Source organism: Eschrichtius robustus, chromosome 3, assembly GCF_028021215.1.
Source record: "Eschrichtius robustus isolate mEscRob2 chromosome 3, mEscRob2.pri, whole genome shotgun sequence".
Classification (NCBI taxonomy): Eukaryota; Metazoa; Chordata; class Mammalia; order Artiodactyla; family Eschrichtiidae; genus Eschrichtius; species Eschrichtius robustus.
Window position 1 is genome coordinate 45635101 of NC_090826.1, and position 134964 is coordinate 45770064.

Sequence of the window (134964 nt, forward strand, 5' to 3'; positions counted from 1 at the left end):
GGCTGCATTGGGTCTTTGTTGCTGCTTGTGGGCTTTCTCTAGTTGTAACGAGCGGGGGCTACCCTTCGTTGCAGTGCACAGGCTTCTCATTGTAGTGGCTTCTCTTGTAGCGGAGCAAGGACTCTAGGGCACGCGGGCTTCAGTAGTTGTGGCACACGGGCTCAGTAGTTGTGGCTCACGGGCTATAGAGCGCAGGCTCAGTAGTTGCGGCGCACGGGCTTAGTTGCTCCACAGCATGTGGGATCTTCTCGGACCAAGTCTTGAACCCGTGTCCCCTGCGCTGGCAGGCGGATTCTTAACTACTGCGCCACCAGGGAAGCCCTGGCCTTTCTTGACTGTGATTCTTTAGTGTTCCTTTATGAAAAGACTCTTTAGGGATGTGAAATTTCCCTTCCTCTGGACTCCTGCTCCAGTCCAGGTACAGCCACACCTGGCTGTGCTGGCAGCATTGTATCTCTCCAGGGCTCAGGCTGTCACCAAGAACCCTTGAGTGAAGGGCAACAGGGGGTCCTGGAAAGATGGAGGAGAGGCCCTGGTGCCTCAATCCCTGAACTTCCTGGTGTCACAGCCAGGTTATATTGAGGAGAAAAAGGACTTGGGCTGCATTGTACAACCTCCACCTCCACCCTGCTGGGCTCCCTTCCCTGCTTGGGCCATGGCACACCTGGGTAAACTTCTAGCAAGAGAGGGAACTTTGGAGCTGATCGTCCAAATGGTCCCACCACTAGCTGTGTGACCTCTGATATGTCACTTAACCTCTCTGAGCTTCAGCTCTCCCATCTACCTCTATAAACTTCTTTTCCACTCATTCCTGAAGAAAGGTGGTGCCCCAGTAGATGGACCTCTTCGCCCTCCCCACTCAGTACCCAACACTGCATCAGGCCCCCTTGGCCCACCTGCTCCAAACTCTCCCTTCTTCCCCGCTCCCTTTCCCTGGGAAAAAAGTTTCAAAAACTTAATACAGAAAACTTGGAAGAATAATGTATCCACCATCCAGAGATAACAAACGTTAAAATTTTTGTCATTTTTGCTTCAGACTTCTTTTTCCATCAAGCATAGCAAAAATTGAAGGTCTCTTTTTTTCCCCAGTTGTATTATTCCTTCCCTCCCTCCCCAGAGTCAACCAGTTTCCTGAATATGCCTTGCATGCTTCCAATGGCTGGGTTTTACACACTCTCTAGACACACACATACACATACATCTAGAATCACAGTGCAGGGGCCCCTCAACTTTACCAGATATGGCCAAACTGCTCTTCCAGGTGGCTGTACCAGTTTGCACTTCCATTAGCAGCGTGTGAGAGTTTCTGTCTCCCCAGTCTTGAGTGTCAGACTTTCTGACATCCATCTGCTGTCTGGTAGGTGTGAAATGGTATCTCGGTGTGGTTTTTTTTTTGGCTGTGTTGGGTCTTCGTTGCTGTGCGCGGGCTTTCTCTAGTTGCAGCGAGCGGGGGCTACTCTTCACTGCGGTGCACGGGCTTCTCATTGTCGTGGCTTTTCTTGTTGCGGAGCACGGGCTCTAGGCGCGCAGGCTTCAGTAGTTGTGGCACGTGGGCTCGGTAGTTGTGACTTGTGGGCTCTAGAGCTTAGGCTCAGTAGTTGTGGCGCACGGGCTCAGATGCTCCGTGGCATGTGGGATCCTCCTGGGCCAGGGCTTGAACCCATGTCCCCTGCATTGGCAGGCAGACTCCCAACCACGGTGCCACCAGGGAAGCCCTCAGTGTGGTTTAATTTGCATTTCTCTAGTAATTCTTATGGCCGCCACCAATTGCTAACATTTATTGAACACCTATTTTGCCACATGCTGTACTACATGTGTTACATATATTAACTCATTTAGTCCTCCCAACCACAGATGATGGGAACTATTATTATCTCCATTTTACAGATGAGGAAATTGAGGCACAGAAACACTAAGTTACTTGCCCAAGGTTCACAGCTGAAAGGAGGCATAGCTGGGATGCAGACTTGGGTGGCTGAAAAGTTCACACTCTACTCCTACCTATCCCCTCACTTCTCAGAAGTGTGGTCTTCGGACCAGCAGCATCCTCATCATCTGTGAGAGATGGGGTCTCACCCCAGAACTACCAAGCCAGAACCTGCATTTTAACAATGTTTTTCCATGTTATGGAAAAAACCGAACGAACTTTTTGGCCAACCCAGTATATTGGTCATATGGATTTCTTCCCTGGTGAATGGCTTTTTCCTATCTGTTGCCCATTTTTCTATGGGTGGTTTATCTTTTTCTTATTGATTTATGGATTTCTTTATGTTGGATTTGAACCATTTGTTGCATGGATCATACATCTCTCTCCCAGTCTGCAGCTTGTCACTTGCTTAGAGTGATTTCTGCTGGCTCCCTCCACCTTTCTAAATCCATCTTTCTTGCCCAGAACCAGGCAATAATCTCACTTCATGAAGCCTTCTTCGACTCTCCCCCTTACCCTGGATTTACCTTTCCCTATACTCCTTATGGTCTAGGGCCCCATCTTACCCTGGCTGTGGCTAGCGGAGACCCTCTGCACATGAGATCAGTAAACCTCACCTTCAGTCAGGCAAACCTGGGTTTTTATCCCGATTCTGCTAAATTAATACCTACCTAATTTAAGATGGCAAGTCACAGCCTCTCTGTTTCCTCATCTGAAGAATGGGGATAAGAATATTTACCTCAAATAGTTGTGGTTAGAACGAAGCGAGTGCACATATGTGAAAGGGTTCTGCACCCTGGGAGGGTGCAATATTGTTTCTGGATGACTTGGTTTGTTTATAATTACAAAGAGATCTGCTTGAGGGCTGGGACCGCTTCATAGTCCAGTGCCCAGCTCTGGGTTGGACAATGCTAAGTGGGCACCACAACTAGATTGACCCAGGGACCTGAGAGATCAGCTTACAGACCTGCCTAGAGGTGAGGCCAAGTCCCTGCCTCAACATTTACCACTCCTCCCCTGTGCCTTCCATAACTCTGAGAGCCCTGGCTGGCCACCTCTTCTCTGAGACTGTTTCCTTAATTCTAAAATGGAGATGTTAAACCCCATTCTGCTTTCCTAGAGGGATGCTGTAAGGACCCATTTAAAATGACAGAGTGCTATAAAGGGCTTTGCAAAAGTCATGGGGAATCAATAGACAAACTTCATCATGAAATATCTAAGTAGACACTTTTACAAGATAGCATTATAATATTGCTTAGTGCAGATGATTCAGATTTTATTGATGCTTACAGACTTAAGTGTTATGAAATAATCAGATGTGGGGCTCCAATAATGACTGCATGATGGTATATCCTGAGGTAACATTATCAAGAGCTTTTGTTGAAACCTCTCATTTCTAATCAGTTGCTGATTTCTTTCCATCCAAGCCTTCAATTATTGCTGCAATGTTGCAAAATAATTCAGGTATGAAAAGCATACAAGAAACAGTAAAATGAACCCAAATAATTTAGAATTGAAGAGGCAAACAAAAATATTTTACTCTTAAAACGACAAAGTAAAATTAGACAACCTCTAAACCAGGGGTTCAGTGAACTTGGATGAGAAAAGAATTAAATATTTTCACTAACTTCTAACTGAAATATAGCATTTCCTTCAATTATGAACATAGGCAACAAATGACAGGGCTGTTAGCAGTACTGTGACTTTATCACTAACAGAAATCAGACATGTAGATATCACAGATGTTGCAGAGATTTCAAAACAACAGTTTGAAATTACTTTGAAATTCCAATAGATTTAGAACCACCAGCAGGCCTTATTTTATGTGTTAATAAAGAAGTACATATATACATAATTGTAAAATTTTGAAAATACCTTAATAACTGTATTTTAATATAGTTTCCTTTGCAATCCTTCATACTTAGTTTTATGCATGTGAAAACATTATTCTGAGGAACAGTCCATAGGCTTCACCAGATTATCAAAAAGGTTCATGGCATGAAAAAGGGTTAAGAACACCTGCTCTAAACAGATAAGTCATCACATCACATCACAGGAAGAGAATACTTAATAGTGAAATACGTAAAGCTGGCTTCAACAATTACACATTTCAGAAAAGGTATATAAACTGTACTTCAGAACTTACAGTATTGCAAGGAGTCAGAAAATCCACACTAATTTTACAATCTAGCTTTCCACAGAAGGCTGCATTTCCCACTATCTCAATCTTTTATCTCTGTCACTGTACATACCTCCACCCCCAGACTCTAGTCTAGAACAAGTAGTCAAGGAAAGAAAGATAAAAAAGGTAGCTCATACTGATGATACTCATATGCAAACATAACCTGCTCAGCAACTGGAAATGTGGTGAGAGGGGCTCAGGAACACCTGGGTTAGTTGAGGCTGGGCTGGCAAACCTAGAATTTGAGGACGGTGATAAGTTGACCAAGTATTGTGGTTTAAAAATTTAGCCCAACGTGAAATCTGGTAAGAAGCTTAGGAATGCATGGGACAGCCTTCCCAGTTTGCTTGGCAATACTCAGATTGTGACTTGACCCAAAGACTAGGCTTACCATCCAAACAGTAAGGTGGAGGAACAGACAGCCTTATACATAAAAGCTCAAACATATACGTGAAACAAAAAGAAATATGATTACTGGGCATTCAAAACCAAAAACAAAACCCTGGGAAGGGAATGGAATTTCCCATTTCTCTGTGGCTGGATAAGCACAAAATTTAATAGACCCTGGTGGTTACCATAGAGCTAAGACATTGCTGGCCTCTGGACTTGCCCCTCTGGTCTATCGGGCATGCTGTTGCCACGTGCATCATTCTAAAGCACTGCAACTCTTGCTTAAAACCTTTCTTTGCTTTCCACCTTGCTCAGGACCAAGTCCAGGTTTAATGAGGTCCTTTATTATGTGATCCGCCGAGCCCTATCTATAGCTATACTTTTGTATGCTCTATGTCTGCCTGCTAAACAATTTGCTGTTCCCCACCCTCTTGCCTCTAGGTCTTTGAGCATACTGTCCCCACTGCCTGGAACACTGCTCCCTGTATTTTGTTTGGCTTTCCTTTAGGTTTAAGCTTGGAGATCACTTCCTCCCAGAAGTTAGGGGTCCCCTCACAGTACTCCATGCTTATCTGGTCACAGCACTTACCACATTAATAATAGTCTGTCTCTGGGCTTCCCTGGTGGCGCAGTGGTTAAGAATCCGCCTGCCAACACAGGGGACATGGGTTCGAGCCCTGGTCCTGGAAGATCCCACATGCCACGGAGCAAATAAGCCCATGCGCCACAACTACTGAGCCTGTGCTCTAGAGCCCGTGAGCCACAGCTACTGAAGCCCGCGCACCTAGAGCCCGTGCTCCACAACAAGAGAAGCCACCACAATGAGAAGCCTGTGCACTGCTATGAAGAGTAGCCCCCGCTCGCCTCAACTAGAGAAAGCCCGTGCACAGCAGAAGATCCAATGCAGCCAAAAAAAAAAAATTAAAAAAAGAATAATAATACTAGTCTGTCTCCCTCTTTAAAATCTGAGTGACCAGAGTTGGGCACTGGGTCTTGTTTGTTGTTGCAGTCCCATCTCCCAGCATGCGGCTTGGCACTCAGGCTCTCAAGTGGTTGTTGAATGGTTAAACTGTGGATCTCTAATATGGTATCTTGGCAAAAATCACTACCATGGTGTGGGGACTCAGCTGAGAATGTTATATACACTGCACCAAAGGTTGGGGGATTAGCTTTATCGAAAAAGGTCTAGAACCCTCTGATTCTCCACATGTGGTCCTAAGATACTTAAGAGCCCACAAAAATTATAATAGAACTATGTTATATATTTAAAAAATCATAATGGAAATGGCACATTTATCTAAGATAAAGCCACACAGACTAATAATAAGGGATAAAGTTGTTTGCTTTTGGCTCAGAGTGAAAGTACCAGGTTTCACATGCTAATGAGCAGCTCAAATTGGCTGATAATACATCATAAGAATTTTTGAGATAAGATTGATAGACCAGATAATCTGGTAATTTCTGATTTACAAAAAATATATCATATATAAAAGGTATTCATGAAGTTTTGTGAAAAGATTGGGAATCTTGGGCCTAAATCATTCATTATGGTGATTACTACTGTGTTTGTAATTGCCTGAATCAGTGTTATCTCTTACACCAGGGACCTGAACCAAGCAAGAAGGACCTTAGGAGTCTGGGAGGTTTGAACCAGACTCAAGGGTCTTGATAATTTGCCTAGGACCAAGGCAAGCTTCCCAAGAAGATGCTGTGTGGTAGGAAAGGTGATACCTGTCTAATGGAAACAAGTAAAGTTGGGCCCACCCAAAGGGCTAAACTGTTACTTTAGAAGGGGCCAGTTTCCTTGCTTTTGTTGCAATTTTCAAGTCATATTTTTATGCTGTATACCTTTGGGGGGTGGTGGTGGTGGTAATTTTTCTTTTCTGTTTTAAAAGTAAAACTGTTTTTGAAAACGTCAGTCCGGTTTAATCATGCGAAAATAAAAAGGCAGGACACAAATATTTGAGTGCCTACTAAATAGCAGGAAAGATTGGGTATTTCCTCATACAAGGAATTGTCTCTTACAAACAAGAGGGGAAAGTTTGTCTAAACTTGGATCAACGCTTTCAAGAGGAATGAGGGTATCTCAGGGGTATCTCATTCGGGAAGCAAAGAGAAACAAAACCAAGGGAAGGTGGAAGAGCATAGGACAATTATACAGTTGCTCTTTCTTATCGAGATATTCTTTCGTATTGTTTTGTTTTTATAAGGGAGGCCTTTCCTAGTAGTGGGATCTCTGACTCCTATAAATCTGCAGCATTTTGAATATATTCCCCTCAGTTGGCCTCACTGGGTGCACTGCAGTTAAATGTGTGTCTGATTTTTTTTTTTTTAATAAATTTATTTATGTATTTATTTATTTATTTTGGCTGTGTTGGGTCTTCGTTTCTGTGCGAGGGCTTTCTCTAGTTGCAGCGAGCGGGGGCCACTCTTCATTGCGGTGCGCGGGCCTCTATCGTGGCCTCTCTTGTTGCGGAGCACAGGCTCCAGACGCGCAGGCTCAGTAGTTGTGGCTCACGGGCCCAGCTGCTCCGTGGCATGTGGGATCTTCCCAGACCAGGGCTTGAACCCGTGTCCCCTGCACTGGCAGGCAGATTCTCAACCACTGCACCACCAGGGAAGCCCCTGTGTGTCTGATTAATGAATATAAGTGTATACCATGGGTGGTAAATAAGACAACTGGGCTTATTTTAAGGTAAATCCAATCCATTTCTCATGTTTTATAACTGTTTTCTCACAAAAAATCAGAAAGAGACAACTGCCTGACATACTTTCTAACCCTCTTCCAAATCTAGACAACCTACTATTTAAAAAAGCAAAACCTGTATTTTGTGACCAAAGCCTTACTTGATTAGTTAATTGTATTTTCTTTTGACTCAGAGAAAGCTAATGACTAGGCTGAAGGCAAGTGTGTGACTCACTCTTTATTCAAACAGCACTACTGCAGTTGCCGGTAATGCCCATGTGAGTGAGGAAAGTATTGGTTAGCAAAGTCATTTAACATTTCACGTCTAATGACACTGAATCTCATTAAGACTGTGGTGTACTATGTTACTTGATGTCACTCTTATTTTTGTATCTGTATTATTGATAATAATAATAAAGGAATGATAATAACAGTTTTTGCAAAGTGAATTCTATACTTAATTGTGCAACACGAGAGTCTAATTCTTACTATCAAAATGAAAAGCTTTCTCTGATAATATCTTTAACTTATATGCTTTCTAACAGAGAAAAATAGTTCTTTGGAAAGATCCATCCAACAAAAAAATCTATAGCCTGTGCAAAATAACATAAAATGCATTTGTGAGAGAATCATTTTTGCTTTAATTTGCTCCCTGATCATCATATAGCAATAAACAGACATAGAACATTTCCTGATTATCTTCTGGGTTGGGTAGGGGTGAAAGGGAAGATCTGGAAAATTAGGAGTATATTAACTCAAATTTCAGCACATAATTATTCAAATAAAATTTTAATGATTTCAGTTCAATACAACTGAAAATGTAGTGTATTAAAGGGCATTTTCTACAAAATTTCAAATTACAGGTTGTGGGCCATTGCTGAGCAGGAGTGTCATATCCTACTGAGTATTCAACTTATTAACTACGGTGATTGACATGGTAGGAGGTGGGGAAGAACAATGATCAGCTCACAGAATTTGGCTAAGAAAGGAAACAAACAAAAACAATGCAAATAATAATTAAAATAGCACAGATATTAGTAAAATAAAAATACAATCCCAAATATCCATCTCTTAAATTACTAGAAAAAAATTACAGGTAAAGTTACAGCAAATACAGTCGTCACAGATTTGGGTAACTTTATTTGCATTTAATAGTGATTTTTAAGTCCTATAGCCAATGAAACCATTTTAAAAAGCACTATGAGGAATGGGAATTTAGATGTCTATACACTTTTCTTAAAAAAAAAAAAAAAAAGCTTAAATTTCTGAATGAGCAAGATTCACTTTTGCAGGTAGAGGCCCTGCTTCTTCATAATCTTCACCTTTAGATCTAACAACCACAAGAGAAGAAGCTGGATATCTGTTTAGCTTTTGTTCATTCATGAATTCCAAGTCACCATAGATACTCAGCTTCTGCAAAAAACAATCAATGAACATTAGCAATTTGGATAATTAGGAACCTCTCCAAGTAAGTCTTCAAATAGCAATTTAATCTGTGGTTATTTGGTAAAAAAAAAAAAATTTCTATAAACATCCTCAAAAATGCTTTTACTCAAAGTGTTAACAGATACGTGATTCCGTTCCCAGTGGATGGCCAAAGAAAACTTTTCCACATGTACTGACTTAAAATACTTAGAAGTTAACAACTGAGCATCAAGAAAAATTGCTCAGGTTTAAATGGAGTAAGTGAGGTCATACAAGAGCATGGATTCTGGATGTTTGATGCCTTAAGTGATCAATTCCTTTAAGATCTTAGCTCTCCAACCAAGTGGTCAAATGATTTGGGGTAAGTTTCTCTGCTACTAAATGTTCTAAATTAACATATATGGAAAATGGTATGTACTATTTTAAAAGGCTGTGAGTAGAACAAAGAATGTACATGAAATACTTTAACATTGATAGAAAGGTCTTGAGAAACATATAAAAGCTCAAATTATTACTAACATATCCAAGAAGATAGATACTAAAACGAAAGAATGAAAGCATAACACAGAATCAGTGCAAATGTCATAAAACTCACTGAAGTATAATGGAAATGTCTAATATCTTTTGAGAGTAGGTCTATTTAGATATAGGTCTATCTCCTAAAGGAAAAAAAAGAAAATGAAAAGTTTTTACTAACAAATGGGATAGCTTTTGTTGTTAATGCATATGGCAATAAATCTCTGATTCTGTAAGTTAAAAACTGAAGTGCTGGGACTTCCCTGGTGGCTCAGTGGTTAAGAATCTGCCTGCCAATGCAGGGGACACGGGTTCTAGCCCTGGTCCGGGAAGATCCCACATGCCGCGGAGCAACTAAGCCCGTGTGCCACAACTACTGAGCCTGCGCGCCACAACTACTGAAGCCTGCGTGCCTGGAGCCCGTGCTCCGCAACAAGAAGCCACCGCAATGAGCAGCCCGCGCACCGCAAGGAAGAGTAGCCCCCGCTCACTGCAACTAGAGAAAGCCCGCGCACAACAACGAAGACCCAACGCAGCCAAAAATAAATAAATAAAATAATATAAATAAATTAAAAAAAAAAAAAAAAACTGAAGTGCTGACATTATTGACAGGGCAACTGACTATATTAAAAAGACAGACCCACACAGAAGTACCTGATGTTGGAAAGGTGCTTTTAGAAGATGCTGAATAAAGAGCACCTTCAAAAGTTTAACTATCTACAATACCAATACATGCTACAACATGGATGAACCTTGAAAACATTATGCTAAGTGAAAGAGGCCAGTCACAAGAGACCACACATATTGGTCGTCTATGGCTGGTGAAGATGCTTGGGAGGAAATGGGGAGTAACTACTAGTATGAGTTTCCTTTTTGGGGTGATAAAAATGTTCTAAAAGTGATTGTCATGACGGCTGCTTACTTGAAGACATTTCAGATGTGCTCTGCTGTCTACTGTTTCAAGGCAACAACTATCCTGCACCAAGGAGGTGGCCCAGTACCTGACACTTTTTCAGTAAGAGAATATTTTCAACACAAATTCAGTGGTTGATGGATTGGACATGGATCTGATACACTAAGGCCTCCTTAAAACCCAAATTAATATGTGATAATTTGCTCTGGGGCACAATGAAAGAAAAACTTTCACAACTCTAACATTTAAAAACCTTGAAACAGCGACCAGGAACTGTTCAAATGATTTCAAACATCTATATGGAAGAAGCTATCTAGAAGATCAGGGAGAAAGAGTAAAATTCGTGCAGAGAAATGGATGGGAGCATATGGATAACCTCTAACCAGTATGTTCAGTGATTCTGTGGCTACTCTGTATTCTCAAATTACTAATCAAATACAAGGGTACAATAGAGGTATTTTCAAAAGTGTTACCTTGGGAAGTTTATTGCCCAAGTACCCTTTATGAAAAAAATTACTTAAGGAGGTCAAGCAAAAGTAAAGAGGAAATCAAGAAAGAAAATAACATACAAGAAACGGTAGCAACTGAGATGACTTAGAAAATGGGAAGAAAGCCAGAACAAAACAAAAATGGGTTCCATAAAACAGATATATGGAAGATTCTCCTGGGAACACTTTTAAGTAATTCAGGTTTATATTTGCCAGTGTTCTAATAGAACCAGTGTTCTACTCTGAATATTTATATAATCATAATATTGTAAATGCTGCCTAGTGGATTTTAATTTTTCAGATCAACCTATGAAAGTATATATACAGAAGAATGAGTATATTTTATTGTCAAGGATCATAATAATTAATGAAAATTGAGACAGTATGAAAAGGGAGAAGGAAAGGCAGTAATGAGGAATCAACAGAAATTTGTAAAGCACTCACTAAAAGTATACAAAATAATAATATACATTATAAAAACCAGCAACTGGGGGCTTCCCTGGTGGCTCAGTGGTTAAGAATCCGCCTGCCAATGCAGGGGACACAGGTTCAAGCCCTGGTCCAGGAAGATCCCACATGCCACAGAGCAACTAAGCCCGTGCGCCACAACTACTGAGCCTGCAAGCCACAACTACTGAGCCCACGTGCCACAACTACTGAAGCCCGTGCGCCTAGAGCCTGTGCTCTGCAACAAGAGAAGCCACCCCAATGAGAAGCCCGTGCACCGCAACGAAGAGTAGCCCCCGCTCACCTCAACTAGAGAAAGCCCGCGCACAGCAATGAAGACCCAACGCAGCCAAAAAATAAATAAATAAAATAAATAAATTTATAAAAAACAAAACAAAACAAAACAAAACCCCAGCAACTGAAGAGATGGAAGTGAGAGACAGTATAAGGGAACTAAACTCATCCTTTAGTAGGAGGACATCAGATAATGTCTAAAATTGATAAAACAAAAAATAGAAGATAAAATTGTAAAATGGCAACTGCTTGGAAAAATTTTTAAAAACTATTGACTGGTTTATCTGAGAAGTGAGGAAGAGGAAGTCAATTTTATGTCACATGTATTACTTCTAAAAGTTAAAAATAAACTCAATTAGTATGTATTTGGGCTTTAGGCCTGCCTTTGCCACTAACCAGTTATGCAATCTTAGATAAGTTACATAAATCTTTTCTAAAACTCATTTTCTTAACAGAATTTAGATTAAAAAGCTATGGCATTTACATCGTTTTCTGATTGTCTCTCTTGAGACTTAAAGCTTTTAAACAGCTAAGATTCTTAGTCTTTTTTTTTTTTAGACAAATAATGTTTACTATAGTTTAAGACATGTTTCACCCTACTTTTTTTTTTAATTAATTAAATAAATTAATTTATTTCTGGCTGCGTTGGGTCTTCGTTGCTGTGCGTGGGCTTTAACTAGTTGCGGCGAGCGGGGGCTACTCTTCATTTCGGTGCACGGGCTTCTCATTGTCGTGGCTTCTCTTGTTGCGGAGCACGGGCTCTAGGCACGCGGGCTTCAGTAGCTGTGGCTCGTGGGCTTTAGAGTGCAGGCTCAGTAGTTGTGGCGCTCGGGCTTAGCTGCTCCACAGCATGTGGGATCTTCCCTGACTAGGGATCGAACCTGTGTCCCCTGCACTGGCAGGCAGATTCTTAACCGCTGCGCCATGAGGGAAGCCCCCACCCTACTTCTTGAGTCGTTGCAGCCTTTAACATTTAACTTTGTTCCACCTTCATGTTATTCTTCATTGTACCTCTAATCTCTTGAACAGGGCCTAGCACATAGTATGTTATCCGTAAGTGTCCGTGATTTACTAACATGAATGTTATTTGAAGTCTTCTAAAACCTTTCTTAACTAACCATTTGAAATCAGATGATCATGGTCTTGATAAATAAGAAAAAAGAATGCAAACAGATAATGAGATAACACTGAGGCAGCAGTTATATTATTATTTGTTGCTTTGGCAATTTTCTGAGGCTGCCTGGTCTCTACAAAGGAATATCCAATGTTGCTAAACCCTGTTTTTATAAGTCAGGTCTGACCTGCCTGACAAGGACCACTGTGAATGACAACTCTTTATTATCTTAAATAGACAGCTCAACAAGAGAAAAGCATTATTTCATGAAGTTTCAAAAAAACGACATCATAAATGTGAAAGAACAGGGAAAAACAGTGGAGAAAAAAGGATCAAAATCTTTGTCACTCAAAATGATACTGCTTTAAGATCAACAAATGCCAACTCTTTCTGGCATTACTATGAAATGGTATATGATTAGTACCTACTATATACAAAACAGGCTAAGGATAAATTATTTCAGAACTTCCCTAAATAAAAAAAATAAAGCTGCTCATAAGTTTCCAAGACCACATTCCTGGCCCTTATTAGCACCATTTTAAGCTTTATTTGTAGTGACTGAAAAGGAAGCTTTTTATATTTCATGTTTGAGCTCAAGATACCAGGTCCATACTGAAGAGAAACATTCTCTCAGCAGGTTTATGATTTCCTATAAACACGTAGGATTATATATATAAATAATATAACAAAATATAAATAACATTGCTCATTGCTTGTATTACTTAAAATGGAGTCTCATGTTAACTATGGAGAGAGGTCAGAAGTAACTTATGTTCCAATAATAAAATCAATGAAAAGGTTTTATGAAAGTAAAGTTTAAAATAGGTGGCTTTTGATTAAGAAAATCTGAATAACTTTCCTAATGCTAAATTCTCAGCTACTTTTACAATAAATAAAGGAGAAAATACCAGGGAAGGAGTATTTACACTGCAATATTTTAAAATAAGAAACATTAATATTGAAATAGTTTATACAGCTTGTTTTTTCTCCTTTTTGTTTTGGCTGCGCTGTGAGGCATGCAGGATCTTAGTTCCTCTACGAGGGACTGACCCAACACCCCCTGCAATGGAAGCACGGACTCTTAACCACTGGATGGCCAGGGAAGTCCCAGTTTATACAGTTTTTTTTTTTTTAATATACTTTATTTATTTATTTATTTATTTTTGGCTGTGTTGGGTCTTTCTTGCTGTGCACAGGCTTTCTCTGGTTGCGGTGAGCGGGGGCTACTCTTGGTTGTGGTGCACAGGCTTCTCACTGTGGTGGCTTCTCTTGTTGCGGAGCATGGGCTCTAGGCACGTTGGCTCAGTAGTTGTGGCTCACGGGCTCAGTAGCTGTAGTTGTGGCTCAAGGGCTCAGTAGTTGTGGCTCGCGGGCTCTAGAGTGCAGGCTCAGCAGTTGTGGAGCACGGGCTTAGTTGATCCACGGCTTGTGGGATCTTCCCGGACCAGGGCTTGAACCCATGTCCCCTGCATTGGCAGGCGGACTCTTAACCACTGTGCCACCAGGGAAGTCCTATACAGTTTTTAATTGTGAAAACAAATCCACTAAAATGGCAATATGAAATAGTTCTGGATGAGTGATTTTTTTTCCTGCTTCTTTATATATAACTTTATAAATTCTATACCAAGTGGATAGAATTTTTATAATTAAAAATAGTTGAGAAAACATTATTACTTAGCTAAAGTGTGGTTTCAGATACAAAGTAAAGCCTAAAAGCAGTGAATTCAAATGAGTGTTTTCGCTATATTTTTCTAGAAAATGTATCTTAGGAAAGCATAGGCTCTTTGAGGGTGTCACCATACTTTTGATTGTTAAGGACAGGAAGAAGAGTTCTAGAGAGGGGAAAGAAAGTGACACCCATATGCAGATATCAGGAGGGAATGTAATAGCTGCCAACAGGACTCCACGTATGGTTCTGATGCTTTAGGCTTTATGATCCAGGGGCCTGGGCATATGTGGGAACAACGAGGCGTTCTACAAACAACTTAAAAATAAGGGGAAAGAACTTCTCACAGAATCAAAGCTATACCATCAAGACAAAATTTATCACAGCAGAGACAACATCTAAAAGGAAGAAAAAGATCAAGAGTAATCTGAAAGGGAGGGACAGATCCCCAGGTCTGTAAGATGTAACCAAAACCACAATGTGAAGCACTGTTATGTCTAAACAACACCAGAAGAGGAGGTCAATTCCATAAGTCAAGTAAGGAGGTAAGAGAGGAAAAACTATGAAATGTCCATCTAAGAACTGTTTCAGTAAGAGAGTTTGAGCATCCTGGCTCAAAAACATGAAACATGTGGTCCCAGTGGTGTTCAACTTCCTAGTGTCAAAAGAGGTTACACAGAAGATGAGCTCCTGATACAAGTAACATAATCAGCTTCCCTAGTGATGATTCCAGGTTAACTAAAAAAAATTAAGGGTACTGGCTTTGGAGTCAGACGACCTGGGTTTAAATTCTGGTTCTACCACTTACTAGTTATGTGACACTGGGGTAATAATACGTTCTTTCTTTCAGTTTTCGTATCTGGAAAAGAGGATAATAATAGCAGCCATCTCACAGAGTTACTGAAAGGACTAAATGAGCTAATTCATATAAAATGCTTAGAACGGTGTCTAGGAGAAAGTGCTCAACATTAGTCAGTAGTCCTGGGAACCAGAAGCCAGGTAGTGGTGATTTTATCAAGGTAAATTCCACCTGAGGCCAGTAATTCAATCTTTCCAGGAAATAACCACACCAATCTCTACGTGTATCTTTCTTTTACAAGGGGCATCCTAGAAGTAAAGAGAAGGAATTGTGCTTATTGGAAGGAATAAAGTACCACAGTGTCAATAAAGATTTACTACTGGGTTTGTAGCTTTGTTGCCATGAGGATTTAGAGTGCATGGGGCAGTTCAAAAGCAAGTAATAGGCAAAGGCAATCCTATGTAAGATGTGTAATTTCAACTTTATCAGGAACAATAAAATGATTAAAATATGGATATCAGAACTAAACAAGAACACAAATAGGTAATTAGCAAGAGGATGTTCAGATCATATCATAAACAGATGAGTTCTACAGAAATTTACCCATTGTCTAACACTTCCACAATTCAAGGTTCTTCCCAATCCTGTCTAACTTTATTCATTTGGTTTAATTTCCTAATTGAAGTTCTTTTAATCAAGTCAGCTGCTTACAGTCCTTCCCTGATAGTAGCTTATTCTTGTCTGTACCTGGGAATATTGTCCACCCTCCTGTCTCTGCTAATCCATACCATTCTTCAAATTTCCCTCCTTTCTTCTTTTCTCTCTTTTTCTATTGCATTCTGGAGGCATATGAGAACTAAAGTTTATTTCAGTTGGATCTGATGTCAATAGAATTTATTATCTTATGTTTAGTTATATAAATAATTTTCCTTCCTTGAAAGCTAAGTTGACTCATCAAATTAGACTTTTTTTTTTTTAGAGCTCAAAAGTCATTGTTTTTATTTATTTCTATTTATTTATTTATTTAAACATCTTTATTGGAGTATAACTGCTTTACAATGGTGTGTTAGTTTCTGCTTTATAACAAAGTGAATCAGCTATACACATACATATATCCCCATATCTCCTCCCTCTTGCGTCTCCCTCCCACCCTCCCTATCCCACCTCTCTAGGTGATCACAAGGCACTGAGGTGATCTCCCTGCGCTATGCGGCTGCTTCCCACTAGCTAGCTATTTTATATTTGGTAGTATATATAAGTCCATGCGACTCTCTCACTTCGTTCCAGTTTACCCTTCCCCCTTCCCATAGCCTCAAGTCCGTTCTCTACGTCTGCGTCTTTATTCCTGTCCTGCACCTAGGTTCTTCATAGCCATTTTCTTTTTTTTTTTGATTCCACATATATGTGTTAACATACGGTATTTGTTTTTCTCTTTCTGACTTACTTCACTCTGTATGACAGACTCTAGGTCCATCCACTTCACTACAAATCACTCAATTTTGTTTCTTTTTATGGCTGAGTAATATTCCATTGTATATATGTGCCACATCTTCTTTATCCATTCATCTGTCGATGGACACTTAGATTGCTTCCATGTCCTGGTTATTGTAAATAGAGCTGCAATGAACATTGTGGTACATGACTCTTTCTGAATTATGGTTTTCTCAGGGTATATGCGCAGTAGTGGGATTGCTGGGTCATATGGTAGTTCTATTTTTAGTTTTTTAAGAAACCTCCATACTGTTCTCCATAGTGGCTGTATCAATTTACATTCCCACCAACAGTGCAAGAGGGCTCCCTTTTCTCCAAACCCTCTCCAGAATTTATTGTTTGTAGATTTTTGGATGATGGCCATTCTGACTGGTGTGAGGTGATACCTCATTGTAGTTTTGATGCATTTCTCTAATGATTAGTGATATTGAGCATTCTTTCATGTGTTTGTTGGCAATCTGGATATCTTCTTTGGAGAAATGTCTATTTAGGTCTTCTGCCCATTTCTGGATTGGGTTGTTTGTTTTTTTGATATTGAGCTGCATGAGCTGCTTGTAAATTTTGGAGATTAATCCTTTGTCAGTTGCTTCATTTGCAAATATTTTCTCCCATTCTGAGGGTTGTCTTTTGGTCTTGTTTATGGTTTCCTTTGCTGTGCAAAAGCTTTTAAGTTTCATTAGGTCCCATTTGTTTATTTTTGTTTTTATTTCCATTCCTCTAGGAGGTGGGTCAAAAAGGATCTTGCTGTGATTTATGTCATAGAGTGTTCTATGTTTTCCTCTAAGAGTTGACAGTGTCTGGCCTTACATTTAGGTCTTTAATCCATTTTGAGTTTATTTTTGTGTATGGTGTTAGGGAGTGTTCTAATTTCATTCTTTTACATGTAGCTGTCCAGTTTTCCCAGTACCACCTATTGAAGAGGCTGTCTTTTCTCCATTGTATATTCTTGCCTCCTTTATCAAAAATAAGGTGACCATATGTGCGTGGGTTTATCTCTGGGCTTTCTATCCTGTTCCACTGATCTATATTTCTGTTTTTGTGCCAGTACCATACTGAAATTAGACCTTTTTTCTGAAACAAAAATCCTTTACCTTAACAGTATGTTTCTTGAGCCAGTTAAATTTTAATTACCAAGAAAGTCAAGACAGTTTTCCATCTCTTTCAGGGTATACCAGAACACATTACTCAAAATCAAAAGCTCTAGCCTTGCTGCTTCTAAAGCAGCAATTATTCCTTAACATTTGTGGCAATGTTAAATTTAAAATTTTAAGTAGTTCTACAAGTCTTGTTTCTTATATATCACCTTAGAAACTGATGTCAATGGGATTTTTTCAGTCTCAAAGATCTAGGGAGAAGAGAGACACTGTACTCAAACCAGCCGGCATATACTGGTCATTACGGTAGTTAGCATCACAGAAAATTGGTAAGTGATTCTTGTGCTGCGAACCTGTAATTCTCATGTGTGCCAACCCCGGTGTGTGATTAAAACCACCAAATCTTCTCTCATTCTATTAGTAGAAAGGTTTTGCGTTTCTAGCTAAACCAATAAGGCATTAAAAAAAGTAAATCATATGGCTCAGTCTTCAAAAGGCCTAAGAGTTGGAATTAAATTTACCTCAGAGGGAACATACTGCTCCACAGCTGTAGCAACAGTTGCACAACAAATCCAGAGCAATACCATCACGGAGAGGACAAGAGTCATGGTTAAAATCCAGCCGGAGTTACTGGGGGGGAAAAAAAAAATCAACAATTAGTTATGTTAAAATTGCATAATATAAAAAATAGGAGGCTCTTAACAGTTACAGGCAATCAACCTTGTGTACTTACTTAATAATATAATTAAAACTTTATGTGTATTTTAAAAAACATACTTATAGAAGAAAATATTATAATAGCTATTATATTAGGGTGATATGATGTCCTTTCCTCCATTACTCAAGTTTCTATAACATGGCTACGTTACTTTTATAAATTAAAAAATCAGACATACTGGCTTTCTACTAAATATATGAAATTAAAGCAAATTACTGTTAAGGGTATTTTTTAATTACTAAATGAGATAAGGCAAATCAAAGTGTCCTATAAACTGTACAGTGCTACACAAATGTCATATATTATTTTGCAAGGTATTAAGATAATACTTGCTTTAAGAAAACCCAATATTCCAAAGAATTAAGGTACATAATAGGTAAATTATGAAATGATCATTTGTTTTATAAATGGATTCACAACAGGCTTCCAGAAGTTAGCTTCTCTACTACATTTCAAATATTTAACTTAGCACAATTTACTTGAATTTCAACTTACAAGAGCATATCTATTATGAAGCATTCTGTATCCATTAGCACATATCTTAAAAAGATATAGTTATATTTTTCTTATGATTAAAATATCTTAGGGTAGAGGCCAGTTACAAGAATCAGCAACTGGAGTTTTTTCCATAAGTGACCTATTGTTTGCTAAACTATAGATTAAGATTTAAAGAACAAGTGAAGCTATTTTTAAAATGTTAGATTTAAAAGAATAACATAAAACATGACAAAATGTTAAAAGGCAATAAGGCATCAATAAGATGCTAGGTAATGCAGTATTAAGGATAAACTGTAGGGAATTCCCTGGCAGTCCAGTGGTTAGGACTCAGTGCTCTCATTGCCGGGTCCCCAGGTTCAATCCCTGGTTGGGGAACTAAGATCCGGCAAGCCGCGTGTCGCGGCCAAAAAAAAAAAGAATAAACTGTAACTTAAGATTAGATAATTACTTAGGTTTCATAAAACTTATTAAACTGCAACAAAAATCCAAAATACTGAGAGAGAGAGAAAAATTGCCTTTTTTTCTGTACAAGGTCAAAAGCAAGTTTAGCAATGAAAGGAAGGGAAAATTTAAATTCTCATTTCCTTATCCAGTCTTTAAAGAGTTTATTCAGTAAAAAGTATTAATTTTTAGGTTCTAATACAACCCTACTGATATCTGATAAAACCTCTCAAGAAACTATTTCTACTCTAAGAAATTACAGGAAGCATGTAGTGTGGACTACTGAAGTGTTACACTTGAGACAGAACAGTCCACTAGAGTATATACACACTTGTTCACCTCTCTACTCAAGTGCTTGGTCTGGTACCTGACACAGAGTAGATAATTATCACCAAGTGCTATGGCCTACTGTCTCTTTCTCTCTCTCTTTTTTTTTTGGCGAGGGGTGGGGAGTGGTTGCAGGGAGAAGGCTCATATCAGAACTTCTTGGAGGAGGAGAAGCATGCATACTTTGATAAAACCCTTCTCACCCTCAGAAGGCCTGATATTCCTTCCCAGGAGGGCACAAGGTACCAATTACCCTCGCCTGCCCACTTTCTCTTGCCACCCTTAAGAATCCTTGGCATGGGTACTTCCCTGGTCGTTGTGGTTAAGAATCCGCGTTCCAATGCAGGGGACGCGGGGTCAATCCCTGGTCAGGGAACTAAGATCCCACATGCTGAGGGGCAACTAAGCCTGGGTGCTCTAGAGCCCGTGCGCCACAACTAGAGAGAAGCCCACACCGCAACTAAGACCCGACAACAGTCAAATAAATAATTAAATTAAAAAAAAAAAAGAATCCTTGGCATGGAGATGACACTCAGTATAGAACACAAAGCCCTCCTTTATCTATAGCCCTTATCTACCTCCCGTAGCCTCCTGTGTGGCCATATAGATAAAAACAAAAATCCAACCCCCAAACCATTCAGACACACAGTCATCCCTTGGTATCCCCAGGGCACTGGTTCCAGGACTGCTGCCCCCTCCCATACCAAAATCTGAGGGTGCTCAATTCCCTTATATAAAGTGGTGTAGTACTTGCATATAACCTATGCATATCTTCCTGTACACTTTAAATCATCTCTAGATTGCTTATAATATCTAATAAAATGTAAATGCTATGTAAATACCATTGACCCTTGAACAACATGGATTTGAACTGTGTGGGTCTACTCATATGTGAATTTTTTTCAATAAATATTAAATTAAAGCCTAACTGAGATGTCTGAAGAAGCACATATCGTAACATAAATCAAAGACTCCCAATAAGAACAAGGATGCTTTTGTGCTGTGAAAAAAACTACCCGCTTGGGTTTGATTAAAGTAGTATGAGAATTACCTTTTAAACAAACTAAAATATCCAAAAGTACAACTTTGGATTTGGTAGGGAAAAGGTAAAAAAAAGTTTTCTACTTTTGAGCAGCTAATATAACTCTAAAATAATAAAAAGGACTGCATCTCTCTGATACAAGCCAGATTTTATCTCCTATATGCATAAGTGAAGATGAATACATACAGAGAGAGACATCTTAAAAAACCATCACGTTCTCCATCTTCAAGATAGTTCCTATGTGCTTGTGAACTTCTCATTTGCAGATCTGCTGAAATAATAAGGTACAAGTTTATGATATCCTATTTTCCAAAAGCTAGTCTCAAATGACTGCTTCTAGATATATACACTGTACAGATATCCAGCTGCTTTTGTAAATGTAATCTGACATATTTTATAATGAATGCAAGTTCCTCTGGCACATTAAAAAACCAACTGGATATTATACAACATTATGAATTTCCTATTTTACTTTCAAATTCTTATTGACATTGATGCTTTCTGTTTAATTATATTTCTGAATGTAATAATAGAATTTGGTTTGTTCAAGTCTAAAGTGAAAGATGGCCTTGTGTTATGTGCTGTCATTATCCACCCACCAAAATAATTAAAAAGTTAATAAAATCAGTATCTAAAATAAGGTATGAGCTAGCACATTTTAAAAGGTAAGCAGTTTTAGCCTGATGTTTTCTATTCCTATAAGTTTAAATTCTCTTCTAGCACAGAAATAAAAATAGAATAAAAACATATTTTCAGGGTAGTTTCACTATTTGGTTAGTTTGTTGGGAGATACCAGGATCTCTCATTAGTTCATACTCAAAACATCCTTCAAAGCAAACTAAATGTTTTTAGAATAGTGATTCTAAAGTGTGGTCCCCAGACCAGCAGCAACAGAATCCTGGGATTTGTGAGAAATGCAAATTCTCATGTCCTATCCCAGATCTAGTAAACTGGAAACTTTGGAGGTGGGGCTCAGAAACTGCTTTAACAAACTCTACAGATCCAATGCATATTAAGGTTTGAGAACCACAGTTTTAAAAATTATTTATTCACCTTCCATTAGTGTAAAAACAATCATACAACCAATTCTACCACCACCAGATTGCTACTTAAAATAAAACTTACAGGACATTTTGCTTAGCGACGGTTCTTTCAAATTTGTAGGCTCCTGCTCCAACTGTGGTGCATACTGGATTTCTGGCTTAGACTAAAATGATAATGAAAGCAATTAAGTCATTTGTACTTCTTCTTAAGCTTTTCTCAGTAGGAAGTTCTATAACATATCATCTCTACAAACATTCAAATTGAGAAAAAGTAACAGAAGTATGGTATAAAAAATAAAACATGTTAACCACAATATATTTTAATTGCACTTGCTAAACATTAGATCCAGTGCCTTGCAAAGAAACAGACTTCTAGCATCATCAAGAATTTAGTCAGTTTAATTTCCTGACAACATAAAAAAAAAAAAAAGAGGGACAAATTACAACATAGTACATTAAGTATCATACCATGCAAAACTGAGTTCTAATTCTGGTTGATCAGGAATAATTTAGCAGACTGCCAAAATTTCTGGTTAAACACATATTATCTTTATTCTTTCTCATCTGAAACATTCCATTCTTCCCTAAGTATGAGTAATTCATAAATTATAGCTCAGTGCTCCATACTTTACATCTTCCATGTAGCACTGATTCTCTGGAGTGGCGTTTTCTCCATCATAGCCACACTTAAGTTGACATAAAGAGAGAAACAGAGCTAATCTCACTTCTAATCAGGAATGAAGGAGGACTCCGCTCTGAGAGTCAACTTAAGCTTTAACTTAAGTAGCTTTCAGACACAGAACTTATTCATGAACTTAAAGAGAGAAAACTCCTTCTGTGTTTTACATATTACCAAATTAAGTACAGGGGACCCAAGACTCAGGACGATGCTAAAAATCACAGACTAGCCTTATAGTAAGCCACTCAATTGGCAATAATAATTAAAAGGTTTACTTTAATTATTACCTGAGAGAAAGCATCACAACATAATTTGTTGGCTGGTAAGTTTGAGGAATTTAACAACCAAATTAAAAGGAAGACAGCATGGTAGGGTGGTATATGAGCCTTGGAGCTAAAGTAACCCAGGTTTGAAGCCTAATTCTGTTACTTACTGGCAGCGTGACCTTAAATAAGTTAGACTCACAGTTTACTCATCAATAAAATAGTGATAATACAACCTCATGAAGTTGTTTGAAGATTTGAGATAATATATGTAAATGCCTAGTACACATGAACCTTCAAAGACGCAGCTATTATTATCATATCACATGGTACATAATGAGGTAGGAGAAAAGTTACCTCTCTAGAAGGCAATATGCTTCTTCAACAAGCTCTCTTATAAGAGTTATGAGAAAAAGCACTATTAACAACTAAAAATTATGTTCTATTGCTTTTCCCTAATATCCATATGTGATATAAATACACACCATAATTTATATTCAAACTACATTAATTTTTCTTATGTCTCATATCTAGAGGTTTCATTTTTATCAATTTAACCACTCTAAAATTTAGCAGATTCAGAGTTCTTGTAAGATAAGGAACAACAGGCTTTAAATAGGTTTCCAATGGGCAGAGGGAAGGGTAAGTCACATTGGGTCCTGATGCCCAATGTTTTAATGTAGGTTAGTAAGTAATTATTATTTGATGATAAATACTTGTAAGGGACTAAGTACATGGCTCTATACTAAGACATTCATTTAAGACATATACGTTACTACTGTCGGTATTTAAATGAATCTATGAAGCACAGTCATCACCTGGAATATAACTATTTTTCCATCATCAGCTTGAAGATAAAAAGTCCACGAAGACGTTATGAAGCTCTGTGCAGAGTCCATCATATCACTCCAGAATGACCTTACCAGAGTTAGAGGGAAGAGTAGATGCATTTTTGGCATCAGGGACATGAGCTTAAAAAAAAAATTAAATCATGAGAAATATATTATTTTTTATATATGTACATTCAAGAGAGCAACATAATCAAATCCTTATTGGGACAGAGTATAAACCATTAAGTGATTCTACCATAGTCATCAGCATTACAGTAAACTCTTCATTACCTATGCAAATTAACTATGAGAAGCTTAAAATCCCAGGATCCTTTAATTTGCGACCAAACACACTTATAAGCTACCTGTCACCTCTATCAAAATAACAGGCTTTTGAATTAGGTCCAAAAATGTGGAGAATCTTAAGATTTGATTAAATAAGGATTAGCAAGTCCTCAAGAGGTAGAAGGGGAAGGGACAAATCATACTATTCTCATCTTTAATGCTTTCATGTAAAATAAACCATGCTATAATGAACACCAATGGAAAAAAGGGAAAAATCAATCAAAAGAATATATGCATCATAAAATGTGAGGTATCTGACAACAGGGCGAGTGAGGGAAGTATTTATGGGCTGACTATATACAGTAAGCTACTGATGAGATTTTTACATTAATTGGTATCACCTCCCCTCCAATTCTGACTTCTTGACTTATTTAGCAGCAGTGGGCCCCTCTAGAGCACAAGTGTGGGATACAACTTGCTGAACTCTAGGGATAGCTTTGGTTCTGCTATATTCCAAAAGAGAGGCAGTATGGGGTATTAAGAGAGAAGAGTTTTTAGAATCAGAAGACCTGTATTCATGATCCAATTTTCCCACTTAATAGCTGTGAAATCATTCATTGATTAGTTCACTAAACAAGCATTCGTTAAGATTATAAATTTTAAGATTTTTAAACCATGTGTGTTTATTTATCACTGTATATCTGTGTTTAATCTGTATAGGACAGAGGTGAAACACAGGGTGATAACATGTGTATGGGAAAAGGCACATAACCGAAACTAGGGTGAGAGGTGGTTAAGAAGGCTTCGCAAAGGACATGACACCTGCCCTGAGTCAAGAGGATTCACTGAGCAGATGGGGAGTAGAAGGGACAGAGGCAAGAAATAATGTCATATTACAAACATTAAGAACTGTTCAGTACGTACATAATTAAGAGAAAAGGAAATAAAAATGGGTCTTAAATATTAGAAATTATGTTTAAAGTTACTCATAAGAGAAACACAAATTAAAACTGTAATAAAAGTACGTTGCCAAGGACTGGGAGGAGGAGGAAAGGAGAGTGACTGCTAATGGGTATGAGATTTCTTTTTTTGATGATGAAAATGTTCTGGAATTAGGTAGTAATGATGGTTGCACAGTTTGTGAATATACTAAAAACTACTGTACCGAATACTTCAGAATTTTATAGAATGAATTATATGTCAATTTTTAAATCTGATACAAATTCCACGGAGGGCAGTTTTGCTCTATTTCTCAAAATTAAAAATGCATATACCTCTTAACTCAGCAATTCTACTCCTGTGATTTTATTCTATAGATATAAATGTGAAAAATATGCAACATCATTTATAAATTTAAAAAATTAGAAACAACCTACATGTCCACAAATAAGGGACTGCTTAAATAAATGATACATCCATACAATGAAACATGTATGCAGTGAAAAAAAATGAGTAGACATTCTTTATTACTTATATTTTAGAAAAGAAAGAATACATGTATTCTTGTATATATATAAATTACCTCTGCATTGGTAACCCTGGCTACATTAATGGAGCAAAATGGAGTGGCTAAGAGATACAGAAGTAGGAGACTTTTCATTATACAGCTGATCCTTGAACAATGCAGGGGTTAGGGGTGCCAAAATCTGTGCATATACACAAATTATTGTTGGCTCCCCATATCTGCGATTCTGCATCTGAGAATTCAACCAACTGCAGATCATGTAGTGCAGTAGTACTATGGGTCACTGTATACTTTTTTTTTTAACCTTTTGAGTTTTGTACCATGTGGCTGTACTTCCTATGCCAGAGTTAATAAAATTAAAAAACTTTTCCCAGCATGTTTGGATAGAGTATGAGGGGTGGGGAATTATAAGAGATGATATAGAAGAGGTAATCAGGAGCCAGGCTGTGATAAGTGGCTTGGACTTAAACCTGTATGTAATGGGGAGCTACTGAAGTATGTAAGATAGGAGAATGACATGACTAGACTTCCATTTAGAAAATAAATATCTGGACATAGAAAATAAATATCTGGACACAGACTAAAGGATGGACTAGACGGGGCTGAAGTGGGAAAATAGATTGGAAGTTAATTTAGTAATACAGATGAGAAATAATGATGATTTGAGTTAAGGCAATGGCAGATGGGATGAAAAAAAGGAACTTTCAATTTTTCTGAGCCTCAGTTTTTTCATATGCAAAATGGGGATAATATTGTCACTGGACCGAGAAAAAAACCAAAATGAGATTATAGGTGTGAACATACCTCTTAACAGTAAAGCATTATACAAACGTAATTAAATCAATTGACTTTTCTATTTGCAAACATATCATTTGTTTGCTGAAGACTAATTATAAAATACAACACTAAAATAGGATCATGTGGGCAATACACATTTCAATACAAAGTGCGATCTAAGCAGTCATTTCTGAAAGGCAGAATTGCTTCGTACTTGTTCTTGTCTCAATTCAGCAAATGGCAGCTGATTCTGGCAACCAAGGTGACAAGCATATTGCTCATCAGATTGGGAATATGCTTCTGTACATGCTGGAAGAGAAAAACAGTCAAATTACAAGAAAAAAAGAGAAGGAGAGAAAGAAAAGGGAGAGAACATTGGCATCTTATAAAGAAATTTTATAAAACTCCGTATCTTCTGCCTCCCACAAGTCAGATCTTCCAGGTATAAATCTATTAATTACATACTCAGGCTCTGGCTACATGATGACATTCATATGAGGTGATCCTCATAGCTAAGGTTTGCATAGTGGAAAAAACACTGAACTGGCATCCTGAAATTCTGGCTTCACCACTTGTTGGCTGTGTATGTGACCTAGGTGGAGCTGTTTAACCTCTCTATTGATTTCTGTATGTCTAAAACTGAACTACCACCACCTATTTCATGGAGTTGAACAAAATAATATACTGTAGTAATTTACACAAATATATGATATTACTGTTAGGAACTGAATCACTTAGTTGAGAAGCAAGGGTATTCACATGGCAAGGAAAAATAAAACAAAGCAATCAGTCTAACATCCTAAATTCTGAGAAAACTGAACTTAGAAAATGTTCCACAGCAGGATTCTAAAGTTGGAATGAGTCTCTACCATATATACTCTTCATTTAGTTCACTAGAGCCATTTCTTTCCTGTGATATAACACTTTACCACTATAACAATTTTATTTTTCTTTCCACCCAGTCATGCATTTGTAATATACTTCCCAAAGGTGCTAGATAATAAACTGAACCGCATTATGCACATATAAAGATGGCCATTTAGGAGACTGAGCCATAAAAAAAGTTTATGATATCACAGAGGCTAAATGTGAGTACTGGCATAGTGATAGGGAGAAAGGTACCTCCTGCTACACTGAATAAACAGTGTAAGGTAATGAATGGAGAAAATTCCATTACAGTTCTTTAAAAAGCTAAATGTCAATTTTGTCCTGATTACAGGTTTATTTTATTAAACACATCATTTTTGGTAAAAGGTAAGAACAGTGGTTTAAGAGACGACAAAAACTCTGGTTACTTCTTTTATTGGCATGACCCACAAAGAATACACTATTAAATACTGAGTCAAAGGCCTGATTCAGTAAAAAACTTGGAGCTAAGTCAACTAGCCTATGAATGAAAGGCTTAGGAAAATTATACCATCCATTGAAAAGGTAGTGATGAATTATAAGAAGGGTAATTACTATTGCATTTGTCTAAACCAAATGCTTACTTAAACAAAGGTGTCCTATCCACAGCATAAAATAAACATTGTCTCAATAAATAGATGAAACTTAAAGCCCATGAAATTTCTAGCAGTAGCTACTAAAAAGTTTAACTTCATAATAATTAAAGTATGCTGGATGAATAGTTTAAACAGTATGCCTGTCATTTTCTGAGGAAAACACATAGAAAGCATAACACAACTCAAAGAAAACACCAATGTTATATACTGCTGATGTCATTAGCATAGCATCTTACCAGATTCACATTCCAATTTGGTCCGATTTAAATCAATTCCATCATCCACAAATTGACAAATTGAAAACAGCCTGCAACCTCTCTGACATGCGTACAACTCCTCTTCCTAGGGAGTTCAAGAACAGGGAGGATTACCAAAAACTAGCATTTTTCCTTCAGGGGGAAAAAAGGTCAAAAAGAAAGCAAAGTTAATAGGGTTTATTATAATTGTCCAACAAAAGATTTATGACTGAAAGAAAAATGATAGGAGCCAGGTAATACCAAGACCTTTGCCATACAAAGAAGTTTTAGTTTCTTATTTTAACAGTGACATCCAAAATAAATAAATAAACTAACTAATAAATAAATAATAAAAGTGATATCCAAGAAACAAACCTAGTGGGTAAAAACATCACCCTTTTCCCATATTCCATAGTCATATTTTGGGGGGAAAAGTTGAAAATAAAAATAACAGTGACATAATCAGAACTTTAATAGAGGTAGAAATGAGTAAACAAGTACTTTAGGGACCAATGGTGTACTTCTGCCACATAAATATTTATACGAATCATCAGGCTTATCAGGAAAAGTATCACGACTAGCTTCACGTGGCAAATAGTGCCATAAAGGCCCCCACAAAGTGAGGTATACATCTAAGAAAATGCTTAAATGAAAGGATTTTTTTAAACTTGGTTTACCTGAACTGAGAACACAAACAAGGCCAACATGTGACATATGGGAAAGGCCACTGGAATCAGCCAGACTTGGAATAAAACCTTTTAGGTCAGTGTGTACAAGTTACTTTACATATCTAAATCTCAAAAAGGAAATAAAAGCTATAAATTATCTCCAAACCCCTCAATAATGCTGGAAGACAGCTATTCCTAGTGCAGTGCCCGGGACACTGAAGGTGCTCAATAAATGGTAGTAGTGTTAATCATAATAATTGGTTTTAAAAATAGAAAACAACAGTTATAAGCATCATTGCATATGTGTGAGAGCTCAAGATAGGAAAGACTCTTCATCGCTGGAAAATGTGAACTGCTTAATAAGACTAGTGACAACATCTTCAACAGGCTTTTCTTTGGTTAAATGTATATATAGTATTTGAAACAAACCAGTACATGTGGGGGAGCCCCCTCAACTTACTGTGTAGTTCACTGTGTACAAACTGGCAGGCACCCAATAAGGAAGGAAACAGCATGTGCATATACCAGTTAGCAACCAACGGAATACAAAGGTATGCATTTCTTTCCAGCAGGATTAGTAAAATTTATGTAGCAGCAACAATCCATTAAGAGGAGATGGCTGCAGTCTAATATTAAACAAGCTTTATTACACAACTTTGAAGGTAGTGCATTTTTGGACTTCAGTTCTAGCTGCATTTATTGTTATGGTGAAATTGAAAGAGTTAGCAATTAAAATAAATTTCATACCTGAGTAGCTTTTGCAGGCTTTGTAAAACAGTGGAAGAATTCTCTTACGTCTTTGGAGCACCACATATTTCCTTATATTGCATAGGGGAAGCATGAGCTCATTAGTATGAGCTATACTGCATACCATTTCATTTTCAGATATGTTTTCATTTGTTAAACCAATCCAATAAGCCCTCCAGTACCATTTTCAGAAGAGACTGTAGCATGGTGAAAGAGCCTAGGTTCAGGAATTAGCCCTGGTTAGAAGCTCAGCCTCACCACTTATTCTGTACAACCTTGGGCAAGGGACTTAATCTCTCTCAGCCTCAACTCCTTAGTTGTAAAACAGTGACAAATTCATATGCCAATCTTGAAATATGAGGATTTTATTTTATACTTTATTATTTTATTTATATATTATCTTATATCTACATAATTAACATTATGCTATACTAATAAGTAGACATAACATTAATAATATATTTCATGAGCACCCATAATGTGCCAGGCATGGTGCTAACACTTAATGTATCATAGGATACCTGGCACAGAGCAGGCACTCAATTGATAGCTATTAAAAATCATAACCTTATTCCAAGTAAGTGTTTCATGTTCTAGATAATATTTCATGCCCTATGTATCCAAAGTGACTGGCAAGCTTATATAAAATAGACCTTCCCTAATTTAGAGCACAAGGAAATGGTGATCCCCACCAAACTGAATACCAGCTAAATAATTAGAAGGAAACTTAATGAATCCTCCTTAAAGAAGGAACCCTACTATCTATAGATTTCACGTGCATTTTCTTATCCTGAGCTAAGTCAGGCTAACTATTCTCCTTCTTATTCAGTATTACTAATATACTGTATGTACCAAATTGGTTTTATGACACTGGGCAAAGGAAATAACTATCTATTGCCATGTGTTAGGCACTGTGCTAAGAGTGCCATGTATACTATCTTTAATCCTCACACTTGCTCTGCAAGGTGTGAGGTGTTTTTTTTTGTTTTTTTTTTATAGTTGACAAAATGAAGTCATGATAAGTTAAGTAATCAGCAAGGACGCACAGATAGTAAAAGTGAAGCTGGGGGGCTTCCCTAGTGGCGCAGTGGTTAGAGTCCGCCTGCCAATGCAGGGGACACGGGTTTGAGCCCTGGTCTGGGAAGATCCCACATGCCGCGGAGCAACTAAGCCCGTGCGCCACAACTGCTGAGCCTGCCCTCTAGAGCCCACGAGCCACAGCTAGTGAGCCCTTGTGCCACAACTACGGAAGCCTGCACGCCTAGACCCCGTGCTCCGCAACAAGAGAAGCCACCGCAATGAGAAGCCCGCGCACCGTAAGGAAGTGTGGCCCCTGCTAGCCACAACTGGAGAAGGCCCACGTGCAGCAACAAAGACCCAACTCAGCCAAAAATCAATCAATCAATCAATCAATCAATCAATCAATTTACTGAAAAAAAAAAATGAAGCTGGGAATGGAACCCAGGTTTGTATGGTTCCAGAGCCCACACTCTGTTAAAAAATGACCAAGCTAGCTCTATAATTATCTTTGTTATTAACATGACTTATGTCTCCTGCATTTGGACCCAGACAAGTTAAGCAATTATACTTCTGAGGAAAGTTAAAGGGTAAAATATAATAATTTTAAGTATCTACTTACAAACAAGTAAAGTATCCTACTTTCTTGAAACAAATAATTAATTCTGAAAAAGAGTCATTAAAATGAGAGCTCTATCTGCCAGTCACAAATACCAGACCAAGAGAGGCTACAGGACCTTGTAAATTCATCTAATTTCTTATAACACACACTGCTTTTTCCTGAACTGTAAAGCACAATAATTTGAAGGAGGGCTGACAGACATCAGTGAAATAAGTAAATTAAATATTTGTCATAATACAACTTTATTAACAGAAGGCACCATAATACAGCCAGTTTTAGGACTGAATTCCTATTACTCCACTACTTCTTGGCTATGTGACCTTGGGCAAGTCACTGAACCTTTCAGAGCCTCGATTCCCTCAACTGTAAAACCCAACTTTGCAGGGTGAGAATTGGGGATAATGGAGGTAAATCTCCCATCATACTGGCTAACAGAGAGCAGACAGTTAATAAATTTTAAGGCCAGGACACACAGGGAGCCAGATGATTTAGAGTTCCTGGGGAGAACAGCTTTACTGAATAAGTAAAAGACACTTAGATATCACATCAATTGTTAGAAACTAGTGGATATTATAAAAATATCTAGAGGTTTCAGAAATGTTTATCCTTTTGAATTGTTTATTCTCGCAGCATATGTATTCAAAAAACTACAAATTTGCTAGGAAAATCTCAGAAAAAAAAACCCAAAACAACCAACACATCCAAACACTAGAAAGATACAAAATAAGTCTCTGCCCAATTCCAGGCCAAATCAATATTAGTTTCCTCATACAATCCTCTTACTTATGAGAGGTTTATAAGAAGAGAAAAAAATAATGTATCCAGGAGCAGTACACATGGATTTGAAAGTCTGGAAGTCAGAATTCCTCATTTCTCTCTCTTGACTGCTATATTTGTCTCTGACTGAAAATTTGATAATCCCCTCTCCCACACTTTTTCTTGAAAATTGATAATCCTCAAGCAATGTAAAATCCAGCAGTAAACAAACATACGGGCAGTGATAGCATTTAGGACTTCAGAATTTCAAAAGCCTGAAAGCACTTGCCAATAAGGAACATCCTAAACCTGTCACTTTGTAGTTTGAGAGAGCAAAGAGGGCTAGCCACACAGTTAAGCATACAGCATAGGGAAGATGAAGGAAAAGCAAGGGCAAAAAGACCAGCAAAAGCTCTCATAAGGAAAGGCGGGGGAGGAAGGATGATATACCCAAATTATATATTTGGAAGGGTGGGGGAGTCACCACGCAATTTAGGCTGTTGAGTCAACAGTTCTTCTAGAAGCTGCAAAACAACTCGATTAGCGGAATGGAATTAAAGGAAAGGCAGCACCTGAGGGCGGACAAGGAGGGGAGGAGGGGTCACTCTGTCTGTTAAGTTGTGATCCCCCTACGAAGGGCAGTCTCATTTCTTTCCCACTCCACTTATTCCCTCTGTCTTCTGCTGCACTGAATGGTAAGTTCTCTGAATGCAGCAACCTAACTGCTTTTTCTCTAAGCCATTCCAGTCCCAGTGTGAGCGCCTTGTACAGTTACTCAACACAGGCGGAAAGCCCTTCCTGAGCGTCTCCCAACTCCTTGATGTATTTCATACTATGGTGGAATTGTCTACTTGTTTCACTCCAGGAACAGACTGCAGGCTCCCAGCCCAGAGAGGCGCTCAGGGAACAGGGGTTAAGAGTTAACATTTTCTGGGCTGGCGTATCTGCAACTGCCCCCCTCCCCCCCGCCGTCCCTGGAAGGTGAGGACCCCGCATTAATCATCTAGATACTCCTCCCCCTCCGAGTGTTCGTCTCCCCTGCTGCCCCGCAAGGCCCCAGAGAAAGGGGTTGTGTCTTGCTTATTTTTGTGTCCCCAGCCTATTACAGGGTAGGTGCGGCACAAACTTCCGGTAATTACAGCAGAAGCGCGGTGCGGGTAAGATTAGGGAAGAAAACAGGAGCCACACAGATGGGAGACAGCGGTTGAAGGGTGGATTCAACAGTCAGGCTCCCAGAGCCGACAGAGGTGCGGGAGAGCGGAAAGATGGGAGACCACGGAAGGGTTGTAGCCCGGTTTGGACGGGCCCTACCTTGGGGTAGGTGTGCAAGGGGTAGGTCAACTGACAGGCCCGGTGACAAGACGCCGTATCACCCAAGACCGAGTCAAAAGCTTCAGCCGAAGCGGTCCCCGAGCCTCCGGTCAGGGCCATAGTCAGCAGCAGCAGCAGCGGCGAGAGCCCCAGTTGGGCCCTGACCCAGAGGCTCTCCTTCGGCGCCGCCATTTTGTTTGCCTCTGTCACAGCACCTCAGCTTGTTGCTGTTTTCTTTTCAGATTTCCTCCTCCTTCCGGGACCAGCCCCTTCCCAGTCCTGCGGGCCGCTGCTTCCGCCTCTGCCGTCCTCTCAGCTCCGCCCTGACCCGCCCGAAACTGCCGCCTCTCGCCCCACCTCTAGGTCTACGAACTTCTAGGTTGGCGAGAGGAAGTGGGTCCAAACATCGCGAGTACTAGAGCGAAGCGACACCTTAGCTTCGCGAGGCACGCTGGGGCATGTAGTTCTCCGTAGGCGGGAGGCGCACGGTGGGTTGGGAAAGTTGGTCTCGGAGAACTACAGCCGTCCTAGGTGCGCCCGAGCCCGCCCCTTCGCGGTGTATTCTGGGGAATGTGGTTTGGTTCACACACCCCCCCCCTCCCCCCTCCACCCCGCTGACGGGCGTCGGTGATCTCCCGGCTGGGTGAGCCACAAACGAGAAATTGTAGCCGTGGAAGGAAGCGTCGGTTTAGTTCTGACCCCCAAGGTCTAGGCTTGGGCCCTCAGAGGGTGCGTTCTGGAGAGGCCCAGCTGCTGGCAGGGCTGCTTTTCCTGGTGGGTCTCGCATGACATCGTTGTTAGGCTTCCCCTTCCTGGGCTCCTGAGTGCTGAGGGCAGAGGAAAGTGGTGGTTCCCTTTGCTCTGGGATCAGAGCAGGACAGTCGTGGTTAGGGTCCTTTGACCACGGAGTAGTTCCTGGAGATGACTGGTTGCTGTGAGGACCCTGCTGAGATCTGGAGGAGGTTGTTGGTTATTGGTTACTAGGGGAATCCTTGGGGTTGTGGTTATGGTGCGGTAATTAAGACAGCTTCATAGAACCCGGGGTAACTCTAACCCTGCCACAACCCAACCTAAGTTGGAAGAGGCTTTAGAAGTCACCAGGTTCAACGCCTGGCCCAGTATTGGAAGCCCCTCTACTGTGTGCACTTCTGAAAGCTAGGCACCTCCTAATTCAGGAAGTAGACCCATCATTGTATACAGTTTTCATTTTTTAGGAAGATGTTTCTTTTTCAGGAGGAAATCTTCCTGTGAATTGCACCCAAGAGTCCTAATAATTCAGGAATGCTTCCAGAGTGTGTAGAACCCAATTGTGTCACTTTAGGGAACACACATCACAGAAGCTTTGATGACGTTTTAGAACCTGCCCTCTTTCTTGAGCAGAACACGGTGCAAACACGTGAAGGTAGTTGGAGTCCCCTAGCAATGGATAAATTCGTCCTTCGAACACCCAGAATCCAGAATAGTCCTCAGAAGAAGGCTCCTGGAGGAAAGATTTACAAGCAGGCCACGATTGAATCTCTGAAGGTGAGAGGGGATCTGGGAGTGGAGAAAATGTGCAAAGGACTGTGATAGCCAGGAGGTCTGGAGGAGTTCTACTATGGAAGACCTATGAATTACTTATTTCTGTGCCTCCTCCCCAGAGTGTTCCTGACCACTCCAGGTTTGTTTCCCCCATACCTTGTTTATCAATTCCTGCACTTACGTTACACTCTTCTAATTACTTTGACTTTGTGGTATGTTTTGCTAGCTGGTAGGATAAGCCCCCTAAGTTATTCTTCTTTTGCAAAATTTTCTTCTCTATTAAATGGAATGTTAAAGTACCAAATATGATTTTGTGTTCCCTGTACAAACTCAGTAAGATTGGGTGATGATACCATACCTTCATATCCTATTGACCAGAACCGTATCACATGGCCTTCACAGCGACAGCTGAGACTGGAAGAGAGACTGTTAAAATACTCTTTGCAACCTCAAACTGTCTGATTTCTGTTAGCAAGGAAGAGGCAAGGAATAGATACAGGATAGACAACCAACAGTGAATCAATGGATATAAGCACCCAATTAGTGGTAATTATTACTTCACTAAAAACAAACAAAAAACCGTTTGTAATTAGTTCCCTTTGTCTTCTTGAACCTCTCCTCCTACATTACTGACTTTTCTTTTCGGTTCCCTTTATTGCTTCCTATTTTCTCCTCTAGACTACTAATGTTTGTGCTCCCCAGAGCTTTGTCATATTTTATGTATTTGGCCAGGGTGATCTTTTTCATCTTAAGGCTTCCCATGCTGCTGACTGCCAAACTTGCACCTCTAGACTAGATCTGTGAAGGTGAGAGTGAGACCTGGGGCTAGAGAAAATGTACAAAGGGCTGTGATAACAAGGTGGCCTTCTGAGTACTTGACTGATATACTCAGTTGGATTTCTCTTCTAGATGTGCCACAGGTTTACCAGACCCAGATTAGAAAGCAGTAAAGGGGAGTATAAACAAAAGCCCTGGGTTCTAGGCCCTACTGTGCAGCTGTGTGATCTTTAGCAAGTCATTTCCTTCTCTGGGATCTCACTTTGTCCTCATCTAGAAACTGTGGTGTTTGACCTATAGCAGTGTTTCTTCAAAGGAACACTGTTGTCCTTTGGGGCAAGATAATTGTTCATCATTTGGAACTGTCCTGTGAGTTGCACAAAATTTAACATCCCTGGCACTCAGACAGTAAATGTCAGTAGCAATGTCCCATTGTGATGACCAAAAATGCCCGACATATTTACAAGTACCCCTTGGTTGAGACCTACTGAGCTCTAGATGGTCTTTAAAATCTCTCCTAGTTTTGCAGTTTTGTGACTTCCTGGAACACATTCAAGGTTTTCAACTGTTTGTCAGAGTATCCATGGATAATTGTACACAGTAGTGATTCTCAGTGAGGGATGGTGGTGGGCAGGATTGTGATATCAGACTGTCTGGAAGAAGAAGAGGATGGTAGTAATTGAGCTACATGTACACTCACATACAAATACCCAGATTCTAATATACCTTCACCTGACCCTTCTGCCCTTTGTGTCCTCACGTGGGCCCCAGTTGAGAATCACTGTGTGTGATGATGAGAATGAGCCAAGTGAAGATTATGGAATCAGAATAAACAATATGCATATGGAATAACATTCTCTTTAAATGCAATAGTTTTTCTTCCAAACCTGTTTTTTATTCTCCTGTATTTATTTTATATCCATATACCAAGAAACTGGGACTAGAAACTTAGAAACGATCCTTAATTCTTCTTATATCTAGTTTTCGATTCTGTCTCCTAAAAATCCTTTTTGTCCTTAACATCTCCCACTTTAAGTTCAAAATCTTGTTGAGGGCTTCCCTGGTGGTGCAGTGGTTAAGAATCCGCCTGCCAATGCAGGGGACACGGGTTCGAGCCCTGGTCTGGGAAGATCCCACATGCCACGGAGCAACTAGGCCCGTGCGCCACAACTACCGAGCCTGTGCTCTAGAGCCTGCGAGCCACAACTACTGAAGCCCGCACACCTAGAGCCTGTGCTCTGCAACAAGAGAAGCCACCGCAGTAAGCCCACGCACTGCAACCAAGAGTAGCCCCCCCTTGCCTCAACTAGAGAAAGCCCATGCACAGCAACAAAGACCCAACTCAGCCAAAAATAAATAAATAAGTAAATTTATTTTTAAAAAAATCTTGTTGAATTTAGAGCAGTGCCGTGGTCTGTTAACTTGTCTCCGTGCCCGTGGCATCCCCTGTCATTCCAGCCTCCACACTTAAGCCAGAGAAATAAGTCTTTAAAAAAAAAAAGAAAATCTACTCAGGTCACCTTCCTGGCCGAGGAAACCACTTCCCTTAGTGGTTTCAAATTACCTTTTGATAAAGACATTTCTTTACGTGGTACCCAAGGCCCTCTTGTGACCTGGTACCTGCTTGCCGGGCTGCTCTTCTTATTTACATTCCATCCAGTGTCAACCACTCACAATTTCCCAAAGATGTTGTGTTCTTTCATACCTCTGTACCTTTGCTTATGCTGTCCTGTTTGCCTTGAACGGCTTTTTTCTCTTGTCTTGGAGGCAATATAGTGTAGTAATTAAGAACACAGACTCGAGCCAAACTACCTGTGTTAAAATCCCGGCTCTGCCACTTAAACTACCTGTGTGACCTTGGACAAGTTAACCTCTCTGTGTCTTTCCTCATCTATAAAATGGGATTAGTAATAATATCTATTTTATAAGGTAGTTATGAAGTTTGAGTGAGTCGATGTATGTAAAGTGCTTGGAACAGAGCCTGGCACATACTAAATACTATGTAAGTGTTTGCTGTTATCAGCTACTTTATGAAATCCTTTGTTCCCATGACCTAGTCAAGAGTTTCCTCTGCTATAAGGTCTTTCCTAACCACCCTCTGTCCCCCAGATACAGAGCCAATCTAATCTCTCCCTTCTCTAAGCCATCCCTATATCTTAACATGCCTCTACCATCGCACTTAACTTGTGTTGTATAATAAGTGTTTCTTTACATGCCTGTGTCCCGCTACACTCTCAGCTTCTTGAAAGACTATGTCTTTTTGGTTTTGTGGCCCCAGTAGCTGGCATGGGGCTTGGCATATAGAAGGCCATGGTGCATTTTTCTGAATGACCAAATGGTTAGTTTTTTGTTTTTTTGTTTTTTGGCTGCACCCTGCGGCATGCTGAATGACCAAATGAATTAAACTCTAAAAGCCTTGGCATGGCATATGAGACCCTTTCTATTCTGTTCTGTCTGAGGTGCCATCTCACCTCATCTCTTATAGCTCCCCATTCACGGGAATGCATTCCAGCCACACCCCATTTCTTGCTCTTCTCTATCTAAGCTATTCTCTTTCGTGTCTCCAGGGCTTTGACTTGATGCTGGTCCCCTTTCCTGCATCTTTTACAGAGTGAATTCCTACCCATTTGTCATCCCGCTCAAGTGAATCTTAGATTGTTTCATGAGTACAGGGACCTTGGACATTTCATTTACCTCTCCACCCTCGGACCTATCACAGTGCTTGGCACATACTTAGTGGTCAATAAATATTTGTTAAATAAGTGAATGATGAAATGCTTCCTGGGTCCTTTGTGGGGAATTAATCTTTCCCTCTTCGATACTCTCTTGGCACTTGGTTCAAATGTCTGTTGTAGCACTTACCTTACTGTATTGTAATTATCTGATTACCTGTAGTTTCCCCAATCTATTATGAACTATTAGGACTGGGACTGCAGTCTCTTATGTTCTGATTCTGCTTTAAGACCTAACACAGTGCCTGCTACATTGTATGTAAAAATTTATTGAATAAACAATAATCATTATTTGGGGATGCCCTTGCTGGGTCTGGATAGTAAGCTACTCCACAAATGTTATTGTGAAACAACTTTATGCTCAGTACTATGCTAGGTACTTTAGGGAACATAAGAAAAATTTAAGATAAAAGTATGAGCCTTTAAAAAAAAAAAAAAAAGTATGAACCTTTATGGGACTTCCTATTAGGGCATCATATCATAAGAAATGAAAAAGTCATGGTACAAAATCATATGTTCTCCATTACAAAATTGTTGATTAGACAATAAGGGTTAAGAGTTAAAAGAGGAGGGACTTCCCTGGTGGCGCAGTGGTTAAGAACCCACCGGCCAATACAGGGGACACGGGTTCGAGCCCTGGTCCGGGAAGATCCCACATGCCGCGGAGCAACTAAACCCGTGCACCACAACTACTGAAGCCCGCACGCTCTAGGGCCCGTGAGCCACAACTACTGAAGCCCGCACGCTCTAAGGGCCCACATGCCGCAACTACTGAGCCTGTGTGCTGCAGCTGCTGAAGCCTGCGTGCCTAGAGCCCGTGCTCCGCAACAAGAGAAGCCACTGCAATGAGAAGCCTGCATACTGCAATAAAGAGTAGCCCCCACTTGCTGCAACTAGAGAAAGCCCACATGCAGCAACAAAGACCCAACACAGACCAAAAAAAGAGTTAAGAGAGGAAAGAGCTCAGCATCTGTTTTAGTGGTCAGAGCACCTTAAAGAGATGGAAAGATTTGGCTAGGTAGAGGGAAGTCGCGACATAACCATTCAGTAAGTGGTACTTGCTGTTCTCTTTCGTTTATGCATGCACGCATGCTTACTTTGCTGTGTACACAATGACAAATTAAAAACAAGTTGAGTTAAATATGAATTCTAGAGAGTTAACTACGTCCACGTTCTGCCAAGTGACTATTCCCACACACCACTATCATGTTTTAATGGCAAGAATCTGCTGAATATTCAAGCCTCAATTTCCTCATCAGTAACATCAGAAATAATATTTAACCTGCAGGGTTGTTATGAGGGCTAAATAAATAAATGCATATTGAAAGGGCTAAGCATTGTGCCTGGCACATAATAAAAACTAATAAATAGTTCCCTCTTTTCTTGTATGGAAAAAAAGAGGCTGTGTAGTAAAACTAGAGCTGAGAATGATGATGATGATGGTGATGATACAGTAATAATGATTCCTGCTTACATTTATTGAGCCCATTTCTGTGGGCCAGGCATTGTGCTAAGTGCTTTACATATATTAACTCTTTAAATTCTAATAATAGCTCTGTGAAATGGATGCTTTTATCATTTATATTTTACAGATGAAGAATCTAAGGCACAGAGAGATTAAGTAGCTTGTCCAAAGTCATGAAGCTTTCAGTGGCAGAGCTGGGATTTGAACTAGAAAATCTGGTTCCACAGTCTGTGAACTAAAAAAAAGTGGAGGTTTCTGAATGCCAACAGAGGAGGTATAAAAATCTCGGAATATTAGGACCACTGTACTTCTGTTATCAGCATATTGCAAGTAATTTTGCCATAGCTTTATCACATTCAATTAAAGTGACCCTCAATAAGCTCATGTGGTGTACATTTGAATAGTAAAGGTTAATTTGGTTAATCTCGTCTTTCTCCCTAAGGGAAAGTGATTTCTTCTGTTGGTTGCAATAGGAGATTATTTTAAATGGAAAGATTCTGAAAAGATGCTAATTATTTTAGGTTCTGCACTTAAGAATGCTCTATAAATCTTTACTCCCTTTGTAGGATTGACTAGCCAATATGTTGTCCCCTGCCCCCACCAGTGGAATGGTGCCCATTTTATTGCTTATGAGCGAAGCATTTTCCTTAATTGGTTTTACCAAACCTGATATTCCAGCTATCCACAACTGTAAGACCAGATGGTATTTTGGAGAGCACCTTTTCTTTCTGGCAGTAACCATTCCACTACTCATTATAGCTTCCCCATTCATATTTTATTTCCACTTCCCTTTTTCCTCTAAATAATTCAGATAAGAACTTGTAGTATCCGTTTTGGGGCCCATATGTGGACAGAAATAGGGAAACATTCTTTGTATGTACATGGAATTCTTCTCTGGAACGGGCTGCTATATTTTTCTATTTTTGCCCTAATATTTCAGATCTGAAGACTGTACTGTACTTAGTCCTTGAGGGTAGATATAACTTTGTTCAATTACATCTACTGCACACTGGGGATAGAGAGAAAAATAAGAAATTGTTCTGGCCCTCAAGTTGTTCATAGTCTGATGGAGAAGACAGCCTTGTACATAACTATTTGCAGAAAGTACAGATGGGGTAATTGAAGCCTGTGCAGATTACAAACTCAAAAGGGAGTTTGGTCAGATGTGGTTGGAGAGAGGCAAGCAAGGCTTCATACAGGAGGTGATTCTTGAAGAGTCTTTCAAAATAAGTAGGTGTTATCACGTGGTTCAGGCAGAGAAAGAGCATCTCAGGCAGAGGATGTGAAATACTGTGGTTTGTTTAGGCAGCTTCAAATAGTTTGATGTATGTTGAGCCAATGGTGAGGCTGAAAAGGATGTCAGGAGCCAAGTCATGTTTGTTAAGACCTTTTATGCCATACTAAAGAGCTTAGGCTTCTGTAGTTCCATATGCTGGAATGATCTGATCTGAAACCCCCAACCTCATTCCAGCCATGTAGAAATGCTCGATAAAAAGTCTCCAATACAGGGACTTCCCTGGCAGTCCAGCAGTTAAGAGTCTGCTCTTCCACTGCAGAGGGCGTGGGTTCCATCCCTGGTCGGGGTACTAAGATCCTGCATGCTGCGTGGTGTGGCCAAAAAAGAAAAAAAAAAAAGTCTCCAATACAGAGCTGAGCTTGAAAAGAAGAAAGAGAAACCCTCAGGTGCCAGGAAGAAAGAGGAAATCCAAACCCAGAGCTGGAGATAACAGGCATACCTTGGAGATATTGCGGGTTCGGTTCTAGACCACTGCAATTATGCGAATTTTTTTGGTTCCCAATGTATATAAAAGCTACATTTCCACTATACTGTAATCTGTTAAGTGTACAATAGCATTATGTCTAAGAAAATGTACATACCTTAATTAAAAAATACTTTATTGCTAAATAATGCTAACCATCATCTGAACATTCAGCAAGTTGGAATCCTTTTGCTGGTGGAGGTCTTGCCTCGATGTTGATGGCTGCTGACTGATGAGGGTGGTGGTTGCTGAAGGTAGGGGTGGCTGTGACATTTTCTTAAAATACGACAATGAAGTTTGCCGCATCAATTGACCCTTCCTTTCATGAATGATTTCTCTGTAGCGTTCAGTGCTGTTTGATAGCATTTTACTCACAGTAGAACTTCTTTCAAAATTGAAGTCAATCCTACCAAACCCTGCTGCTGCTTTATCAACTAAGTTTATGTAATCCTTCATTGTCGATTCAGCAGTCTTCACAGCATCTTCACCAGCAGTAGATTCCATCTCAAGAGACCTCTTTCTCTGCTCATCCATAAGAAGTAACTCCTTATCTATTAAAGTTTAATCATGAGATTGCAGCAATTCAGTCATATCCTTAGGCTCCACTTCTAATTCTAGTTCTCTTGCACTTTCCACCACATCTACTGTTAATTCCTCCACTGAAGTCTAGAACCTCTCAAAGTCATCCATGAGGTTTGGAATCAGCTTCTTCCAAACTCCAGTTAATGTTGATATTTTGACTTCTCGTGAATCATGAATGTTCTTAATTGCATCTAGAATGGTGAATTCTTTCCAGAAGATTTTCAATTTACTTTTCCATCAGAGGAATCAACTATCTATGGCAGCTATAGCCTTACGAAATGTATTTCTAATGTATTTCTAGATGTATGTATGCTAGAAATGTATTTCTAGGACTTGAGAGTCAAAATTACTCCTTGCAGCAGAATGGATGTTGTGTTAACAGGCATGAAAACAACATTAATCTCGTTGTACATCTCCATCAGAGCTCTTGAGTGACCAGGTGTATTGTCAATGAGCAGTGATATTTTGAAAGGAATCTCTTTTCGGAGTAATAGGTCTCGACAGAGGGCTTAAAATATTTGGTAAACCATGTTGTAAACAAATTTGCTGTCATCTAGGCTTTGTTGTTCCATTTATAGAGCCCAGGCAGAGTAGATTTCGCATAATTATTAAGGGCCCTAGGATTTTCAAAATGGCAAATGAGCATTGGCTTGTACTTCAAGTCACCAGCTGCATTAGCCCCTAACAAGATCGTCAGCCAGTCCTTTGAAGCCAGGCATTGACTTCTCTCTAGCTATGCAAGTCCTAGATGTCATCTTCTTCCAATATGAGGTTATTTTGTCTACATTGAAAATCTGTTGTTTAGTGTAGCCACCTTCATTAATTATCTTACATGGATCTTCTGGATTACTTGCTACAGCTTTTACTTTAGCACTTGCTGCTTCCTTGTACTTGTATGTTATGGAGACGGCTTCTTCCCCTAAACCTTATGAACCAACCTCTGCTAGCTTCAAACTTTTCTTCTGCAGTTTCCTCACCTCTCTCAGCCTTCATAGAATTGAAGAGAGTTAGGACCTTGCTCTAGATTAGGCTTTGGCTTAAGGGAATGTTGTAGTTAGTTTTTTTGTGTTTTTTTATGATTCTGATATCTCTCCTCTCTTTTTTTTTTTTTTTAAATTTTATTTATTTATTTATTTATTTATTTATTTATTTATTTATTTATTTATTTATGGCTGTGTTGGGTCTTCGTTTCTGTGCGAGGGCTTTCTCTAGTTGTGGCAAGCGGGGGCCACTCTTCATCGCGGTGCACGGGCCTCTCACTATCGCGGCCTCTCTTGTTGCGGAGCACAGGCTCCAGACGTGCAGGCTCAGCAATTGTGGCTCACGGGCCTTGTTGCTCCGCGGCATGTGGGATCTTCCCAGACCAGGGCTCGAACCCGTGTCCCCTGCATGGGCAGGCAGATTCTCAACCACTGCACCACCAGGGAAGCCCTCTCCTCTCAACATATCAATTATACTTCTTTATTTTTTTTGAATTTTATTTTATTTATTTTTTTATACAGCAGGTTCTTATTAGTCATCCAATTTATACATATTAGTGTATACGTGTCAATCCCAATCTCCCAATCATCACACCATCACTCCCCCTTCCCGGGAATGTTGTAGTTAGTTTGATCTGTACAGACCACTAAAATATTCTCATATCAGCAATAAGGCTGTTTTGCTTTCTTATCATTTGTGTGTTCACTGGAGTAGCACTTTTAATTTCCTTCAGGAACTTTTCCTTTGCATTTATGACTTGGCCAACTACTTGATGCAAGACGCCTAGCTTTTGGCCTGTCTCGGCTTTCAACATGCCTTCCTCACTAAGCTTAATCATTTCTAGCTTTTGATTTAAAGTGAGAGACGTGCTTCTCTTCCTTTCACTTAAACATTTAGAGGCCATTGTAGGGCTATTAATTGACTTAATTTCAATATTGTTGTGTCTCAGGGAACAAGGAGGCCCAAGGAGAGGGAGAGAGCTGGGGAAATGGCTGGTTGGTGGAACAGTCAGAATATTTATCAGTTAAGTTTGCTGTCTTGTATGGGCATGGTTTGTGGCACCCCAAAACAATTACAATAGTAACACCAAAGGTCACTGATCACAGATCATAACAAATATAATAATAATGGAAAAAGTTTGAAATGTTGCAGGAATTACCAAAATGTGACACAGAGACATGAAGTGAGCAAATGCTGTTGGAAAAATAGCATCTGTAGACTTGCTCGTTGCAGGGTTGACACAAACCTTTAATTTGTTTAAAAAAAAAAAAAATGCAATATCTGCAAAGTGCAATAAAGTGAAGTGCAATAAAACAAGGTATGCTTGTATATAGTTCTATGCAAATCAGGTACAGAGTTTAGGGGCTGGGGTTTTAGGGCCAGTATGGGGACAGCAGATAAGGCTTCAGGCCACATGAAGCCAGGAGTCAACACAGGGCTACTATGCTTTTGAAAAATGAACTAGAAAAATTCTATCCACCAGTCCAAGATATCAGCATGAAGATTGTATCATCTCAGGGTTTGAGTTCAAAAAGAGTTGACCATAATAAATTAGAACCTCACACTTATTACTATGTGTGTATATATATTTTTAACTTCGTGCTATCTGCAAAGCTGGAAAATTAACATAAAAACTGGCCCAGAACCAGGGAAATCCAAAGGCCTTGGCAAAGGCAAAGGTGAGATTTCCCTGTTAAGACACTTCACAACCTAGAGTACACAGGACTCCTGTGGAAAACAGTCCCCATTAAAGATGAATTCATGGTCAAAAATTACAAAACTCTACAATAAAATAAATTACCAGGAGGGAGGATGAGCAGGTAGATGTAAATAATAGAATTTCTACTCCAAGAAGCAGAGAGAACAGTCTGAAAGAGACCTTAAATATGTTTAAAATGTTCACAGGATAATGAAAGTAATAGAAATGATAAGAATAGGATAGTATGAAAAGAAAACAGGCAGATTTAGAGAAAAAAACAAAAACAGAATTTGTCCAATGAAAAAGCATATTTGTTGACAAAGAAACACATTGAACAGGTTAAAAGTAGGTAAGTCATAGCTATGGAGAGAAATGCTGAATTGAAAGCTTGATCTGAAGAAATCACTTAGAATGCATCCCACAGAAATAGAAATATGACAGAAAAGTTAAGAGACTTGAAGGACAGGCAGAGACCAAGTATATTTCTAATAAGCGTTTCAGAAGGTAGAGACTTGTGAGGAGGATACTGGTATAGATTTCATTGAGTATCTTAAAAATTGTAAGGGCAAACACTAAAATGATAGAAATAGAATGTATAACTTCTAAACCATGAAAGAAAAAACAAGATTAAAGAAAACTCAGGCTGTTAAATAAAAGATAAGAAAAGAAAAAAGCAAAGAGAAAGTATGTCCATTGTATCAGTAATCATAATAAATGCAAATGGATTAAACATGCCTATTAAAAGATAGAAACTCTCAGATTGGATAGGGGAGGAGGAGCAAAATAAAGCAGCCATAGGCTATTAAAGCATAATGACCCAGAAAAGTTGAAAGTAAAGGATGGAAGACATATGAATGTATAATAGGCAGGAGTTCATTGAAGCAATGTTTATAATAGGGAAAATGTGAGGGGGAAAAAGTCCCTAATTATCCATTAGGGGACTAGATTTTAAAATTCTAAGACATTGTATATAAAAATAATGGAATAATATTCAATACTATTAAAATAGATCAACTGGGTTTATACGTATCAGTATGGATAAATCAAGAAATTATACTGAGTGAAAAAAGCAAGCTGCAGAATATTATATTTACACCTTCTTCCTACTGAAAATATCCCCTACCTGGCTTCATCGATTTATTTGTCATACCATTTAACACTAATAGTATTTTATATTGTAACAGATCATAAAAAAGGGCTCTGTCTCAATTTTGGCTAGGGCTCCTAAAGGCTGAGAACAAAGGAATAGCTATAAAATGTGTTCCCAAATGTTATTCTAGACCATCTATACAGAACTTGTGAAGGCAGAAAATGAAGACCAGTTTTGGAATTCTCAACCTATCACCTACCTTAGGCAATAAAGAAAGTTGAAGGTAAAGAAAGAGAGGAGATAGAATTCCTTTGGATAAAGTGGGAGGGCTATGGTATTTTCACTTGGAGAACGTGACCTCAGTTCCTGGAGTTGGTGGACACAGAGACCAGACCTGTGCCTGGGAAAGTCTAAAAACAGGGTGGCAACTGATGCCACAAGAAGGAGAAGTGGCTGCTGTGGGAAAGCTGTTAGGCACAGAGTTTTTCAGGGCAAAGATATGGGCATAGTGGAGAAAATGCTAACTGGCCTGGAGTTGAATTAAAGGGGCTCAGTTCACAAGGACCCTTGGAAGGGCAGTGGGACCCCTACAGAGAGAGTGGGTGAAGCAATTGCCAGAAACTGGAGACTTAGGGTGGACCTGTAAGCGGCTGGCTGGAAGAGGCCTTGCCAATGTTGTGGGAACTGCAGGTGAGATCTCAACCATGGGCGCTCTCTGCGGAACCACAAAAACACCTCATGAATATCTGCCAAGTCTAGAGAGCACTGAAACCTAATGAGCGTAGCATCACAACCAAAAATAAGGCTTTTGCTTTCCCTTACTGCTTTTTTTCCCAGTTTCGAACCTGGAAGGGCCAAAGACCAAAGCAAACAAGCAGATGGGGGAGGAGGAGAAGGAAAGGTGGGGAAATAGAGAAGTCCCCAGACATCCCCTTCTCCCACCACGGGCAGCTAGGCTAGACCCCAGCCAGGGAGGGAGTTGAGACTTTTTGGGTTGCTTTTTCTTGAACTATCACATGCATGTAGAAAAGTAGACAAATATGTACGTCTTAACAGATTTTCACAGAACACACCTGTGTCACCAGTATCCAGATCAAGAAACAGGACATTTATCAGAGGCCCCTGTGCCCCTTCCCAGTCCCTAACCGGGCCCACCTCCCCAGGGTAATAATGATAAAAACAAGAAAAAAAATTTTTTTGTGTAATTATGAAAGCGACTTTTTTTTTTGTCTCCCAATTTACTTAAAAAAAAAATTCTTGAAATAATTTCAAAACTACAGAAAAGTTGCAACACAGTACAAAGACCTTCCTTTTGCAATTCCTTCTTTTGCCTTTCCTTTTGCAATTCCTTAATTGTTTATGTTTTACACTTAATGGAAAGATTTGTGTCAACTTTAAGATAGTGGTTTCTTCCAGAAACGGAAGGAAGGGAATGAAGGGCGAAAGGTGTAAGGAGACTTGAACTTTACAGTGTTTTATTATTTTATGTGTAATGGCAAAATGTTAACTTTTTTTCAGTATAAATAGTGAGTTACTCTACCTTTTTATGTGTTTAAAGTTTTAAAAAATTCTTCAAACAAGAAAGGGTTTGAGTTTTACCATCTAGGAAGTAGGGAGCTGTTGAAGTGTGCTTTTTATTGTTGAAATAAATATCTCTTTATGACTTCTCTGCTCTCTGTCCTTGCCTATGAATTAAGATACTTAAGTGAGCTATAAGGTTGATTCACCTCAGCATCGTTTTTCTTTTCTTCCCCTCCTTACTGCCTCTCAGTGCTAAGTGCCCAGTGGTGTCTGACATGGTAAGATTAAAACTTGCACTTTTCCTAATAGATGTAACCCTCTTCCTGATTTGCAGTAAGCAGGAGCTGCTTTTAAGCAATTACCCATCATTTGGGGCCATCACATATATTGTGCTTTGGTTCAGGTCATAATCAATAATTCATATGTCAATAGGAGCCCCATTAGCTCAGGTGAAGGCAGATGTCTTTCTAATGAAAATGTTCCATTTTCCAAATGACTTTTCTTTTTCTCAGAGAGTTGTGGTTATAGAAGACATAAAAAGATGGAAAACTATGTTGGAGCTTCCTAATCAAACCAAAGAGAATCTAGTTGAAGCCTTACGAGAATTAAAGAAGAAAATACCCTCCAAGGAAGTGTTAAAATCAACAAGGATAGGTATGTTCCTTCCGAATTTTATAAGTGCTTATATTTTATCTCCTTCTTTCTCCTTTCCTCCCTCCCTCAGACATTATCTATCATATCAGTGCTTCTCAAACTATCTGTGGTGAGAGATCATTGTTTAAAAAATTCTCCATTGGTTGCAGACTAATACTTTTAAAATATAATAAAAATTACCAGAAAAATGAAATTAAAATATACAAAATGTAAGCCCTACTTTTAAAAAAAATTATACTCAACAAATGTAGAAGTACTTTGTCAAACTGCTATAGAAGTTTTAAATGCTTACTTCAGTTTCTGTACTTACTGCATGAACTTGTAACTAGCGTGATCTGTGGATAACGTTTTGAGTGTCCTTGATGCTAGGTGTGCAAAAATGAAGAAGACATGATTTGTGACCTCAAGGAACTTAGGGTTTGGTGGAGAAACAAGCAGGTAGACAAATGGGAGTAGTAAAATAGTATAGGTTAAAAATAAAAGCATATAAATAATGTCCATGGTACCATTCTGATCTGTACAAGGTATATGCTGGCACAGAGGACAGAGTAGTCTTACATCTGGGGAATTCAGAAAAGGCTCCATAGAAGAGGCGACATTTCACTTAAATCTTGGCTTTTCCGTCTTGAGTAGAAATAACTTCCAAAGCATGGTTTGTAAAAACAAAATAATAGCAACATTTGCTGCTACATCATTTATTACAGCATTGGAGATATTTTAAGAGGTAAGTCAGGAACTACGTTGAATTACCATTTTAGTACAGTACACAACTGTGAATAATATGCGAGGGAGGACCAACATGTGTTCCTCAAGCTGCTCCCAAGTCCCCAGGGAGTCCAGCGTAGTCGTTCACAGCTGCTGTTCTTGCCCTCACCAGTGCAGCCATTGCCTTCTCTGCCTCCCCTTGACCTCTTGTTCATGAGAAGCAGGAGAGAAAGCAGCTTCAGACTGGCGCTAACAGCTGGCAAGAGCTGTGTGAAATTCCCCCGAGGTTCCCCCAAGAGTCTGGAGAGTTGCACCCCTGTAATATAAACCAGAATCTGAGAAAATTAGATGCTTAAAGAACATAAAACCCTATCATTATAGCCAAGGAGAGTCTCCCATCTGCTGCTAGATTTTCTCTTTATAGGTTGTGGTCACTAGAGGGCAATAAGACCATTCATATGAGCAGATAAGGTATTTCCACCAGTAGAGGGTACTAGTGGTTAATATTTTATGACATGTATACATGTACATATGTGTATGTATATGTTCATATTTAAGCACACCACAAATACCACTTACAATCAGATCTTAAATATCAACATAATAGTCTGGAATTGTCCTACAAATACAGAACAGATGATAATTTTTTAAAAATCATTTCTATTTGTCCTTTGAGTACCATTGTGAATATGCTTTCAAGAATGGGTGTGTCTGATGTTCAGAGATTTCAATTCAAGAATCATAATGAAACCACAACAAGGGAGTATAACTTAAGAGGAGCTGGAAACCATCCAACTTTTGAGTCTTGACCCTATCCCAAGCCTTGCCATAACCTGAGGTTGTGTGGAATATACAGGTTCCTTGGTCAGTTGCTAGCCTGAAGATTCATTTGGATCATTGCCTGAGAATGTTTACATTCTTCCACCTTTAGCCTCCTGCCTGTCCCTATCCTGTGGGCTGTAAGGGACAAATATTTACTGAGTACCTTCTTTGTGCTAGGAACTATGCTGGCGTAATGATGAAGGAGACAGATACTGTCCCACCTTTTTGGAGCCTGCAGTCTAGTGGAAGGACAGGCAATTTAACAAGACTTTATCATACAATGCAATGAGTGCGCTGATGATGAGAAGTTAGCCCAAGGAGTATATGTGTTGGGAGTAGAAAAGATGTTAAAGAATGTGTCAGGCCTGGGTATATCACGTGAGCTGTACAGAGGGCTGGAGGTGGGAGAGAGCACGGTACGTTGCAAAAACTAAAAGAAGTTTTGTTTACTTGAAATGTAATAAGCTGGAGACAGAGTCTGGACCAGATGGAGAAGACTCTTTGTAAGCCATTCAAAACTGTTTGGTCTTAACATGCGTATTAGTTACCTGTCCCTGTGTAAAAATTATGCCCAAATGTAGCAGCTTAAGTGTCTGTTATCTCACACAGGTTTTCTGAAGGTCAGGAATCAGGGAGCTGCTTATCTGGGTGCTTCTGGCTCATGGTCTCTTAAGAGGTTATAGTCGAACTGTTGGCTGGGACTGTAGTCATCTGAAAGCTTGACCAGGACTTGAAGATCTGCTCCTAACTGCTCACTTATGGGATTGCTGGTAGGAGGCCTCAGTTTCTCATCACCTGGGCCTCCCCATAGGGCTGCTCATGACATGGCAGCTGACTTTCCCCAGAATAAGTGATCCAAGAGAGAATAACCAAGATGGAAACCATACTGTCTTTTATCATCTAATCTTGGAAGTAACATACCAACACTTCTATTATATTCTGTTGATCACACAGACCAACCTGGGTACAGTTGGGAGACAACTACACATGGGTTATGAATACGAAGAGGTGAGGATCATTGGGGGCTATCTTGTAGACAGGCTATCACAGCACGTATTTCTTTTAATTTAACCTAGATATATTCTACTTCTGAACCTGCAGATTTATGTTCATTTGTAGAAGTTTTACAGCCATTATCTCTTCAAAAGCATGTCTCCTTTATTCTCTCTATTTCTTTGTTCTGGGATTCTACAATTAGAAATTTGTTAGATCTTTTATTTTCCATGCCCCTTAGCTCATATGTCTCCTTGTCTCTCAAAAAATTCTGGGCAGTTTCTTTAGTGTCCCACTATTGTGGGACATCCAAGAGGAAATGTCCAACAGAATGTTGGATGTACAAGGCTAGAGCTAAGGAGGGACAGTAAATATATACTTGAGAGTCATCATCAGCATATAGTTAGAAACTGAGGCAGTTGCCCAGAGAGAGTATGTAGGAAAAGCAAAGAGCCAAGTCCCAAATCCTGAAGCACATCAATATATGAGGCTCACAGGAAATGGAGAAGGTGTGAGCGGGGAAATGGGAGAGAACGCTGTCATGGAATGGGAAGGAGGGCTTCTGAGAGGGGATTCGTCAGCAGTGCCCATCGTTGTCAAAGGGCCAAAGAAGCTAATTCTAAAAATTGCACATTGGATTTTACAAAGTAAGGTCATTAATGATTTTGGTAAGGACAGTTTCAAAGGCAAGGTTAAGGGCAGAAGCTTGAGGAGTGAGGAGGAGGTAAGGAAATGAACTGTGAAAACAGACAGCTCTTTCAAGAAGTTTGGTATTGAAAGGAAAGAGAGAGGTGGCAATATCAGAAAGGAATGTGTAATTTTTAAAATAGGAGAGAACCTAACCTGTTGAGTGACAGGTTCGTAGGGAGACCTTATCAGGGAGAATGGACCAGACTTTGTAAGGATTGACTGTGGAGACGAGGATGCCATGATGCCTCTCATTTTGTTGTCACCCACACCCCCTTTACTGGCTCTTTATTTCTACCTTCGGATACACTTAAATCTTCTCCTTTAATCGTCTGCCATCTTTTCCAGATACCTCGTCTCACTTTTTCCTTTTATAACCAAATTCCTTTAAATATGATTAATAATCACAACTCCCATTTCTGCCCCTTACCCTCCTTCATTAAATTATTTCCATGCTGGCTTCTCCCACAAACACTATTCTTCTCTCTAAGGACACAAGTTATTTCATTCTATCCAAATCCAGTAGTCTTGTCTCAGTTCTCATCTTCCCAGAACCATGAACTTGAGACCATTGATTACTCTCTTTTCTGTCAGTATGAATGACACTGAACTTGTTGCCAATTCTTTATCTATTTTTTAAATGTTTATTTCCTTCAAGCCCTTATCTGAGTTTGTAATTACTTATTTAATTATTTACTGAGTTATTTTTTGTTTACTGTATAGTAACTCTATGCCAGCAAGACCATGCAATATATTTTATTCACCAATGCATTTCAAGCATTAGTGTGGCATATAGCAGATGCTCAGGATATGTTCATCAAATTAATGAAAATGACAGGATCAAACAAGATTTTCTCCATGGCGCTTTCTAGCTTTCTGTATTCCTGTTTCTTGCCTTTCTCTGTTTCCTCCGTCTTTGTCCCCTGTCCTCTCACAGGAGGTACTTTTCCAGAAAGCTCAGACCTCAGTCTTTGGCTGCTGCTTTAGAGCACTTAGCCAGAGAGGCCATCCACTTCTCCAGCTTAACTGAGGCCTTAATTCAGACAACTCCTGGGTATGCATCTCCTGTCCTGATCCATTTCTGAATCTTAGATTTTTAGAAATACAGTTCCAATTTACATTGCTACCATTTTCTTAAAATCTTACTAATTTACTGGGTTAAAAATAGCATCTTGTTTTCATTTGCTGTATAGAATGGATTGTTTTCTATTTGTTTATTGGCACTTTGTCCTTTTTTTGTGAATTGTTTGTGTTCTTTGTCCATTTACTGTTGAGATCTTATAGTTTTTGTTTTCTGTTTCTGAACTTTATAAATGTCAATATCATAAACATTTAAATCCGTTTAGCTACCTCAGTTTATAAACACGGAAATTCAGATTCAGAGAGATGAAGTGACTTATCCAGGGCCCTATAGTGAGTTAGCACCAGAGATGTAATGAGAACCCAGGTCTCTTGGGGCAGTGTTCTTTCTTGGTTAGCAGACTGCCATTGTGCCCTGAATCCCAGCCATATGTGCCTTTATTTTACTGGACCATCTCTGTGGGTTCTGCCATCTGCTCAAGCTCACCTCTTTTAAATCAGAATTTAGTGCCTTTTCTTGTGTACTTCAAATGGGAGTTTTCTCCTAGTATTTTCGTTTTAGTCAGTGTTTGCTCTGACATAAACTCTTTAGGTGCAAATGTCCAGCAGGCAGTTGGAGATGTAGGACTGAAGCTCAGATGAGAGATCTAGACTAAAAATATGTATTTGGAAGACATTCGCCTGGAAGCATTTGCCTAAAATCACTTAAGTGGATGAATTCTCTGAGTAAAAGAAAAGATTAAAGGGCTGAAGGATTGAGCTGGGGAGAATATCCGTGGCAGGGAAATGGGAGGAGGAAGAGGAGCCGGTGAAGAGGCAAGAGTGTAATTAGAGAGCGGAAGAGAGCCAGGGCTGTGCAGTGACACGCGGGCTGAGGAGGAGAGTGTTTTGAGAGGCAGGGGAAGTGAGTAACCTCACTGCTCTCAAGTGGTCTGGGGAGTTGAGGGCCAGCTGGGCAAAAGCCTTTGGATCTGGCACCTAATGGGGCCTCTGTGACCGAATACCTTTATTATAAAGGAAACCAGTGGGCGTGGGTATTGAGTAAATGGCTGATGAGGCAGTGGAGTTAGACCTTGCACTCAACCTGGTAGGCAAGCATGCCCCACTTCTGCAATACTGTAGATATAAATATTCTGGGAGAAGTTTTAAGTCCATCATATTGATCTGATTTTCATTTATAATTGATTAACAACAAAAAAACCTTGTACTTACAAAGTGCTTTCACATCTACGACTTCATTTGATCCATATAACAATTCTATAAGGTAAATATTATTATTTCCTCATTTTACAAATGAGAACACTGATTTCCTCATTTTACAAATGAGAACACTGAGGCTTAGAGAGTTTACAGTAACTTGCCCCAGGTCGGGAAACCAAATAATAAGCGACAAAGCTAAGGTGGACTTATGCCATGTCATGCCACCTCCTGAAACCCAAAGATGCACCCTTGTCCATGGCAAGCTCTTACTTGTCTTTTAAGACCCAGATGAAACATAATCTTCTTGGTGAAGCTAAAAATGTTTGTTGAATGAATAAATGAGTTAGTGAGTGAGTGAATGAATGGGTATGTGATTTGACTTGCCCAAGTTCATGGGATAAGTTAGTGGCAAGGAACTTTCAAATGGCCTTCTGTTCTTAGGTTGTCCCATAGATTCAGCAATCCTGAACTGCTGATAAGCTCCTGTATTCATTATCTATGAATAGTGCCATAACAAATTGCCAGAAAATTCGTGGTTTAAAAAACACAGATTTATTATCTTACATTTCTATAGGTTAGAAGTTCAGTACAGGTCTCAGTGAGCAAAAATCAAGGTGTTGGCAGGGCTACATTCCTTTCTGGAGACTCTAAGGGAGAATCTGTTTCCTTGCCTTTTCCAGTTTCTAGAAGCCACCTGCATTCTGTGGCTTGTGATTCTCTTCCTCCATCTCCAGAGGTGGCAATGGTGGGTCGAATTCTTTTCACACCTCATCTCTCTGACCCGCTCTTCTGTCTCTTCTGCCTTTAAGGACTCATGGGATTAGATTGGGCCCGCCTAGGTAATCCAGGCTCATCTCTCCATCTCGGGGTCCTTAACGTGAATCACATCTGCAAAGTCCCTTTTTCCATGGAAGGTAACATATTCACAGGTTCTGAGGATTAGGGCATGGATGTCTTTAGGGACTATTATTTTGCCTACCACAGCCCTCCAATTACTCTGTGCTCTTTCAGGTTCTATGCTTTTGTTCACTCTACTGCTTGTCAAGACTCAGGACGAGAATTGCCTCTTTCATGGTATTCCCTGGCCCGTTTGCCACCCAAATTGACTCCTCTGTCCTTTTGGCCCTCCCTTGGTTTCCCCCTTCAATACTATCTTAGGACCTGTAACACTTTGGTGCACTGTTTTTGTTCAGGTGTCTTCTCCTGTGCTTAGACCTACCTGCAGCTCCTTGAGTAAAGGGCTGTGTCTTGTTCAACATTCTATCCCGAGGTCTAGCACAGGGCCTGGTACTTACTAAGTATTTGATAATGTTTGTTAAATGAGCAAAAGACCGCTTCCTGCAGGGAATTTGTCTTAACAATGTGCTGGGATGCAGAAGCCCCGTACTCTTAAACCCAGGGGACTTGACCTAGATCATAAGACCAGCCAGTGGCACTGCTTGCTTTAACATAAACTTCATGGAGCAAATAATGACTTTTTGCAGATCATTAACTTCCTCGATGTAGCTACTGACCAGCTTGTGACCTTGGGGAAAGGTCATGGAGCCTCATTTTTTCCATCTGAATCAGGAGGAGGTAGGACTGTATGATCACTGGAGGCAACAGTATAGGGTTAATACGTGAGCTCTGCAGCCAAACTGCCTGCATTTGAAACTTGGCCCTGCTTCTTACTTGCCATGTCCTGCACAAGTTCCTTAACCTCTTAGTTCCTTAGTTCTTTACCTGTTAAACGGGGAATCATTATAGCATCTACCTCGAAGGGTGTTCTGAGAATTCCTTGACTTAAAGGTAAAGCATTCAGTGCAGTGGCTGTCATTATTGTTATCATGAAATTCCCTTTTTCATTTAAAGTTTGTCATTTTGTCTTGTTTTTTTATAGAAGAGTGTTCCCTAGGCCTCCTCTTTCCTCTTTTCCCGCCCCAGACTCAGTGCCTTCCCTGCTGTTACTCTTCCTTCTGTCACCCTCTTTCTTGCAAAGCTTGCATCCCCCAGGTCTCCTCATAGCCCCTGCCCTTCTTGGAGTGGTTTCCCTGGTGTTGGGAGAGCCTCCTGACCAGTCCAGGTGGGGCTCCTGTGGGAGTATCTGTGAGGTGTACTGCCCCCTGCAGGCCAAGAGCAGTGATTCCCTTGCCCTGGCCTGAGAGTCGAAGACTTCTGCCCTTTGGCTCTTCTGATATAGGAATATCAAGAAGGTGAACAACATTATCTCAACAGAACTTTATTAGACACTCTCTGTGTGCCAGTCCCTAATAACAGAGAGGGACAGGGTGTTGGGGCGTTAAGTATGCAGGCTCTGGGGTCAGGCTGCTGTGCTCAGATCCTGGCTTCCATGCTTACTAGCTGTGAAGCCCTGGGCAAGTTGCTTGGCTGAGCTTCTTTGTAAAAAGAGATATAATAATAGTATTTACTTCATTGTGTAATTATAAAAAATTAAATGATATAATTCCTATAAAATCTGGAGTAGTAAGCAGGAACGATTCTTAGCAATGGGTAAGAATTAGAGACTTTTCATTCAATTCTTTACAGTATAGTTCCATTATTTTGTTTGCAGTTGTGTGATTTTCCCAATCAACTGCATCCATATTCAAATGTTAGTACAAAGCCAATTTGAAAGCCAAATGTAAACTTTTTTTCTTTGTAATATAACTGTTTGATTCAGTTCAGCAAACATTTCTTGATTGTTTTGTGGTAAGGCACTATGCTGGGAGCTGGGAATGTATCTTGGAGTAAGGAGTAAGGTATGGGGTTCTGCCCCCAAGATGTTTATGTCAAGTTTAGAGGGAAAAGTGGGCATTTAAACCTTCTAGGCAGAGGGAGCAGTGTGAGCTAAGTACAGAAATGTAAGAAGGCCAGACAGCCTGACCCTATCAAGGACACGCCAACTGCTTTCTATGGCTAGAACTTAGCACCTGGAGGCCAAAGGGGTAGGAGGGCTGGGACTGAGGAGAGGAAGGAAAGAGAGATATGGTGAGAGGTATGGCCAAAGAGGTTCCAGGTCATCGAGGGCTTGAATCTATACTTAGAAATTAATTTGAGGACAGAGGAGAGAGCCATTGAAGGGCTTCTGGTAAGGGAATGATGTGATCAAATTGTGTTTTTAAAAGGTTAATTTGACTTTAATATAGAGGATGCATTGGAGAAGGCCACTCTGGGGACAAAGATTGATTAGTAAGTCATTGCAGTAGACCTGTGGAGAGGTGATGAGGACCTGAATCAGGGCAGCAGGGAGAATAAAGAGGGACGTGAGGAAAAGGAAAAGATGCAAGAAATGTTAAGGAGCCTAGGGACTTCCCTGGCGGTCCAGTGGTTAAGGCTTCGTCTTCCAATGCAGGGGGTGCGGGTTTGATCCCTGGTGGGGGAGCTAAGATCCCACATGCCTTGGGGCCAAAAAACCAAAACATGAAACAGAAACAGTATTGTAACAAAGTCAATAAAGACTTTAAAAATGGTGCACATCAAAAAAAAAATCTTTAAAAAAAAAATGTTAAGGAGCCTAAAATAATGGGTGAATGCTAGTGCCATGTGTGACAAGAAATACAGGAGGAGGGACTGAGGGGGATAATAATGAGTTCCATTTTCCATTTTAGAAGTGTTGAGCTAGAGGTGCTTGCAAAATAAGCAGGTAGAGATGTCCAGTAGGGGACTAGATATTTGGGTATTGTGCTCAGTGAGAGCCTTTAGGCTAGAGATACGTATTTGGGAGTCATCTGCTTGCAGATGGTAGTTGGACCACAGGAGTGGGTAAGATTACTCAGGGAAAACAGGTGAAGAAAGAAGAGAAGAGGCCAAGGCCAATGTCCCAGCTGGGGTTCACAGGTAATTAAAGGTTGGGCAAGGCATATACAGCCAGCAGAAGAGATGGAGAAGGAAGAGGAGAATCAGTAACAGGTGGTATCTCAAAAAGCAATGGAAGGGCTTCCCTGGTGGTGCAGTGGTTGAGAATCTGCTTGCCAATGCAGGGCACACGGGTTCGAGCCCTGGTCTGGGAAGATCCCACATGCCGCGGAGCAAGTGGGCCCGTGAGCCACAATTACTGAGCCTGAGCATCTGGAGCCTGTCCCCTGCAACAGGAGAGGCTGCGATAGTGAGAGGCCCGCGCACCGCGATGAAGAGTGGCCCCCGTTTGCCACAACTAGAGAAAGCCCTCGCACAGAAACGAAGACCCAACACAGCCATAAATAAATAAATTAAAAAAAAAAAAAGAAAATTCTTAAAAAAAAAAAAAGCAATGGAAGAGACTATTTCAGAAGGAAGAAAGCAGCAGTGTCAGATGCCACAGAGGTATCAAGTAATGTCACGATGGAAAAGGTCCATTGGATTCGACAAGAAGAAGGACTCTCTGTGGAACTTGTGCATCTTCATTTCTTGTATATAAAGGTGGATCAACGGTGCCTGTCTTGGGGAGAGAAAAGGATAAGGTGGGGAACACATGAAGGGAAGGATCTCTATTCCAAAGAAACCTGAATGCACTTCTAGTATAGCATAGCCCGTGCTGTTAGGATTGCTTACAGGTTGAGCCAGCCCATGAGATTGTGAGCTGGACTGCATAGATACATACAGTCCCACTGCTCAGAGGAGACCCTTGTTAATAATTTCATTATAAATTCTTTTAGACTCTTTTTCTCTGTGTATAAACAAATATATGTGTTTGTTTATGTATATATATACAAATGTAATTTTAAAAATAAATATTGGCTTATACTGTGCGTGCTCTTCTGAGAACCTGAGTAAAGTAATCATCTTTCCATGTTGCTACACGTAGAGCTATTGCAGTCTTTAATGGCTGCCAAGTATTCATTGTTTGAATGGACTATAATTCATTTAACAAATTGGACCCTTAATGGTGAGCTTGTAGGTTGTTTTTAACTTTTTGCTGCTGTACACAGTACTGTAATGAATATTTTTATACATGAATCTTCTTTGCACACTTTGGCAGGGTGAGTGTAGGTTAAATTCCAGGGACTGTGTCTCATTCATGTCTGTATCCTCAGCACCAGGCATTAAGTAGGTGCTCTGTAAAAGTATTAAAATGCCCTGAATTTAGGTCTTTGAGGTCCTGCAGTATCTCATTTACCTTTGTGTTTTTACCATCCACAACAGTGACCAACAGCACAAAAAATTGTTTTCTGAATGAATAATCTCAAGGATATGGAGAACTCCAGCCAGAAAAGGAAAGTGTTGAGTAGTGACTTCAGCTTTAAGTGGCATGTGTTTCAGAAGCACCTCACTAAGCATCGCTAGCTAGGAAGCACCTTGAGATATTTCTAATGAGGGCGCTGCGTTCCTCCCCTTCGCCTTCCTCCTTGTGATGAGTGTTGATGTACTTCTTTCCCTGGTCAGTAGAAAGACTAGATAAAAATTCTTGGGAGGTAATTGGATAGAGAGAGAAGTTAAAGAATCTTGTCTTCCCTTCAAAGTTACCTCCAGCATGCTCTTCACAGGACCTTTAAAGCAGGGACAGTTTCTTGTTCAGCCCTGCATGACTAGTACCTAGGGTACCCAGTACAAAGAGTAGGCCTTCAGTCGACATGTGAGGAGTAAATAAATCAAGCAAGTGTTGAGCTATGCAGTTGGTGTCATCTGAGAAATTTTCTAAATGTTTTGACCATTTTCCCAAAATTGAATTCTTTTCCATTCCCTTTTGTTCATTGATGCCTCTTTTATTGTATATTAATTTTTATATACAATAGGGTTTGTTCCTGAGCTTAATTAATTATTTATTTATTTATTTATTTATGGCCGCGTTGGGTCTTTGTTGCTACGCACGGGCTTTCTCTAGTTGTGGCGATCAGAGACTGCTCTTCGTTGCAGTGCGCAGGCCTCTCATTGCGGTGGCTTCTCTTGTTGTAGAGCACGGGCTCTAGGCGTGCAGGCTTCAGTAGTTGCGGCGCGTGGGCTCAGTAGTTGTGGTGCACGGACTTAGTTGCTCTGCGGTATGTGGGATCTTCCCAGACCAGGGCTCGAACCCGTGTCCCCTGCATTGGCAGGTGGATTCTTAATCACTGCACCACCAGGGAAGTCCCCTGAGCTTCACTTTTTATTCCACAGATCTATCCATCTGTTTTTTTGGTGCCAGTCCATATAATTTTAGTTGCTTTATAATATGTTCCAATAGTGTATAAGGCTAGTTATACCTCATAATACATAAGAGTATTTTTTGCTATTACCCATTTGTTTTTCTAAAATAAGTCTAAAGCTATTTGGATGTATTCTAATAAAAGCAGCCTACTGAGATTTTTTAAATTGTAATTACATTAAACCTACAAATTAATTTCTGTATTGACATCTCTGTACTGGTCTTTCCATCATATAATATGGTATATTTTCCCCTTTCATTCATATTTTCTGTTATATATTTTAGTAAAAACATATGTATTTCCTCATCTGGGTTTCTCATTCCCCAACATTTACCAAACACCCACTCTCCCGACCCCCTCTCCTGCCCCTGTTTTCTGCTGGAGATACAAAGATTAACGTGTCACAGCTCTTGCCCTCAAGGAGCTCTCTTTGGTGGGCAAGAGAGATAACTGATCAGATAATTACAACTAATTGTAATAGTTATTGTGATGAACAGGAGCATGAGGTGCTAAGGAAGCACAGAAGAGAGGTACCAGCCAAGACTGGGGGTTATTATATTAAGGAAGACTTCCTGGAGAAGGGGACTCCTGAACTGAGTCTTAAAGGCAGAATGTAAGTTAACCAGATGAAGAGAGAAGAAGGAATATTCCAGGCAGACAAAATGCTCATTGGAGTATATGTTCAAAAGTAAAGAGGTGAGAAAAATATTGAAGTGTCTTAGGAGCTGCAAGTAGCTAGAGTATCAGATGACAGTGGGGTAATAGCTGGAAATGAAGCTAGAAGGTAGATGGGAAGGTGGCAGATTGTGCAGGTACTTGTGTGACTAGATAAGAATTTGGATATAGGATTGAAAGATTTAAGTGGTGGAGTGTAATGGTCAGATTAATGTTTTAAAAAGTATCCCTGAAAGAGAAAATAATAAAGTTAAATAAAGGCCACTCTGGCTGCAGTGTGGAAGGTGGCATTAAGGGTTCCAGACTTTGGCTGAGAGGACAGTCAGGCTGCTGGAGTCATCTGGAGGCAACATGCCCTAAGGCAAGGTCAGTGGTGATGGGGATGGAGTTTGAGTGGTTCCAGAGCTATTAAGGAGATAGGCACATACACAAGCAGCACATGGGCATGCAACCCCCTCTTGTTAATGAGTTACTAAGTGGTTTATGGTTTTTACTAGTTTAAGCATGATTTTCCCCCTATTATACTCTGACTGTTTATTGCTGACATAAAAAAGCTATTGATTTTTTTTTTTAAAGTATACCTATCTTATATTCTAACACTTTTTGAACTTTAATTCTAAATGTTTACTTGATTTCTTTGGCTTTTCTATGTGTTTATTTTTATCTAAGTACTTTTGCATATGATATTTTTTGACCCTTTCCTCTTTTTCCATTTTTATTATGAAAATCTCAAACATTCACAGAAATAAAGAGAACAGTACAAACCCCCATAGGCCTTTCACCTACATTCAGTAACTATTAAGGTTTGGTCGCATTCACTTTATCTTTCCCTTTTTTGTGTTTTTGTGCTGTTACTGAAGTATTTTAAAGCAGAAGCTCAGACCTTTTGTCATTTCAGCTCTACATACTTCAGTATGCATCTCTAAAAAATATGGATGTTTTCTTACATAGCTACAATGCCATCATCATGCTCAACAAAATCAACGATAATTCTTTGATATAATTTAATAACCAGTGTATATTCGTATTTCTTGTTTATCTCAAAATATATTTTAATTAGTTTATTCCAATCAGGATTTGGATCACACATCACATTTGATAGTTTGGACTCAAAAGACTCTTTTAATCTTTAGCAATCCATAACCTTACTCCCTTTTTTTAAAAGTGCCATTGATGATTGAATGTTGTCCTGTAGAATGTCCCACATTCTGGATTTGTCTCTTAGGCTATAATTTAACTTATTCCTCTGTCTCATATTTTCTGTAAGCTGGAGGTTAGCTTTGAATGACTAGTTACTAGGGTTATGGTTCATCTTTTCCTTGGGAGGAGGGTGCAAGACTACTTCATAGGTAGGGCTGTGAAGTACTACCTCTATCTGATAGTGCCACTCTTAGGGATGCTAAGATTGGTCAGTGGAGATGATGACACCTCACCTTTCCATTGTACATTTCCCCATCAACTTTTCATTGACTGATTTCATCCACTGTTGATTGTCACCTGAATGAATTATTTCATCATGGACCACAAAATTTTTTAAAATTCTGTCAATTTTATCACATTTATTAGCTGAATAAAGAACATTCTGTCAATAACTAGGACTGTTTGGTTGTCCTGAAATATAATATGTACTGAAGAGACAAGATAAATGCTTAATTCATTTTCTTTTATTGCAATTTTTGGATTAAGGAGTTGGTACCTTAGGTGTTCCATTTTAAGTATCTATTGATCGTGCTTCTGTTTTATGACTTATTTCATTGGCTAGCCCAGTGATTCTCCCCCAGTGATTATCTTGTTATCTCAGCCTTTGAGAAACAAGTCTTCATTTGCACAAGAGCCTTTACATCCTTAGGTGTGTGAATGACTTGCTAAGTGCCACACATTAGTCCTTCCAGTTCTGTACTTTTCAGAAGAATACAGAACAATCTTTTCTTTGGTTTCTGTTCTCTTGTTCCAGGTCACGCTGTGAACAAGATGCGTCAACACTCAGATTCAGAAGTGGCTTGTCTTGCCAGAGAAGTTTACACTGAGTGGAGAACTTTCATTGAAAAACACGTGGATAGACCTTCTATAGAAGTCCGAAGTGATTCCAAAACCGAGACATTTAGGAAAAACGCCCAGAAATTACTCTCGGAAGCCTTGGAATTGGAGGTAATGTCCTGGTTGGAATGTGATGACTAGGTACTCTGGGTTAAATGACCTTCATATTTTCATAATGAACTTTCATAGTCTTAAGTGCTATGGCTTTATTCTAACTTTGTTTTCAAAGATTCTGGATTTGTAAACATTCTGGGGGACAGTATTGTATAAAGAGTGCAGGCTTTGGAACTAGCAAGACATGGATTAAAACCCTGGCTCCAGTATGTGCTGGTTGTGACACCTTAGGCAAATCTCTTAACATTTCAGAGACTTGATTTTTTATCCGTGAAATGAAGATTATAATTCCTAACCTAAGATTATTGGAAAGATTAAATGAACCATATATACAAAAGAATAGGATAGTGCCTGGTGGTTAGAAGTCACTTAATGAATGTTGGTTCCTTCCCATTTAAAATTCTTACCCTAACAAATACCATATGATATCACTTATATATGGAATCAAAATATGACACAAATGAACTTATTTACAAAACAGAAACAGACCCACAGACACAGAAAGCAAACTTATGGTTACCAAAGGGGAAAGGGGTTAGGGGAGGGATAATTAGAAGTTTGGGATTAGCAGATAAAAACTACTATATACAAAATAAATAAACAGCAAGGTCCTACCATATAGCACAGGGAACTATATTCAATATCCTGTAATAAACCATAATGGAAAAGAATATGAAAAAGAATATATATATATACACACATATATATATATATATATGTGTGTATATATATATAAAACTGAATCAGTTTTCTGTACACCAGAAACTAACACAGCATTGTAAATCAACTCTACTTCAATAAAAATAAATAAATAAAATTCTTTCCGTTTCCACTGAAGCAAAAATTCTGAGATGGACTCTGTTACGGAATATCAATGGCAAAATAAATAGCTGTCTTTTGAAAAGACTGTACTCCATTTTTGGTCAGCACTCATACCTTTAGTTCTAATGCATATAGTCAATTGCGCAATCCCTATCATCTTCATGACCAACAGTTAGATGGTGTTAGCGGTTTGAGGTACACATGCTGGAAGAATTTTTGCTCGTTAGCAATAATATTAATCATCATCATCAAATAAATCTTATAGGTCAATTAATATTCTGGAAAAATCAGACATACAACATCCATATTTTTTCCTCTTCTCAGGGTATCCCTAATAATGTATCCTTAAAGAATAACTTAATATTATTAACAAAAGAAGCAATTCAGAAGTCTGATTTAAATACTAGATCTGTCACTGCATTCTCTGAAAAAATATTTTAACCTTTCTATCTCTATTATGTATCCACAAAAGAAAGGCAAATGGGCTTGTGGTATATTATTTACTTTTTAAAAATAAAGTTTTGGGTTTTTTAATACAAACTTATGATAGAAAATGAAAAAATATGGAAAGGAAAAATAAGATCACCATTGAACCTACCATCCAGACATAGTCTTGTTAACATTTTGGTGCATCTCCTGTTTGGTAAATTATTGTAGCTCTTTCTTTTTTTTTTTTAATAAACTTATTTATTTATTTGTATTTTTGGCTGCGCGTGGGCTTTCTCTAGTTGCAGTGAGCGGGGGCTACTCTTCGTTTCGGTGCGCGGGCTTCTCATTGTGGTGGCTTCTCTTGTTGCGGAGCATGGGCTCTAGGCACGCGGGCTTCAGTAGTTGTGGCACGTGGGCTCAGTAGTTGTGGCTTGCGGGCTCTAGAGCGCGGGCTCAGTAGTTGTGGCACACGGGCTTAGTTGCTCCGTGGCATGTGGGATCTTCCCGGACCAGGGCTCAAACCCGTGTCCCCTGCATTGGCAGGTGGATTCTTAACCACTGCACCACCGGGGAAGTCCCTGTAGCTCTTTCAATGAATACTGGGCAAGTTATGATTATCCCAGACTTATTAAGAGCCAGTTATGTACCAACTGTTCCATAAGATATTTTTATTGATTATTTAAATAACATTGCAGAAAATTGACAATTATTCACATTTATGTTGTATTTTTAATCTTGATCAATATCAGTTAGTGTCATTTTGTATATACTTTTCTATATATTTCTATTCTTATATTTATAATTTTTAATGTCCATTTGATGGTTCAGTGAATTAATATACTGTAAGTTTGCTTAACTTTTCCTAAGAAAGTATTAATATGAATATTAAGCCCTTGGAAGAGAGAAAAAAATATAAAGGTTGTAAGTCTAATTTTCTGGAGTATCGATTAGCCAACAAGACTTGCTATTTGATGTTTTAAAAGAAGTTTATTTTTTAAATAAACCAAAATTATTGCAGAAACATAGAGTGTGGGTATATAATATGTAGTTAATGTGGTAGTAAATACCAGTTCCCTGTGGTATCTTTTTAAGTAAATGATAATAACGAAGCTATGCTTGTAAGGATTAATGAGCAGTTTGCCTGCTATATTAAACTCAATAATAATTATCCTTTTAGTTTATCCATTAATTATCCTTTAACTGGCACATCAAGTGGTAAGCACTCAAGTGTTACAAAGCAAAGTTAAAAAAGTGTGATACATTCGTTAGTGCTTTCCAGTGTAATTGGAAAAAATATCAGATTAAGCATAGTTGAATGGTTTTGTTCCCAAAGAGTAAATTTTGAAAATTAAAAGTGTGCATCTTAGCCATCTTCCTTGGCCGAAGAAAATCAATCTGTTTTCCCTGCATAAACAACATTTTATAGTATTTTCTTATCAGTTTGGTATGTCAGAAAATATAAATACAGACACTTTTTACATAAAGTTAACTCTTAGCACCCATCATCATCTGAAACATTTTCATATTAGGGCAAATCAGTGAACCATCTAATCCAGTATCTGGTCTTCGACAGTATCCAATGTTGAGTGCATTCAAATCAGACATCAGATCTCCATAAATGTACTTTATCAGGCAGTAGTAAACCATTGGGTAAGTTATTGGCCCAATAACTAAAAAACTTTTGCAATTTGATCTTAGCATGTGTTTTTTCAAATCCACTCATTACATTTTTATAGAAAATAATGTTTCTGTTATTTGTTTGGTCTTATCCTTTAGTAGTGAAAGCCACAGATAAAGAATATACACACACAGCCCAAAAGTGCATCTCTTTATTACTCTACAGATCTTGCTTTCCAGATTCATGGATTGTTTCCTTGTTCTTGGAATAAAGGAATAGATGAATAAAAACTCCATTGTTGAGACCCACACTCCATTCCCCTTTACTTTCTCCCTTCCAGATCGTCTTTGTTCTTCCCTGTCTTTTAGATCTTTCCTCATATGAACGTCCCCTGTGGTGTCATTCTCTTACTTCCCCTTCCTCATTATCCACTCTCCTTCCTACCTCACGGCCTGTGATCATTTTCCTATTATGTCATTTAAAAAAAATGAATCTGATTCTCAAAGTGAGCCTGTTATCGTTAAGAGTTATGAAACACTGGCTGGTTGGCCCAGTTGGTTGTCAGATGGTGCTAATGAGATCCAGGTCAGGGGTACATCCCCATATGGGACTGTTAGTTTTTTTTTGTTTAATGGCCTCAGACTGTACCTCTGGCTTTGACCAACTCTTTAATAAATGTATTCAAGTGGTCAAAAAGGAGTGTGGGTATATATGTACAAATCCAATCATGCTATTGGAAAACGCATACAAAGTTTGCTTCTAGTGGATATTCAATTCACCAAATGTTTAGTTCTACTACTACTAGTGCCAGAGGAGAATGCAAACATGAATGAATTGCAGTCCTTATCCTAAGAAAGCTTACTGTCTCCTGACTAAGAGCCTGTAAATGACTGACTAAATATGAGGCAGGATGAAATATGTCTGAAATAGTGTTACTAGCAAGTGGTATAAACACACAAAGGACAGAACAATGAAATCTGATGGGGAAATCTGGGAAGGTTTCATGAAAAAGAAAGCACTTGAACTGGCCTTTGAAAGAGTGGTTGGATTTTGCTAACTAGAAAATACATATAAAATAGAAACATATTTCATATTTCATATGCTATGTATAGGATGTTACTGAAAGAGCAGGAAAGGAGGGAGGTATATGTGGGGAAAGAGGAAATTCATTTCACAAATATTTACTGAGCACTTAATATGTGCCAGTACCTATGCTACTAGGCATGGGGAGTTTAGAAGTGGATCCAAAATGGTACCAGCCCTGGAGGGGCTCACAATCTTCTGAGGGAAGTAGGCAAATGAATAGTTACAATACAGTGGGAAGTTCTGCACTTAAGGTAAACACATGAAGAAGAGCTTCTTCCCTTGTTTTTAAAGAGCTTACAGATGTGGCAAACATCACTAATTGATTATGGCACCATTTCTTCTGAGTTCAGAATCCTTGACAAAAGACAGCTCTGGGTGGATGTGTTTTATATCTTCACCCAGCTATTGCCAGTTTGTCCAGGATTGGACAACTGAATACCACATACTCAACTCACAGGTACAAATAGATAAGGAAGGCAAATCAGATTCTCTGTCTCTGGGAAATTGAACTAGGAAATACCAAGAAGCAACAGTGGGAGTTTTGAAACAGAAGGGATATTGGAGGAGTTATGAGGAAGCAGAAGCTATGGGTAGAGTTGTGTAGAATAGGGGGAGAGAATAAGGCAGTTAGAATTGATAGTCAGTAAAAAAAAAACAAATGTAGAGGAACAAAAACATGTGAAAAAGAGACCAGGCAAATCATGAGAGACACAGAGAAAGGATATGGTCCATAAATAAATCCCTTGTTTTCTTACAGCATTCTCGTTCCCATTCATACACATGTATCTCATAGTAAATCCCCTTTTTCTCAAGGTCTCAGTAAGGCTCTGGTCCTTTCACCCAAAAGGGCTTACCTAAATTATCAGATTAGAACCCATTGGGAAGGACTCTCAACTTGGGTAGGTTTGGATTATCCAAAGGCAGTTATAAGGTAGGCATTCTTCACTTTGTTCAATGAACATGTTATACACAAGGATGCATGATGAATCATTTTCCCTTATGGTATACATTTTAATATTACAAATGTTTTTCTTCATTTCTTCATTCCGATTGGCCTTCATTTAACAAGAAGCATGCATGAGAATTGTTAGCTACTTGCTTCTTATTCCCATCACATTGCTGGTATAGCACCTATCCTGCTGCCCCTTGGTTTTCTGTGTACATGCCTCTCCTTTCTAGGTTGTGACTTCTTAGAGGGTAGGGGGTCAGGTGTTTTCTGCTTGGGTGTCTCTAATACCTAGATCAGACCATACTCAGAGTAGCGACTCAGTAACTATTTGCTGAATGAAGTATGAATAAGTATCCAGTTCTGTGAATTTCAAGGCACTCTCAAGGTTCTTTTTTTATATATACTACAGTTTGATGGAATGGCCATGACTTATTTTTGCAAATGCACACATACCCTTCTTCCCCTAACAACCACTCCCCTCAAAAAAAGAAAATTAAAAAAAAAAAAGCCTTTTTTCTTGCCTGTCATATTAAGTGAATCTCTAAACAGTCAGTGACTAACCATCCTCACACTGGGACGAGGAACCCTCATTGGGGTGAGGAGCCTCTTTTGCAAACGTTGCTGGACAAATGCTGGGCAGACGGCCAGCCACCCTTATAGCCTTGTAAAGTAGTCTGGCACCCGGGCTGCCTCAGGCTGGGGGCTAGTTCAGTGCCCACCCAGGAGGCCATGAAAAGCTCGAGGAGTCTGGGTTCTGGAGAGCCATGGCACCACGTCCACTCACTCCAGCACCAGCCTTGGAGATAATCAGTCAGTCATCAGGACCCCAAACTTCCCTGAACACCTTTTGTCTGTTACACCTAGGCAGATGTCTGGACCTGGATATTCATTCTCTCTCTCCCTTTCTCTCTCTCTCTCTCAGTCCTGTTCTGTTCCCTGCGTGGTCCTCATTTCTTCCAGGTTTCTTTATTATATTCGTTTTGGTCTGCTGGTCTCTCTCTTTTGTTAGGACACATCAGATGTCCGGTGATCCTTTTTTTATTTTGGTGCATTTTTTCCTTAAGCTTTTCCTTTTTAAAATATAAGTATAGTACATATATGGAAAAGCACACGAAAGATGTATGTACAGCTCACTGAATTCATCACCAAGCAAGTGCCCACCTCACCTGGCCTGATCCTACTCATTCTCCAGGTCTCACGTCAAATGCCATTCCCTCCTGAGGCCAGGAGCTGCCCTCCTGGGTCGGGTCCCTTTGCTGTAGCTCTGTGCCCCAGAACTCGCTCCTTTCCTCTTTCCCAGCCCTCGGTACACTTGCAATCCCTGCTTCTATCTGTCTCCAGCCAACCCGTGCTCTCTGTGGAGTCAAGAGCGTGTTGACCTTGTTCACTGCTCTTTCCTCAGCCCAGGCAAATAGTGCTGAGTTAAGTATTTGAATGTGTGGTAGGGTAGGGAGGGAAAGAGTGAAGGGAAAAAAGCAAGTGAGAGAGAAATTTGTTTCCTGTTTTCAAGGAACTCACTCTCAGGGAAGACAAACTCAAAAAAATAGATCATTATAATATGTTATGAAAATGACTGAGGGAAGCTCGGGACACTGTGGCAGCCCCAAGGGGAACTTGCAGTCCTTTAAACTAGGATTTGCTTTTTTTGCTTTTTGTTTTTTAGCTAAGCTTTGACATACAAATAGGAATGAGTTTCCTAGGGAAATTGCGCCTTGCTGAGGAAACGTGTACCTGTGCAGAGGCGTAGAGGTGTGTAAAAGCAGCTGAGGTTGTTCAGGCTGGGCCGGGGTCAGGACCAGGGAGGCGAATAGTGAGCGATGCGCCTGGAAAGGAACGAAGTGAGGGGGTCCCTGACCAGCAACCCGGTCTGGCCTGGATCCAGATCATGTGGGCAAAAGTCTCAGACCTGTCCTGCTTTCTTTAGGCCTGTGACTTCAGGAGGGCTTGGGCCTGAGCCAGACCACCCCAGAATTGCCACAGGTCCTATCCTCTAGGCCCCTTTCTGCTTAGCTGACCCTGCAGAGGTCTCTCCAGACTCAGCTGGTCTCTCAGAAAGTTAAGGGGGCAGTGAGTATGGTGAAAGGGAAGAAACATGGGTGTTGGAGTCGGGGGCTCCGAGTCAGAGTCCCAACTCTGCCTCTTTAATAGTTGTAAGATCTGGAGCATTCCTTTACCTTTGAACCTGTTTCCTCATCTATAAAATGAGGTAATAGGAGTTGTGAGCAGTAAATGTGAAAAGTGATTAATAAACTGCTTTACACGCATATTAGGATCCAGACCCAGTGTTTTTAAAATGCTGTAAGGGGTTAAAAGGCACTTAAAAAACAAACAAACAAACAAAAAAGTATAAACTGTTATACTGATTTATTATCCTTGGTCTTCGTTTCCTGGTTGGTAAAGTACAGGGCCCAGGGCCCAGAACCCATTGCTTGGTTCAAGCCAGTTTCCTGTTATAATGGCAAATATTACCACCCGGCAGGGGTTGTGAATGAGGTCCCTGTCACAAAGCACATGGCCTTGTTCCTTAATTGCCAGGGTGGAATTAATTTGCTCTTCCTGTTTCTTTTGTGACAGGAAGTAGATGTCCTTGAATTTCAGTTGATTAATGGAGGCCTTTGAGCAAAGTGCTCCAGCCTCTCTTGCTTTTAATCCTTATGCAATGCAAGACCCTAATTTGATAATTTTGCTGTTTTTTTAGATGGATCACCTACTGGTTGAAAATATTGAACGGGAAACGTTTCATCTCTGCTCCCGCCTCATTAATGGGCCATACCGGCGGACAGTGAGAGCCCTGGTCTTCACATTAAAGCATCGAGCTGAAATCCGGGCTCAGGTGAAGAACGGCACGCTGCCAGTCGGCACGTTTGTACAGACCCACAAAAAGTGACCTGAGGATGGTTCCAACCCTGGGCTGGGCAGAAAGGAAAATGGGCCTTTCTCTGCCATTCAAAGACTCTTTTGAGTTTGGGCGATGGCTGATGCTGGCGGTGCTGAATTTTCCCATGGTGCCATTCCTTCAGACAGAGGATACAGAGAGCCCCGGGAGACAGACCTGCAGGAAATGCTTCATTAGCTGGAGTGCGCTGGTGCTGCCTAACAGGATGTGCGCTTGCTGTCGCTAGGAAGCGCAGTACGGTTGCCATCACCCAACACAGTGAAAGGGTGACGGATTCCACTGTGAATATGCCAGGGACACCTCTAAACTTCCCCCGTGTCAGGCAGATGAAGTTACTACTTTATTTTGCCACCCTGCAGGTAACTGAAACTCAATTACCACAGCTGCTCACTCGGTTCCATCCCCCTGAGTTTAGATAGCTCCAGTGCCTCTCAGAACTCCCCTGTCTGTTCTCTTTGCTCTACCCCAGGGGTGAGCCTGCCGGAGCCCGCCAACTACCCCTTCTTTCCAGAACTCACTTATCTGAACGTTTCAGCTCTCCCTGGAAGACCTTCTGCGTTGGTCTCCAGAGCCCCCATGCTGAGGCTTCTAATGAGGAACTGGCCTGAAGCATCCCCACACCTTGGGGTTTATTTGAATATGTTGGCTCTCTCGGTTTAGGGCTCTGTAGAAGATACCTAATGAAATTGCTCTTGAAATGAATTATTGTAGGAGAAAAATTATATACATATGTATTTTCAAATGAAATACCCGTATATAGACTTGCTTGAACAATTATGTAAGTGATATTTGCTTTTTTAAAAAAGTAATAATAAACTGGGGCTTTTTTGTCCCTAAAACCAAAGGTATGGTTTGTTCACTGAAAAGTGTTTTGGGTTGAGAAAGAGTATAGTTGGTGAAAATAAAGAATGATTGGACAGGAATTTGAGGGAGATAACAAGACCCAAAGAAGGTTTTTTAGGTTAGGGGAGCCTGGAGCATGTTTGTAATCTGAAAAGAAGGAGCCAGTAGAAAGGGAGAGATTTAGGGAATTCCCTGGCAGTCCAGTGGTTAGGACTCTGTGCTTCCACTGCTGGGGGCCCGGGTTCGATCCCTGGTCGGGGAACTAAGATCCTGCAAGCCTCACAGTGCAGCCAAAAAAAAAAAAGGGAGAGATTTAAAATCCAGAAAAAGAAGAGATGGATTAAAAAGGAAGGACACCCTCTCTCTCACACTCACACACACACTCACCTTTTTTCTGACACTCTTTTGACAGTAAGTTACATACATCACAGATCTTTACCCCAAATGACCGATAAACAAGAAATGATGCTTAGGGACTTCTCTGGTGGCACAGTGGATAAGACTCCGCTCTCCCAATGCAGGGGGCCTGGGTTTAATCCCTGGTCAGGGAACTAGGTCCCACATGCATGCTGCAACTAAGAGTTCACATGCCACAACTAAGGAGCCAGTGAGCCGCAACTAAGGAGCCTGCCTGCTGCAACTAAGACCCGGTGCAACCAAATAAATATTAAAAAAAAGAAAAAGAAATGATGCTTAACCTCAAAAATATTCAAGAAAATGCAAAATAAAGCAATAATACAATGCCATTTTTCACCGATAAAACTGGAAAACATTTTAAATTAGGACACAGGGAGGGGGAAGGGTAAGCTGGGATGAAGAGAGTAGCACTGACATAGTATATATGTCATAGTATATATACTACCAAATGTAAAATAGATAGCTAGTGGGAAGCAGCTGCATAGCACAGGGAGATCAGCTCCGTGCTTTGTGGCCACCTAGAGGGGTGGGATAGGGAGGGTGGGAGGGAGACGCAAGAGGGAGGAGATATGGGGATATACGTATAAGTATAGCTGATTCACTTTGTTATAAAGCAGAAACTAACACACCATTGTAAAGCAGTTATACTCCAATAAAGATGTTAAAAAAAAATAAAATGCCAACTTCTGGTGAAGATGTGGGGAAATGGTCACTTTTATACACTGATGGTGGGAATATGAATTACCACATCCTTCTTGGAAAATAATCTGCTGATATTTACAAATATTTAAACATATATGTACATTGACCCAGCAGAAAGTTTTCCTAAAGAAACATAATACATACAAGGATGTTTTGTGCAGCATTATTTGTGTGTGGGGAAGACTGACAATGAGTAGTCATTAAAAAGGAGGGGACTTCCCTGGTGGCGCAGTGGATAAGAATCCACCTGCCAATGCAGGGGACACGGGTTCGATCCCTGGTCCGAGGAAAATCCCACATGCCGCGGAGCAACTGGGTCCGCGTGCCACAGCTACTGAAGCCCGCGCGCCTAGAGCCCATGCTCTGCAACAAGAGAAGCCACCGCAATAAGCTCGCGCACTGCAACAAAGAGTAGCCCCTGCTCGCCACAACTAGAGAAAACCTGCGCACAGCAACGAAGACCCAACGCAGCCAAAAATTAATTAATTAATTAATTTTAAAAAAAGAATGAATGACTTCTGTATCCATTGACCTGAAGGGTTGACCAAGATGTATTATTAAGTGAAAAGATTTATGGAGAAATGTCTTTAATAAGAACCCACTTTTATAAAAAGGAAACAAACAAATCCTATATATGAATGTATGTCTTTGTATAGGATTATATGAGCACAGAGAAACGTATGAAACGATAATATATCAGGTCATTTCCATTGGCTGTCTTAGGGAGGAGAGGGGAGTCAGAAGATGGCATGAGAGGAGATAGGAGATGGGGAAGAAAAAAGTCTGTAGCAAGATGAAATCTGCCGATGTAATGATGTTGAATATACTCGTATGATTTTGTGTGTATTTATGTTTATATTTTTGTTCTTTTAATGGATTAAGCTTATCAGAGATTTATTTGAGAAATTTAAAAAAAGAAGCAAGGACAGAAAGAAAGGAACTAACATTGTCTACCTTCTAAGTGCTAGATACTTTTCCTAAGATAATTTATTAGCATTTACATTGATCTTTATACAGTTTTTTAAAAATCCTGTTGAATCATCTCATTGTATTAGTAGGTATTGTTTTAGTTTTTTAGATTTCTTCTTTTATTCAGCAACCATTTGCTGAGCACCCATTCCATGGGGCCTTGTGGATACCTAGCAGGAGCTACAGATGAGACCCTGAGGCTCACCAAGCAGAAGTATCTTGTTCAGTTTCCCACTGCTAGTAACTATGGGAGCTGGAATAATAATTGCTCAGCACTGTGCTAGACATTTTAAAAAATACCCAATTAAAGGTGAGAAAAGTGAGGCTCAACAGTGGTGTAGTAACTTACTCAAGGTCACACGGATAGTGAATAGCAGATCTAAGATTCAAAACCCAGGTCTATGCTCAACATCACTAATCATTAGAGAAATGCAAATCAAAACTACAATGAGGTTTCATTAGGTCCCATTTGTTTGTTTTTATTTCCATTTCTCTAGGAGCTGGGTCAAAAAGGATCTTGCTGTGATTTATGTCATAGAGTGTTCTGCCTATGTTTTCCTCTAAGAGTTTGATGGTGTCTGGCCTTACATTTAGATCTTTAATCCATTTCTTTTTGTAGTGAGGTGGATGGACCTAGAGACTGTCATACAGAGTGAAGTAAGTCAGAAAGAAAAACAAATACCGTATGGTAACACATATATATGGAATCTAAAAAAAAAAAAAAAAAAAAATGGTCAGAAGAACCTAGGGGCAAGACGGGAATAAAGATGCAGACCTACTAGAGAATGGACTTGAGGATACGGGGAGGGGGAAGGGTAAGCTGGGACAAAGTGAGAGTGGCATGGACATATATACACTACCAAACGTAAAATAGAAAAGCTAGTGGGAAGCAGCCGCATAGCACAGGGAGATCAGCTCTGTGCTTTGTGACCACCTAGAGGGGTGGGATAGGGAGGGTGGGAGGAAGGGAGACGCAAGAGGGAGGAGATATGGGGATATATGTATATGTATAGCTGATTCACTTTGTTATAAAGCAGAAACTAACACACCATTGTAAAGCAATTATACTCCAATAAAGATGTTTAAAAAAAAAAAAAACTGCAATGAGGTATCACCTCACGCCAGTCAGAATAGCCATTATCAAAAAAGCTAGAAACAATAAATGCTGGAAAGGGTGTGGCGAAAAGGGAACCCTCCTACACTTGGTGGGAATGTAAATTGATACAACCACTATGGAAAACAGTATGGAGGTACCTTAAAAAACTAAAAATAGAACTACCATATGACCCAGCAATCCCACTACTGGGCATATACCCTGAGAAAACCATAATTCAAAGAGTCATGTACCACAATGTTCACTGCACCTCTATTTACAGTAGCCAGGACATGGAAGCAACCTAAGTGTCCATTCACAGATGAATGGATAAAGAAGATGTGGCTCATATATACAATGGAATATTACTCAGCCATAAAAAGAAACGAAATTGAGTTATTTGTAGTGAGGTGGATGGACCTAGAGTCTGTCATACGGAGTGAAGTAAGTCAGAAAGAGAAAAACAAATACCGTATGCTAACACATATATATAGAATCTAAAAAAAAAAAAGGTTCTGAATAACGTAGGGACAGGACAGGAATAAAGACGCAGACGTAGAGAATGGACCTGAGGACACGGGGAGGGGAAGGGTAAGCTGGGATGAAGTGAGAGAGTGGCATGGACATATATACACTACCAAATGTAAAATAGATAGCTAGTGGGAAGCAGCTGCACGGCACAGGGAGATCAGCTCAGTGCTTTGCGACCACCTAGAGGAGCGGGATAAGGAGGGTGGGAGGGAGACGCAAGAGGGAGGGGATATAGGGATTTATGTACGCATATAGCTAATTCACTTTGTTATACAGCAGAAACTAACACAACATTGTAAAGCAATTATACTCCAATAAAGATGTTAGAAAAAACAACAACAACAGGTCTATTTGCCTGTATATAGCCTCCCAGTTTGATTTCATCCACTCTCATGGTTTCAAGCATCTTTTACATGCTGATGACAACTCCAGTTTGTATCTTCAAACCATCCTTGTCCCCCAAGTTTCAGACCCTGGATGACCAGGATCAAATTTGAAGGGTCTTTGGAGCACTAGGCGAAGGCGTTTGGACTGATTCCACGCAGGAACTATGCAGTTAGTTTTCTGGTTAAGGGGCTGTCTAGAAGAGAAGCTGGAGCAGGGAGAGAGACCGGAAGTGGGAAGCTTCATTTTTAAACAACCAAAAGGTTCTGTTAACTTAGGAACCCAGAGTAAGTTGAAGACAAATTGCTCTCTGGCTGAAAGGCTTCAGTGGTGATAGTTGGAAACTACAATGATTGCAGAGATGTGCTTTGGAGATTTGGAAAGCAGACTATGTTATTTGTGGCTGTTTTCTCCTTGATGCATGTGCAGAATTTCCATGAACACTAATGGAGCTATTCTGAGTGCTTGCTGAAGGGAAGGAGGCTTGCAGACATCCATCCAAGCTTGCCCACCCACTAAGAAGCACCTCTGAGTTCCAGCCTCTTAAAAATGAAAGGGTCAGCTCATGAAATGAGGTGAGAGAAGTTCCTGGGACCTCTGAGTTGCCTGTAAGCCTAGGCATGAATATGTTTTCTAAATGTGTTCAGTTGCTAGGGGAAATTTGGGAGACTAAATACCAGTAGAATCTGCTCCAGCAGCTTATTGATCCTTTTCTTGTGGTCGTTAAATTGGAGGTCCTGGTCTTTGGAGTAGGGAGCTTGTCTATTTTCATTCACTCAACAAAAAAATGTTGCCCAACTCCTCTGTTCCAGGGACTAGACTGGCCCTGGGGAAACTGCAGCAAATGAGATACAATTTCTACCCTTCAGGAACTCTTAGTTTGGTGGGGAGACAGACAGGTAGGGAAATAATTACAGTATAGCATATTAAGTGTTTACTGTAGATATTTAAAATGTTGAGGAAGTGGAGAAAGCAGTGATTAACACCATTCTAAGGGAAGGAAAGTCTTCACACAGTTAACGTTTGAACCACATCTCTAAGGGCAGTTATGAGATCTTAGCAGAGGGGTCAGTATGTGTGCAAAAGCACAGAGGTGTAAAGTGCATGGCTTGTTTCAGTAAAGGCAAATAAAATGGGTGGTCGAAGCATAAGGGTCTTAGGAATGGAGAGAAATGGGGTGAAAAAAAGCCTGAAGGGATTGTGAAAGAGTTTGCACTTTGACCTTCAGATCATGGGAAGCCATGAGAAGTTTCTGGGGAGGTGAGGGACCTAATAAGATGTGTGTTTTAAAAAGATAAAAGTGTTCCTGTATAAACAGATATTTAAGAAAAAAATTTTAATGAAAAAAAAACACAACTATTTAAGGCAAAGGAAAGAAACACTTGAGATTCAGTAAGTTAGAGATTTTTTTTTTTTTTTGACAAATGAAGTTTAGAGTTGACCAAACAGATATCATTAGAGAGTCCCAAGTTTGAAAAATGGCAGAAAGCTGAGATAATGCATTTACTGTGTTCAGTGGTGAAGGAACAGGCAGCTGGCCTTTCTTCATTTATAGAATATCAAGTTTTTAAACTTGTGCTTGTCAACCTTGGTTTTCTTTTGCTACAGCCTCAGGCCTCAGAGCCTCACTCTGAGATTTGTAATGTGTTTTGGATGCGTTTATCACAGCCGGATGGGCCAAGGGCTCAGTTTGTTACTGCCCATTATTGTTATCGAAGGGAGTCCATCCAGAAAACAAGGCTTTGGAGCTTCGATTAGTTTAGTGACACTGCCTTGGTTTCAGAAGAGAGATGATTTGATTGGATGACTTTGTATTTTCTTTTAAATCAACCAAAATGATACAATTGCTGCCAGGAATAGGCTTACCCATAAGCTAAGGAGGTTGGTTTCAAGATCCAAGAAGACCAGGATGTCCAATCAAATGCTACTTTTTCATCTTGTTAAAATCTTTGATTTAAGGAATTCCCTGGTGGTCCAGTGGTTAGGACTCGGTGCTTTCATTGCCGAGGGCACGGGTTCAATCCCTGGTCGGGAAACTAAGATTCCACAAGCCACACAGCATGGCCAAAAAAAAAATAAGAAAAAAATCTTGGATTCAGGGCATATTTACTGAGTTCTCATGTGCCAAGCCCAAGGGTCAAAGGGATAAATAAAACAGTCTCTGGCCCCAGGAAGCTCACAGTCTAGTGAAGGAGACAGATAAACCATTTTTTAAAAAGGCAGACAATTATGAATTATGAATTAAAAAAGAGGAAATAAGCCAATTAACATATTAGAAGATGCTCAACCTCACTGGTAATCAGGGAATGGCAAAGATTAATGCCATCCTTAAAGACCTAAAGGATGCAGGGATAGTGTTCCCTTTAACTCTCTATTTAATTCACTGGTCTGGCCCCTACAAAAATCAGATGGATCCTGAAAGATGACAGTGGACCACAGCAAGATCAACCAAGTGGTAGTTCTAATTGCAGATGTGGCATCTTTCCTAGAGTATATTAACATGTTCTCAGGTACATAGTATGTAGCCAATGATGTAGTGAATGTTCTTCTTTTCCTTCCCTATCAGAAAGGAAGATCAGAGTTAGTATTCACTTGGAACAGACAAAAGTATACATTTAGTCTTGCTGCAAGACTGTTAACTCTCCCGCTGTCTCACAACCTAGTCTGGAATGACCTGTACTGCCTAGGTATCTTGGAGAACATCACACATATCTACTGTATTAAAGACATCAGCTAATTGGACCAGATGAGAAAAAACAGTGAGTATATCAGAAGCCTTAGTGAGACACATGCATTGCAGACAGTGGGAGAAAACCCTATGAAGTTTCAGGGGCCTGACATATCAGTGAAATTTTTAGGGACCTGGCATCTGGGATAGGCCAGGCACATTCCTTCCAAAGTAAAAGACAGGATTGCATCTACTCCCCCATTATGAAGGAAGCACAATGCCTGGTAGGCCTCTTTGGGTTTTGGAGGTAGCATATTCCTTCCATACCTGGGAATACTGCTTCATCCCATACACTGGATAACACAGAGGTTGCCCATTTTGATGGGGACCCAGAGTGGGGAAGGTCTCAGCAGCAGGTCTAGGCTATAATACAAGTAGCCCTGCTGTGTGGACCATATGATCTGGCAGAACCCATCGTATCTGAGGGTATCTGTAGTGGGAAGAGATGCCTATGGAGTTTATGACAAGGCCTAGTAGGGGAGTCACAGTCTAGACCCCTGGGATTCTGGAGCAGGGCCTGTCATCTGTAGCCAGGAATGACACACTTTTCAAAATACAGCTCCCAGGGACTTCCCTGGTGGTCCAGTGGTTAAGACTCCGCCTTCCAATGCAGAGGATGTGGGTTCAATCCCTGGTCGGGGAACTAAGGTCCCACATGCCGTGGAGCAACTAAACCCGCGCACCACAACTAGAGACAAGCCTGCAATGAAGACCCAGCGCAGCCAAAAAATAAATAAAATAAAATTTCAAAAAAAAAAACCCCTCAAACAAACAAACAAAAAACAAAATACAGCTCCTGATTTGCTACAGGGTTTTGGTAGAGACAGATCGTCTGACCACGCATCACCAAGTTGACCACACAGCCAAAGCTGCTCATCGTGAGCTGGATTCCTTCAGATCCACCAAGTCATAAGGTCAGACAAGGCCGGCAGCAATTTGTCATGAGATAGACCTGGCACAAGTGGGATTGGGCACAGCAGGGCCACAGGGCAGAAGGTAGCTGCATGAAAAGGTGGCCCAGACACCTATGTCACCCACCACATTTGCACCAGTGTGTCTTCCTCAGCTCACCTATGATTGTCTGGGGAGCTCCTTATATCCAGCTGGAGGAGAAAAAAGCCAAAATTTGTTCATGAGTGAGTCGGCTCAGTACATGTGAGCAAGCCAAAAATAGACCGTTGCTGCACTGCAGGCCCCACATAGGGGTGTCCTTGAAAGACAGTGGAGGAGAAAATACTTTCAGTGGGCAGAGCTTTGAACAGTACGTGTAGTCATCCACTTTTTGGAGAAAGAAAAGGGGCCCAAGGTTAGAATATTACTGGATCTCATGGGCAGCAGTGAATGGTTTGGCTGGTTGGTTAGGGGTCTGGAAGGATAAGATTGGAAAACCGGGGACAAGGAGACCTGGGGTAGAGGCATGTGGATGGACCTATGGAAATGGGCACCAAGCGTGAAGGTCATTGTATTCTGGTGGGTTAACACCCACCAGACAGTGTATACCATGGAAGAAGCATGAAACAACCACGTATATGCAGTCGACATCAGCCAGCCTCTAAGGCCACCCCAGTGCTGGCAAAAGAGATGCCTATAAACAGAGTAACCATGATGGCATGGAGAAAGGGCACGTATGGGCCCATTAGCATGGGTTCCCTCTCACCAAGACTCATCTAGCTATTGCCGACGCTAAGTGTTCAACCTGCCAGTTACAAAACCCAACTCTGAATCTCAGATATGTTTCTTTCCCTTGAGGAAAACAACCAGCCACTTGACAAGTTGATTATATTAAACACCTTCTACCCTGGAAAGAGCTGTGATTCATCTTCACTGAAATAGACATATATCCTCGGTATTGCTTTGCTTGTAGGGCTTCATCCTGTGTAACTCTCCAAGGGTTACAGAGTGTTTAATCTACTGGCATGGGATCCTGCATGACTCTACAGCAGTGGGCACATGGCCATGGAGGCAACTCATCCCTTCACATACTGCACTATCCTTAAGCTGCCAGCTTGGAACTATCTGTAGAAGGCATGGCTGAGGTACCAGCTCAGAAACAATACTCTGTGAGGACAGGATGTCGTCCTCCTATAAGCAGCATATATTCTAAATCAAAGACCATTACACAGTGCTTTGTCTCCAATAGGTATTATAGAATACATGGGTCCAGGAACTAAGGGATGAAAGCAGGAGTGGTCTCATGCTTACCATCACTCTCAGGAAGCATCTATGCTTCCTGTCCCCACAACTCTGGGTTCTGCAGGTTTAGAGGTCCTGGTTCCCAAAGAGGCAACTCTTCAGCCAGGGGAAACATCAAGATGACTATTGAACTTTTCGCCGTGTCTGACACCCAGGCATTTTGAGCTCCTGGTGTCAAGGGACCAGCAGGCAAAAAGTAGAGTCACCATTCTTTCAGGCATAATTAACCCTGATCATCAGGAGGAGGTAAGGCTGTTGTTAAGCACTGGAGAGCAGGGAGGTATATCTTTGGTACCCAGTTGATCCATTGGGAAACCCCTTGGTACTCCCTTGCCCAATACTTACAGGAAATAGACAAGTGCAGGGGCCACGGCTTGAGAAGGATAAGGTGACCACAGGCTCAGACGTCTCAGGACGGAGGGTCTAGATCATGCCACCATGTAGGTCACTGAGACCAGAAGAGGTGCTAGCCAAGGGTAAGGGGAATCGAGAATGGATAACAGAAGAGGAAGATGATGAGTGTCAGTTGCGGCCTCAAGACCAGTCACAGTGGTGAGGGTTGCAGTCTGTTCCACTAACTTTCCTCTGTAAGTTTCCCCCAGGAAAAAAAGCCCACCAGAATCCTGGAAGAGATGCTCCCAGAACTTAAATGAAGAAGCGGGGCTGGATGGCACAAGGTGTGGGCTCTAGAAGATGCTGTTCTACGCTTCCCAGACCCCCAACCCTATGACTGATGCACCCATTCCCCCTCAGCTAGCAGCTAGCAGGGGATTCCCTCAGCTCAAGAGAGTTACCTCACCCCAGGTCAGACCCCTCCCCCAGGGCAGGTTGATTCAGGGTTATAAAGGCCTATTTCCACTGCCCCAGCTCAGCACAACTCTGAAGGACCAGGGCTTCACAGCTCTGTGGCACCAGCTGAGGTCTTACTACTGCATCTTACTACTGTGGTAGTAAAACTACTGCACCAGGTCTTACTACTACTGGTCTTACTATTGGTCTCTGCCTAATCTTGCTCCTTTCCCTTCCACCACCCAAGAGCAACCCCTAATAACTTCTTGTATGCTAATCTCCATCTCAGAGACTCCTCCCCAGGGAACTGGGCCTGCAACATGGCTCTTCTAGTTGTTGGTAACAACTCTTAGAGCAGGTGTCAGCAGACTTTTTTAAAAAAGGACAGATAATAAAGATTTTAGACTCTGTGGGCCTTATGGTCCTTGTCACAACTACTCAACTCTGCCCTTGTTGTGCTAAAGCAGCCATAGACAGTATGTAAATGAATGGGTGTGGCTGTGTTCCAATAAAACTTTATTTGCAAAAGCAGGCAGTGGGCTGCATTTGGTCCATGGGCCTTAGTTTGCCAGCCCCTGCTCTAGAGAAATATTTTTACATGTGCACAGAGTAGGCAAGTACAAAGATTTTAATTGCAACATGGTTTGGGGTAACAAAATTTTTGGAGCAAGCTAAATATACATTAGAAAAAGAAAGGTTAGAACTAACTGCTGAACAATCATCGACAGGAAGACACTGGAACTCACCAAAAAAGATACCCCACATCCAAAGACAAAGGAGAAGCCACAATGAGACAGTAGGAGGGGTGCAATCACAATAAAATCAAATCCCATAACTGCTGGGTGGGTGACACAAACTGGAGAACACTGATAACACAGAAGTCCACCCACTGGAGTGAAGGTTCTGAGCCCCACATCAGGCTTCCCAACCTGGGGGTCTGGCAACGGGAAGAGGAATTCCTAGAGAATCAGACTTTGAAGCCTAGCAGGATTTGATTGCAGGACTTCGACAGGACTGGGGGAAACAGAGACTCCACTCTTGGAGGGCACACACAAAGTAGTGTGCGCATCGGGACCCAGAGGAAGGAGCAGTGACCCCATAGAGACTGAACCAGACCTACCTGCTAGTGTTGGAGGGTCTCCTGCAGAGTTGGGGGGTGGCTCTGTCTCACCGTGAGGACAAGGACACTGGCAGCAGAAGTTCTGGGAAGTACTCCTTGGCGTGAGCACTTAGCCCCACCAAAGAGCCTGGATAGGCTCCAGTGTTGGGTCACCTCAGGCCAAACAACAAACAGGGAGGGAACCCAGCCCCACCCACCAGCAGACAAGCAGATTAAAGTTTTACTGAGCTCTGCCCACCAGAGCAACAGTCAGCTCTACCCACCACCAGTCTCTCCCATCAGGAAACTTGCACAAGCCTCTTAGATAGCCTCATCCACCAGAGGGCAGACAGCAGAAGCAAGAAGAACTACAATCCTGCAGCCTGTGGAACAAAAACCACATTCACAGAAAGATAGACAAGATGAAAAGGCAGAGGCCAGATGAAGGAACAAGACAAAACCCAAGAAAAACAACTAAATGAAATGGAGATAGGCAACCTTCCAGAAAAAGAATTCAGAATAATGATAGTGAAGGTGATCCAGGACCTCGGAAAAAGAATGGAGGCAAAGAGCGAGAAGATGGAAAAAATGTTTAACAAAGACCTAGAAGAATTAAAGAACAAACACCTAGAAAAATTAAAGAACAAACAAACAGAGGTGAACAATACAATAACTGAAATGAAAAATACACTAGAAGGAATCAATAGCAGAATAACTGAAGCAGAAGAACGGATAAGTGACCTGGAAGACAGAATGGTGGAATTCACTACTGCAGAACAGAATAAAGAAAGAAGAATGAAAAGAAATGAAGACAGCCTAAGAGACCTCTGGGACAACATTAAATGCACCAACATTCACATTATAGGGGTCCCAGAAGGAGAAGAGCGAGAGAAAGGACCAAGAAAATATTTGAAGAGATTATAGTCGAAAACTTCCCTAACATGGGAAAAGAAATAGCCACCCAAGTCCAGGAAGCACAGAGAGTCCCAGGCAGGATAAACCCAAGGAGAAACAAACTGAGACAAAGAGTAATCAAACTGACAAAAATTAAAGAGAAAGAAAAATTATTGAAAGCAGCAAGGGAAAAATGACAAACAAAATACAAGGGAACTCACATAAGGTTAACAGCTGATTTCTCAGCAGAAACTCTGCAAGCCAGAAGGGAGTGGCATGATATACTTAAAGTGATGAAAGGGAAGAACCTACAACCAAGATTACTCTACCCGGCAGGGATCTCATTCAGATTCGGTGGAGAAATCAAAAGTTTTACAGACAAGCAAAAGCTAAGAGAATTCAGCACCACCAAACCAGCTCTACAACAAATGCTAAAGGAACTTCTCTAAGCGGGAAACACAAGACAAGAAAAGGACCTACAAAAACAAACCCCAAACAATTAAGAAAATGGTAATAGGAATATACATATTGATAATTACCTTAAACATGAATGGATTAAATGATCCAACCAAAAGACACAGGCTTGCTGAATGGATACAAAAACAAGATTCATATATATGCTGTCCACAAGAGACCTACTTCAGACCTAGGGACACATACAGATTGAAAGTGAGGGGATGGAAAATGATATTCCATGCAAATGGAAATCAAAAGAAAGCTGGAGTAGCAATACTCATATCAGATAAAATAGACTTTAAAATAAAGAATGTTACAAGAGACAAGGAAGGATGCTACATAATGATCAAGGGATCAATCCAAGAAGAAGATATAACAATTATAAATATATATGTACCCGACATAGGAGCACCTCAATACATAAGGCAAATGCTAACAGCTCTAAAAGAGGAAATCGACAGTAACACAATAATAGTGGGGGACTTTAACACCTCACTTACACCAATGGACAGATCATCCAAACAGAAAATTAATAAGGAAACACAAGCTTTAAATGACACAATACACCAGATAGATTTAATTGATATTTATAAGACATGCCATCCAAAAACAGCAGATTACACTTTCTTCTCAAGTGCACATGGAACATTCTCCAGGATAGATCACATCTTGGGTCACAAATCAAGCCTCAGTAAATTTAAGACAATTGAAATCATATCAAGCATCTTTTCTGACCACAATACTATGAGATTAGAAATCAATTACAGGGAAAAAAACGTAAACACAAACACATGGAGGCTAAACAATACGTTACTAAATAACCAAGAGATCACTGAAGAAATCAAAGAGGCAATCAAAAAATACCTAGAGACAAATGACAAGGAAAACACGACGATCCAAACCTATGGGATGCGGCAAAAGCAGTTCTAAGAGGGAAGTTTACAGCTATACAACCCTACCTCAAGAAACAAGAAAATTCTCAAACAAACAATCTAACCTTACACCTAAAGGAACTAGAGAAAGAAGAACAAACAAAACCCAAAATTAGCAGAAGGAAAGAAATCATAAAGATCAGAGCAGAAATAAATGAAATAGAAACAAAGAAAACAATAGCAAGGATCAATAAAACTAAAAGCTGGTTCTTTGAGAAGATAAATAAAATTGATAAACCATTAGCCAGACTCATCAAGAAAAAGAGGGAGAGGACTCAAATCAATAAAATTAGAAATGAAAAAGGAGAAGTTACAACAGACACCGCAGAAATACAAAGCATCCTAAGAGACTACTACAAGCGACTCTATGACAATAAAATGGACAACCTGGAAGAAATGGACAAATTCTTAGAAAGGTAAAACCTTCCAAGATTGAACCAGGAAGAAACAGAAAATATGAACAGACCAATCACAAGCACTGAAATTGAGACTGTGATTAAAAATCTTCCAACAAAAAAAAGTCCAGGACCAGATGGCTTCACAGATGAATTCTATCAAACATTTAGAGAAGAGCTAACACCCATCCTTCTCAAACTCTTCCAAAAAATTGCAGAGGAAGGAACACTCCCAAACTCATTCTACAAGGGCACCATCACCCTGATACCAAAACCAGACAAAGATACTACAAAAAAAGAAAATTACAGAGCAATATCACTGATGAATACAGATGCAAAAATCCTCAACAAAATACTAGCAAACAGAATCCAACAACACATTAAAAGGATCATACATCACGATCAAGTGGGATTTATCCCAGGGATGCAAGGATTCTTCAATATACGCAAATCAATCAATGTGATACACCATATTAACAAATTGAAGAGTAAAAACTGTATGATCATCTCAATAGATGCAGAAAAAGCTTTTGACAAAATTCAACACCCATTTATGATTAAAAACTCTCCAGAAAGTAGGCATAGAGGGAACCTACCTCAACATAATAAAGGCCATATAAGACAAACCCACAGCAAACATCATTCTCAATGGTGAAAAACTGAAAGCATTTCCTCCAAGATCAGGAACAAGACAAGGATGTCCACTCTCACCACTATTACTCAACATAGTCTTGGAAGTCCTAGCCACGACAATCAGAGAAGAAAAAGAAATAAAAGGAATACAAATTGGAAAAGATGAAGTAAAACTGTCACTGTTTGCAGATGACATGATACTATACATAGAGAATCCTAAAAATGCCACCAGAAAGCTACTAGAGCTAATCAATGAATTTGGTAAATTTGCAGCATACAAAATTAATGCACAGAAATCTCTTGCATTCCTATACACTAATGATGAAAAATCTGAAAGAGAAGTTATGGAAACACTCCCATTTACCATTGCAACAAAAAGAATAAAATACCTAGCAATAAACCTACCTAGGGAGACAAAAGACCTGTATGCAGAAAACTATAAGACACTGATGAAAGAAATTAAAGATGATACCAACAGATGGAGAGATATACTATGTTCTTGGATTGGAAGAATCAATATTGTGAAAATGACTATACTACCCAAAGCAATCTACAGATTCAATGCAATCCCTATCAAATTACCAATGTCATTTTTTACAGAAATAGAACAAAAAATCTTAAAATCTGTATGGAGACACAAAAGACCCTGAATAGCCAAAGCAGTCTTGAGGGAAAAAACGGAGCTGGAGGAATCAGATTCCCTGACTTCAGACTATACTACAAAGCTACAGTAATCAAGACAATATGGTACTGGCACAAAAACAGAAATATAGATCAATGGAACAAGATAGAAAACCCAGAGATAAACCCACACACCTATGGTCAACTAATCTATGACAAAGGAGACAAGGGTATACAATGGAGAAAAGACAGTCTCTTCAATAAGTGGTGCTGGGAAAACTGGATAGCTACATGTAAAAGAATGAAATTAGAATACTCCCTAACACCATACACAAAAATAAACTCAAAATGGATTAGAGACCTAAATGTAAGACCGGACACTATAAAACTCTTAAAGGAAAACTAAGGAAGAACACTCTTTGATATAAATCACATCAAGATCCTTTTTGATCCACCTCCTAGAGTAATGGAAATAAAAACAAAAATAAACAAATGGGACCTAATGAAACTTAAAAGCTTTTGCACAGCAAAGGAAACCATAAACAAGAGAAAAAGATAACCCTCAAAATGGGAGAAAATATTTGCAAATGAATCAACAGACAAAGGATTCATCTCCAAAATATATAAACAGCTCATGCAGCTCAATATTAAAAACACAAACAACCCAATCCAAAAATGGGCAGAAGACCTAAATAGACATTTCTCCAAAGAAGACATACAGATGGCCAAGAGACACATGAAAAGCTGCTCAACATCACTAATTATTAGAGAAATGCAAGTCAAAACTACAATGAGGTATCACCTCATACCAATTAGAATGGGCATCATCAGAAAATCTACAAACAACAAATGCTGGAGAGGGTGTGGAGAAAAGGGAACCCTCTTGCACTGTTGGTGGGAATGTAAATTGGTACAGCCACTATGGAGAACAGTATGGAGGTTCCTTAAAAAACTAAAAGTAGAATTACCATATGATCCAGCAATCCCACTACTGGGCATATACCCTGAGAAAACCATAATTCAAAAAGACACATGCATCCCAATGTTCATTGCAGCACTATTTTCAATAGCCAGGTCATGGAAGCAACCTAAGTGTCCATCGACAGATGACTGGATAAAGAAGATGTGGTACATGTATACAATGGAATAGTACTCAGCCATAAAAAGGAACGAAATTGGGTCATTTTTAGAGACGTAGATGGATCTAGAGACTGTCATACAGAGTGAAGTAAGGCAGAAAGAGAAAAACCAATACCGTATATTAACACATATATGTGGAACCTAGAAAAATGGTACAGATGAACCGGTTTGCAGGGCAGAAATTGAGACACAGATGTAGAGAACAAATGTATGGACACTAAGGGGGGAAAGCCGCGGTGGGTGGGGGTGGGGGTGGGATGAATTGGGCGATTGGAATTGTATACACTGATGTGTATAAAATGGATGACTAATAAAAACCTGCTGTATAAAAAAATAAATAAAATAAAATTCAAAAATTCAAAAAAAAAAGAAGAAGAATGGTTAAATAAATTGTGGTATGTGCAGATTTCGGAATACTATACAGCACATAAAAAGAATGAGTTTAGATCTATGTAACAACATTGTACAATAGAATTATAATATGAGCCACATAGGTAATTTCAAATTTTCCAGTGGCCACATTAAAAATGTAAAAAGAAACAGATGAAATCAATAATAGATTTTGAGCCCTATCCACCCAAAATATCATCACTTCAACATGTAATCAAAATAAAAATTATTAATGAGATAATTTACATTCTTTTTTTGGTACCAAGTCTCTGAGATCTGATGTGCATTTTACACTTAGAGCACATCTCAGTTTGGGCTACCTGCAGATGGTCCCCTACTTACAGCTGGCTGACTTAAGATTTTACGACTTTGAGATGGTGTGAAGGCGATACATAGTCCGAAGCTTGAATTCTGATCTTTTCCCAGGCTGGTTATGTGCGGTGGGCGCTCTCTTGTGATGCTGGGCGGCAGCCGCAGCTCCCAGTCAGCCACGTGACCACGAGGGTGACCAACCAATACGCTTACAACCATTCAGTACCCAGACAACCGTTCTGTTTTTCACGTTCAGTATAGTATTCAATAAATTACATGAGCTCTTCAATACTTCATTATAAAATAGGCTCTGTGTGAGGTGATTTTGCCCAGCTGCAGGCTCATGTCAGTGTTCTAAGCACGTTTAAGGTAGGCCAGGCTAAGCTCTGATGTTCGGTAAGTTAGGTGTATTTTTATCAGGAAGCAACCCCATCGTTAGTCGAGGGAGATCTGTACATATTCAAGTGCTCAGTATCCACCTGTGGCCAGTGGCTACTGTATTGGACAGCACAGGTCAGTAAGTACCGACATGGAGACACCACTGAGACATATTGTTACGTGCAAAAGGGAAGTTACAGAATAATACGTACAGTATGATGCGTCTATGTAAAGTGAAAAAAATTATTTCTATAGGAAAATATTGAAAAAAAAGAGCAAAAAGAAAAAGATGTATACAGCTATATACCCTAATTAGGGAGAGGCTTTGGATGGAGTGGGGCTGGTCTGGCGGGGGTGGGGGGACTTGCTCTCTCCTTACTGATTTTTTTTAAAAAATTTTTTTTCGGGGATAATTTTAGACTTACAAAAGGTTGCAAAGATAGCACAGGGAGTTCCTATCTGCTCTCACCCAGTTTCCCCTATTGTTAACATCATACATTAATGTAGTGCATTTGTCAAAATTAAAAATCCACTATTGATACATTACTGTTAACTAAACTCCAGACTTCATTCGGACGTCGCCAGTTTTTCCCCTCATGTCCTGTCTCTGTTCCAGGATTCAGTCCAAGCTTGAGTTGCGTTTAGTCATGATGTCACTCCAGTCTCCCCTACTCCATGACAGTGTCTCAGTCTCTCCTTGTTTCCCATGACCTTGACAGTCGTGAGCAGGGCCGGCCAGGTAGTTTGTAGAATGTTCCTAAATTTGGTTTCGTCTGATGATTTCCTCATGACTAAACTGGGGTTATGGGTTTGGGGGAAGAATACCACAGAGGTGAGGTGCCCTTCTCGTCACGTCACTTCCGGGGGTACAGGGTATCCTCAGACTTTATCGCTGGTGATGTTAACCTTGACTGCTTGGTTGAGGTGGAGTTTGCTGGGTTTCTCCCCTGTGAAGTTTCCTCTTTTTCCCTTTCCATACTCTATTCTTTAGAGGCAAGTCACTGAGTCCAGACTCTACTCAAAGGTGATGGAAATTAAACTCCACCTCCTGGGGAAGGGTGGAGTATCTACTTATATTACTTGGAATTCTTCCCTAAGGAAGACTTGCCCATTCTCCCCTATTTATTATTTATTTGATATGAGTATGGACTTTATACTTTGGGTTGTAATCCAATCTGACTTTTTTCACAGTGAATATCGACTCCTGTATTGTATTTTTTTTTAATGCAGAAAACATATAAACAATGATGCTGTGTGAAAAATAAATTCTATGACTGGCGAGATTTTTTTCCTCTAAAGCACTTCATGACTGCCTTTGAGTAAAATAGTCATTGTCTTGTTGCTGTTCAACTAACAACTTTAGGCAAGCTATTTCAACTCTCCATGACTTGATCTCTGCTTCTGAATGAGGGAATGTTTCATGAGATGGAGTCAGAGGCCAAGAAAGGGATGATTTTTTATGTTTATAGATGTACAGGTGTTTTGTTGTCTATTAATAGACCTTAAGTTCTTAATGGCAAGGGTTATCGTCTCTCATTTATGTTGGAAAATGGACCCAGAGCTAATAGCCTTTGAGAACATTGTGTAAACATAATTAATATTTATATCCCCTATCATAATCCCAAATAGTTCTCCTTCCTCGCTCTTTCATCTCTCTAAGTGGGATTTGGTTTTCCTGTTCTTCCTCAGCTTTTTCTCCAGTGGCTGAAATCCACCCCAAGGCCTGGCATTCAAGGCCCTGCCCTAGCAGGTGTCTGCTGGCCTCTTTGGCCTCATGCTTTTTCCTCTCATCCACCTATAACCATGGCCACGCTGATGGGCTTATCACCCAACAACGATGCTTACTGACTATCTCCCTCCTCTACGCCAGGCCCTGTGATCGGCCCCAGGCCACAGAGATGAACCGAATAGGGGCTCTTTATCACAGCTCACAGTCCAATGCGGGGAATGAGTCATTGACCTGTAGCAATCTGACGTACTAGAGCGATGAGTGGAGGACTGTGGGAGCATCGTGGGGAGGGAGCTAACTGTGCCTGTGGAGGGCCCTGGTCTGGAGCCAATCAAAAAGGCTTTGCCAAGATGCTAATTTTGGAGCTGGGCTTTGATGGGTGTATAGGAGTTTACCAGGTAGTGAATGGGAGAAGTGGTATTCCAGGTACGAGGAAAGGTAGCTTAAGTCAGAGAAATATCAGAGAACAGGGAACAATAATAAGTGTCGTGTGGCAGGAGGCAAAGTGCATGAAGAGGAAGAATGGCATGGAGTGAGACTGGAGAATGAGGTGGGGGCCAATCTATGAAGGGCCTGGATTCTGGGCTGGGAGTTTCTACTTGGAGAACTTTAAAGATTTTGAGATGAGGAAATACCAAAGTAAAATTATAGGTACAGTATCAGGGGCTTACTGCGTGGGTAACTGTTAATTAACAAATACTGAGCACCTACTAATATTGAGCACCGTCAGGCGCTATTTGTTTCCCCCTCCACCTTAATGCGAGCTCCAGGGCAGGGACTGTGTCTGGTTCCTTTCTGGGTCCTCAGCATAGTCTGTTACAGAGCAGGAACTCAGTCCACAGGCACGGGATGAGTGTGACTGGAAGACCAGGGGAGATCCTGGCCTGGGTCCTGCTTAGGATCTCCCCTTGCAGGCCTGGGGCCAAACCCTCCCTCAGCTGTGGATTTCTCTTGATTCTGAAGTTTGTGCTGGGTCAGTAAATCTCTCTACGTTCAAGAGTCCCATCCCCTCCTGCCTGATGCAGAGAGCAAGTCTCCCTGAGGAAGCACTAAAGGTTGGATTGCTTCAGAGCCAGAAAATGATCGCATGGCCCCTGGGAGGTTCACTTCAGAGGAAAGCAGCCCATGTGGCTTTCAGGGACATGATTTGAGGCCAGCCCACCAGGGAAAATGCCCAGAGCATTGTCATGGGGGCCTCGGGGCCAGTACTTGAGCTGACCAAATATCGGGATTTTTAAAGGGTATTATTCTGGAGAGGCTGTGTGGCAGAGGAAAATCAAAATAATCAAAACCCCAGTCGTCATGGAGTGAGCTCCTGCTGCATGTTAGACACTGTGCTATGTACGCCACGCTCTGTATCTTATTCACATTTTTACCTCCAAAAGGTAACCCCGATCCTAACTCTTCCCCCATCTCCAGTGCCAGAGCCTCTTACCTGGTCTCCTGGGGGCACTCTTGTCCCTCCTGTAATGGATTCTCCACCCAGCAGCCAGCACGAACGTGTAAAACAAACTGCAGGTCATGCCACTCAAAGCCCTCCAGTGGCTCCCGTCACACAAAGTCCCTACTGCAGCCTACAGGGTCCCACGTGGCACCAGGGGTCTCCATCTTGTCTCCTACCCTGGCTCCAGTGCTCTGGTCTCTGTCCCTGAAACTCGCCGACTGTGGCCCTTCCTTGGGGCAATTGCATCTGCTGTTCCCTCCGCCTGGAGCACTCTGACAGGCCCAGGTGACTCACCTCCTCAGTGAGGTCTCCCCTGGCCACCCTCTTGTTAGGTCACTCTCCGACACATTTTTTTCTTCATGGGATTTAACCCCATCTGAACTTACCTTAGTCACTTATTTATTCATTTGTGTTTTCGCCTCTCCCATCAGAGCGCACGTTTCATGGGAGCAGCGACCTTGTCTGTTTTCTCTCCACCGGGTCCCCTGCGCCTGGCCCAGGGCTTGGCCTCCAGCAGGGCTCCGTACATATGTGCTCAATGAATGGCACCTCCAGGCTGTCCCACGAGGGCTCACGCAGCCCAGCGGTAGGGCCCTTGCTACCCAGGAAGAAGTCCTCTTGAGCGAGACTGACAGATGCAGTGGAGGCCAGAGCCAAGGCGCCGCTTTTATTAGTGAGATGCTTTTGCTGGGAATAGGATTAGCATAAATACCGTCCCCGGCAAGCGGATAAGGAAAAGCTCTCTTAGTTACACTCCAGAACTCTCCTTTTGTGGGGCGAGTCCAATTCATGGCTGGGGGTGCTGCTCAGAGAGGTCAGATGGGGTGGGTGTGAGAGTCACCAGCAGAATCCTTTTCAGTCCCCTCCTCGCTCTCCCTCTCCAGTCCCCTCTCCACACTGACCTCCAGAGCAACCTCTCTAAGAATGCTTAAAATCCAACCTTACCGCACGGGGGGAAAGCCTTTTACTGGCCCCCACTGTGCCCGGCTGAAGGCCAAATGCCTCACAATGATAAAGATGAAGATGTGATGATGGTAGGTACCATATAACTCTCTGAAAACCCTCCCAACGGCCCTGCAAGGCAGACCAGTCTCATTGCCCTCATTTGTCAAATGAAAATCTGATGGCTCAGAGAGGTTCCTTGACTTGCCCAAGGTTACTCCGCCAGCCAGCGGCAGAGACAGGTGCCAAGCCCAGGCCAGTGGACCGATGGTTTGACACACATTCAAGGCCAACCTCCCCCTCCAGCGAAGCTGCCATGATCCTCCAGGTGCCCAGGTGTCAGCCTTGCCTGCTTCAACAAGAAGCCCAATCAAAGGCAGGCATTTGCCCCGTGAAACTCCTGTTTTCTGGCTAAGAAGCATCCCTGGTTTTAGCCTCTTCCTCTTCAGGTCCATCAAGGTTTTCACCTTTGGTGGGGAGGGAGTCATTTTCCACAAAGAAACAGAGTTCATAAAAACTGCTTTATACTAACATGTATAATAACTATAAAAGCTAACATTTATGTAGTATTAAATGTCAAGACTGTGCTAAGTACTTTATATGTATTATCTCACTTTTTGAAATTCTATTAATTTATTTGGAAAGGAACCCCCTACACATGATTAAAACAAAACGAAACAAGAGATTACAAAAGAGTATATGGGGAGAAGTAAACCTCTCTCCCTCCTCTGCACCCGTCTCCCACTTCTCCTCCCAGAGGCCACACTGCACCACCCAGTTCCTTGGTTATCCTGAGAGTCCCATCAATTACTACTATCTCATTTAGTCCTCTCAACAGCCCTTGGAGGTAGGTACTAGTATCCTTGTATTACATATCAGGAAACAAGTTCAGAGACAGGAAGCTACTTACTCAAAGTCACACAGCTTCAAGTGGCAGAGCTGGGACTGTCTGTACCCCTGTGTGCGTTCAACCCCAGGCCACCCTGCCTCCCACAAGAAGGGGAAAACCGGAAAGTTGAGCTGAGAAGCGTCCACTGGACAGTCAGCTGGACGGGCTCACTGACAGGCTTTTACCCCACTTACTGGTTTTACAGCAAAGAATTCAAATTTGGGCCTCAGTAAAATGACAAATTATGACCTGTCACAGACCTTCGAGGTTACTGACCTATTATTCCAACCCTGAATAGCTCTAGTCATCAGTCCTTGCTGTTTCCTGCCTCCTTGTACCTTCGGGCCCTTGGTTTGCCCTTTGGAAGTGTCAGCTCTGACAAGCTGCTCAGTATAAGCAAGGCCACGTGAGACAGTGAAAAACGCAACTGTGCAGCTTTAACCCCAGCTCGTGCCTCAGCTCTGCCCCTGAACTGCGCTGGCTGTGGCGGGTGACGTCACCTCTCTGTGCCTCAGTGTCTTCACTTGTAAGATGGGAATGATTACATCTAACTTAAAAGGTTTGAGAATCCTCAAGTGAGGTGATAAAGGCCAAATGGCAAGTAGCAAAGCCTCATGCAAATGCTGTTACTTTTAATAACAATAAAAGCTGGAGGCAATCTGGTAGTCTAGATAAAAACAGCTGGCTACTTTCACAACTGCTGTCTGTTCACTTCTTTTCATCCCTCCCACCAACTTGCATCTGTCAAGTCTGTTACAGCTTACAAAATCCGTTTGGTCTATTGTCTTATTAGTCCTTGCCCAAGCCCCAAGAGGCAGAATGCTACAGGAATGATCCCCCCCAGTTTACAGATGAGGAAACTGAGGTTCCAAGAGGGGCAGTGCCTTGCCCGAGGTCACAGAGCTGGTGAGAGGAAGTCCTCACACCCGGCCATGTCACTGCCCCACCCTTGCCCATGGGAGAGAGCCTGTGCTCCTTAGCCTGGCACCAAAGCTCATCTGGATCTGGTCCCTGCCCTCCCCCCGCACATGCATCTCTCAGCACACCCCGTTATCTTCCAAGTGTACCATTGTTCCTCAAACATGCAATGACCTTTCTCAGTCCCTTGTCTTTGCACCCAATGTTCCCTCTGCCGGGCTGCCTGGGGGACTCCTGCCATCCTTCATCAATTCCTCCTATAGTCCCTGTGATGGGTGCCCCACACAGTAAGTTATCACTCTTGTTATCCATCATGACTGTATGGACCATTTTGCAGAATGATCCAGCGCCCAGACTTGGAGCCAAACTACCTGGGTTTAAATTCTGGCTTAGCCACCAACTAGCTAAGTGATGCTGGGCAATTTACTTAACATCTCTGTGCTATATGTTCTCAACTATTCTCATGAGGGTAACCTCTGGCACTGTTGTGAGGAGTAAATAATATATGTAGAACAATAAGCACAGGGTCTGGCACAGAATAAACACTCAATATTAGTTATCATTGTTATTGTCTGTTATTGGTATTCAGCTATGCCTCTCCTCTCCCTGTCCCTGTGCTGAGCACCACAAGCTGACTCACACACAGTGTCTGGCTTCAGAGTCCAGGGGAGGAAAGAGGCGTGTAAACACGCCATGACAAAGCATTCATTCTGTTTTGCTTAAACCATCCTGTGCCCCTGTTCACGGCCCCGAGGAGAAAAGAGCATTCTGCAACCACTCCTTCCCCGCCCGCGGTGGCCTGAGTCCTCGTGCCACCCACTCTGTTGGGTGTCTCATCCATGGGGAATGGCTTTGTCAGCTCCCCTTCTCTCCATGTTAACCCCCAGAGACAGGCTGCCCCCAGAGCCAGGAAAGAGCCAGCCGCAGTACAATTTAGCTCCTTGGGCCGCTTCCCCAGCTGAGATTTGCAGGCTGTGCCTGTCACAGTGACCCTGCAGGCTCAATTACAGATCTGCTTCTAGGCTAGACGGTGGCAGGAACCTGCCTAGATTTGCCAAACAGCCCCAAGGGAAAGCCACGGGCCAAATCTGGGACCTCAGAGAGCTTGGGGCTCATTTGGCTGCCTCACTTGTTACACATGAGGAAACTGAGGCTAGAAATGGGGGCGGGGGCATTCCAAGCTCCTCTTGGGAAAATGGACCCAGTGTGAAGTCTAATGTGGGCCCCTGAGTACCGTCAAGGGAGATTATTTTACTGTACATGAGCGTATGACTTCATTATTACCCAAATAGCTTTTTTTTTTTTTTTAAATTTATTTATTTTTGGCTGCGTTGGGTCTTTGTTGCTGCGCACGGGCTTTCGCTAGTTGCGGCGAGCGGGGGCCACTCTTCGTTGCGGTGCGCGGGCTTCTCATTGCGGTGGCTTCTCTTGTTGTGGAGCACGGGCTCTAGGCATGTGGGCTTCAGTAGTTGCGGCACGTGGGCTCTAGAGCGCAGACTCAGTAGTTGTGGCACATGGGCTTAGTTGCTCCACGGCATGTGGGATCCTCCCAGACCGGGGGTGGAACCCGTGCCCCCTGCATTGGCAGGCGGATTCTTAACTACTGCTCTACCAGGGAAGTCTCGATAGCTTTCTTTTTATGTAACAAAATATTTTATATGGAACCATGCTTTAAAACTTAAACCTAAAGCAAGACATTGACTGCCATAAACAAAGACCATATTCTGTCCACACAAACACATTTAGAATGTATTAGACACTGAATTGGGCGATTGGGATTGACATGTATACACTGATGTGTATAAAATTGATGACTAATAAGAACCTGCAGTATAAAAAAACAAACAAACAAACAAACAAAAAAACAACTAATACTAAACTTTCTTTGGGTTATTTGTATGGAAATATGTTAATATAAATGTTTCAGACATTACATGAAATTTCTAAAAATCTTATATGTTCTGGTATAATGTTATAAGTCATAATTCTAGTTATTACTTTAAAATGTATATCTCAGAAATAACTAAATTTCCTTGTCAACTGCATTATTATGAACTTTCATCAAATCTTTAACCGTGGTCATTTTTAAGTCTTTTGTCATTTACAGATAGTTCTGGGTGTACTCAGATGCTTTTGCAAAAATGTTCCTATAAAAGGGTTTCATCTTCAAGGAATTCATGGAAAAGACTCTGACAAGTACAGGTTTCTGGTAACTGACTATACTGCTGAACTGAATGAATAAGCATTTTCAGAACTCTAATGGAAAACTGATGAATTCATAAAAGTGCTAACAAGAGATCAAGATGAAAAAAAAAATTAATTACATGGGACTGAGTGAACTGATGAGGATGATTATAATTTTTGTGACTTTCTGTTTGAATAAAATTTAAAAAAATAAAAATTAATTTAAAAAAAAAGAATGTACTAGACACAAACTAAACATTGCCTGGCTTCACCGACCTGTGATTACAAAATGGAGTCCCATTTTTGTCCAAAGAACAATGATCTTGAGCCTCCTTCTACGTAAGCGGGAACTTACCCTTCTCAAAGGGTCCCCCGGCTATTCCTGGGCATCCCCAAGAGTAGCCAAAAGACAGCCTGTCGATGGCAGTCATCATAAGATATTTGCCTGTTCTTCCTCTGCAGCTCAGGGCTACATCTTCATCAATATCCTCAACTAGTGACACCCTTCGAAGGAATCCACTGCTGCCACTGTTCATGGTGCCTGCCGTGAGGACTGTGTCAGGGCTTAAAAGTGCTCCACACTGCCTTTGTTCTGGGTGCGACCAACCATTGGGGCTGGGCCCCTCAGCCAGGTCTCTTGGCACCCAGTCCTACCAAGTGCAGGGAGTGGACCCCCACCCCCTTGTGGATTGAAAGCTTGCCAGCTAAGAGTCCTTGGTCAGGCCACCTCCCCTCTGAACCTGAGCCATCTCAACAGTGACATAGAGGTGATAATGTCCACCTGGAAGGTTTGTCAGGAGGATCACATGAAGCCTATATACATGAAGCCTGGCTCATAGTAGGTGTTCAATAAAAGGCAGTTATCATTATCATTATTATACTGCCTGAGGCAGGGTTTCCCCAGGAACTGTCCCTGAAACAAGGATCTGAGACAAGAGGAAACACCTGTAGACATGTTGGAAGGTGAGACAAGGAAGGGAAAGAAGTGGAGGGTGTTATCAAATAAGTTTCTGATAAGCAAGGATTCCACCAAGGGATTCTGGATGATAGTGTAGAACGTGCCTCAAAGTTGTCCCAGTCAAGGAGCAAGGGAGTTGGGATGTGTATCCGCCACTCATTGGCTGCGATCTGCTGTGCTGTGTCTGTGTTGGTCTCTGTATGGCAGTTTGAAGCCCTAGAATGTCAGGGCATTAGGCAGTCAGGTGAATCCATGGTAGAGATGAGAAACAGCCCTGGAAAAGAGGAGCCCTAACCTGTGGCCACTCAGTGAGAAAGTGAGAAGCCAGATCCAAAGCCCCGGTGTCCATATTCTTCCCTCAGCTCCTACCACCGATGTGGACATCACCTCTGGGCTAGCAGCAGGTGGGAGTGGGGGTCCTGTGAGCCATCTGGATTTAAGGCCAGCCCTCCCTTTAACTTTAGGTGCTCCTGGGGTCTCTCGGCCTCTCCCAGATGCCTTTCCTCTTCCCATCTGATGTGCCTGGGGCTTATGAAAAATCTCAGCTTCTGAGAAGAGAAGGAAAGCTATTATGGAGCCCTAGAAACTCTGGGAGAACAGCCAGAAGCTTCTAGTTCTGCCTTCTCCACTTACCTGCTTCCCAGGGCCACTTCAAAACAGGGGACCCATCAGTGTTCCCTGAGGTAGGGAGCCCTTCCCTATGCAGAGCCAAGGGGCCTGGGTCACAGTCCCAAGTAAGGGGGTCCTGGGGAGAGTCGGGGGGTGGGGGATGTGCAGCTAGTGAGGATGCAGTAGAGTCAGTGCAGATTCTCCAGGAGCAGCCGTTCAAATGCCTGCGAGGGGAGGCGACTCAGCCAAGTCACTCAGTCAGATCCTGGCTTCCTGACCAGGGCCTAGGCTGACCAGATGGGACCTTGCAGCTCACCCTTTCCACTCTGAGCACCTCTCCTGCAAGGGCTCTCGGGATTGCCCCAACTTTGCACCACTGCAAATCTGACTCCACGCTCACTGGGCATTGACCTTCGTCTTCACCATGTCACTTGCCTGTGTCACCAGTGCTCTCCTCATTCCTAAATATAAGTCAAAGCTGTTGATTCTTAACAGAATGATGGCTGCAACATCAGCACCGCTGACCACTTCATCCTTGAAACACATTCCTCTCGATTTTTCCAACATCATATTTTTCTGGTTTCTCCTCCTGGGTCTCTTGGGCTTCTGTGGATTCCTTCATTCATTCAACTAGGATTTATCTGGCTACTTTTATGTGTTAGTCATTGTGCTTCAGCCTGGTGCGTCAGTGGTGAGCAAGATGGGCAGGACCTGCCTTCCAGAGCACACGGTACAACGGGACCCTCAGGGTCCTGTTCTGAGCCTCCCCCTATCTGCTACCTCCCCCTTCCCTCCTGATAATCTCAGCTACAGGTTGATGACTGTCAGACTCCAATCTTCTGCCCAGACCTTCTTCTTGAGCTCCAGGCCCACACCTCTCACTGCTTGGAGGACATTTCCATCTGGTCCATAAGCAACTCAAACTTGCAAGGTCCAAACAAAACTCATGACCTTCTCCTCAAAGTTCCCCTCCCCTATAGCTTGTCTCATGAGCAATGAACTGGGGAGTCATTTTGAACTCCTCCCTCCAGCATCTTACAACCATCTGCCCTCTATACCGATGCAGCCCTTCTGTCTTCCCACAGCCAGTGACCAAGTCTGCATCACAGACACAGCCTCCAGCCCATCTTCCTCATCCAGTCTTGTCCCCTCCAAACCATTGCATGGACATTGCTAGAGGGATCAAAAGTAAACCCAGACAGCCCAAAGGGCCATCAGTGGATAAATGGATAAACAATCTGTGGTTTATACAGTTGGCCCTCTGTATCCACATGTTCTTCATCTGTGAATTCAGCCACCTGTGGATCGAAAATATTTGGGGGATAAAAAATCCCAGAAGTTTCCAAAAAGTAAAACTTGAATTTGTTGAGGGCTGGCAAGTATTTACATAGTACTTACATTGTATTTACAACTAAGTCCATTGGATTAGATAATATAAGTAACCTAGAAATGATTTAAAGTATACGGGAAGATGTGCCTAGTTTATATGCAAATACTAGGCCATTTTATATAAGGGACTTGAGCGTCTGTGCATTTTGATATCCACAGGGGTCCTGGAACCAATCCCCACAGATACCAAAGGATGACTGTACATACAATGGAATTTATTCATCCATAAAAAGGAATGAAGTATTGATAGATGCTACAGCACTGATGGACCTCGAAACCATTAAGCAAAGGGAAAAAAAACAGGCACAAAAGGTTTCATATCGTATGGTTCTATAAATGAAATGTCCAGAATAGATAAGCGTCCATAAAGACAGAATGCGGGTTGATTGCTGCCAGAGGCTGAGGGGAGGAAGAATGGGAAGAAACTGCTTAGTGGGTAAGGGATTTTACTTTGGAGTCATGAAAATGTTTTGGAATTGGATGTTGGTTGCACAACAGTGTGAATGTACTAAATGTCACTGAATTGTTCACTTTAAAATGGTTAATTTTATGTTATGTGAATTTCACCTCAGTAAATTATTTTTTAAAATACCTTCTTACACACATTAGGATGGCTAATATCAAAAAAGCAAAATAACAAGTGTTGGCACGGATGTAGATAAATTGGAACATTGTGCATTGTTGGTGGGAATGTAAAACGGTACAGCTGCTGTGGAAAACAATATGGTGATTCCTCAAAAAATTAAAAATAGAATTACCATATGACCCAGGAATTTTACTTCTGGGCATATATCCAAAAGGACTGAAAGCAGGGTCTCCAAGAGATATTTGTACACCCATGTTCATAGCAGCATGATTCACAATAGCCAAAAGGTAGAAGCGACCCACATGTCTATAGAAGGATGAACAGATAAACAAAATGTGGTACATACGTACAGTATTCAGTCTTAAAAAAAGAAGGAAATTCTGCAATATGCTACAACATGGATGAACCTTGAGGACATTATACTAAGCGAAATAAGCCAGTCACAAAAAGACAAATACTGTATGATTCCACTTATATGAGGTGCTTAGAGTGGTCAAAACCATAGAGACAGAAAGCAGAATGGTGGTTGCCAGGGGCTGGGGGGTCGGTGGTGGGGAGAATGGAGAGATCTTGTTTAATGGGTACAGAGTTTCAGATTTCTAAGATGAAAAGAGTTATGGGGATGGATGGTAGTGATGGCTGCACAACAATGTGAATGTATTTCATGCCGTGAACTGCACACGTAAAAATGGCTAAGATGGTAAATTTTATGTTATATGTATTTTACCACAATAAAAAAATTCTTTAAGTAAATCTGACCTTGTCACTATCTTTTCAGTTCCCTGCAAAGGCCCCATTGTTCTTAAGATTAAGTTCCAGCTCCACAGCTTGGCAGCCAAGGCCCTCTGTGACCCGGCTCCCTACCCACTTCTGAGGCCTCATGTTCTGCTTCTTGCCACACACATTCTTTAGTCCACATCCTAGTTATAGTTTGTCACACAAGCCAACCATTTTCTCTAACGCTCTGGGTGCCCTCCACATGCTATTCCTTCTGCCTGGGACACTTTTCCCCATTTCTTCAGGCTCACGTGCCATCCTTTAAATTATGCTTGGGGATTATTTTCTCTAGGAAGACTTTTTACTCCACTGGTCCCTGGTCCAGGGCCTCTGGGCTCCCCTTCATCATACGATACTCATGTCACAGTACCATCCATTTATGTGTCTATCTCCGCCTGCCCCCCAGGCTTTGTGCTGAAGGAAAACCCTGACGAAGTTTTGTTCATCTCTGTGCAGGAGTCAGCAGAGAAGAAAGAATATTAGCGTGGAGATTACTGAGGCGGTAAGCTCTCAGGCTAGGCATGTGAGTAAGACAAGAATACAGGAGGTAGAGCCAAGCAGGGTGTACAGAGGAGGGAGCAATCCCATCCCTGCCATTGAGCCCCAGAAGCTTCTTGGAGGTAGGGGCGTTTGAGAGGGCAGCATTTCTACAGACAGAGATGGAGGTCTTCGAAGAGCGTGGGTAAAGCACAGAGATGGGAACCCGCTTGGCATGGAGGAGGAGCAGAGAACAGCAAGTCATCTTAGGGCAGCGATTCTTCATAAGCCTTTCAGAGCTGCAAAAGCCTCCTTACAAGTGAAGTCATGTGAGAAACCAATGCTTTAAAACAGATGCAAGTGGATCTGCTCTGGTTGAAGTAGACTTGAGGGGTCTGAAAGCCCTATTCTATCCCCACCACCACACACACCATCGTCCCAGCCACTACACACACCGTCGTCCCAAACAAACACCACACCATCATCACAACTATCACATACACAAATACCACCAACACACACACCATTCTCACACACACACACCATTACACACATATCCTCTTTCTCTACAGAACGCAGTTAGAAAATCAGCAGCAAACCCACGCACCTATGGTCGACTAATCTATGACAAAGGAGGCAAGGATATACAATGGAGAAAAGACAGTCTCTTCAATAAGTGGTGCTGGGAAAACTGGACAGCTACACGTAAAAGAATGAAATTAGAAAACTCCCTACCACCATGCACAAAAATAAACTCAAAATGGATTCGAGACCTAAATGTAAGACCGGACACTATAAGACTCTTAGAGGAAAACATAGGAAGAACACTCTTTGACATAAATCACAGCAAGATCTTTTATGATCCACCTCCTAGAGTAATGGAAATAAAAACAAAAATAAACAAATGGGACCTAATGACACTTAAAAGCTTTTGCACAGCAAAGGAAACTACAAACAAGATGAAAAGACAGCCCTCAGAATGGGAGAAAATATTTGCAAACGAATCAACGGACAAGGATTAATCTCCAAAATATACAAACAGCTCATGCAGCTCAGTATTAAAAACACAAACAACCCAATCCAAAAATGGGCCAAAGACCTAAATAGACATTTCTCCAGAGAAGATATACAGATGGCCAAGAAGCATATGAAAAGCTGCTCAACATCACTAATTATTAGAGAAATGCAAATCAAAACTACAATGAGGTATCACCTCACACCAGTTAGAATGGGCATCATCAGAAAATCTACAAACAACAAATGCTGGAGAGGGTGTGGAGAAAAGGGAACCCTCTTGCACTGTTGGTGGGAATGTAAACTGATACAGCCACTATGGAGAACAGTATGGAGGTTCCTTAAAAAACTAAAAATAGAACTACCATATGACCCAGCAATCCCACTACTGGGCATATACCCAGAGAAAACCATAATTCAAAAAGACACATGCACCCCAGTGTTCATTGCAGCACTATTTACAATAGCCAGGACATGGAAGCAATCTAAATGCCCATCGACAGATGAATGGATAAAGAAGATGTGGTACATATATACAATGGAATATTACTCAGCCATAAAAAGGAACAAAATTGGGTCATTTGTAGAGACGTGGATGGAGCTAGAGTCTGCCATACAGAGTGAAGTAAGTCAGAAAGAGAAAAACAGATACGGTATATTAACGCATATATGTGGAACCTAGAAAAATGGTAGAGATGAACCAGTTTCCAGGGCAGAAATTGAGACACAGATGTAGAGAACAAACGTATGGACACCAAGGAGGGAAAGTGGCGGGGGGTGGTGTGCTGAATTGGGCGATTAAGATTGACATGTATACACTGATGTGTATTAGATTGATGACTAATAAGAACCTGCTGTATAAAAAAATAAATTAAATTAAGTTAAAGGAAAATCAGCAGCATAGCAGGTACAGGTAGAGCAATGGATATAAGCATCACTCTGAGAGTGATGCGAGCTGGTCATCAGGGCCTTGTGGGCAAGGTTGAGGAGCTCCACCTTCATCCTGAGGACAGTGGGGAGCCATGGTGGGGTCGCAGCAGGAAGATCTCCACTGCAGTGTGGGGATGGAGTAGAGGGGCCCGCAGCCAGGATCAGCCTGCCCAGACAGAGGCCCTAAAGGATGGAAATGGGACCCTCACAGCCCCTCCAGTGCAGGGTAGGTAAGAAGTGTCCTCAGGCTGGCATGGCAAGAATTCTCAAGACCCAGAACTTGGAACCAAGTCCAAGCTAACATTTTTACTCATCCTCATGCTGTGTCCAGACTCCATGGTCTGCCCATGGTCTAGATGAACTCCAGGCAGTGGCTGGAGGCAGGGGAGTCTAATGATGGCAGTGTAGTGGCAGTGGGGATGAGAGAGACAGGAACAAACTGGAGACATGGGGGCACATGGAATTGACAGGCTGGATGTGGGAGGCGAGGGAAGGGGAGGGATCAAAGATGAGCCCAGGTATCTGTCGGGGTGACTCACTGAGATAGGAACACAGGAGGAAGAAGAGGCTTGGGGAACATAATGATTCCATTTGAGGCTTACGGGGTGGCTTTGCCTGTGGGGAAGCCTGGAACTGTCATCTAAAGCAGCGGAGGAGGGGACTGAACCCAAGAGAGAGGTCTGGGTGGAGACACAGGCTGGGAGTCACCAAATACCACAAAGATGGTACCAAAACCCCCAGGAAAAACAAGATTGTCCAAGACCCTACTGGGTGAGGGCAGAGGCCTCCTCTGACCCTTCAGACTTAGCTAAGCTCCTGGGAAGTTGTCTCCACTACACTGGCTGTTTTCCCTTTGACACACTCACTCATCTAGGAGACTAGCAAGTCCAGTTTGCCCAGGACTTCCCTGATTTTAGAACTGAAAGTTCCACATCCTGGGGAGCCCCTCAGTCCTGGCAAACCAAGGCAAGCCAGGACAATTGGTCAGCTTTCACATATCCCAGTTTTAAGGATTTGGTCAGTGTAATAGGATTTAAGAGTCAGGGGAAGGAGAAGGATGCCAGGAGGATTCAGGGCTGTGTTTGGGATGTTGGAGAAAACCCTCTAGGAGGCATTTCAAACCTTTTTCCTGCTGGGAAACTGGCACAACCCGGATGTAGTGGCTGAGTCTGGCTCCAGGGGTGGTTTGGCCTTCCTGGTCCCCCAGGCCACGCTTCCCCATCACCATCCGTTCTCCGCAGGGAGGCCATCAGCTTCCTGGTGATGCCACGGATCCCTCCTTGCGGCTCCACAAGGTGGCGCTGTGCCCAACGCCAGCCTAGGCCTCTGCCAGGTGGGCAGAGGGGCCTCCAGAGCCTCCAGCCCACCCTCTGGGCTGGCTCCCCCATTCTCCCCAGGCCTCGGGCCCTTAGGAAACCTCTGGTGGAGGAAGACACCCCAATGCAGCCACAGTGCACACAGGGGTTTTCTCTTCTCTCTCACCAGGCATGTACTCCACACTCTCCTGCCCACACAGGCTCCCCAAATACCCCAAACCCGACAGCCCTGAAGGAACATGCTCGGCAGAGCCAGGAGGGATCTGAGGGGTCACCACTTCCGGTCCCGTCTAGTGATGTGCACACACACACACACACACACACACGGGAACACCCCTGTACACGAACACATGTAGCTGTCTCTTGCCGTCAAGTGCCCCTCCCCTCGCTTCCTTCTCAACCTCCCTTTCTCCACGACCCCCTCACAGCCCTTTGGTGGGGATCAAATGAAACGCTGGAGGATATGGGGTTTCATAGAGCGAAGCAGGTCGGGCACACATGAGAGTGCAATGGGGGTAATGTTAGACACACACATATATTTCCAAACACACCTGCACACGCAGCAACATGCAGCCTCTCGCACCTGTGACCCAGCCACACGCGAGGGAAATCCTGTCCAGCCGCACGTGTGAAGGCCGGCACAGGGACTCACGCACACAAAGTCACCTGCTGCTCAGAACTGCAGGCCTGGTCTGGACACCCAACACCCAGCGGGCCCCTCCCTTCCAGGGTCCCTTTCAGCTTTGAAACAGAGTTGGCAAAGAGAGCCATTGTCCAGGCAGGGTTTCCCCAAACCTCCAGGCAAGCCCCCAGCCAGCCTCAGTTTCAGCTCCGGATGGACGTGTGCTCTTGAGACCTGTTCCCCACCGCCAGCCCTTGTTCTAGCTCCCTCCACTGGCTGTGTGACCTCAGGCAAGGCTTTCCCCTCTCTGGTCCCTCCTCTGTTCCCTGAGACTGGATTGCCCTCTACAGACCTTAAAGGGGCTTGGGGGTCCTGGTGAGAAACTTGGGCAGTGAGGGACACATTGCTCTGGAGGGTCCCATCCACCTAAATCGGAACTCCCTTTCCACCTCTGACTCTGGGTGACCTTGGGCATGCTCTCCAGGGGTGACACTGTTAGTAAAGAGTCTGGCACACGGCCTGGTACGCCAGAGGCAGATGGGAAATCTTTGCTTCCTTCATGATAGGGAACCATCATTTTGTGTTGGGGATTGTGTGGACAGGGACGACTGTAAAGAAAGCATTTCCACAACCCTGACAGAACTAGAGTTGCCTAAGGACAGGGAGCTGCAACCCAAGAAGTGGGTGAGAGACTCAGAGCCCACCTGAGCATGGGGCTGTGGCCTGGGCGTCCATGTTGTGTGCGTCCATATCTGTGTACGTGTGTGTGTGTGTGTGTGTACATATGTGTGCAGGAGGACATCTCTCCACATGCCTGAGAGCATGTGCAAAATTTCTCCGATGAGCCTGTGGCTTGGGTTTGAATTCCAGAGATACTTCTGGGCTTTGTGACTTTGCCCAAGTTACTTCACCTCTCTGTGCCTCTGGTTCCTCATTTATAAAATGGAGATTATTATGATAATACAATTTAAATGCTAGCACAGCCTCAAGGGATTAAAGAGAGGCTACATGTAAAAAGCAGTTAGCCAAGCACCTGGTGGCACACAGTTGGTGTTCAAAAAGCTGTTAGCTGCTATTTCACATGCAGCCCCAGCACTGTGGACTCATTCATTTATTCATTTTTATTCCTTCACTGACTCCATCTCTATGCCAGGCCAGCCGTATGCTGGAGGATGAGGACACAGAGATGAACTGGACAGGGTCCTTGACCTCCAGGAACTTCCAGAATGAGGAGGGAGACAGATCTGAACACTGACAGTGACAGCAAAGCAGATGTTGAGAGAGGCAGCTGGAGACAAAGGAAGGGAGAAGGGGGCCCCTGGGATGGAGGGAGAGCACCTCCCACATCCCCACACCCCCTGTGCACCAGCCCCCTTGGAATACTCCCTGTTCTGGAACTGTCCACCTGCTTTCCTACCTCCAGGCCTTTGCTCGCTCTGTTCCCTCTGCTCAGAAATCCCTTCCCCTGTTCTGCCTGGTGACTGCTGTGCATCTTTGAAGGACTCGGCCTCAGTGGCACCTCCTCTGTCCCACTCAGACCAAATGCCTCCTGGCTTTACCCACCACCCTCATCAGGAACGAGCCATCTGGTCGATGTGTGGGCAGCAGGTGCAGCCTCCTGCGGCTGCTTGTTTCTAACCTTAGATCTGTCATCAACTCTCAGTGTGACCTTGAGCACATCGCTTCACCTCTCAGGCCTCAGGTTCCCCCTTTGCAAAATGGGCAACACCTTGGGACTTCCCTGGTGGCGCAGAGGTTAAGAATCCGCCTGCCAATGCAGGGGACACTGGTTTGAGCCCTGGTCCAGGAAGATCCCACATGCCGCAGAGCAACTAAGTCCGTGCGCCACAACTACTGAGCCTGCGCTCTAGAGCCCACGAGCCGCAAATACTGAAGCCCGCACGCCTGGAGCCCGTGCTCCGCAACAAGAGGAGCCACTGCAATGAGAAGCCCGCACACCACAACGAAGAGTAGACCCCGCTCGCTGCAACTAGAGAAAGCCCGTATGCAGCAACAAAGACCCAACGCAGCCAAAAATAAATAAATAAATAAATAAATAAATAAATAAATAAATAAATAAATAAATAAATAAAATTTTTTTAAATGGGCAACACCTCCTTCTCAGGACAGGTGTGAGGATCAAAAAGACAGAATATTTGGAGAAAGCACTTTGCAAACTGTAAAATGCTGGGCACCCATCCAGGGGAGTTTTTATCCAAACAGCTTCCTTCCCTCTCCTGGGTGTGAGCCAGAAGGTGTGTACACCCCATAGGCTTGGGCTGTGACTACCTGCAGCTCAGGTGTGGGGCAGTTTCTGTTTGGGGTTTGTTTGTGTTTGATTTCAAAGACAGGGAAACTCCCTCACCCAGGTGATATGGGTGGGGCCTGGTCAACAGAGTTGCCAGGGGAATCCCAGGGGTTGGGGGCCCTGATCGCCCCCCACGGTGATCAGGTGGAAACTCACCCCGCAGGAAGGAGAAGGGCCATGAGATTGCGCTGCAGGGATAGAGTGTCCCTTGGAGTCAGGCGACCTGGGTGTGATTCTGGCTCCTCAGGGTAACCTTAGGCCAATCGCCTTCTCTCTGGGCTTCAACTATAAAGCCAGTGCACAGGCTTTATGATTTGGGGAGCCCTTTATACTCCATGGAGTCTGGCAGCACCAAATGGGGACCAAGAGCTGACGTGGCCACCCAAGATCCCCCAGGCCTTGGCCTTGCTGTGTGGGAAGAATTTCGACAGCCAGGCGTTGTCCCCACCTGCCTTTCTGGCCTTGTCACCTCCATTCTCTGCTCCCACTCTGTGCTGTCCCACCTGGTGAACTTGGGGTTCCCTCGAGGCTCCCAAATCTCTGATCTACAGCCGTGCCCTGCCTGAAATGCCCTTTCTCCCCTTTCACCTGTTTAACGCCTCCTCATCCCCCAGGATCCTGCCCAGGCATCACTGCCTTCAGGGGACCCTCCCTTGCTTCCAGGCAGTGTTGGGGCTCCTCTTCTGGCCCCAGTGCTCACCTGCTTTGTGTCACTGTTGGTTTAGGAGCAGGTTACCCACACCACTCACATCGCCCTGTCTCCCCAGCACCCGTAAGTTCAGGGCCAGGCACCCAAAGGCATGAATAAATACCCCTGAAGTGTCCTCTTGGCACAAACAGCAGGAGGACCATCTGGGAGAATCCATATGGTTTTGGTTTTGTGGAAAGATCCCCAGAAGGAGCTGGGCTCAAGTTCCCCCTCCACCACTTACCAGTCAGGTGGTCTTTGGTAAGCTCCTCAGCCTGGCTGAGCCTCAGCTTTCTCATCTGTAAAGTGGGATAGTCATGAAGAATAGGGTGGGTGAAGCACCCATGTCCCTGGGGGGCTCAGTGAGCAGGAGCAATTGCTACTATGTCTCCATTTCTGCAGCAACTCTGAAAGACATGGCGTCCAGGCTCTTTGCAGTGCAGCCCCCAGAGCTGCAGCCAGGGATGTTCAGTGTAGCCGTGGGGTCCAGGCCCAAGTGGAGCCAGGGTGCTGAGATCGCCGGAGCGGCCTTCTCAGAGCCTGGGTGGGCTTGGAGGAAGCCAGCAGAGGGCAGTGAGCCCACTGATTTTCCAGGAGGGAGGCCAGCTGGGGCGTCGTTGACTTTGGAGGGGAATGTAGAGTGGCCCTGGGAGGCGCTGAGGCTCAGTGTCCAGGACAGCTGGGCCTGGCTTCGGGCACTGTGTGTTCCGGGGCCTGCAGGGACAGAACAGCAGGCCAGGGTAGCCAAGGGCTCCTGGAAGGCTCCACCGGGAGCAGCCTTTGACAAGGAACCCATGATGGGGCAGCAGTTTGTCAGGGCCTCTCTGGGACCTCAGGAGCCCCAAATCATTTTGCAGCTTCAGGCTGGGACTGGTCAATACTTACTGAGTTTGTGCTCTGCACTAGGCACTGTGCCCCGAAGTGTTAGTGCTGCTGGACTCTGAAATCAGAACTCCTGATTTGAGGCCTGGCAGCACCACTAACTAGTGATACAACTGTGGGTAAGACACGCACCCTCTCTGTCCAACCTCCTCTCCTGTGAGGCCTAAACAAGCTGATCCACGTGACGTGTCTAGAACAATTCCTGCTGTCAGTATTAGCCTTCACCTAATGAGAGCTACAAGCTGTGACCTCAAGCAGGTTACTCAACTTCTCAGTGCCTCAGTTTCCTCATCTGTGAAATGGGTCTCATAACAGTGCTCATGCCTCATAGCATTATTACAAGGATCAAAGGGGCTAATTTATGGAAAGTGCTTAGATTCTTAGAAGAACACCAGGCACAAAATGCTCAGTATTAATATCTAAAATGTATTTTGTTACAGCTACAAGCGTGAGTTACAGTTGTTATCTGTTTTTCTCATTGACTCTCCTCACCTGCTCTACTGTAAGGTCTGGGCTCTGCGGACAGACCTAGTGCCTGGGTTTCAATCCTGCCTCCACTGTTTCTTTGAGGAAATAATAATAATAGTTACTGTTTAGAGAATTAAAGGAGAAAGTAAATGCAAAAAAAAATCTAGGAAAATGCCTGGCATAGAGTAAACTTCAAAAAATGCTTCTACTATGATTCCCAATTCACAGATGAGGAAATTGGGATTTGGAGAGATTATGGAAGCTAGTGGCAGAGCCAAGATGGGAACCCTACTCCCAAGCCCAACTCCTGACACCACCTGTGCCTCATTCCTCTCTGGACACCAGCGCCTTGGCCCAGGTCCTGGCTTGTGGTGGGTGCTGGGGATGTGCCTCTTGAAGCGGACCTAGAGAACTGGTGGATGGACAAACCAAGGTTACTTGGCCAGGAAGCGGCAGAGACAGACATGAATCTAGGGTTCAGCTCACGGTGCTAAGCTGGTTTACTCCCCAACAACGTGCGTGGTGCCAACAGATTAGGAGCCTTTCTACGTGGTGGGCTGTGTCCCAGGAGAAGACATCAATGACAGCTAAGAGCGGCCACGTGGCCGTCTTGGTCCAGTGGGTTTCATTCTGAAGCCAAGGACACAGGGGCTGCTTCCATCATTGTTCTGAGAGAAGCAGCTGGTGTCATCCAGGTGCCCTAAATAATAACTTCCCAGCTTGCCTTTCCAGCTTCGCCCCCCAGCATCCCTCCCAGCCCCTGCCCCCTGCACCCTTCCTGTCTCCCAGTCATGGTGTGCTCTTTCGTGCCTCTTGTGTTAGCACATGCAGTTCCCTGTGCCTGGATGCCATTCCTCCTCCTCCGCCTGTTGAGCCTCCTGGCGCCAGGAGTCTCTCTGGGCTCCTCTAGCACTTACACAAGTTGAGTCAGTAATTTTAACCCTGTCTTGTTCCCTAAAGGCTTTGAGAGGAAAGTACTTTGCTTATTTCTGTGCTAGTCTCCATTTGTGGCTCCAGATCCACTGTCACTCTTCTCCACCCTGCTCTGTGCCCCTCCCTCTGGGTTCAGCCAGTGAGGAGCCCCCCGCCTCCCCGGAAGACTAGAGGGCAGGAGGAGCCAGGGGTCCCCTGGCTGGCTGTGTCCCTCCAAGCACAAGTCTCCTCTCCTCACCTTTCAAGCCAGAGGACAGTAAGGACCCCACTGTTAACTAGCCCCAGGTTCTGCACACCCCCCTGTGGTTTCTCTGCACCCTGCCCGCACATTTGTAAACAGCCCCTTTATTAAACTCGCTTCAGATTCCTGAATTCAGTGGGCTGTCTGCTGGTTCCTGCCAACCCTGACTGACTTAGCTGATACAGTCCCTTTGAGCACTGTGTGCCTTACAGCTGGCTCGTCCCCCAACATGTGAGCTCCTGAAGGGAGGGGTTGTGTCTGAGCCAGTCTTCATCTCCGTGCACAGGTGCAGTACCCAGAAGGCATGGGAAGTGTCCTTGACTCAGAAAGCACCACAGTACCAGTATTGCCACACACGTGGGGTTGAATGAAGGGAGTTGCGTGAAATCGTCCATTCATTCACTTGTTTGTTCACTCATTCAACCACAAGTGCTCACTGAAGGCCACGTGTACCAGGTTCCAAGGAAGACAGACTTCATGGAACTGGTGTTGCACTGAGGGAAGCGGGCGTAGATAGGCAACAGCAAGCACAGTCCTTACACCATTTCAGGTGACAGTTCATTCTGTGAAGGAGGCAAAGCAAAGCAAAGGGATACAAAGTGACGGGGTGGAGGTGCAGTTTTAGATACGTGGTTGGCGGCCCACTGGGCAGAGAAGGATGTGCAGGAGCCAGGTCAGGGGACGCTCGGTGCAAGCACATTCCACACAGGGGGACCAGGAGCGAGCAAGGCTGAGGGTGGGAAGGACCTCGGTCTATTGACGAACAGCAGGGAAGCCGGGAGGCCAGGGCAGGTTGGGTGCAGGGGAGACTCCTAGGAGTGGGTGGGAACTTGCTTTCTTGTAAGGCCCTTCCAGCTCTGGGATGTGAGAAAAGCCCAGGGCTGGCCAGCAACCACCTCCTGAATGGTCCAGGAGGAGGCCCCATGTGGGGCACACTCCCTTGTTCTCTCAGTCCTCACAATGACCTCATGAGGAGGGTTTTTCTACCCCCAATCCACACATGAAGAGACTGAGGTTCAGAGAGGTTAAGCAACTTGCCCAAGGTCACATAGAGTCAGAGAAAGAACTGGAAAGGAACCCAGGTCTGCCTGACCTGCAGGCCAGGAGAGGTTTTCCCAGGACCAGCACAGCCATTTGCCAAGGGCTTCCTCATCAATAACATTGGCCCTACAGGGACAGGCTGGCAGGAGGAACCAAAGCTCCAGGCTGGGGGGAGGCACATCCCAAAGCCATACGCCAATAGAGAGGGACCTGGGGTCTAAGCCTGGCTTTTTCCACAGTCCCCTACCCTCTGAAAAGGGGAAATGGTAGGTGAGCAGGAAAGCAGCCCCATGCCTGCCCCCTCCACCCCCCGTGCCCGATACTTCCAGGGCCAGGGCACACTGGCTAATGGGTATCATTTCAGCCCTTTCATTTCTGGAGACACTATGCTGTCATAAAGACTGTCATTTCCTGCAGGATGATCAATGCACTGGCTGCCCGGAGGGCTGGGAATGGCAGTATCTGGGTACGTTCTGGAAGATAAAACCATCCTCTCTTTCTCTGCCATTCCAGTCCTTTCCCAAGCAGACACAGCCCTCGTGTTTCAGAGCATTGGCCTGGGGTCCCAAGAGGCCCCAGATCGATGCATAGTCCCCCCAGCTCAGGGAAGAACTGTCCCTCTTAGCCTAGTTTCAATATGTCATAGCCATGTGACCTTGGGCACAGCACTTTCCCTCCCCAAACCTCAATTTCCTCATCTGTAAAATGGGGGCAACTATGTCTGCCTCACAAGGTGGCTTAAGTGGGATGATATATCTTAAACCCTTGCCATGTAGGGGTGCTTAAGAATAGTGGCTCTGAAAATGATGGTGCTGGGGGTGATAGTGATGCCTGCCACATTTTGGAAATAGGGAAACTGAGGCCAGAGAAGGAAATGGGCTCCCCCAAGGTCACACAGCAAGTCAGTGGCAAAGCCGGGCCTAGAACTTGGGTTTCGAGGCCAGAGCCTTTGCTCATTGACTCATAGGTCAATGGTAATAAGTGAGTTTTGTTGACTTCTTCCATGGGCGGGCACTGTCATGCATTATCTCATTTAATCCCCACAATGGACTGATGAAGTCAGTGTTATTATTATTCCTACTTTGCAGGTAGAAGGCTGCAGCTCAAAGAGATGAGGTGACCTGCCCAAGGTCACACAGCTAGCAAGTAGCGGAGCCTGAGTTCAAGCCGGGTGGTCTGTCTGCAGAGGCGCAGCTCCAGCCTCCGTGCTGGGGCCCCTGAAGATCAGCTGCTGAGGGTGGGGATCGAGGCTCCCAGCTTTGTGCGCAGACGCCCTTGGCCCTGCCCCAGGCTGGCCTATCGTCTCCCCCATCTGATGCGCTGATGAGGGCAAGGCAAGCTTAGGTCCCGCTGCCACCCCAAAACCCAGCTCATGGGCCCTGAAGGGCAGAACCCCACCCAAGGTCGTCCTCAGAGAGTGTATGCTGTGTGTCCAGTCCTGCCCAGACAGGGAAATTGAGACCTGGGAAGTTTATGAGGTGTTCACAACTCAGGCTGGTGAAGGAAGCCTGGCTCAGCGGCTGGAGGAGTCTGAGAGCAAGAAGTGGGTGGGAGAGAAAGAAACTGGGGCCTCTGCTCCAAACACCCCAGAGTCTCCTGCTGGCACATGACCCTGACAGACCTCTAATTCATCATGTTGCTACGCCCTCACAACAAACCAGGAACTATGGTCCCATTCTGCAGGTGGGTATATCAAGGCTCATAGCATCAAAGTGGCTTGCTCAGGCTCACTCAATTAAAAAGAAGAGTGTGGACTTGAACCCAGTTCTCCCAATGTCCAGGCTACTCTTTTTCCCTTGCTTAATTCATTTCTTGCTTTATCAGCTCTTTTCTCTCTAGGTCTTTTCTCTGCAAATTACCAACTTATCTGCCCTCCCTGTCCCTGATTTGGCTCCACTTGACTGTAAGCCTCTTGAAGTCAGGAATCTCTTTTGACTTGCTCCCCTCTGTATGCCTGGAGCCTATCACAGCAATAGGCACAAGGCTAGAAACCAGTGGATGTTTGTTGGATTGTTGAAGGGATTGTAATTGGACTACAACTTTTAAAATTGATGTCAGTGGTCGGCACGGTCAATATGGAGATTTTTGTTATTATGAAAGGACTCACTTGAGTGATTCATTATGCAAATATAAAGGTGAACAGGGGAAAGTCATGTACTATAAATGTATTTTTTGTTTATTTTTCATTAACAAGATTGCTCCACTTCTTGATATATAGGGCTCTGGGGAGTGCTGGACCAATTCGCATAAGGATGCCAGAGGTCTTCTCGCAGGGGAGCATTGGAAATCCAACCCCTGCTCACTGTGGTGTGAACTTAGAAAAATGTGGGTGGACTGGAGTAGCTCTGAGTGAAGTCCAATGGCAGGAGAAAGTCCAGAGCGCTCCAAAGAGAGCTCAGCTGGAGGAGAAGGATGGGCTAGTAATCTGAGCTCAACATCAGGGTGAGGACAGAGACACATGGGACTTCAATCAGTTTTTCAGTCAAGGATCATGGTTTATTTAAGGAAAAATGCCAACATGAAAGAGACACTGGTCCTCAGCCTCCAGCCTCACTACTGAGCATAGTATGGGCCTGCCTGTGGTTTATACTCTAGGGGTCTGTCCACCCGGTGGACAGGCATCCACGAGGATGCACAAGACCAGTCTTCAACAGCGCCACCATGTGGCAGGGGCTAAAGCAACAGCACTAGGTGGGGTTTCAGTTTCCTTTCTCTCTGTTCCTGGAGTTTGGAGGCAGGACTAATCTGCTTTAGATAAAGTCCTCAGGGTTCCTGAATCAGTTCAGGAGAGTGGAGGCCCCTGGATGGATACCAAACCTCCTGCTAATGAACGCTTAGGATGAGCAATTAGTCAGAAAATTAGGAGGGGCCTTATTTGTATCCTGAGTTGGTGAAGCAGTCAGACAAGTTATAGAACAAGTCAGTTTTATCAACTCTGTCACCAGTGACCACAACTATCTATGCTGACATATACACACAAGAGAGTTCTTTTCTATAGCAGAAAATCTTCAAAATTAATAACAACAACAACAACTGCACACACATGCATGGCATGCTATAGTTTATACAGCTCTTATCCATGCTCTTCTCTGAGCCTCACGCCAGCCCTGTGAGATAAGCAGGGCAGAGTAAAGGTCCCCTGGAACCTGAGGCTCAGAGGGGGATAGTGACTTGCCCATGGTCATCATAAAGTCAACAAGGCCTGGTCCTGCCCCCGTTGTGGGGTGCCCAAGCTGCCTCCCAGGGATGCCAGATGCCACGTCCCTACCCTCCCGGCTTACAGCAGCATCAGGACCACTATGGCAATGACCATGAGGACTCCAGCCAGGATGCAAAGGCCCAGGAAGACGATGTCACTGGTGTCCTGGGCCACCACGGCCACGGGGCCCTCCAGTGCCTCTGCCTCGTCCCTGGGTGGTGCCTCCTGAAGGTGCTCGGCCGTGGCAGCATAGGGCCCAAGCCAGTGGGAGCCGGACAGCAGGTGGACAGAGGCCTCCTTTCGCCTCGGCTCGCAGCGGACCTCGTATTCGTGGATGTCCTCCTGTCCACCCGCTGAGAAGTCGATGTACAGCACACTGACGATCACTGAAGTGTTATTTCTTCTCTGTGGGGGTCAAGGGGCACTTGCTCACACCTGAAGGGGCCAGGGCTGACCCTGTTCCCCTGGATATGTAGGCACTGAGTGCCAAGGGGGCAGAACTCCAGAGCCTGGTTTCCAGTCCCAGCTTGGCTACTGACTCCCTTCCCACTCGGAGCCTCAGTGTCCCCACCTGTAAAAGGGGCACTACGAGGGTGTCTGAAAGGACAATATATATTTGATGGGTCAGTGTTTGCTCTGGCTTGAAGGAGGTGGTGTCTATGAAAGGTAGTAACAGTAACAACAGGGACATTCGCCATGTTCCAGGCTCTGCATTTTGAGGGCATTATCTCATTTAATTCTCACAACAACCTTCTCTTATTGGTGCCATTAATATCCCCATTTGCCAGATAAGGAAAATGAGGCCCAGAGGTTAAACCCCTTGTCTGAGGTCACACAGCACACAATTGACAGGGAACGTATTCTCTTCCAGATCTGCCTGATTCTTAACTGTGCTCTTAGCCATCACACCTCACTCAAACCAAAGAATGTAGAACCAAAGGGGAGTTTCAGGACATCTAGTTCAATCTCCCTTCCTTGGCAATTTACAGATGTGGCTACTGAGGCCCAGCAAAGGCAGTAATTTGCCCAGAGCTAGATCCAGAAGCCGAGTCTCCTGCCTCCCAGTTAGATGCTCTGTCCCTGGTGTTACGCGACTTTCCTTCTGGAATCGTTTTGCCCAATTATGTCTGCAGCAGTTATGTGTCCCATGGTTGAGTCCTGTTCAGCCCAGCAGCACCACCCCGGGGTTGGGAAGAGCCATTGAGGAGTGTGATGTGGGGAGCCTGTCACGCTGCTGCCCTCCCCACCCCCACGGATGAAGGAGGCAGGAGTTAGGACGCCCTGAGACAGTGGAGTGTTTGGGCTGGGGACTGAGGGACAGCATTTTGACGGGCAGTCTGGTGTGGTCTGGATTGGGGGCTGCAGTGATGCCGGGCTACTCTCCCCACCCACCCCTAATCTAGAGCAGCTGTTACACTCCTCAGGCCGCCCAACTGCCCCTGTCCAGTCATGGCTCTTCTGAGCTGAGGCTTCTCTAAAAACCAAAGCTGCCTAGAACAGAGCAAACGGGCATGACCTGCAGGAAGCTGCCATCACTGGACACTGGGTGGTCCTTTTGGGGACGGCAGTGAAGGGGAATCACGGATCTGGAGTTTCATGGACCAGGTGACCTTGTGGGTCTCTCCCAACTCTGGGCTTCCAGAAGGCTCTGCGTCCACGTCCCCAGAGGAGCCTTCTGCATTGCGCCCTCAGCCTGTCTACCACCGCACCCTCTGAGGAGAACCTGTGTCCTGGACTTTTGTGACACAGAATCGGAAAAACAAATACAGAACCTGAGAGTGGAAGGGGACCCAGTGAAAGGGCCGAAGTGAATCTACATAATAAAGAAGGGAGGGAGGGCTTCCCTGGTGGCGCAGTGGTTGAGAATCTGCCTGCCAATGCAGGGGACACGGGTTCGAGCCCTGGTCTGGGAAGATCCCACATGCCGCGGAGCAACTAGGCCCGTGAGCCACAATTGCTGAGCCTGCGCATCTGGCGCCTGTGCTCCGCAACAAGAGAGGCTGCGACAGTAAGAGGCCCGCGCAGCGCGATGAAGAGTGGCCCCCGCTTGCCGCAACTAGAGAAAGCCCTCGCAGAGAAACGAAGACCCAACACAGCCATAAATAAATAAATGAAAAAAAAAAAAAAAAGACAAAACATTGCCTATGGGAGTTAAAACATTAATTATTAAAAAAAAAAAAAAAAAAGAAGGGAGGGAAAAATCACACAAAACAGGTGTGCGGGGAAGTTTCAGGGGTTTTTGATGAATGAGACTTGAGGAGGAAAGAAAATCCACACAAATGTGGTGTTATGGTTATGAAATCAAGTCTCTGTGGTTTTTAAGAGATGCACAGATAGGTTGTCATGGCTTTTGGCCATTTGAACTGTGCATCTTTGAAAGCAACTCAATACAGAGACTGGTCCGCATGGGTCTAGGACTTATAAGTGTTACACTAAGAATCCATGAGTCTGAGGTTCTCAGCTTTTATGTTTCCATGATATTGATGCCAAGATTCTACGATTATGTGGCTCCAGGTTCTAGTGGTGGTTCTGTGACTTTGAGACCCTGAGTGTCTGTGAGTTCTTTGCTCTAGATTTCATGATTCCTTGCTTCTGGGGTTCTCTGTCTCCATCATTTTATGACTCTATGGAACATGGTTCTGCCCCCAAAGAAAACCCCAGGGGGATTTAGGGCATGGAGTAGAGGTGAGGGCAGATTATCTTGGCAGCTAAGACGGACTCCCGCTTCTCCTCTACTCAGGTTAAAAGGATGGTGGCCGCCAGGAGGCTGGGGAAGCAGAGGGTGGACTTGAGGGGCCAGAGGCATACATCCGGTTAATGTTGGGTGGTGGGGAAATACGGTTTGCTGGAAAGCACGCGATTTCTGCCAAGGCAGTCTGACGAATTCCCAGATTCGTCACCAAGTCTGCGGTGTTGTCCCCGATGAAGACCACTGTGCCTTCTCCCCCATTCCACTTCCCAACCTGTCCCTGAGAATACAAACATCCAGGGTTCTTGGGCCACTGCCAGGTGACTTCTGAGGGCCCCAAGCCTGGGTTCTAGGCCTCCGAAATACAAGGATAGTAGAAAAACTTCATTTGTACACCTCGCTGCCTTTGGAGGGAAGTGGATCCTATCTCTTGAAGGACCCCTTTGTTTTGCGGAGCCCAGCGATGGATTTGGATCACAAGGTTGGGGAGGGGGTGGGCAGGAGGCAGCAGCGCTCAAACAGCTGTATGCGTTAGAGGGGTGGGGACCAGGTGGCCCTGGGGAGCCCCAGTGGGGAGGGGGGGCAGCAGGAAGGCCCCCAGGAACAGTCAGTTCACAGGACCTTGAGGGAGGGGCCTCCAGTAGGGGCTTTTGGCTGTCGCCAGCTTGTGCAGCAGGACACCTCTTCTCTGTCTCCCCTACCTGAGTTCTTTGTTGTGTCTACACTGAGCAAGTTTGTTGAGGTAAAATCAAAAGAGGCTGAATTCTGCATCCTGGCTTGTGGGGTGACCAGAGCCAGGAAGAGAAGCTGAATTCTCAGGTCTGGCAGGTGCCTCTCCCCAGGGATCAGAGCCCCTCCCTCGTGCCTGCCCTCCTCCCCCAGCCCCTACCTGAGACTCAGTGCCGCAGGTGTCAAAGCGGGCCTGGATCCGGAAGTTGCTGCCGACTTCCTGAGCAGCACAGCTCCGGCTGCCCAGGTAGACTTTGGTCCGTTCTAGAGGGGCCAGTGCCTGCGCGGAGATCAGGATCTGGAAGTCCGTGCGGGAGCAACTCACGTTCATGGGGACCACTGAGGATGGATGGGAGCGGGGAGCTGGAGGCCATGGGGGCAGGAGGTCTGACCCCCACCCTCTCCAAGCCCCTATCCAAAGGGTGGTGGATGGAAAACCGAGGCCCAGAGAGGGGATGGCTCTTAAGCAGTCCTACGAGGACGTTTTACACGCGTTACTCCATTTAACTCCATCAAACTATGAGCTCCAGGGCAGGCCCCGTGCCTACTTCTCAGCGTCCTCTGAGCCAGCACAGAGCTTGGCAGGTGCAGTGAATGCTGAATAAACGACTGACTGACTGAATGAATGAATATTCTTAATCAGAATGAAAGCTATTATTGCTGATCATGTTTGCCATATACCAGGCAATTAATTTAATCATTTGATTAGTATTTATGGCCCACTATGTGCAGGCACTATTCTAAACACCAGATACAGAAATGAAAAGAAAAAAACCAGCCACAAATGCCTACTCTCTTGGAGCTTACATTCTAGTTGAGTGAGGAGGCAGTAAATATGTAAGATACACCTAAGCGTCAGAGTAGTCTGAAGGAAAATCAAGCAAAAAAGAAAGACGGGGAGCGGGGAGAGCAGAATGTGTGTGGGTAAGGGTTGCGGTGGCTGCAGTTTGAAAAGGGTGGTGCAGGAAGCCCCACTCTCCCTCCTCATGATGACCCCTTGAGGTGGACATGACTAAATACATTTGAAAGTTTTGGAACCCGGAGCTCTGAGAGGTGAAATTGTCAGCAGTGGCTAAGCCAGGATTTTAATCATTGCGTCTGTAAGATCCCACAGTTCCTGGTCTCTCCACCTTATGTGGTGGCCCCCTGCAGCCCCTCCCAGCCAGGCCTGTGTGACTCTAAGTGTCTGGGATCGTGAGAGCCTGTGTGTGTGAGCACGCGTGTGTGTACCGGGGCAGTGCTTGCTGGGGCAGGGGTGAGGGTAGGGGGAAGGAAGCGGGGTGGCTGGCGGGAGGAAAAGGAAAGAGCTGGTAGGCAGAGGCCTGGAAATCTCAACCCCTCTCCGGGAAATGCCTCAGACATATTTCAGCCTCTGGTGTCTGGGCAGTCGGGGATTTATGGGCCCGCCATCTCCCACGATGATCTTGGTGATGCTGAACTGTGTGTCACCCCTGATCGATGCTGAGGTTGTCCTCTAGCCGGGAGGCCGCCTGCAGCCTGGGCCACATCTGGAGCCTGGCCCAGCATTAGTGCCGTGTCTGACCCTGGGCTCCCACAGGCATCTGGGCTCCCACAGCCATCGGGGAGGTGCCTTTGGAGGCACCAAAAGGAGAAGGAGCTTGTCCAAGATCACATACAGCTGGGAGAGGACCCAGAGCAAGACCATCAGACCATCAGAGCAAAAGGGACTTTACAGCTCCTTCAACTGATATCTTCATTTTACTGAGACCCTCAGAGAGAAAGCTACTTGCCAGCTAGCTGTGGCAGAGCCCCATGGCACCTGGTTCTCTGAGTGCACTCCGGGAAAGGGGTTGCTCTAACAGAGGGACAGCCCTCCTCCAGGTTTATGGATGGAGATGACTGAGGCCCACAGAGGGAGCGTCTGCCCAGGTCACTTTGCTGCCACTAGGTTGCTGCAGCTCTACTGTTTCCCTTCACCATTGCTGGGCCCCCAAACTCCTCTTGCACATGGGTAAGGAAAGAGGAAGAAGGACTTCCCTGGTGGCACAGTGGTTAAGAATCCTCCTGCCAATGCAGGGGACACGGGTTCTAGCCCTGGTCCAAGAAGATCCCACGTGCTGCGGAGCAACTAAGCCCATGCACCACAACTACTGAGCCTGCGCTCTAGAGCCCGCGAACCACAACTACTGAAACCCGCACGCCTAGATCCCATGCTCCGCAACAAGAGAAGCCACCGCAATGAGAAGCCTGCGCACTGCAGCGAAGAGTAGCCCCTGCTCGCTGCAACTAGAGAAAGCCTGTGTGCAGCCACGAAGACCCAACGCAGACAAAAATAAATAGACAGAAAGAAAGAAAGAAAGAAAGAAAGAAAGAAAGGAAGGAAGGAAGGAAGGAAGGAAGGAAGGAAGGAAGGAAGGAAGGAAGGAAGGAAGGAAGAAGAAAGAAAGAAAGAAAGAAAGAAAGAAAGAAAGAAAGAAAGAAAGAAAGAAAGAAAGAAAGAAAGAAAGAAAGAAAGGAAGAAAGAAAGAAAGAAGGGAAGAAAGAAAGAAAGAAGGGAAGAAAGAAAGAAGAGGAAAGACCTTTTTTTTTTGGTTGCGCCGTGTGGCATGCAGGATCTTAGTTCCCTGACTAGGGATCAGACCTGCGCCTCCTGCATTGGGAGCACGGAGTATTAACTACTGGACCACCAGGGAAGTCCCGAGGAAAGATCTTTTGAATGCAGACCAGGACTGAGACACATAAGGGAAAGAAATCCACACTCAGCAAGGATGCCCTCCGAGGCAGGCACTGTGACCTGTGTTACCTCATTTCATCTTAAAGACCACCTGTCTAGAGCATTCATCAACCCCTCCTACAGGTGAGCACCATTGGATGGTCAGTAAATGGCAGCATTTGGATGTGGTCCCCGTCCGTCTGAGCTCAGTCCTGGGCCTCCTCCCCAGGCCCTGCTTAGCCACACAAAAGGCAAGGGTGTGAGTTCTAGCCTTGGCTGTGCCACCCACTGCCCGTGTGACAGCAGTGAAAGTCGTTTCCTCTCTGCACCTCTGTTTCTGCACCTGCACAACAAGAGGCTCTAGCTTAGTCAGGCAGAGGGCAAAATGGGTCCAGAGCACAGGCATTTCTGGGACCGTGGCCCAGGGAAGGGTGATGAGAGGAGGGGATAGATGATAGCTGCTGTCAGCTGGCAAATCTAACTAGCACTATGGAGGATGGAAAAGCTGAGTGCCAAGTTCCCTAGCCAGCTCTTCATCTAGGCATGGCCACATGACCAAGTTCAAAATAATGAGAATAAGAAGAAGTCTTTTGAGGGCTTCTGAAAATGCTTTTACTTTTCTGATAAAGGAACATTTGTGGCTGGCACCTCCCCTACGCTCTTCCAGCCTTGAACATGGACATGATGCCTGGAGTTGTGGCAGCCATCTTGTAGTCATGAGGTCAAGAGAATCCCAGACATACCAGCTGGGACACTGTTGAGTCCTTGAACCAATACAGCAGCTGCCTAGCTCTAGGCTTCTTGTTATGTAAGGAAATCTCTGTCAGTCAGGACTTATGACTGTACAAGCAAGGTTGGTCGGCATCTCCATGATTATATCAATTGTTTTCCATAAATAGTATTACCATATCTTGTGTATTACCCCTGGATACAGAGGATTAATCATAGTACAAGAGAGGCCAGGGGCCCATGGAGGAAGGTGACAGATAGGGAGGAATTAGGAATTGTGGATTTGGAAGCTGGAAAAATAGGGCACTGTAATAGTGAAAATAAGCAAGGGCCATATTGATATAGCCTCAGAGGTCCCAGGGCAGGAGTTGGCAGTTGTGTAGCCAACCGAGAAGTTGGTGAGATGGAGCAAGGAGGCTGCAAAGACCAGGAACCCCGGCCTCACCTTCCCCCACCAGCACACCCATACCCTCAACCCCAGCTGACCTCCAATGTAGGCCACAGAGAAGCCCCTGTGGGTGGTGCTACGGTCTGTGTGCAGCAGAAGCAGGAGCTGGTTGTGGCTCGAGGTGACCGGTGGTGGCAGGTGGTGGCCACACCAACTCCCCAGCAGGGGCGCCTCCTCGCTGGCCCCGTCGAAGGCTGTCAGATGGTCAAAGTCACAGGTCCTGGTCAGGCTGTTGGGCCCCTCCAGTTCCAGGTCCAGGAAGAACACTTTGACCCGGTAGCCAAGAGGCAGGCGGATGGTCCAGTGGCACCGGATGTGGTTGGGGTAGGAGCTGGGGTACTGTGGGCTGGAGAAGTTGCCCCGCACCGCCGTGTATACCTCCTGGCATTCTCCTGGATTGGGGAGAGCAGGACAGAAGGAGCAATGGTGAGAAGGGTGTAGACTGTCACCCTCTGCAGCTACAGCTTGGGCAGTAGGCGCTAAAGGGTCCTAAAACCACCCTGGCAGGTTGTCGGCACCATGGCCAGAAGACCAGACAACTGATCCCAAAGCCTGCTTTAAACGGAAACTAGCTGAAAGCTGAGACTGTCATTCCAATTGGTAAACCACTTCATGAGTGTTGACCCTGATAGGAATTCAATAACAATGCCTAATACCTGTCCTCGGAGTTGAGTCCACCTTGGACTTGACAGACAAGGTGGTTCATGACCTGACCTTGCCCTTTTTCTCCCTGCCCCTCATCCAGCCCTACCTTCCAGCCTCACCAAACATTTCCTAGTAATACAAGCACACAAACCCTCTCTGTCCTCCATGCCTCTGCACATGCTGATCCCTCTGCTTGGAACACCCTTCCCTTTCTTCTGCCACTGGCTTACACCTTCAAAGCACTGCTCAATTCTCTCGTGCTCCAGGAAGTCATCCATGATTCTTACTGTTAGACAGCACATATCACAGTGCATTGTCATTGTCTGTTTTCTTCTTTATCTCCTCCACTAGACAGTTTACTTCCCAAGGGTTCATTCATTCATTCGTACAAACATTAATTGAATACCCTCTATGTAGCAGGTACAAAGATAAGTCCATAGGAACTCACAGTCAAGCAGAGGAAATCAGCATGCAAACCAGGTACAGAAGTGATGTGTTAGATCATCGCTATGAGAAAACTTCTCTAAGGAGTTGAAGGAAGGGAATAATTCTGAGTGAATCAAGGAGCCTTCCCAGAGGAGGTGACATGCTTGTGCCTTGGCATCGACCAGACGGGAAAGGGTGTGCTAGAACATTTCAGGCAGAGAAAGAGCAGGAAGTGTAAGGCCCAGAGGCAGAAGAGTACAACCCCTCCCTGCCCCGCCGCAAGCGTGATGGGGAGGCAGGAGCCCAGCACACACAGCGCACTCAGAGTGTAGCTCCGGCCCTCCTACCTGAGAAGTAGTAGGCCTTGAAGCCCCGTCCCCCGATGTTAAAGTCAGACTTGAAGACCACCTGCAGCTCGTGGCCCAGCGACACGAGCGTGGGGGGCCTGGAGCTGCCGCAGTAGTGGTGCCCACGGGTGGGGCCGGGCCCCCCAAGCACAGCCACGTAGTCGTAGGTGCACTGCTCACTGCCCTCCACCTGGAAGTCCACGAAGACCAGCTTGACGGTGGCGGGGCCAGCGGCTCGGATCACCCAGCGGCACTCCACATTGTTGGGGTAGTTGTTGGGGTGCTCGGGGCTGGTGAGGACCCCCGACAGGCCCGTCAGGACGCCACCACACGCATCTGCAAGGGAGTCCGCTTGAACCGAACTTTCTCCCTCCCTGTGGCTCCCGCATCTCCTCCCTTGGGAAATGCCATGCCCACAGGTGTTCACAGGAATCTTGTCACCACCCACTGAGCGCTTGGTAAGTGACAGGCACAGGCCATCTTTCTAGGTCATCACCATAACCCCATGAGGAACGCACCGTGGTTTCCCCCATTTTACAGCTGAGAGACTGGAGGCAGAGAGAAGTTAAATAACTTACCTGTGTGAGTTGGGCTTCACCCAGGCTGAGCCTGAGACAAGGATTTGAGCCCAAGTAGTTTATCTGGGAGAGACAGAGGACCACAGATGGGCAGCAAGGGAGAGAGGGTGGGGGAGCGGGGGCATTCCCCAGAATCGAGGCTGAGGGCCGCTGGGGGTAGAGGTGACCTGCCAAAGCTTCGGAAAAAGCCCTGAAGCAAAGAGATGTGGAGATTGGCAAGAGCCATTGCAGTGGCAAGGCCCCAAGGGACAGGGCAGGACCCTGACAGCAGGTCACACCCCTGGTATCAGGGAGGGCAGGATTTGACTAACTTCAGAGTCTGTGCACTTGACCTTATCAGTCTCACTGTCCCCTCCTACCAGGCCAGTGCAGCATAGAGGCTGAGGCACCTGAGACCAGGAACATTATCAAATCTCCCGAACAGAGGAGGAAACTGAGGCTTAGAGGGAGGACCTGAAGGAGTAGTTGGGCTTGAAGTAGTAGTAGATGGGCTTGAAGTCTGAAGACAGGTCTCCTCTCAGCTCAGTCTTCTATTACTGTGTGACCGTGGGCAAGTAACTCAGCCTCTCTGAGCCTCATGGGAATATTAGAAATCATAAGACCTGTTCAGACTGATCCACCAGGCTCAGACTCATGCAGAGTTTAAGAAGTTTCTGGTGAAAGCCCTTTGGAACCCAGTGTAGCCAGTACAACTGGGAGCTAGGTGATAATGAATGCCGGGACTAGCTGGAGGCCACCAGCAAGGAGGGGCACACTCGGTGTGTCTCCTGAGACTCCAGAATCTCACTCCATGGCATGGCTGTGTGAACAGAGCACTGTGCTGGGCGGCTACGGACTTGTCTTCTTGTCCCAGTTTCCGCTTCCCAGATGTGTGACCTTGGGAAGGCACATTCCCTCTCTGGTCTCAGGTGTATTGTTTGTCAAATGAGAGGGCAGGTTTTGACAGTCTGTGAGATCCCGTCTGCTGTCAACACCCTTAGCAGAGACTTTCAAAATGTGTTCTGGGGCTCCACGGTGGCCCCAGGGCATCTATTTGCAGACATCTGGTGTAAATGTCATTCTTTTTCTGTATTCAAACTATTTTTTAATTCAATGAAAGATAGCATCCACAGTCACATATCTTATATGTAAAAATTTAACTAATCAGAGGCCATCAATATTTACTTACGTTTTCAATGACTGGCTTATAATAAGTAAATGTTAAGAATACAAACTTATAAATGCTTACAACAAAAATGCTGCCTTTGGGACTTCCGTGGTGGTGCAGTGGTTAAGAAGCCGCCTGCCAATGCAGGGCACACGGGTTTGATCCCTGATCCGGGAAGATCCCACATGCCACGGAGCAACTAAGCCCGCGCACCACAACTACTGAGCCATCGCACCACAACTACTGAGCCCTCGTGCCACAACTACTGAAGCCCACGCGCCTAGAGCCCGTGCTCCACAACAGAAACCGCCGCAATGAGAAGCCCACATACCGCAACGAGGAGTAGTCCCCGCTCGCCACAACTAGAGAAAGGCCACGCACAGCAACGAAGACCCAACGCAGCCATAAATAAATAAATAAATAAATAAATAAATAAATAAAAATTTATTTTAAAAAAATGCTGCCTTTATCTCTTTTACATATCAGGGATTAACATAAGGTTCCATTTGATATAAGGGTACTCCTGTTTTAAAAAATATTGGAAAACATTGCACATCGTATTATAACTTTGATACCCTAAGAGTCTAAAAATCTAGGGATCTAAAACTCCACTGCTATGATTAGATTGGTCTGTGGTTCTTGTGTTTTACCATTCTACAATACTATGCCTCCAAAGCCAGTGGGAGCGGGTGTCTGGCTTTGGAGGCATAGAACTGTATGCACCCTCGCCCCGGCCCTGATTGCTGCTGGTGAACCCTGTGCACCAGGAGCCTCTGTGGAGCCTATTGCTTGAGCTGTTGTGAGGAAGGCCTTTGGTTTTGGCCTTGGGAGAAGGTAGGAGGTCTGAGTCTGTGCAGAGAAGCCTGAGGAAAGAGGAATGAGTCAAGGAGAAAGAAAGTCAAGGAGGGTGAAGCCTCTGCTCTCCTCACTAGCCTGAGGGGTAGGCTCCAAGCCTGGCTGGGGGAGGGAGGGGTTAGGGACCACGATATAGGAGGCAAGCTCAGGAAAGGCTTTGGGAGGGAGCGCGTCACCAGCTCCACGCAGACGCTCATGCACCTTGCACTCCCGAGGACATGATGGGGAGGGGAGAGAATCCTGTGCCCGTGACATGAGATGCCACAGAGGGGTCAGCAGCAGTGGCAGCACGGTGTCCCCTCCAGTGTCCCCTCCAGTGTCCTGATGCCATGTATGGGGTGAGAAGGACAAGGATAGGAGAGCGCGAGAGGCCTCATTCCTGAGCACAGTGTGACCCTCCGAGGACTCCCGGAATAACGGAGGGAGATGTGGGGAGTGTTGCCATGAAGGTGGGAACACACAACCACCAAGACTACCAACAGAAAAAAAAAAAAAAAAAAGACTACCAACAGAGGCTGCCTTTGCCCCGTGCGCTATGAGAGCAGGGGCATCCAGGTTAAAGAGCAGCCTACACGCTAAGATGCTGAGACACTGCCCGTCACCTTACCCCGCCGCCCTCCCCCCATCCCCACCCAGGGCCACCCTCTCCACTGCCAAGTCCCCCTTGCCTTTCTGGTAGCCCGCAGAAAAGCCTCGGCTGGCCACGTGCTTGTCTGAGTGGAAGACCACAGACATGACGTGCCAGGAGGAGGCGAAGGGTGGCGGGGGCACCTGGCCACAGAACCTCCCCAGCAGGTTGCCCTGGTCCCCGGAGGCCCCATTGTAGATCTCCAGGAAGTCGAAGCTGCAGGTGTCATGGTACTCCAGGTCGAAGGCGTGGAAGGTGAGCAGCACGGAGGATCCCTCAGCCACCACGATCAGCCAGCTGCACTCCGTGTTGTAGGGGTAGAGCCTGGGGAAGTTGGGGCTGGAGAAGTTTCCAGAAGGTGCTGAGAGCACACCCCCACATTTGACACCTGTGGTGAGAGGAAAGAATGTCTCAGAGTCAGTCCTGGGGTCTTGGGTGGTGGCCCAGCTCCAAAGCGGGTTCTTTGGGATGGGATGAGGGAGCATGAGGTCATGGCCCTAAGTCAATTCACTTATTCATGTAGCTGTTCATTCATTTATTTATTCTTCAAATACTTGCCAAACATTCTTTTATTCATTCAAGAAATATTGTTTGAGTGCTAAGCATTGTTTTAGGTGCTGGGGTTACAGCAGGAACAAATAGACTAAAATTCTGGTGGGGAAGACAAACAATAAACATAATAAGGAAAATATAGAGCATATTAACTAGTGATAAGTGACCTGGAGAAAAATAAAGCAGGGAAAGGAGACAAGAAGTGTCAGGTGGGACTATAGTTTTAGATAAAATAGTACCAAATGCTAGGCACTAGAGATGTGCATTGGGGAATTTGAAAATTAAAAATAATATTACCTGCTCCCATCCTGAGTGAAAATGTGCACAGTCTACTACAAAGTTAAAACTACATTCTTTTTTATTATTATTATTTATTTATTTATATTTTTGGCTGCGTTGGGTCTTTGTTGCCGCGCGCCGCGCACGGGCTTTCTCTAGTTGTGGCGAGCGGGGGCTACTCTTTGTTGCAGTATGCGGGCTTCTCATTGCAGTGTCTTCTTTTGTTGCAGAACCCGGGCTCTAGTCATGCAGGCTTCAGTAGTTGCGGCGCGTGGGCTCAGTAGTTATGGCACACGGGATTAGTTGGTCCGCGACATGTGGGATCTTCCTGGACCCGGGCTCGAACCCGTGTCCCCTGCATTGGCAGGTGGATTCTTAACCACTGCGCCACCAGGGAAGTCCCCAAAACTACATTCTTATATGTGCATATTTGCTTATATTTTGAAAACAATGGAAGGAAACTAATAAAAATTGTTCTCTGACACGGGACGATGTAAGCCAAAGGGAGGAAACAGGCGTGACCGCTAGACCTCTTTAAACGCAATTTATTTTATAATTTTAACTTTATAATCATGAGTAATTTTTAATATAATTTTTAAATTATCAAAAATATTTAAGTAACCCATATGCCAAACTAAAACAAATAAGCTTAACTATATGTCAAGTTGGAGGCACATTCACATGGGAAAAACGATTTCAAACGATGTTGAAATACACTATTTTGACTGTGCCTTCCTAGTGGAATAGATCCCAAGAACAGAATGAAACACAAAGAAATATTAAACTATATTCAGTAGACTTACTATTAGTAGTAATAGTGAATACTGTTATTTTACAATATTTTATATATTGGAATAAAGGAAGTATGTTAATGTCAATAGAAACTAAGATTTGCAGTGTAAGAGGAGAGCGATACAAGTATAAAATTAAAAAACTAAGTAGAACTCTTGAGATCCTTAATTTGAATTGAAAACATCAGTACGAATTTGATTTATTTTTATTTCTAAAAATATTTATTTCCTAGCTTTGTTCATTAAAAACCCTAAAAGCAATGATATTCCGGTAGTATTTGTACCACTTGGACTTAGATTAGGATTATTATGTCCAACTAAATTAGATTAGGATCATTATGTCCAACTAAAATGAAGCAGGGCTCCTTAGAGAAATAGTTAGTCTAGGGCAGTAAATATACAAAACACACTTGGGATATCTTGTCACACCAGAATGTAAAGAAACTATTGGAACTGCTGGAATTGTGTCAAAAGACACAGAAACCTGGAAGGGGCTCCCACTGGCTAAAGAAGGTATACTTTGAACTTCCAAAAAATTTATTGCAGGGACTTCCCTGCGGTCCAGTGGTTAAGACTCTGCGCTTCCAATGCAGGGGGCGCGAGTTCGATCTCTGGTCAGGGAACTAGGATCCCACATGCCACGGGGAGTGGCCAAAAAAAAAAAATTTATTGCAGTGGGTTGAAACCCATCAAATATATAAAAATTCATGAATTCATAATACAACTAAAAGAAATTAAAAAGGAACTTATTGATTTCCTTTAGAGATTGCTCGGGCACAAACTCATTTTCTTCTTGATACGTGGAGAAAGAATTAAGCATTTACTTTGCCTTTCCTGTTACAAACTATATATATCAGGATAACCAAATAGCTGATGAAGAAAAATTGTTATTTAAAGAAGACTACAGAAAGAATAACAACATTAGAAAAACAAAACTTTGCAAACCTTAATGAAATCATCATTATCATTGTCTGTTCTAATCACTGAGAAAAAAGGTAAATGATGAGAGGTAAAACCTAGATGGTTGAGTAGATAAATATTTTCTGTAAAATTCTTTCACCTTTGCTAATGTATGAAAATTTTTATAATTAAAAAATGCCAAAAAAGTTACCTTTATAGGGAACTTTATAATGGATGGATCAGGCTAACAACCCCTGAACTCACTGACCAATCTTAACGTCAAAGTGAAACACTGGATAATCGGTGCCCTGATGAAACACCTGTAACATCTTCTTGGGGGAAAAAAAAAGGAACCTTTATCTAATGGAGTCTCTGGATCTGTCTACAAGTTAGAGTGAATATGGAAGCTAGAGGAACAATCTAAATGACACCGTGAGGACGCATTCAGTCAAGTCCAGAATGTGGGAAATTCTAATGACCAAGGTGCTTCAACAGTAAGTAAGGTTGTGGGGGGGAGACACAACTGTTATATTAAAAAAGACTCAACTAGAAGAAAACATAGGAGGTAAGCTCCTTAACACTGGTCTTGGCAATAATTTTTTGGATTTGACACCAAAGGCAACAAAAGCAAAAATAAACAAGTGGGACTACGTTGAATTAAAAGCTCTGCACAGCAAAGGAAACCATCAATAGGGACTTCCCTGGTGGCGCAGTGGTTAAGAATCTGCCTGCCAATGCAGGGGACACGGGTTCTGAACCCTGGTCCAGGAAGATTTCACACGCCGCAGAGCAACTAAGCCTGTCAGCCACAACTACTGAGCCTGCGCTCTAGAGCCCAAGAGCCACAACTACTGAGCCTGCGTGCCACAACTACTGAAGCCTGCGCACCTAGAGCCCCAGCTCCACAACAAGAGAAGCCACCGCAGTGAGAAGCCCGCGCACTGCAACGAAGAGTAGGCCACGCTCGCCGCAACTAGAGAAAAGCCCACGCACAGCAGAGAAGACCCAACACAGCCAAAAATAAATAAATAAATAAATATAAAGAGGAAGGCTTCCAACACTTCACCATTAAAGAAAAAAAAAATGAGTAGAGGACTTCTCTGGTGGCGCAGTGGTTAAGAATCTGCCTGCCAATGCAGGCGACACGGGTTTGAGCCCTGGCCCGGGAAGATCCCACATGCTGTGGAGCAACTAATCCCATGCGCTACAACTACTGAGCCTGTGCTTTAGAGCCTGCGAGCCACAACTACTGAGCCCGCATGCCTAGAGCCCATGCCCTGCAACAAGAGAAGTCTGTGCACTGCAACGAAGAGCAGCCCCCAGTTGCCACAACTAGAGAAAGACCGTGCAGCAACGAAGACCCAACGCAGCCAAAAATAATAAATAAATAAAATAAAATAAATTTAAAAATGTAAAATAAAAATAAAATGAGTAGAGAAACTGAATAGGCAGTTTTCCAAAGAAGGCATACAGATGACCAACAGGTACATGAAAAGGTGCTCAACATCACTAATCATCAAGGAAATGCAAAGCAAAACCTCAATGAGATATCACCTCCCATCTGTTAGGATGGCTATTATGTAAAAGACAAGAGAGTAACAAGTGTTGGCAACGATGTGGAGAAAAAGGAACCTTTGTGCACAGTTGGTAGGAATGCAAACTGGTGCAGCCTCTATGACAAACAATATGGAGGCTTCTCAAAAAATTAAAAATAGAACTCCATATGATCCAGCAATTCCACTTTGGGTATATTTCAAAGGAAATGGAAACAGGGTATCAAAGAGTTATCTGCATTCCCATCTTCATTGCAGAATTATTCACAATAGCCCGAGATATGGAAACAACCTAAGTGTCCATCAACAGATGAATGGAGATACATATGACATGGAATATTATTCAGCCTTGAAAAAGGCACCCATCCTGCTATTTGCAGCAACATAGATAGACCTTGAGGGCATTATGCTAAGTGAAATAAGCCAGACAGAGAAAGATGAATACTGCATGGTATCACTTATATGTGGAATCTAAAACGTCAAACTCATAGAAACAGAGAGTAGAAAAGTGGTTGCCAGGGGAGAAGTCGATTAAAAAAGAGAGAGAGAGACTGAGAGAGAGAGAGAGAGGGAGGCAGACTTGAGTCAAATATCAACCAAAAGCAATGTGTGGACCTTGTCTGGATTCTGAGTTGAACAAAAAAATTGCAATGGGATTTTTTTTTTTTTTTGCCGTAATGGGGAAAATTGAACATGAACTGAGTACTAGATAAAATTAAAGAATTATTATATCATTATAATAATATTGGGAATATCTATCTATCTATATATCTGTTAGATATACTCTGAACTATTTATGGGTGAAATAGTGTGATATCTGAGATTGTCTTTAAATTTCTCCAATCTGCCCCCCTAAAATGGGGGTAGGGGTAGGATGGAAGAGCCAAGAAAGGCAGAATGTTGATAACTGTTGAAGATGGTTGATGGAGACATCGGGATTTATTATACTATTTTCTCCACTTTGTGTGTGAAAATTTTCATAGTTAAAAGTTGAAAAAAATGACCTTCTCAGTGAGGCTTTCCCCAACCACCCTATTTACAATTGAAATCCTCTCCCCATCCCTGTACCTCTTCTCTCCCTTTTCTGCTTTATTTTCTCCATAGCACCCATCACCGTCAAATGTACTATTTATTTCCTTATTTGTTTGGTTCACTGCCAAGTCTCTCTCCACAAAACTGTCAGCTCTATGAGAGCAGGGATTCTCGTCTATTTTGTTCTCTGCTGTCTCCCAAGCACCTAGAAGAGCTCCTGGTACAAAGCAGGTGCTCAGTGTATATTTGCTGAGTGAATGAATCAGTGAACAATCTTATATCATCCTCACAATATCCCCATAAAATAGGCAGCGCAGGTGTTATTGACTCCATTTAACAGATGAGAAACTGAGGTCCAAAAAGGAAGTTACTGCTGTAGCTGACATCTCCTGTTTTGTTCCACCCAGCCCTCATTCCTTCACCTCTTGTAAGAACATGCCCTCGATTTTAGACACTGCTCCCTTCCCTTGTCTCCATGTGGTAACCCTCCCTTGTCTTTCCCAGGCCCACAGGAGGACACAGGATCCTAGCTGGGCAATCCTGGGGCCCCCAGCACTGCCATAGCGACTGGCCTGTGGGGTGGCCCTGTGCCACCAGAGTCCTGCTGCTGAGTTCCTGGGTGAGAACCCTTTCCTGCCTGGTACCTAAGCCGGGAGTGAGAGCCCTGGGTGGACCCCGCTCAGGGCCCATTGAGAGAGCTTGTCAGCAAATGGCAAGAACCATGTGAAAAGAGGAAATGGCCCAGAACCCAAGCTGCCCAACTCAGCTATACTCCCGCCTCCCTGGCACCAGCCACTGCATTTCTCTTCTTGCTTAAACTCATCCAGATTAGGTTTCTGTCCCTTGCAACCAGAAGCATCCTGAAGAATATACTTAACCAAAGTTCCTGTAAGAGAGACACATTTGCCAAGCACGTGCCCTGTACAGGCCTGTGCTGACTCAAAATGGGCCCCTTCCTGGGGAGCTCCCAGTTGTGGGGTAAGATGGGGGGAGTTAGGCAAATGAGACAAAGCCATGTGGCGTGATTGTGCTGGGGCCACACGGGCTCTGGGGTCCAGAGGGAGGGGGGCAGTCTTGCCAGGGCCAGCACTGTTAGGGGAGGGACACAGGGGAGTTGATGTTTGAGTTTGGCTAGAAGGAGCAAGAAGGCTTTGTGAGTTGGGGAAGATTTGGAGGGAGGAAATGGCATGAATAAAGGCTCAGACTCACAATCACTTAGCCTACCTGAGCCTCACTCACGCATCTGTGAAATGGGGATAATGACCTTGCTGGGCGGCTGTGAACACGGATGAGAGAAAGCAGTGCAGAGGCTACAAGATGCACATCCAGTTCACATCAGGGCTCCCTGCCTGGCCCTGGGGGCAGGCCAGGGTGGGAGCAATGTCTGATTCATGCCTCTATGGCAAGAGGACAGAGGGATATCCTGTTCATTGCCTGTCCTTGTCCTTCCCCCAGCCTTGCCCATTGGACGGGAAAAGCCGTGAGAAGGTTGGAGCAGAACTCCTGGTGGCCCAGGAGGCCCTGGGTCCCAGCACAAGTAGAGGCCTTGTCCGGCAGGCACCCTGAACTCCAGGGTCACCTCAAGGCCACTGAAGCCCCAGTGGCTAGAAATGGGACCAGTTAGCTTCTCCCACCACCCAGGCATGGGGTGAGACACCTGGGTGCCCAAGCCATCTCTGCCACCAACTAGGTGACTGGAAAGTTACATTTCCTTCCTGAGCCCCCCTTGAATCTGCAGGAAGACAAGACACTGGCAACTGCTGGCTGAGCCCCTGCTACACACACGCCCCTTGAAGACGGGTGAAGTGATATTGCCCTGGCTTCTCAGACAGGCACACAGTGCTCAGAGGGCTGGAGCAGCACAAAGCAACCCGGGACCAGGGTGCCAGCAGAGGGTTCTAAGATCTCCAAGGGGGGAGTTTCCGAGGCTGATGAAGGGATGCAGAAGTCTTCCTGGAGGAGGTGGTGTTTGACCTGAGCTTGATGGATGAGCCAGGTGTTCCCAGGTGGAAAAAGAGAAAAGGGACCTTCCAGGCAGAGGGCACAGGGGGTGAAAGCCCTGAGAGTGGAGCATCTCCAGGAGGGGGTGTGATCCTCTGCCAGAGCATGTGATGCCCGAGGGACTCTGGGAACCGAGGCTGGTTGTTATATAGAGATTGGAGCCAAACCTGGGAAGGCACTGAATGCCTTTATAAGGAACTTTGATTTCACTTGGCTGGCGATGGGAAAGTGCAGCAGGCTCTCAGGAGGAAAATAAGGACTCATTCCAGCAACAAATCTTTAATCGTTCTCTGAGCCATTCCCTTCGCCCTTGGTAAGCATGTAGTCTTGGACAGGTTACTTAACCGCCCTCTTCCTCAGTTTCCTCATCCGTAAAAAGGAGGACTAATACCCACTTTGAAGTTGTGAAGATTAAATGCATTCATACGTGGAAAGCACCCAGCACATAGTAGGCACTTGATAAACATTGTCTTTCCCCATCTCAGAAGCAATACATCCGCAACTCGGCCAACTGCCCCCAAAAGGGCCTTCCGCTTTCTGGCCTTCCACATGGAAACCTCCTGAGACCCCGCTGCTACCTGCCACCCCTCTGCCCCCCTCCAGGTTTCCTGCCTGTCCCCAGCAGCTCCTACCTTTCATGGCTTGGGCCCTGGGGACTGGGCCCAGCAGTGTCACTGCCAGCAGCACACAGAACTCCAGCTCTGCCAGCATCTCCTCGCTGGGGGCCCCGCAGGTCTGCCGAGCTCGGGGCAGGCCAGGATCTGAGGGTCTGGAGCAGGGGAAAGAGAGGTGAGGCTGAAAGGGCCTCCAAGTTAATGGTGGTGTGAATAATTCATCAGCACCTTGAATTAGTAAGCTGATCCCCAGGTGCTTCCTTCACTCCACCCTAAGGTGACGGATCTAGTGTCACCAGGTTGACACTTCGGAGGTCTGCACTGGCCACACTGGATGGGTAAGGGAAGCAACTTAGGGCTGGGAGGGAATTTATTGGTGGAGAAGGGGCACGAGTTTTGGGGCTAGGCAGACCTGAGATCATCCCTGGTCAGCCTCCGATTGGCCAGGTGACCTTGAACAAGTCATCCAACTCCTCTAGGTCTTGACCTGACTCATCTGTCCAGTGGGGCCATTCAGCCCTGCCTCTAGGGCTATTGTGGAAATGAAATGTGGTAACATACACTAAAGCACACAGTGAGTGCTTGCTATAGGTTTCCCTATCCTCCACCAATGGGGGAGTGGGACAAGCATCCCTCAGACATGCTTAGATGAGCTCAGAGGGAGAGTGAAGGGAAGAATGCAGCAGGAACAACAGAATGGGAAAATCGTATAGGACAACTCCTAATGCAGTCATGGATCTGGGCCACAGTGTAAATTCTGGCCAAGGATATTAAATGTTCACCTTTTTATTGATCCACAAACCTGGCTTGAACATCACTACGTGCCAGGCCCTGTGCTAGGAGCTGGGCCGCAGCAATACCCTCAGGGGCGCCGTGTCCAACAGGAAACAGGATCTTTCAATTTACTCTAGGAGCCCTATTTGGTTCAGTCTGGCCCAAGGCTCATTTCCTAAGCTCCTTCTCTGTGCAGAGCCTGCACCAGGCACAGGGCATCCGAGGTGAACATGGCATGTTCCTGCCTCCCAGTGAGGAGCCTGGGCTCTGGCTTGACAGACAAGGGCTGAATCCAGGCTCTACCCTTCACTGCTGGGCTGCGGGGGCCTCTCTGAGGCCCAGTCTCCTGGACCACGACAGGAGAGCAGTGCAGTGCCTGCGGTTTGTGGAGAGGATTAGATGAGATAATGTAGGGGAAGCCCAAGCCAGTGCCTGGCTCAGTGCATAGGAGGATATTTATTGACGTCTGAGGAGCTCAGACGTCCATCTGCCAGACCAC

At 43.4% G+C, this 134964-nt stretch overlaps 3 protein-coding genes across 9 annotated transcripts; 1 reads left to right on the top strand and 2 right to left on the bottom strand.

Moving 5' to 3' along the window:
* Window positions 1-7958: 7958 nt before the first annotated feature.
* TMEM59 (transmembrane protein 59) lies at window positions 7959-33010 on the bottom strand. 2 transcript variants are annotated; one of them, XM_068539935.1, is made up of 8 exons: window positions 32660-33010; window positions 27539-27644; window positions 26015-26109; window positions 23262-23414; window positions 21584-21665; window positions 20645-20729; window positions 17954-18062; window positions 7959-8598 (listed from the first exon to the last, which is right to left on the bottom strand). In XM_068539935.1, exons 1-8 carry the CDS (start codon window positions 32849-32851, stop codon window positions 8443-8445), a joined length of 978 nt encoding a protein of 325 aa, XP_068396036.1. In that variant the 5' UTR covers window positions 32852-33010; the 3' UTR covers window positions 7959-8442. The 2 variants fall into 2 exon arrangements, with proteins under 2 accessions (XP_068396036.1, XP_068396037.1); XM_068539936.1 differs by having other exon boundaries at window positions 20645-20726; window positions 32660-33008.
* Window positions 32773-71355, top strand: TCEANC2 (transcription elongation factor A N-terminal and central domain containing 2). Of its 6 annotated transcripts, XM_068539942.1 has the most exons (6): window positions 33288-33302; window positions 34040-34183; window positions 39282-39428; window positions 47300-47441; window positions 61635-61828; window positions 69434-71355. In XM_068539942.1, the coding sequence occupies exons 3-6, from the start codon at window positions 39414-39416 to the stop codon at window positions 69620-69622; spliced, it is 540 nt and encodes a 179-aa protein (XP_068396043.1). In that variant the 5' UTR covers window positions 33288-33302; window positions 34040-34183; window positions 39282-39413; the 3' UTR covers window positions 69623-71355. The 6 variants fall into 6 exon arrangements, with proteins under 6 accessions (XP_068396041.1, XP_068396040.1, XP_068396038.1 ...); XM_068539940.1 differs by lacking the exons at window positions 33288-33302; window positions 39282-39428 and adding an exon at window positions 32773-33038 and having other exon boundaries at window positions 69434-71353; XM_068539939.1 differs by lacking the exon at window positions 39282-39428 and having other exon boundaries at window positions 33261-33302; window positions 69434-71353.
* A 42797-nt stretch (window positions 71356-114152) lies between these two features.
* On the bottom strand, window positions 114153-133788 carry CDCP2 (CUB domain containing protein 2). Its single transcript, XM_068537980.1, has 6 exons — window positions 133710-133788; window positions 126010-126357; window positions 122762-123097; window positions 121382-121735; window positions 117653-117831; window positions 114153-114479 (listed from the first exon to the last, which is right to left on the bottom strand). Exons 1-6 carry the CDS (start codon window positions 133786-133788, stop codon window positions 114153-114155), a joined length of 1623 nt encoding a protein of 540 aa, XP_068394081.1.
* Window positions 133789-134964: the final 1176 nt, after the last annotated feature.

What these genes read in the sequence shown, in the direction of transcription:
- TMEM59 (XM_068539935.1), bottom strand. Translation starts at nt 32,851, where the DNA reads ATGGCGGCGCCGAAGGAGAGCCTCTGGGTCAGGGCCCAACTGGGGCTC. An exon ending in TTTTTAAGATGTCTCTCTCT is followed by an intron (nt 18,063 to 20,644) that starts GTATGTATTCAT and finishes TTTCCCCCCCAG; the next exon opens with TAACTCCGGCTGGATTTTAA. An exon ending in AGCAGTATGTTCCCTCTGAG is followed by an intron (nt 8,599 to 17,953) that starts GTAAATTTAATT and finishes TGTTTTTTGCAG; the next exon opens with AAGCTGAGTATCTATGGTGA.
- TCEANC2 (XM_068539940.1), top strand. Translation starts at nt 34,082, where the DNA reads ATGGATAAATTCGTCCTTCGAACACCCAGAATCCAGAATAGTCCTCAG. An exon ending in CCACGATTGAATCTCTGAAG is followed by an intron (nt 34,184 to 47,299) that starts GTGAGAGGGGAT and finishes TCTTTTTCTCAG; the next exon opens with AGAGTTGTGGTTATAGAAGA. An exon ending in GTTAAAATCAACAAGGATAG is followed by an intron (nt 47,442 to 61,634) that starts GTATGTTCCTTC and finishes CTCTTGTTCCAG; the next exon opens with GTCACGCTGTGAACAAGATG.
- CDCP2 (XM_068537980.1), bottom strand. Translation starts at nt 133,788, where the DNA reads ATGCTGGCAGAGCTGGAGTTCTGTGTGCTGCTGGCAGTGACACTGCTG. An exon ending in CAGGGCCCAAGCCATGAAAG is followed by an intron (nt 126,358 to 133,709) that starts GTAGGAGCTGCT and finishes CTCTCACCACAG; the next exon opens with GTGTCAAATGTGGGGGTGTG. An exon ending in CCTGCGGCACTGAGTCTCAG is followed by an intron (nt 114,480 to 117,652) that starts GTAGGGGCTGGG and finishes TGACCCCCACAG; the next exon opens with AGAAGAAATAACACTTCAGT.